Consider the following 144179-nt stretch of genomic DNA (forward strand, 5'->3'; position numbering starts at 1 on the left):
TTGTTGTATATTTGTGATAGACTAAATTTTCAAAAATTAAAAATCAATGGTGCTGGAGATGCTTTGCTCCCTTCAGTTTCTTTAAGGAGATTTTAAATTTATTTTGCTATAAAAATAACCTGAACATTCTGAGAGTTTTCATCACTGTTTCTTCAGATTAATTCAACATATTCTTACTTCTTTTATTCCTCTATTCCTTTACACAATTTAGTTTCTGCAGTAAATGTCATGACTCAATTAGCAAGAAATCAGTCTCAGCAATTTCCCTGAATAAAGTAAAGCTTATTTTGCAAGGCCAAGGTCTGAAACAGGCCACTTTATTAATTATGATTTTCATTAATGATGAAAAAGGAAACTGATTTCCCAAGTTTTCCCTGTACCTAAATATAATAGTATTTTAAAGAATCTGTCACTCACTAATGTGCATTTATTCCTTTTTATTTTGTATGAATACTATCCTTCCTACAGATCTTCTATCACAAAAGAGCACTTCCTACTTGACAAGCTTCCAAAAAAAATGATGATGATCAAAGTCAATATCTTTGTTTTTGTTCACTTTGGTATCACAAACTTTTTTTTTTAATATTTCAGGCTATAAAATTGCAATTATTAACTCCTTTTCTTCTTAATTATATAATTTGATGAATACTTTGGACTTTGATATAACTAGCCAATGGTCTTATTATAAGCAGACAATTGATGTAAACATACTTATACACAATGCCTATCTTAGCATTCCTACATGAACAGAGAAAGCACAGGAGCTAAGAAATAGTGATTTTATGCAGAATATCAGGAAAAAAATTGTGTCTTTGATAAACACTCATCCCTTTCTTATTAGATTTGTCATGTCCTTGAGAGATCCCTGAACTATAACAGAAATGGTATATTCCTGACAAGAGGAGTTGCCTAAAATAAGGTTGAAAGTTTGATTATTATCAGATAATAGAAAAAATAGGAAAAAATAAAAATAGAATAAAATCAGATAAATGCAAAACTAAACTTGAATATCTTTCTTTCTTTCATTCTCTTTCTCCCTCTGCCTCTTTGTCTCTCTCTCTCTCTCTGTCTTTCCATCTTTCTGTCTCTGTATGTATGTATCTCTCTTTTCTCTCTTCATCAGCTAAACAAGCTTGTGTGGGAATTTCTTATTTCTCTGTCAATTTCTCTGTCATTTGCCACTGTCCAGTGAATATGTTAGCACTAACATTTGTACATTTGGATACAGGCCCACACATTCAAAAAACAGTTTCATGGCCAAAATTTACTGGCAGTCGAGACACGTTTTTAAATGTTTGCATAAGCCAATGTAGATACGGCCTTTCTTCTGAATGCCAGTTTGGCCAGGGGTTCTATAATTAAAATATGTTCAGGAATACTCTCATTTTGGCAGATAGGTCATGTACAATGGAAAATATTTCATCCTCAAATAAAACTCCATATCTACCTAATGATTCAAACAGATGGCAATAAATCTTTCTATAATATGACAGTGTTCCCCTAAAGAACCTATCCCACAGTGTTGTTTTGAAAATTAAATGAGAAAACATATGTAACTTTTTTTTGTAAAAATTTCAAGTGTTATATAAAAGCCAGATTTTTTCATTGTTATACAAATTGGTGATGATGTTTAGTCTTGAGGTGTATCTAGTAATTAGTTTAAGTAAAAGTTTTTATGCAGAAATCACATCATAAAAATTCTCTACTCAAAATTGTTAATGTTCATCCTTAGTTTGGCATTCGAAGCTGCCACAATCTGATGATGACTAAACTTAGCCTCATTTCACAGAATTTTTCTTGACAGGAGTCCACCATTTCTGTCATGGTCCTATGATTTTCATGGTCATGCCAGATACAGTAAGAAAGGAATGAGCTTTGTTATCAAAAGCACATTTGTTTCTGATATCATGACAGAAAATCACCACTTCTCAGCATAGAGTTTTCCCTGTTCCTTTAAGCTTCACAAAATTTTATGATTCTATGCCTTCCTCAAAAGGAGCCAAAATCCATATCTATCATTATTTTTCCTACGGGGAAAGTTCTTGAGACCTTATATGTTATTACTGCTGTGACTAGGTCAACAGTTTGGAATAGAGTGTTATTTGCTACATTTATTTGCCCATTTGTAAAAATGACAAAAAATAACTAATGAATCCCTCTTCTAAATTCCTAGGTTCAAAGTATTTTTTCTTAGTATACAGGAAAAAAAAAACTTGAGGCTATATGATGCTTTGTGTATACAGTCAGGGAAGAAGTATTTTATTATATGTTGAACACTAATTTTAATGATTCTGCTAAAAAATAATAATGCTTCATACGAACTATTTAAACATGCCTATTGGTTTTCATGATGGTTCTTCATTATTCCAAGCTGACAAGATTAGGGTTGATGTTAAATATGGGAGAATTATACTAGGAGCAGGACAATTGATGTGGGGAAGGTTGGTAATAATATTGGTTGAGAATTTCAGTGAGCCCCATTCTTGAGTTCTTGAAATAATGAAGTCAATTCCATTTCCACCATTCTTGTATACATGATCTCAATAGAGTTTGAACACTGTTTACATTGTGGGTGAAACTATACCAATCACATCACTTCAACTTAGCTCCCTCACTCAAAGAACAAAAGAGGAGGAATTTCTTTCTTTCTTTTCTTTTCTTTTTTTTTTTTTTGAACAGGATCTGGTTAGTGGTTAGTGGTGTTACCTGGTGATTAATATGGCAACATTAATTTTAGGGTACTCTGTGTTTCACCCATACTGGGGGACTCATATTCTCTCTTCATACTTGGAATACCATCTTGTCCTTCCTGAGACTCATGCAATTTGGTACCCATAAAGCCATCCCCTCCCTCCTTCAATCTGTACCTATTCAAATTCTACTCATCTTTTAAGACTCAAGTCAAATGAAATCCAAGAATAATAGTTTAACGGTACAACCAAGAGGCAACCTGGCATCAAAGATAGGGAGCTGAGTCTGAGTCAGGGTCAAGAAGACTAGTTAAAGTTCTGTCTCTGACATGTACTGGCTGTGTGACTCTGGGGGAGTCATTTAATCTGTCTGTGCTCTAGGCAACTCTCTGAAGCTATAAGTCAAAGAGAAGGTTCCTGAATTGAGAGAGAATTTCCTCATTCAGAATTTCCTGTACCAATTAAAAAAGTTTCACTACCTAATTCTATTATATGTATACTTTATTTTAAGATTTACTTTCTTCATGCCAACCTTGTGAATTAGGTAGGGAATGTATTTCTTTCTCTGTTTAAGAGGTAAGGAAATTTAGACACAAACAGTAGAATCAGGATTAATATCCAGATTCTCCAATTCCAAAGCCAGTGCTCTTACTACTATAATAGAGTACCATAAATTAATGAACAAATAACACAAATAATTTAACAATCAATATTTACTACCATCACCACTACTACTTCTGTTATTTATACAGCTCTTACTATGTGCCCAGGCTCTGTGTTAAATACTTTACAAATATATTATCTCACTTGCTCCTTACAACAACTCTGGGATATATATGTGATTATTATCTGCATTTTATAGATGAGGAAATTGAGGTAAGTAGAAGTTAAGTGTCTATGATCATTCAATTGGTAGATTCTGAGGCAGGATATGAACTCTGGTCTTCCTGACTGGTCCAGACTCTAACTACTATGTCATCTAGCTGCTCTAATCTATAAGCACACTCAACCTAAAAGTATCATATCCCCCAAGAAAATGGATTTGAGTACCCTCTCCCTGGAAACCAGGTACTGTGGTGAACTCAAAGTGATTTCTTGTGCTCTCCTTAGATCATAAAACCATAGCCTAGAAGAAATCACAAAATAGAATTTAGCATATGTTAGTCCTTTATACAAATAACTCTAGACACAGAGTTTTCTATGCTTATTACATTTACTGGAAGGATCTTCCTTACTTTTCCCTGAAAAAAAACTATTAAATAAATTTAGAAAAGTATTTAGAATGTTTCAATACCCTCTGAAAACTCTTACCCAAGGGAAGACAGAGTGATTTTGATTTAGTAATTATTAAGACTGGCATTATCTAATGCTAGATTAAGATAGACAACAGTATTCAGAAAATTTTTAAAAAAAGGATTAAGTTCTGCTATATATACTGTCATAATGGTTGAGGAAACTAGGAGAAACAGTCTTCAGAAGAGAATAATTAAGCAGAACATGGTAGCTGTAGTCAAGTATTTAAAGGACTGTCATAATACTTCTTCTTTTGTCCTAGAGCAAGAGTTGTTAACCTATTTTGTGGCATGAACTCCTTCAGTAGTCTACTGAAGTCTATGAATTCTTTTTTACAATAAGCTGTTTATATGTATAAAATAAAACACCCAAAATTGCAAAGGAAAGCAATTTTATGAAAATATAGTTATAATTTAAAAATAAGTTCCAGTATCTCAAGTATAGAATTTGAAGAAATGAAAGGAGGAAGTTTTGACTGATATGAAGAAAATCTTTTAAGTAATTTTAGCAGTCCTAAAGCAGAATGTGCTGCCTTAAATAGTATTTGCTTGAGTTGGATACTTTCAGGCAGATGGGAGATAATCACTTTCCGATATATTATAAAGATGATAAGCTCTCAAGGAGGGGTGGAACTACATCAAAAATGGTGTAATAGAAGTATTAGAAGGGGAACAGGGGGAATGGACAGAGAGAGGGAAATGGGGAGAGAGAGAAAGAGAGAGAGAGAGAAGAGAGAGAGAGAGAGAGAGAGAGAGAGAGAGAGAGAGAGAGAGAGAGAGAGAGAGAGAGAGAGAGAGAGAGAGAGAGAGAGAGAGAGAGATTCAGAGAGAGATTCTTCTTCCCCTCTCTTTTCTGGGAGAAAGGTCGCCAAGTCTTGTCCCCCTGACAGAGGAAATATGTCTCCTCAGAGAATAGTTCTGGAAGATGGAAGACAAGAACTTGAGAGATTAGCTTTGGTAAGATGACCCACTGCCTTCCCTTTGATGCCAGCTGTTGTTGAGAGGCATGATGGATTCTTCTGCCTCCAGTTTCCTTAAGGGTACGCATTGTTACTTCCTTTCAGAAACCTGGGGTCACACCACTATCAAGGAGAAATGTTGTTCCTTGGGCTAGGCAGTTTGGATCACTAGGATCCTGGGTTAACCTTCCCCTTTTGGGGAAAGATGTGATTCTCTCCAAATCTTCTGTCCCCTTTCCTAGTGTCTGAAACCAGCCAGACCTAATTCTAAAGTAATAAACAATTTATTTGGGTTCACACAGTGAAGGAGAGGTAGGGGTGTCAGGCAAGGAAAGTGGGAAGTAAGAAACCCTAACATGTCCCCTTTGGCAGACTGGTGCCTTGAACCCTTTTCTGACTAGCTAATGGTTGATCCCTAATCCTCAGCTCACTAGCTTTTAATTCAGGAGTCCAGGAACAGGTCACAGAGAGAGAGAAATCTCAGGGAAAGATCTGGATGACTCTGGCCAGAGTGCGTCCAAATCTAAAACCCCCTTGATAATTCTGGTAGCTGTTCTTGAAGAGTCTCAGTGAAGGTATTTTTGGGTCCCAGAAGAAATACCAGGTCCCAAATGGATGGGCTCTTTCTCAGCTTCCAGGCTCCTCCTCCCAGGCTAGAAGACCTTTGACCATTTGCTTGAGAGTTCTAACCCCTTTTGAATTCCCAGGCTTCTCTCTCTGCCCCTCCTCTGCAGCTCTTCAGCTGATCTCTCCTTCAGCCTGGCTTCTCATTGCAATCTACTAGATCTCTTTTTCTTACATTAATATGATAAACCATTCTTTGGGAAGGACATACTGCCCACAACACTACCAAGTACAGATGGACCATATTAAAATGTAATTGGGAAAATTGCAATAAAATAAATAAAAATATAATAAAGTATAAATAATGGAACATTTTAAACTAACTCAACATGTGGCCCACAGGGATCCTTTGTTCTGATTAGTGGATCTTGTCTTCTACTTTAATTTGACACCAATGGACCAGAAGACTACTGTGAGGTTTTTCTGAAATCTGAGATCCACTTATATCCTTTACTGATTTAACTGAGACAATGATGCCCATGACTCAAACCACTACCTTTCTGAACCTCTAGTGGCATTGGGTCAAACTCTGGAAATCAATTTGATATCAGATAACCTTTCCAAAGCTTCCTATACTTCTTAATTTAGTTATCCAGCATCTATAGTTGAACTAGGAGGTATAGTAATAAGCAACTATCCTGTGAATACCCTGAGAACATGTGCTGATAAATGAACTGATGGTGCATAGTACTTCGAATTACCAGATCAAAATGCAGAATCTGAAGGTCAGCACCTATAGCCTCAGAAAATAACTAAGATCAAAACTTCTTTCATTTTTAAGAAGGCTCTATAAGAAATATGGGGTTTAGAAAGAATCATTTTCTCTTTGCCTTTGACCATGTTCTATATCATCTCAATTGATAAAATTAAAAATGAAATATTGAAATGATACCCTGATATTTTCTAGTTTTCACAGACTCACAGATGCCAAGAGCCCTTGGAGGCCATCAAGTCCACTTTAGTCCCAAACAATAGCATCATTTTTCCCCATTAAACTAAAGAGGTAGGGAGAGCTAATGCTGAGGGTTATTATACTTGGGGAAAGAAGATCTAGTCCCAAGCTTCCTCCCAGAACTGACTCCTTATCTAACTCAGAGACAATTGAAGAATACTATATAGGTGAAAAAGTATTTGGGATGACTGGGAACAAGATCTTTCACTTCTAAACACACACACTTTTCATATACTCTTCTTGGCAAGTTTTCATCCTACATCTCCCTTTCTCACTAAATTCCTAGAATAAGCTTTAAAAATTGTTATAGTATACATGTCAGACCTTTGGGAGGGGAAAGGCTTTAAAACCAAGCAAGATATAGAAAGAATCACAAAATGTAAAATAAATAATTTTGACTACATCAAACTAAAAAGCTTTTGTACAAACAAAACCAATGTAACTAAAATCAGAAGGGAAACAACAAATTGGGAAAAAATCTTCATAGAAACCTCTGACAAAGGTTTAATCACTCATATTTATAATGAGCTAAATCAATTGTACAAAAAATCAAGCCATTCTCCAATTGATAAATGGGCAAGGGACATGTATAGGCAGTTCTCAGATAAAGAAATCAAAACTATTAACAAGCACATGAAGAAGTGTTCTAAATCTCTTATAATCAGAGAGATGCAAATCAAAACAACTCTGAGGTATCACCTCACACCTAGCAGATTGGCTAACATAAAAGCAAAGGAAAGTAATGAATGCTGGAGGGGATGTGGCAGAGTTGGGACATTAATTCATTGCTGGTGGAGCTGTGAACTGATCCAACCATTCTGGAGGGCAATTTGGAACTATGCCCAAAGGGCGACAAAAGAATATCTACCCTTTGACCCAGTCATAGCACTGCTGGGTCTGTACCCCAAAGAGATAATGGACACAAAGACTTGTACAAAAATATTCATAGCTGTGCTCTTTGTGGTGGCCCAAAACTGGAAAACGAGGGGATGCCCTTCAATTGGGGAATGGCTGAACAAACTGTGGTATATGTTGGTGATGGAATACTATTGTGCTAAAAGGAATAATAAAGTGGAGGAGTTCCATGGAGACTGGAACAACCTCCAGGAAGTGATGCAGAGCGAGAGGAGCAGAACCAGGAGAACATTGTACACAGAGACTAATACACTGTGGTATAATCGAACGTAATGGACTTCTCCATTAGTGGCGGTGTAATGTCCCTGAACAACTTGCAGGGATCCAGGAGAAAAAAACACCATTCATAAGCAAAGGATAAACTATGGGAGTGGAAACACCGAGAAAAAGCAACTGCCTGAATACAGAGGTTGAGGGGACACGACAGAGGATAGACTCTAAATGAACACTCTAATGCAAATACTAACAACAAAGCAATGGGTTCAAATCAAGAAAACATCTAATGCCCAGTGGACTTATGCGTCGGCTATGGGGGGTGGGGGGAAGGAAAAGAAAATGATTTATGTCTTTAACGAATAATGCTTGGAAATGATCAAATAAAATATATTTAAAAAAAAAAAGAAAAGAGGTCATTGGTAACTCGTAAAAAGTGTTATTATTACCTGGGCAGCTAGAAGAATTACAGGGATTTAGAGGGAATGGTGACAAATTGTATGGGATGAAATGTCAAGACATAAATATGTAAATAGATATATGTATGCAAAAATACAAAAAAATAAAAATAAAAAAATAAAGATTAGAAATCACAAATCTAAAAAAAAAATTGTTATAGACAATTCCTATCAGTTACTCCTTTCCCCAAATTCTGATTTCCTGACTCTGATTTGACTATTCTTGCCTAATTTTTCAATTAATTCATAACAGATAGATTCAAGGATCCGTTTTGAATCCTCATTCTTCTTGACCTCTCTGCTGAACTTGATACTGCTGACTATTTCTCCCTGGGTAGCTCTCCTCCTTGAGTTTTCATGTAATTTCTCACTTCTTTCTTAACTTCTTGATTGCACCTTCTCACTCACCTTCTTCTCCTATGTGACATCCCACTTGCCATTTCGCATCTTTCCATAGACTGTATGAATGCCTATATAAATTTTCAATTTTGTTGATGTATTTCCAAAGCCTAGCAGTGCTTGGCACATAGTTGGAGCTTAATAAATACTTGCTATCCTACTGTCATGGTTGTGTGGGTATGTGTTTTCACCGACCTCTGAGCAAGTCCTTAAATATTTAGAGCACTGTGAAAATATCTAAAATTATAAATAGCAATGAAATAGCCAATCTCTCTCTAATAATAAAATCACTAGTTCCCTACTCCCACAAACCCATGGAAAGACAGACAGAGACAGAGAGAGACAGCAACAGAGATAGATAGAGACAAAGAGGGTGAGAGATAGAAAGAAGGATCCTGACATGTAATTGATGTAGGAAATACTGAGTAACCTCTCTATAATACATATCCATCCCCCTTCCCATTATCAGCCATATATATATATATATATATATATATATATCAGTTCATAATATTTATCTTCATAAATTCATGCTACTTAAAACTTACAAAGGGTAGTAAGGTGGCACAATGGATAGAGTATCCAGCCCGGATCCAGGAAGGCTCCTCTTCCAGAGTTCAAATACAGCTTCAAACACTAGCTGTGTGACTCTATTCAAATTACATAATTCTATTTGCCTCAGTTTCATTATCCTTAAAATGGGTCAGAGAAGGGAATAACAAACCATTCCAGAATCTCTGCCAAGAAAATTCAAGGAAGAGTCACAAAGAGTCAGACATAACACCACCACCTACAAGTCCACATAATTAAAACCCTGCTTTGAAACTTGTAGGAAAACCATATTTAGTTATCTTTCAGAATATTTTGAAAAAGAAAGAAAGAAAGAAAGGAAAAGGGAGGAAGGAAGGCAGGCAGAATTTATTGAGGTATTTTTTAATTCTAAGAAGAGAGCAGAAAGAAGGTCAAAGAAAAAGGGAAACAAGCAAGACAGCTTTGAAAGCTACAGGTTGAACTTAATATATAACTAAAAAGAAAACAAGGTTCCATTCACAAGCCTTAATTTATGATGCACTACATACATGGAAGTTAACATTTTATTTGGTGTCTATTAAGGTTAGCATAAATATATTTTAAAAAACTCATTACAGTAGCTACTTACTATGAATGGCAATATCTCATTTAGCATACTTCTATGAATTTGTGTTTCAATTTGGTACTATAACTTGTGATTAAAATAGAAGTCATATATAATAATGAGAATTGTCTCTTCCTTTCAATGGATGTGTTTTTCTTCTAAGTAACTCACTCTAATAACTACAACTTAATACATATTAAAATAATTTATTTTTTTTCATTGGAATTTCAAGTCACCTCCAAGTGACATTATCTATAGATATAGAGATCTACATGCTGCTTGAACATTCACAAAGCATTTTATAGCATGTCATTTGGTCCTTATAGAAACCATGTTGCCTCTCCAAGACCTTCAATTACAGATTCTGGCCCATCTGAATTGGCAAAGGGAATTTGCTAACTAGGAGTTTCCTATGTTAATGAAACCAGTGATCTATTCTCCACTTCCCACCCCCTCAAAAAAATGAAAGTACAATCCTTATATCAGCTGGATTTGATAGAATTGAAAAAAAGTGCTATAAGGAACTTGAGTGACTTGCCCAAGGTCACAGAACTAATCAAAGTAAGAGGTGAAATTTTATTTTATGACTGTCCCAACTAATGGTCCCACCAAAAATTAGTTTAATGAGATATTTAAGTTTCAGAGACAATATGGAGGTGTATTTTTTTTACTAATTTTTAGAAGCATTAGCATTAAATGTTCTGAAAATCACCATGAGCATATTCAAACTTGTAAACAAAAGGATTGAGGGCTGTCATTTGGAAATGTCAGTCTGCTGTCAACAGTTCATGAATAATTGACATGGAGATTACCTGGGGAAAGTTGCAATTAGCCTCCTCATTAACATAGGAACAACAGGAGCATGCTTTGTGAATGCTAGATCATACCTTAACCCTTTACTCTGGAGATCTGAAGTTTCTGATGGGGACATTCTTATGAAATATACATTAGTTTTAATGTGAGATCTTTTGGGTTCTCTTGCTACTCTATGATATTGTCATTGAGCCAAGGAAGACTGCCTATTCGGCTATTCATCTGGATATGCAGCTTCTTTTAAAATTCAAATAGAAAATAATAGTAATTTCATGTTCAACATAGAAATAGGTAAGGCAGATTAAGAATATTCCCCCAGAATCAAAGGAGATAGAGATCTACTATATCAACTTGTGTTTATATTTCTTGACTCCTAAGATAAATACTTAATTCTAATGATAGAAATGATGATGTCTTTGTAAAATTTTGTAAAAAAATAAACCAAACCAAATAAAAATTACTTGAGTAGTAAAGAAGATTGTGGTAATTAATTGCTTATCCTTGAAAGTTCAAATTTCATATTATGAAGTGATATACATGGTAAGAATGAAATTCAATTCAATTTAACATTTACTAAATGTCCATTTTGTTCAAAGAGGTTCTAAAGATAGAAAAGACGAACAGTACATCATCCCTTCCTTTAAGGAATTAAGATTATACTTTTGGGCATTGCATCCATAAAGAGGTGATGCTTTATATTGCAAAAATCTGAGAGAAGACCAAAAGGTAAAACTAGGGAATGGCCTTGGAGCAGTAGCACATGGAATGTCTAGTTGGACAGAAAAATGGATGAGGATGAGTTGGGATAGTTTTGAAATGGGAGAAATGGTGAATTCTACCCCTAAAATATATGGATCTTTTGATCTCTGTCTCTATGCTGGTATTAGATGTCATTATTATAACAAAACCAGTAGTTAAATAAAATTTAAATTCCAGAAATAGCTTCCCATTACTTTTTGTTTCTAAGTTCATTGTTCTCTGAACCTGCTTTAAATAATTTTAACAAGCATTACAATAACAAGTGAAATCTATTCAATGCCATTAGCATTGTGCAGGATTATTGAGAAAAAAAAGACAAAATATATGAGTTCTTGCTTTCAGTAAAATTAAGCTTTACTAAAATATAATACTATTTTGGAATGCAAGCAACTTGAAGGAAGGATTTTTCCCCCCTTTCCTCAAAATAAAAGCATTTCCCTGACAAAGATGCAAGGCTATTTTTTAGGTGCTGTGGATACAAAAGAAATAACCCTGCTCTGAGCAAAATTAACATTCACCTGGATAGGAGGTGGGATAGAAAAGCATATTAGCTTATAGATGAATAAATGTTTATTAAGGTCTCCTTATATTCCAGGAACCATAGAGAGAAGGTAATGCAAAATATTCATAATATAAATTCAAAATATTTTTTGGGGAAGGCATCATCTTTTACATAAAAGCCTAAATAGGTAAATCAAGAAAAGTATAACACAAGGTCCTAGAGATGATCTTTGAAATAAACCTAGGATTCTAAGATGTGTAGCTGAGAAGAGATGTGTTTCTTTCCGCAGTACTTAGCCCAGTGCTCCATATGTTATGTACTTCACATGCTTATTAAGTGAAATTTACACTAATGAATGCTGAAAATACTATAGAAAATCCCCAATTATGAAGTTCTTTGATGAAATGAAAGGATTTTAACAGTTGCAAGAAGAACACATAGAGTTTAATGAATATATTACTTTTACAAGGAAATCATATTTGGAGGAATCTATAAACAAATTGCTTAGTTTGTCATATGTTTAAATGAAAAAATAGGAACTTGATCCTCCCTATATTCTTTAACCTCTAATTTGCTTATTTTGTTACTTATTCCTGATATTTCTCACTTGCATTTTAAATATATAACATATATTTATGTATTTCTCATCAATGTTTCTATGTCTATTTATCTATTTCCCAAAATACCCAAGTTTATGGGGATCAGAAAATATTTGAGTTAATATTTTTGTACTTAAATTGATTAAAGTTCAATTCAGTGAATTTTAATTATTTAAATTGAATTTAAATTTAAATTGGGATTTAAATTGATTGTCAACTAAGCTCAGGAGAACAAGTCTTTTTTTTTTGGTCCAAGTCATTACAAATTCTATTCCATGATCATCTTGACTCTTCTTTCTGAATCTATTCCAAGGTCTCATAATATATGATATGATACAAATAATTTTCCAAATAGCCATCATAGTGGCAAAGCTAAAAAATTGACAATACCTTGGAGAAATAGCTCAGTAAACTTTCAAATTACACATTTTTTTTTTTGCTGAAAGTATGATTCTATTCATAAAAATGCCCAAAACTGATAGTAGAGGAGTTGTTATCATTTTTAAGTGGGTCTGTTTCCTCATGTGTAGTCTTCTAATTATAAACTGACTGTTTTGTGTAATAATTGAAGCTATTAAATGTGGCTGCAGTGGAAGCATATTTTAAACACTTTCAGTCCTTATGACATGACAAATTTACCATATTTCCAATGTTTCCTTAGCTTCAGAAAGCCCTGAGGTTTGGGATACGAATTTATTAAATTATTACACACATGAGCATATATATGCACTCTGTAGGAACTAGTAAAAATGTTAAGCAAATATTAGGAAGGAATAACATGTAAGAATATTCTCCACTCACTGCATTTAACTAAAAGTCGGAACAATTATACCAAAGTAAGAAATAATTAAAATAGTTTACCAGGATTCATTGTTCTTATCAACAAATATGAACTAAAGCCATTCACCTATTACAAATATATTCAAAGTATCCACTTTAAGTTAGTATTTATCCCCTACTCTACTTAACATTTGAGCATAAATATCTGTCAAATACTTAATATAAATTACCCTTAAATATTATTAACATTTATTCTTTATTTCTATTTTTGGTATAAATTCAAGAATTTAAGAAAACTATATTTTGCTTTTGCTTTTTCTCTTCTTAGATCTACTTTTTAATCTGTCCACCCAAACCATAGTTTGCTGACCATTTATGAAAATTATGAATACTTAATCAGGAATGACAAACAGAAATATAAAAACAATTGGCTTGCGTTGTATTAACATTATTCTTTACCTTTTAATAATACAAATTTAAGAAATGTGGTTTGGTGTTCAGCAACACATCACATTTGAGTTATACAAGAGTCCTGTGAAATAGTTTCTATGAGAAAGCTGGGTAGAACTGTGGAGAAAATGCTGGACCTGGAATTAGGATAATCTGAGCTCAAATTTGGTCTCAAACATTTATTAGCTGTGTGATCCTTGGCAAGGCATTTAATTTCTATCTACCTCATTTTCCTCATCTTGAAAATGAGGATAATAATCAGGATAAAAATGACACCTACCTCCCAGGTTTGTAGTGAGAATTAAATGAGATATTTGTAAAGTGCCTGGAGCAAAGTAGGCATTTGATAAGTAATTATTCCTTTCCCCTGTTAAATTATCCCAATAGAGTATTTATTTCAGTAATACAGATAATTCTCTGATGTACAATATTTTTAAATATTGTAAGTCATTCTTGTCTGCTCATCTTGTGTTCATTTCAAACCCTTCACAATTTGATTCAGTCAATCTTTCATCACTCTCTCCAACACCATGTCCTCAATGTTCTATTCTAACCTACAGTTCCCTCAGTTGAAATTCTATTGTATTCATCTTTATCTTTACACAGTATATCTCCCACCTATGGAATGCTTTCCTTCTTCACTCTTCTGTCCTGAAATCTCTAGTTTCCTTTACAAATCAGTTTAGGGGCCATAAAACCTCTCTTCATTACCTTCCATGTTCTTCACTTACTTTAGCTACTTTGTAATACTTTTATTTACCTTATGTACCTGTGTATATATCTATTATATATATTATATTGTTTGTATTTTTGTGGTTCCTCTAGTAGATTGTGAAATACTTAAGGGCAGGGACTCATTGTTTTTCTTTTTGTATCCCCAGATGCTGATATTCTTCTACCAAGTAGATTCAATGGTAATTCAATCAAGTAAGAGGAGGCAGTATGAGGATTAGGAAATGAATATTTTCACTTGACTTTAAGGCAGATAGTTTTGGGGGAGAATGACTGACAATGAAATGGGGCACTGAAAAGTTTTGGGTAAAGAAATGAACATTCAAAGGGGATTGTTGACAGGAAGACTTCTGAGGTATGGTGTTGGGGAGGAACTTAACATAAAAGTGGTCTAGATAAGAGTAAATAATTCTTTAAATAATATAATTAGAGTGGGAGTTGTTGGCAAGGAGAGATATGAAAGATATTTTAGAGAAATGGATTGAACTAGTGACTGATTGAATTCGGATACTGGCCACAAAAATGATTCTGAGGTTGTGAATCCAGGTGATTAGAAGGAAGATTGTGCCATTGACAGGAATGGAAAAAGATGATTTTATCTTATTTTATTTTTTTGACTACCCTTAATACTTTAATTTAGGAAGGCTTTACATAGTACTTGAACACAACTAATGGCATAATAATAACTCTGACTGAATGCAAATAATAATTTGTTGGTTATTTGTAGGTCAAAGGATGACAGATTTACACCTAAGAGAGATCCTAGAATTTAGCTAGACCAGAGTCCTTATTTTATTTTACAATGAGGAAATTAAGGCTCATTGGGTTCTAACCAACTTGCCCAAGTTGCAAAGGCAGAAGTAGCAGAATTAAGATTTGAAGAAAAGCTGCAATAAATATTTTTGTATAAATATATATTTTCCCTTTTTTAAAAATCTCTTTGGTTTACAGACTTAGTAGTAGTATTGGTGGATCAAAGTATATGCAGTTTTAGTGCCCTTTAGACATTGTTCTGAATTGCTCTGAGAATAGTTGAATCAGACCACAAATCTACTAACAGTGTTAGTGTCCCAATTTTCCCACAGCCAGCCCTTCCAACATTTTCCTTTTCTGTCATATTGGTCAATCTGACAGGTGGGAGGTGGTATCAGTAGTTGTTTTAATTTGCACTTCTGTGATCAAAAATGATTTAGAGAATTTGTTCTTGTGACCATAAAGCACTTTGATTTTTTCATCTGAAAACTACCTGTTGATATCCTTGGACCATTTACCAATTAAGAATGGCATTTAAAAATGAATTTTAGTTCTCTATATACTTGAGAAATAATCCCTCCCCTAATTTACTGTTTTCCTTCTAATTTTGGCTTCATTAGCTTTATTTGTACAAACGCTTTAAAATTTAATTTATCCCAAATTATCCATTTTACATCTTAAAATTTCTTTTATCTCTTGTTTATCTATAAATTCCACTCCTATTGATAAAGTTGATAGGAAATATATTCTTAGTTATTCTAAATTTCTTATGATATTTCCTCTTTTTGCATAGGTCATATATTCTTTTTTATCTTATCTTGGTAATTAAAAATTGCAATAGAAACATGACTGTAAATTTTATTGCTATTCATTCTTTAAATTCAAAATATGTAGGTTAAATCACAGTTCTGAAAAATACTAACTTTATAACCTTGTGCACTTCATTCATCCACTCCATGTCTTAGGCAACTCTCTAAATCCATCAATTTCAGAGCAAATACTGATCAGAATTGGTAAAGGAAATTTCCTCCTTGGGAGTTCCCTTTACTAATGAAATTTAAGGTGTCATTCTTATCCTGAAGGATTTTTACATAGGGAAGTATGTGACATATCCTCATATATTTTCATTAATTCATTTTTGTTTTAACTCAGGAAGTTATTTTTGCTCTTCCAATTTATCTTTCCTGCTTGTTCTTCATTTTTTACTTACTTGTCTACCCCTAGGTTAAAGGCACCCTGGAAAGACACTATAAAGTCCTTTATGACTGTCTAGGAATCCATTATTTAGCCCTACCATCAAGGATACATTGTGGGATGTCAAAGCTCAAGATATGCCTTCAGAATCAAATCCAAGGGAAGAAAAGGATTATACCCAGCAGGTATCTCCTGTGATATTGTTTAAAAATCAAGCCATGAAGAGGATAATGGAAATAAGGTGGTTCAAACAGTTAACCTAGCAATCAGGAGTAAGTACTATTCCTCCTTTGTACTTTACAGATAGAAATAACTTTGTAAAAAAATGACATTAAAAAATGTATGTGTTTAGAAGACCAATCAGAGAAGCATTCTCACATTGACCTCAATTTTTAAGAAGGTTGCTGATTGGTCCTATTTACTCTAAAAGTGTCATTTTCTAAAAAGACTTCAAAAAACAAGTTTACTAATATGCTAACTAAATGTTACTTAGAAGTCTCAAAATTGAAAAAAGAAGAAAAGGAAGGGGTAAAGAAGTATTTAGTGTTGCAATGACATGAGAGAACTGAGGGAAAGAAGTTATAAAAGATGGGAATTTTTTATTTTTGTTTTTCTGGTTTAATTTTTTCTTTTAAATGTGTTTTGAGGAAAGCATCATAAACTTTAAAATATTTTAATAGAAACTGAGTGTTTTTGTTATAAAGTGGCTATACATATATACATATTTCTTATTCAACTTATGAAGTTAAATGAAATTCATTTAAATTCATATCAACTAAATCATAAGAATAGCATAATAAATTCAACCTTGCTTAAATTAAACCATATGATAATAGCAAAAAGAAGTAAATTTGAATTCTCAAATATCTTTTCCTTATTTTCAGAGAGAAATTGTGATTCAGGTCTACAGAATCAAACCTTTAGACTCACAAAGAGAGGTCTTAAATATTATTCAGTAAAACTCGTTCATTCTACACGCAACAAAATTGTGGTCCAAAATATAGTGACTTACCAAAGATTGGACATCTATCAAATGGAGGAGATGAGATTGTAACCTAGGTCTTCTAGAAATATTGTTGATACTGTTGTTCTTGATGCTTTTGTTGTTATGAACAGGTTTTTTCTCATACATTCTCCTCTTACATTCCACTTGCCACTAATGACAAAAAATGCTAGTTAAAATTCTGTCTCTTTCTCCTACGCTTTCTCAAAATACTTTGCTTCCCCAGACCTGTTCCAAGTGCACATTTTACTCTCCCAGGTATCATTCATTGCTGTTTTAAACACCCCTACCTCTTTTCCCTCAATACATTTTAATCTCCTTATGATGAGGGTCTATAATATTCTATCCTTGAATCCCCAGTGACTCAAAACGATGTGCACAAAGTAGGTGCTTAATAACTATTTGCTGATTTCGTTGAATATATATGCCTACATGCATGTATATTTGCAAAACTCCAAGGATAATAACTATGCTGTCAGCAGCATGACAGAAAGTGAATAAGCTGGGCAAAACCCAAATAAGAAATCTTTTAACTCACTAACTTGTGCTATAAAAGGACAATAAAAGATGCTTTGGGTTTCCTGTTTCAATAAATCTATAGCAAATATAAACCTTCTTTGTGGCTCATAAAAAGGCTATAAAATTGGGAGACATTTTCCTTGTGGCCTAGGGAAGTCAAATATATTATATGGAAAAGAAAATAAAGCGTTTTTTCTTTAATTTAATATATTAATTGAACTGCTTGTAAACCAATTGCTATTCTCTAAGTATTTGAAATATAAGACAAACATGACCTGTGTCATGAGCATATCCCCAGACTATTACTTTCAGATTACATGTATAGACAAATAGATGTTGCATTGACTTTCAACAGGGCTTCAGCAGGGAAATGAAGGAGAGAAAGTTATTTTGTTTTGCTTTTAATTTGGATGGCTGGCCAAAAGGGGATGGTCTTAATATATTCTATCACAACACTAACTTTCAGAAAGAAACAATATAGTAGCAAGAGGAAGCAGAGTACTGGATCAGGTTTATTAATAATACCCATCACCCCCTCTGCTACTACCTGCCCTACACAAAAAGGCAAAAAAAATCATAGAGGGAAATTTATATTAATCAGTTATCTTATCTAGGAAGCAAAAAAAAAAAAAACTAAACAAAAAATACCCAAGAATCACTTTACCCTCAACAAGAGGACCTATAAAAACATTGAGATTACTGAATGCTCTATGTATATTCTCAAATATAAGACAAAGGGAATGCTTGCACTTGAGAACATGAAAAGTACTTTTAATGACATCAGAGTTCACATGGGGTGGTAAAAAAAAAAGAGTACTGGTTTTGCCAATAGAGGCTTGTTTCAAATATTGCCTCAAACTTAGAGACTCTGTGACTTTGTAAAATGAATAATATTTCTAGATCTAAATAGCTATTTCATATGTAAAATTATGGGGTGGCCTAAATCAGGAATTGAAAAGTTTTGAGTTATACTTATAAACTAGGTGACCTTGGGTGAGTCGCTAAGACTTTCTTTTGTTTTTCATGTATAAAATGGAGATAATAATAGCACCTGCCCCAGAGGGAAGTGAGGATTCAATGAGTTATCATATGCAAAGTTCTATGCAAAACTTAAAGTACTATACAAATCTCTAACTATTTCTTATTGGTTTTAGTACTGGTTTTATTGTTTTTATTCCATGCAACATATACAGAAGCCTATAGACTCCTCCCTTAGAATACAATTTTTACATGAATAAAATAAAATAAATGAGATTATTTAGGAAAATACATTGAAATACATCTACCTAATTATCTATTGATCTGTCTATATCTACAACTATTTACATATCTAATTATACTTGACTATATGTACATATTCACCAAAATCAGATAAAGACCTCTAATTACACAATGTCTGTGGTCCATTTAAATATGATATTTATGATCTAAACTATTCATTGTTGCCCTTTCAGAGAAAAAGAAATATAAAACAAAACCATCTCTTTACCCATACATTCTATCAGTGATTTGATCTAGCTATGAACTATAGATAATACCAAAAACAGAGAAAAATTCATTCAACAAATAACCCAAAGGACAGCCAAAACACACACACATATGTGAATATATATAGTCATAAACAGGTTGATGTAGAGAGTTCCCAGAATGATCCATAAGGCCAAGGTGACACAAAAGACATTTAAAATGACCTATAAAAATGACCTATAAATATAGATAGGAAGGTAGGCAAGTCATACTGAGAGAATTGAACACAACAGTTGGATGCAGCAAATGTCATGTTGATGTTCCCATATATAAGAAGAATATGAGGAAGTATTCTGAGGTAAAAGGAAAAAAAATACAAGATTTACAGAAAAACAGAGACTAGAATCATTGGATGAGAAAGAAAGGAGGGATGTGATAAGCAGTGGTAAGTAAAGTACCCACTTCAATGAAATCATGGATGATTCAAAGTATAATATATAACTATTTTGGTTTCTGAAGGTAAAATTATTGATTTCTAGGAAAACTGTTATTTGTAATTTTATCTGATCAGAAGAAGAACAAGTGATATTTATAGGATCATAGAACCTTAGATTTAGAGCTAGAAAGGATCTTAGATCCTTTAGTGAGTACACAAAAATGATTATCAATCACGTTGCCTCAGTTCAGCAACACTTCTCAAGATTTTCTTCACCTCTTTATTCTTCATCAGCAAAGAGAAGATGAGCAAATGATAGATTAAATAAAAAGGGAAAGTAACCAAGTGTGGGAACTGTTCCATGCTGGGACCAGCCTTAGAGTTCCATTTTTACCTTCAGTTTCAATTCTTTGATCATATTCTGTCATTTCATTCATCATTTACAAGTGATTCATTGTCAACCAATTAAAGGGGAAAAATTGTCTTTCTCAAATTCTCATGTTTTTATTTCTATGATATCATGGTCTCATTTAGAAAGCTATTACTATGGTACCTTGAATTTAGACAATAAATGTGAACAGAAATAAATACTTTTTTCGTAGAATGCGATTAATCACCTCAGAAAGAATAGGACTATGAAATGTGAAATATAAAAAAATTAAATATGAAAATGGTTATAATGGGTAGCATTAAAACTTCAACCAGTTCTTCACTATCTGAAATTACAATGCATGCCCTTATTACTTAGAAGAGGTTAACAAAATGCAAATCTAATAAATATTGTTCTAATGGACCACATGATACTTTGTTTTGTAATGCTACTAGTAAGTCAATAAACCTCATGCCATTTCTTCAGACACTCTAATGGATCTAGTATGATTAGCAAGGGCCAAAACATATCTCTTGCACTCCTGTCTTACTCATTTTTTTCCATTAGTGAAGTCATTACCCAGAAATGGCAATAATAATGATTTCAAAATTATAACAATAAATATTACTGAAAAAAGTATTAATGAATATGATAGTTAAGAAGAAAAATTTCACTTTCTAAATGAGGGTACATTTTTATTTTCTAGGTAGATAGGTAGAGAGATGAAGAAAGAATGTATGCTCCAGTTCAGAATATTAGTCATTTGTCTATATGTACATGCATATAAGGTACAGATACTCCAATAAGTGTACATGATTAAAATATTTTAAAATCTTTGAATTGATTATCAAATAAAGTATGCCATATGAAAACACATGCCAAATTAAAAGTCACAGAATTTTAATAACAGTTGGTAGACTATTATGTTAAAATTGATAGAATAAAATAATCTTTACTGCTAGGGATAGAAAAACCCTAAAGAAAAAGACTTTCAGTAGTCAGATTCCACAAGGTAAACTTATAAAATAGTGACAAGAATTACCTGGTTGAAGGTAAAAAAATTAATGAGGTTTGATCTGTGCAATTATAAAATATATGAATAGTAATACAATTAAGGCTACCCCTATGTATATTTGGTACAATTACTGTAACTCTATTAACCATCTCCCTTTGGACCCCAATAAAGCCTTTAAAAAACAACTTTATGAAGTGAGGAATTTTGGTTTATTTCGTCTCTATTATGAACAATGCATCTTGATATATTTTTTTATTCTGTGGGTTCTAATATACATTGTTCTAATAAAAATAAAACTAATATATATTTTTAAAGAATACGCAAATGGTGACAAAGATCCATAAGAATTTACTCAATTCAAAGAATATATCTAGACTATATGATTGCACTGAGAAATACATTCATATTGTGACCTACTATTACAGTCATTTCCACCACTCTCCCAAAGCCGCAGTTCTTATATTTATAGAGCTTGTTTCTTCTTTTCAAAATGTACTATTGTTTCCATCCATTGAACATGTGTTGCATGTGCAGTGTGATACTGCCTCAACATAATTCCTTTTGTTTATTTGAAATGATTCTTTTCCTATTTTTACATTCTTTGTATTTTAATTTTATCCTTTAAAGTACTTCCAAATAATGCCTTATCAATTTTCTTCCCACTAAATAATTGTAGCTTATGTTAAAGGTAGTATGCGAGTAGCAAAAACAATAGATGCTAATTTGGCAAATAATTGCAAAAAATAAAAATCCATAAGCCTTCTTGGCATTGAAGAATCATCATTTCCTTAAGCAAGAACAGGATATATTTACATGAATTATTTTTAAGCTTCTTTTCTCACAATGGTTTTCTAGGGAAGGTTGTTGACTCATTATTATTCCAATTTTATACATGTGGAAATTTACTCTTAGAAAAGTGCATTTTTTCATAGGTCACATAGCTAATAATTAGTAAAATTGGGATTTGAATCCAAATCTACTGATGTCAAAGACAGACCTTTTTGCATTGAACCAAAGTGTTACTTGAATTTCACATGTGTATATTTTAAAATTTTAATAAAAATAAAAATAGCAGTTAACATATTTTCTACAGTTGGAACTATAGGATTAAATTAATTAATCAGAAAACTTTTAACACAAGACTTTGGTTCATGTTAGGCACTTAAAAGGTATTGGAGGTAGAAAGGGAAAAAAATGAAGACAATACTTAACTTTAAGCATTTGGGGGAAAATTAAGAATATTTACTAAAGTAATTGCCACACTGTCTGGTTTCAACAATGTTTGGAAGTTTATCTATATTATAAGTATTCTTCAACTCAAACTATATATACTTTGAGTATTTTGGTAGTAAGTTTCTTTCTTGCCCCCATTTTATAGTCATTCATTCATTCATGCGATTGTTTACTGGTTGATTTATTTATTTAGTAGAGATGGAATTTTTGTCTACCAAAAGGAGATTTGTGTTTATATATCAGCACTATAACCAGAAACTTTAGTACCCCCAAGTTACTGCAACGTAGTTTCTTTGGAGGCCAAATCTGGTGAAAAAGGGCAAAAAGGATACATGTTAATTTGTGTGTAATTCCTTCAGAATAAGTATTATGTATTAAAAAAAAAAGAATTCTATATGTAAACCTACCATTTTAATGAATTAACTGAAGTGGAATCAATGCAAAGCAATATGGGATTTGAAAAACTTGAACTGAAGTTTAGGCTCTATCTGAAACAGTCTATGATTTTAGCTCAGTCCCAAACTCTTAGGAATAAAGGCAATTAGATAAGATATTAACTGCATAAAACCGGCTGATCTTAATTGATAGAATTTGTTCACTAGGCTAATAAATTAATAAAATCATGGGTGTTTATATACTCTATATGAACAAAACAATAAGAAATTGTTAACTATGTACTTGGAGAAGAAAATGGCAAACCACTCCCTATCTTTGCCAGGAAAACTCCAAATGGGGTCATGAAGAGTTAGGCATGACTGAGAAATGACTAAACAACATAAACCAGCTTCTAAGATCTCTGGTTCTGTATAAGGTCTGTTATGCTGAAGCACTATAAATACTACCACTACCCTGTTGATTTCCATTTCGGCTCCCTAGGGCAAATCACCAGTCCTGGGTCCTAATTTGATCTCTGGGTTGGTACTTTCATCCTTTCAGTGGCAGAAGAGATGGTGGTGGTGTTGGATTTAATGTATGAGGGAGAAGAGAGGGGAAAGTTTATGTGCCTGGCATATCTCTGCTCATCTTTCCTCCCCAGAACTTTGGGTCCATTTGTGAATTTTAAAGACTGAATAGATGGTTCCCATAGGAGCCTTTTTCTGTGGCAACCATGTTTAGGTAAAATGACACTCTTATCTGTGGTTAAAGGCTGCTTGCTTAATTTACAACCCAGTCATCCACTAGTGCAGTGGTTTTGAAACTCTTTGAGGTTTCATAAGCCTTTTGCATTATACATTAGTAATTATGTAACAGCAGATTCTAAAGTTCAAGTGTTCTGTAACACTGCAGGGAACCAAGAGAGAGAAGAAGGAAAAGGAGGAAAGGAGAACAAATGAAGATTTCAGGCAGATTAGGCTAAAAAATTTCATTAGACCTGAAATAAGAATTTTACTATATGCCACTAACAAAAGTTCCAGTCACTATATAAATATAGCCACCAAATGATATTCCCTATGTAACTAAATTCTGTTAAAATGAATTATACAACATATACATGTATTATAGATTTATTATTATTTGATCATATGCACGATGATCTCCATAAATGTACTTTCGATGTTGGGCTCTAAACAAAAATGATGTGCTACAACAAATGCTTACATCCCTGTGTAGGTAATAGTCACTCTTTATGACGAAATGCAAAGTGGAGAGAGAAAATATAAACTAGGCTGATGATTTCTGTTTACATATACAGATGTTACAGAGATCTCCCTATTTCTCCTTAATGGAGCATCAAATTAGAAAAAATGATTGTCCTAACAGGAAAGGAAAATCACTTCTTTATATTTGTTATTTAACTACAGAGGAACTAAGAGATTTCTAGTTTTTCTCTAGGTGCAAAAGTAAAAATAGGGGGCTAGAAGGAATATCAAGGGATCATTCAATTTGGGCCCTGTTCTCAGATAATCCAAGTATTTCTCTTTTCTGAGTGAGACATCTGAGAGTATTATTTATATATACTCCTTGGCTTCTTTCCATCATAGATTTTGTAGGTTGGAACAGAGATAGAGGAAATATATATTAACCTAAGTATGTTATTGTCTCTACATAGTGAGCAGCTACTCAGACTGTGCAGAACATGCCTCAGTATAAATTCATCTAGCAACATAAGACAGCATTCAGAAGACAATGAGCCAATTATAAAATATACTTAAGACCTTATGATATACTGATGTCTGTGCAAAATGCTTGGAATACAAAGACAAAATTGTCTGCTTACATGGAGTTTACTTTCTAACAGGAGAGAGAACATATAAAAATGTATATAAATTGACTAATTTTGCAGCTGTAGTTGCACTTGTTTTCAGTTATATAGAAGATGCTCTTCTCAGGTAAAGTTGATAACTCTACATTTCATCACATACTGCTAACTGAACGTTGGAAACACAAACTCTTTTATAGCTTTCCTAACTTCTTCTCCCCTCTGATTTAAGGTCTGGAGGGTGGAGGTATAAATTCCTCCTAAAGTTTTCCTTTATAAAAGGACCCAATTTGAACTTTTTAACTCATTCCACTTTGCATCTGCAACTCTGCTTGGTTTCACCCTAAAGAATAGAAGTCTCCAAACCTGTTGGCATTTTCCCTCTCCTTTACAGATAACAACTATCTTTCTTTTTTCTTATTCATATTCCTAGTGCTAAGAACAGTACCTGAAACATAGTAGGTGCTTAAATGAATTGAAAGTGAAAGCTTTCAAGAATATACATGGAAGATTCCTTAACTGATTTTATTCTAAGAGCTTTTCTAACCTTGACATAAACCTACTTCCAGTGAAGAAGATAGAGGAATTGATACTGGGGATCATAAAAAAATTTCTCATTGGATGAAAAGGCAGAAAACTTGATTGCTGACCCAAAACTGAGTGTATACACAAAAAAGGACTACTAATGCAATCTCTTAATCTTTCTTTGAATATTTGCTTTGAAGAAGAATTATTTACTTCTTCAATCCAGATGAGGTAAAAAAAATTCTTTCTATACCTTCTTAATATATGGTTTTCAAAAGCAACAATGAAGTAAACTGGTTCGCCACCTTCGTGGTCGCCACAATGTGACAAGGAAATCACTTTTAAAAGACTGATATATATTAATTTAAGGTCGCCAAGGAATTCAGCTATGTAATTCCTAAATGAAAACTCAAGTCAGCCTTCAACCTTTTATGGAGTTTTAATTACAAACAGGAGGAAGAAAGGAATTAGAGATAGAGAGATAGAGGTAGAGAGAAAGGGGAGAGAAGGGAATATGGCTTAAATACCCCTTCTGTTTAGGCTGGGCCAAATGGCCCAAGCCCTTAGATAGCTGGGGCAAAGAAAGGAGATCAGTCCCTATTACTCACGTGACCAAAATGGAGAAACAGTCTCAGAGCCCCCACCTTCAGCTTCCTTCAGAGCAAGCTTCTCAGAGCACACTGCAACCACTCCGACAAACTCCTCAAACCCCAACCCTGAGTCTTCAGACCCCTTCTCTCTTTAAGGAAACCATCCAAGTTGCCTCCCCTCAGTTCTCCCATCTACCAATCACTGTCCATCAATTTCCCTGTGCCAATGGAGGCTCTAGCTTAACCCAGGACCGCCCAGAGTTCTCTGGCTTTGCACATGTCTGTTGAAGGTCATATTTTCAAATAATTAAATCTTTGATCCTTTGCTACAGCCCTTCCTAAATCCTGTTAACCTGAGTAGGGTAGAGATTGGAATAATTAAATTTTGATCTATGCTGCAGCCCTTCCTCAATCCTGTTAGGACTGAGTAGGGTGGAGATTGATTCCAAGTATCTCCATTGTATCAATTCTAAAATCAATCACGACTCAAAGAAATTCCTGTTCTATGCTTAAGCATAGTCAAAGTCCTTTCCATTGTTCAGCAAAAGGTTTCTGTCCTAAAGTAATCTTAAGAACGGAGGAGGGGGGAACTCTCATGCCAATGGGGTTCACATTCCAATAGCCAAGACCCACTATCAATAGGAAATTTTTCAAGTATGAAATTTCCCAATGGTGAAATTTCCAACATTTATAAGTCTAAGAAATTTTGAGGTTTACATTATCAATGGGTAGCACACTGGAGGGAACCCATGAAAAACAGTAATAGAAAACAGTCCTCTCAGGTTTATGCTTAGAAACTTGATGGAAATACCAAATCACTCTCTGGGTATTCAGCCTTCCTGTGTCAGTGAAGGTAGAGTTCAGAGAAAGAATGTCAGAGAAGGAATGAGTCCAGTCAATTTCTATTTCCAAGTATATATAGAATACATATATATGCAGAATAAATAAAAGGTATCTTTGAAGGGAAGACACAAATAGCCAAAGGAATTAGGAAAATTTATATAAGAGGTTGTGCTTGAATTGAGCCTTAAAGGAAATGGGGTTTCTGAGATACAAAGGTCAGAAGAGAGTATATTCCAGGGTTAGGATCCAATATAACAAAGCATGGAGATGTCATTCTTATTTTCTCTTATGTCCATGGCACTCAGATACTGCCTCTACCTCACCTCATTCCAGTGTTACTGCATTTACACACACATACACACCTTGTTTTATTGGGTTTTGTTTTGTTTGTTTTCATTTTGTTATAATAAACTGACAGAGACTTATACTCTATGACAAGAACACAGGTTCAATACAAAATCCAATAATAAAACTTCTATATGTATGTATGAGTGCACCAGCATTGCATTTGACAGAATTTAATCATTCCATTATCTGCAATCTAAGAAATGCTTTAATGTTCTAGCTCAACCCAAGTATGATGGCCCTTAATAGCCCCCTAGGCAAGGCAGCACATTTTTAAAGCTCAATAATTATAGGTTCATGAAGTATCCAACCATCGCTTACAACAATTACTGGCTTTTGACAAACTTCCAAATTACTTATTTACATTGTAGACCATAAAAGCTCTGATGGAATTTTTCTTTTCTTTTCTTCTCTTCTCTTTTCTTTCTTTCTTTCTTTTTTTTTATTTTTGCACTTAGACCTACACTCAAGATGAATTTTAAACTATTGTTATGAACAAATAAAAGCAAACTTTAAGGTTTGGTCAATTTTACTAAACAAAATCTTTTCTCTTAATGGATCAGATGTTTTCTATGAGCATTTACAGCAGCTCCCCCAAAGGGGGAGAGTTTTAAGAAATCAATTTTAACTCTTTATTGTCTCTTATATCCACCAAACCAACAAAACCAGGAGGGAGATAGTGAAAACTAAAAAAATAAGTTACCTGTAGAATATATTATATTGTTAAATATTTAGATTAAATTAAATTAAAATATTGACAAATTATCCCACCTTTTTTTTTTAGTTTGAGTGATGCATTTAGTAATGTAATTGCATCATTCCAATCATATTGTATAATTGAAAATCTGTTACCCTAAAAAAAGAACTATATTTCCTGGGAGCCCACTGACTTCCTCTCATTATGTACTTCCTGTAGACAGGGGATATTAGGTGGGGACATGGAGGGTCCCATCTCTTTACTTCCTGTCCTGAACTTGTTGGTGTTAAGGTGGGTGTTTGAACTGACTGATCAGCCATGGGCATGTGGTCTTTATTTTGTATTTCCTTTATTCCTTCATTTCTATTGATCATTGATGAATCTCCTAAAGTATTATATTTTATTATTGAAATTTAATTTTAACTTTTACAATGTCATTTCATAAGCACAACACCATTACCACTATTACTATAACTGCTGTTGCTGCTTCTGCTGTTACTGAAACTAATATTTACATAGAACGTGACCAACATTTTTATTTGATTTTCATGAAAACACTGTGACATAAACATTACTTTTACATTTAAATTGAAGAAAACTCAAGCCCAAGAGGATAAGTTACTTGTCAAGTCAGGTACATTGATTTAAGAGTCAGACTTTAGATTCCAAATGCAATGTTCTTTCCACTATATCATGTTGCTTCTGATCTGATTATGGATTTTATATTATGAAATGTAACATTATCTTTTGAATTATGTGACCTTGGGCAAAATTATTTCAAGTATTCTATGCCTCAGTTTCCTCATCTACAAAATGAGAGAATTATATTTGATGGCTTCTAGGCTTCATTCCAGCCTTAAATTTATGATACTAAATACTGTGCCTTCATAGAAGGGAAAGGTAGGAAAATGGTTTCATATGCAAATCTGCTTGGAATACTTGAAGTAGATAGACTTGTAATCAGATTCCATCTCTAATACAGTGTTGTGATACTCTTGGGAAAATCACTACTTCTCTGAGCATCACTTCCCTCCCTAAAAATATGTATATTTGAACAATCTAATGATTGTTGGAATAATAGGAATAGAAATAATATCAATAATTTATACAATGCTTTAGGTTTTACGTAGAACTTTATACTTGTTAACTCATTTGATCCCCACCATGACCTTGTGAAATAACCATTTTTATCATCATCCTATAAGTGTGGAAATGGAGGCTGAGAGATTTCTAGCATCACACAGCTAGTAAATATTTGAGGCAAAATTAAAACACAATTCTTCCTGTCACCAACTCTGGCATACTATTCACTATACAAACTAGATAATTCATGGAATTATGTGAGGAGCATCCATTAAAATCATTCAACAAAATTAATATAAAATAAACTATGTTCTAAAAAACAAAGGAATAGAAATTCATATTTAGTAGTCTTTACCTTCTTCCTTATTTCCAAAAGTGTAATGAGAAATCATGATCCTTTTGTGAAGTAGCAAAAATGTTATCAGGGAAAATTGCACAATGAATTGTTCAAAGTAACTTTTATAAATTTATGATATGGAAGTAATATGAAATAATTCAAGCAATTAAGTGGAATGGAGGATTAATTGCTGCCATAGTTTTTAGCTACTGAACAAAATATACATTAATTCTTTGTGCTTTCAAAAATACAATGTCCTGGATAAAATCCTGGTCACTCCACTCTAGTTATGACTGCCTATGCCACTTACTTTTCTGTCACTTTTTAACTTCTGTACCTCTTATATTTCCTTTATCTTTGCTCATTTCCTACCACAGAGATCTGAGATATGGCATTATAACTGTGCAAGATCATCATGACATTATCAGTAATAAAACTATGGTCCCCAGTCTCTATTCATGATGTACTGCTTATGGTCTTTATATTTCATCATAACAGTTAAATAGAGCAAGCAAAAATATTCCCTCAAGAATAATATTGTCTTTTCCATGGAAAAAGTAAGTGATTAACCAAGTTCATTGCCACTAATTAATTTTTTGAGCTGCTTATACTTTTAGTGCCTATGACCTTTAAAGTAGCCTCCTGAATATAAAATAACTATTCTTAAGCTCTATGAAGCCATGGATGACTACAGTGTCAAGAAATCTTTCCATACTTAGGAAATTGAATTGATTGTTAAATTGGATATGACTAATTCAAACTCTTAACAACACCAATCTCTGGTGTAATGTGAAAGAGAGACAAGGAAGATCATTGATCTTGGGTCTTCAGCTTGTTGGCCTCTTAGCCTTACATTTGGCATTCGTTTTGCTGTTCAATTTCATGAGATTGCCCAACTAACATTATTCATTAATAAAAACTTGTGAATTAACAGGGTAAAGAAGAGAAGAATCTCATTTAGAACTGACTTGATGTCAGTGCAATCGGTGAAATAAACAGTAAAACAGGCATGGGGCTCATTATAATTCTAACCTAAGGAAAACTCGCAAATGAACATGTTAGTTACAGTTTTCTTCAGATCTTACTCCAGCCTTGTACTCTACCACTTCTCTGCTTCTAGTTCTTATCATTAATTAGTCTCCTGATTGATTTTAGTTATTTTAGCTTCTCTCCTCTTTACAACATCCTTCATAAAGTTACCAAAATAATGTTCACACATATAACTATTTCATTCCCTTACTCCACTTACTAGATAGCCCCTTATGGCCCCTAGGATAAAATATAAAGAAAGGCTAACATCTAAATTCACATATTGTTTAGATCTACCCTTCCAACTTTCTTTCATGATATGCACCTTTAATCTAGGTTCCATAATAATTTGATTTATAATCATTCATGTTCTGCAATACTCTTTTCTTAAAAATATTTGCTGATATCTATCTTTTAGGTGTGGGAGGTATTCCCTCTACATTAAGATCTGATGAAATGTTCCTCTTCTTTCAAGACCTTGTTGCAGTGTCACTTACAGGCTTTATCCTGCCCCCACCTTATTATTGGTATTGTCCATTTAAATTCTTGTGGCCATTATAAACATGGTTTTCCTGGTCCTGGTTCTGCTTATTTCACTTTGTATTATTTCATTTAAGTATGCCCAGCCTTTTTCTGAATCCATTGTTTCTTGTTTCTTTTAGCACAGTAATATTCTGTTGCATTCATAAAACAGAAAAACAAAAAAAAATTAGCTATTTCTCAATAAATTGATTTCTATTTTGTTTCTAATTTTTTATAACCACATACAAGAAATAATACCACTCTAATGAGTTTTGGTGAGTACAAAGCCTTTCTTTTTAACATTAACCTCTTTGGGGTCATACTTCCTTATGAAGTTCATAGATCAAGGTGTTGAGCCAAGATGGTGGCTAATAGTACCTATAATATTGAAAAGACTCAGATAATCCTTCCAAACCAATCTTCAAAAAGCACCTCAAAACAATAATAGTCAAAAACCAATAGCAAGATGGATTGAGGCATCTTTCCCACTGAATACCATTTGAAAGGTAGGCAGAGAGTGTGGATTTTCATGGGAACCAGAAGGAAAACTGCAGAGAAGGGTGCCAGCCCACCCCACTCCCACAACTACTGCACCAGGTTTTGAGCCCAAGTGTAATTTGGGATCCATGGACCCCACTTTTATTAATAATAAAGCACTCCACATCCCACACCCATCCCTTGAAGTCTCAGACCCTGGCAACAACCTTTAGTGAGTCCCAGAAGTTCATAACACTTCGTCCTATCAAGTCTGCACTATAATTAAGTCCTTAGTCCCATTGCAAAATAGCTCAGAATGCTGAGTCCTGTAAGCCATCAGCAAAGGAGACAGAATCATCAGTTTTCAGAATTCCAAGTCCACAGGCAAAAATCAACAAATAAATGAATAAATAAAAGCATGAGAAAATGAGCAAACAACAAAAGAAATAATGCTAGAAAATTTCTATGGCGAAAAAGAGAAAGGCACAGAGTCAAGATTAAACTGTGAGATCCAAGCAACCACATACAAACTTCAAAGAAAAATGTGATTTGGTCATAGGTGCTAGAAGAACTCAGAAAGGAATTAAAAGTCAAATAAGACAGGTCAAAATGGGGAAAAAGAAATTAAAATAGTGCAAAAATAAAATATCAGCATATAAAGCAAAATTGTTCAACTGGAAAAATGAATCACAAAATTGAGCGAAGAAAACAGTTTCTAAAAAAAATGACCTACTGGAAAAAGAGGCAAAAATAATCTAATAAAGAAAAGATTTCAATGAAAAGTAGAGTGAACCAAATGGAAAAGGAGCTTTAAAATGTCATGGAAGAAATTCACTTTTTAAAAATTAGAATTGGCCAAATAGAAGCTAATGATTTCATGAGACATCAAGAAACAATAAAACAAAATCAAAAATATAAAAAAAAAACAGAAGAAAATATATATACTATCTCATTGAAAACCTAACTGATGTGGAAAATAGATCTAGGAGAGACAATTTAAGAATTATTGGATTACCTGAAAGTCACGATAAAGAAGCCTCAGATTCATATTATAAGAAATTATCAAAGAAAAAAATGCCCTGATAGTCTTGAACAAGAGGATAAAATAGAAATTGAAACAATTCAAAGATTAACTCCTACAATAAATCCCTAAATGACAATTCCTAGAAATGTTATAGCTGAGTTTAAGACCTCTCAGACCAAAGAGAAACCAGAAACAAACAATTCAAATATCATGAAGCCCACTAAAGAACCAGAAGGCATTGAATATGATTTTCTGGAAGGTAAGGGAACTAGGTTTACAACCAAGAATCTTCAACCAAACAAAACTGACTATATTCTTTCAGGGTTAGATATAGTCATTTAATAAAATAGAATATTTCCAAGCATCATTAATAAAAGACCAGGCATAAACAGAAAATTTGTTGTCCAAATATAAAATTTAAGAGAAGTACAAAAATATAATAAAGAAATAAAAAATAAGGGCTTCAATAAAATCAAATTGTTTATATTCCTTTATGGGAAGAGGATATCTATAACTCATTTTTTTTAATCATTATCACAGTAGTTAGAGGAAGTTTCCAAAGAAAGAGAGTATTTTAATAAGTTGTTTAGGATGATATGCAAAAAACAATATCTAGGTGTGAGAATAGGAGAAGTGGGAAGAGAAAAGTAAAATTGGGTAAATTATATCACATAAAGAGACACAGGGATGGGGTTGGGGAATACTATTACAATTGAGGGTAGGATGAGGGTGGTGATGGGTGATAATTAAAATTTACTTTCTTGGAATTGGCTCAGAGAGTGTGAATTTTAGATTTACTCCAGGAAGGAGAGCCAGATATATTGGCATATAGAATCCAAGCTTATTTTACATAGAAGTAGAAGGGATAAAGAAATCAATGGAACCCCTTTTATTTTCAATTTTTTTGCTACCACAAAGAGTGCAGCTATAAATATTTTTGTACAAGTTTTTTTTTTTCTTATTATCTCTTTGGAGTACAAATCCAGCAGTACTATGGCTGGATCAAAGGACAGTCATTCTTTTAAAGCCCGTTAGGCATAGTTCCAAATTGACCTCTAGAATGGTTGAACCAATTCACAACTCCACCACATGTGTATGTGTCCCAATTTTACCACATCTCCTCCAACATTTTTCATTTTCCTTTGTTGCCATATTGGCCAATCAGCTAGGTGTAAGGTGGTACTTTAGAGTTGTTTTCATTTGTATTCTAATCAGGAGGGATTCAGAACAATCTTTTCATGTGATTATTGATAGTTTTGATTTCTTCATCTGAGAACTGCCTATTTATATTCCTTGACCATTTGTCAATTAGGGAATGATTTGATTATTTTTTTGTAAATTTGACTAATTTCCTTAGGTATCTGGGATAAAACTTTGTCAAAGAGTTTTGTTATAAAGATTTTTTGAGGGAGGCAATTTAGATCATAATACTTCAGAAAACTCATGTGAAAATTTGTTATCAAAATTTTTAATTTTTTAAAGGGAAAGAGTTATGATTTGAATCCAAATATTCAGACTCCAATTTCTCTTTATATCCAACTTTGTTGCTTTGCTTTAATGCTTTATTTCCTCTTTAACTTGTATAGTAATGTTCTGTGTGTTTTATAACTCCAGTAGCCATTTAAAGAAGTGTGGGTTTTTATTTTTCATATTAAGTCCTATAGTTGGAGATGGATAAGAGGGAAGAAGACATATATTTAAGGATCTAGAAGTTAGATTGGTGGAAGTTAGACCAGGGAATTCTCCCCTAGTCCCTCTTGAAGGGCATAGGCTTATGAAAGTCTTTTTATGAAGAAAAAAAAAGAAATCTCTAGATCTAATGCTATGGATATCCAAAATCTTTACAATATTATCGCTACAAATTACAGCATCAGTTATAGAGAAGTTTTTTTTTTAATACTACTGTGTCACTTCCTCCATGAAACCTTCACTGATTACCCTAGCATTTACTGATGATTTCCTCAAAAAATTCATTTTAAATTCACTTTGTATGTACTTGGTATTTAATTATTCATTTGCATATAGCATTCCTTCAATAGAATGGAAGATTTTGCAATGTAAGGATATTTTGTTTCTTATTTTGCCTCACTCACACAATGCAGAGTTATCACACAGCTGGTATTCAATAAATACTTGCTGAAATGTTAAATTGGGCAGGTCAATGATATGTTATTTGATTGGTTTAGGAAATACATTCAAAGATTCAGATGGCAAACTTTGTATAAATAATAGTTGCAGAGAGATTCCTGAGGCTCAGAGAGAATGTCTTTTCGAAGATCACATAGTTCATATGCAATGGAAATGTAATTTGTTCTCTTTCTTGCTGTCCATTAAAGCATGTTAAGGAAATTAAATAATCTACAGTGGCTAGCAATGTGTTAATTGGATGAAATATCTTGGAAGAAAGGCATTCTTCTTGATAGTTGGAGTTTTAAGGGGAAGGAAAAATAAAACAGAATAGAATGAGTACTACCAAGTACCTGGAGTACTATTGTCTGAAAAGATATGGCCTATTAATTGTGTTGTCAGAATTTTATTTGAGTACCACAATCTGATGTCAATTCATATCAGTTATCATCCATTCAATATTCTTTTGCATTGTTTTTAGCTCTCTAACCCCTATCTGGATACATTACAAATTGCATAATCCCATCTATCTAAATTTTTAATGTCATTTCAATTGGGTGCAACATATTTCTTTCTTTGTACAACATACAGCTGTACAGTGCTAAGTATTTTCATTCTGGAGTATGTCCCAGTAATCCTTCTGTTTAGTTTGTCTATCAGAGTGTGCTGCTTCTTTTCTTTTTGAAACAAGTGTACTGGGATCTTTAGGATGAGAGGTTACAATGATTAGGAACAGTCAATGTCAAAAGCCATTATCAAGCACCTTAAGAGGATTATATTCAATGTTGACAGCTTTAGTTTTCATCCAAGGGCAGAGGAATTCAGGTTTTCATTAATTCTTCATCAGCCCATTGTCAGTAAGCAAACACACCCTTGTCACTACAATAGACTGAATTGTCACTTGGCTTTATCTTTTACAAAGTTAGAAGTTTAGGCTTGTAGGTTAATAATAATAATACAAATACTCATAGTATCTATACCTAAAAGGTAAAGTATTTATTCTACTAATACTATGTGCAAAACACTATTGTAAGTGCTGAGGATATAAAAGAAAAAGACTGTCTGTGCTTTCAAGGAGTTCACAATTTTGTGTAGAGATACCTTACAAACAGCTTTATTTTAACAAGTTATATACAGGATAAGTTGGAAATAACCAATATAGAGGAGTCAACACTTCATTTTAAGGAATAGCATAACTAGGAAATAGAGCCCCTTGAATCTAAATTCAGTGCTTTTTCTATTATACCATAAGTTTAAGATTCAATTAAAGAAGCATTTATTACTTAATACAAGGTATTCAAGATACAAAGACAAAAAAAAATCTGCCACATTATCTAAGGGAACTTTCTTTATTATGGGGATTAGTATATATGTAAACTTGCATAATACAAGTAAGGGGGTGATGGGGACTAAAGGAGTATCTAAACAAAGTGTGGTGGTAATATTTGAGGAAAGAGAATGATTTCACTGTATAAATTTGAAAAAACAGTTTTGTAAAGATGGCTAGATAAATACTGAGAATGATTCTGGAAAAAAAATTGAATGTTGTAGAAAATATCTCAAATCTGGTGAATAACTTGGCTAGAATGTAGAGTGTGTGAATAATATGAGTTAATACTGAAAAACTAGTATTGATATAGACTGTGGTGTTCCTTCAGTACCAGGATATTATATTAGAATTTTATATTAGAGTCAATAAGGAGACACTGAATTTTTTGGTTTGTTATTGAGCATCTAAGTGATCTGCTATTTTCTATGTTTTTTTTTTAATTTTGGCAGGGATGAAGATATATTAAGGATCGATTGGGGATAGAAGAAAATGTTCAGAGTTGGTGATTTTATTTCTTTCTAGCTAAGAGTTGCCTATTTTCCAGATGAGGGAAAAGAAGGCAAAGGATGTGAGATATGTCATGAAGAAAGACCCAGTAAAGTTTGGTCACTAATTATCTATTGTAAGGGTTAAATTAGGAGTTTTGACAAAATAAGAGAGTAGCTTTTAATAATTTAAGTTTTAATGAGAATATAGTAGAATTGTAAATTAATATTATCCCTTTGAGCCAGAGAAAAGAAAACTTTTAGCAGCTTTTAAAAATTAACAATTTAGTTTAATTAAAATAGAGTAAAAGAATATAGTAAAATGAATATAGTAAAGGAGAAAAATATAGGAAAGTGGTAGAGAAAGAAAATTTCCTAATGTCTATACTAGTTATCCTACATGACTCCCTATAACTATCTATAATTACTACCTAAAACTGCCTGTATCTATCTATAACTGGGTATAATTGCCATTAGAGAAAGTCCAGTTGATCTTCCTTCAGCTCACTGGATTCAATATATATATATATTGAATATATATATATATATATATAATCTCCCAACCACCAACTAATCGTCCCACACCACCAGCAATGAACCTCAATGATCAGCTCATGCCCAGCAGCCAAATCCCTTGCACTGCCATCCCCAACTGTCAGCAACTGACAGACCAACCACTTGATCTTGGCACCCTTTTATACTGTTCTCCTACCTCACTTCCTGTCTCTATGATTCCTCCTTCCTATTTCTGTGATTTCTCCTTCCTGTCTCTATGGTTTCTACTTCCTGTCACTATAGGCTGGTTAATCCCTACACATCTCTATGATAAGAGGACCTACACATCCCTGATTGAATTAAAAAAGGAATAAAGTATTCCTTTTTACACTATGGAAAGTTGTATAGAGATGTGGCTAGAAGTTTTTGTATCTTTATGATAGGATGTTGTACATTTAAACAGAAATAGGGATTTAAAAAAAAAACTATCAGTCTTGGAAGATGGAGGCCTAGAAGGAGCAGAAGTTCAGACCTCTATATACTTTTCCTAACCAATCACAAACTAAATGCTCCCAGGGAACTGAAAATCAAACTTAACAAGACAGAGCCAAGGGACCCTCCTGCTGGACTTAATTCAAAAGGTACCCCCCCAAAAAAGCAGGAATCTGAGAATGCTGGGGTTTAAGGGGAAGACAGAAGGAAGGTCCCAGGACCCATCCCCCCTCCCACCCAGAGTGCTGAGATTCCAGTGGCAGCGGGAAATTCTGGGCAGGCAAAGGTGCTGGTCTGAAGGGCATACCTTGCAAGCAGGGCTGGGTCAAGTTCAAAGTGTCCAACACAGACAGCAGGGAAGGAGCTAGAGAGGGAGCATAGAAGACCTGGCAGCCTGGCCAGAGCTGTGGAGATCCTCCATATTTGCTCCAGACTTCCAGGAAGTTTTGGACTCAGAGCACACCAGCCCAACTAAGCTGAACTTAATACCATCAAAAGTCTCCAGAACTCAGGGAAGCCCAGGCTCCACACCCATCCTCATTGGCTACTGGACTTTAATCCAATCAAAAGCCTCAAGAGGACAGGGAAGCTCAAACCCCAACAAGCCCCCACCAGAGACTACACTGAGAAATCTCCTGTTAAACCTCCAAGAGGGGAGACTGACAGAAGCCCCCAAAACAAAAAAAAAAGAGAGGAGCAAGAGCACAGACAAATATGAGGATTAAAGAAGGGGTGAATTTGAGCAAACAACAGAAAAAGAAGAAAGAAATTACAATAGACATCTTCTACTCATCAAATGGAACAGAGGGGGAGAAATCAGCAAACAATAAATCAGAAATCACAGCAAATTGGATACAGACTGTGGAAGAACTCAAAACACAATTAAGAGAGGCTGAAAACAATTGGGAAAAGAACTTAAAAATTAAGATAAGTCATCTGTAAACAGAGGCACTTAAACTATAAAATAGTGTCTTGAAAGCCAAAATTAACCAGCTGGAAAATAAGGCAAAGGAGATGAAAAATGAGGCAAAGGAGAAGAAAGACGAGGTAAAGAGGATGAAAGACAACCTTCAAAGAAAATCAGACCAGAAGGAAAAGGATGGCCAAAAAGCCAGGGATGAATTCCAGTCTTTAAGAACCAGAATACAACAAGTGGAATTAAGTGACTTCACAAGGCAGCAGGACACTATAAAACAAAACAAAAAGAATGAAAAAATTGAGGAAAATATGAAGCATCACATTCACAAAACAGATGATTTAGATAATTGTTCGAGAAGAGACAATTTTAAGAATCATTGGACTACCAGAAGACCATGACAAAAGAAAAAGCCTGGACATAATACTACAGGAAATTATTCAGGAAAACTTTCCCAATACCTTAGAACAAGAGAGGAAAGTGGAGATTGAAAGAATCCATAGATCACCTCCTGCATTTAATTTCCAACTGACATCCCCCAGGAATGTTATAACCAAATTCAAGAACTATCAGACTTGTAAAAATGGAGACTTCAATCCCCAGAAGTCCTTGTTTCACTTCCCCAGAATGCTCTGTAATCTCACTGAATTCTCACCTGGGCCGAGAGCAAATCATGATTTAAAGGGTCATTGCCGTAGGCGGGGGCTCTTCTCTTCCTGTCTCCACTGGCAAGCAGATGCGTCTCATGATGGGAGTGAAATTGAATTGGGCCTCTTGGCCCACCTGGCAAATGCCTTTCTTACTAGTATTTTCTTAAATTCTCAACCTTTAATAAACCTCTAATAATATCATACTCCTTGCAGAGAGAAACTAATTTCTACCAGCCTCAGTTTCCCTAAATTTTAACACTTACAGACCAAAGAAAAGATATTACAAGCTGCCAAGGAGAAAGCATTCAGATACCATGGAAACACAGTGAGGATAACACAGGATCTGGCTGCATCCACACTGAAGGACTGAAAGGCAATATGATATTCCAGAAATCAAGGGAACTAGGTCTATAACCAAGTATCAAATACCCATCAAAACTGACTATATTCTTTTTTTAAAAATTTATTTATTTTTAAAACTAATTAATTTTTTTGAGCATTTCCAAACATTATTCACTGGAGAAAAAGATCATTTTCTTTTCCTCCCCCCACCCCTACCTCTCCCATAGCTGAGGCACAATTCCACTGGGTATCACATGTGTTCTTGATTCGAGCTTATTTCCATGTTGTTGGAATTTGCATTTAGGTGTTCATTTAGATTCTCTCCTCAGACATGTCCCCTAAATCCCTGTAGTCAAGCAGTTGCTTTTCCTCGGTGTTTTTACTCCCACAGTTTGTCCTCTGCTTGTGGATCGTGTTTTTCTCCTAGATCCCTGCAGATTGTTCAGGGACATTGCATTGCCACTAATGGAGAAGTTCATTACGTTTGACTGTACCACAGTGTCTCAGTCTCTGTGTACAATGTTTTCCTGGTTCTGCTCCTTTCACTCTGCATCACTTCCTGGAGGTTGTTCCAGGCTCCATGGAATTCCCCCACTTTATTATTCCTTTGAGAATAATAGTATTCCATCACCAACATATACCACAATTTGTTTACCCATTCCCCAATTGAAGGGCATCCCCTCGTTTTCCAATTTTTGGCCACCACAAAGAGCGCAGCTATGAATATTCTTGTACAAGCCTTTTTTCTTATTATTTCTATGGGGTACAAATCCAGCAGTGCTATGTCTGGATCAAAGGCCAGACAGTCTTTTATCGCCCTTTGGGCATAGTTACAAATTGCCCTCCAGAATGGTTGGATCCATTCACAACTCCACCAACAATGAATTAATGTCCCTACTTTGCCACATCCCCTCCAGCATTCATTACTTTCCTTTGCTGCCATGTTAGCCAATCTGCTAGGTGTGAGGTGATACCTCAGAGTTGTTTTGATTTGCATCTCTCTGATTATAAGAGATTTAGAACATTTTTTCATGTGCTTATTAATAGTTTTGATTAATTTATCTGAAAACTGCCTATTCATGTCCATTGCCCATTTATCAAATGGAGAATGGCTTGATTTTTTTACAATTGATTTAGCTCTTTGTAAATTTGAGTAAGTAAACTTTGTCAGAGGTTTTTATGAAGATTGTTTCTCAATTTGTTGCTACCCTTCTGATTTTAGTTACATTGGTTTTGTTTGTACAAAACCTTTTTAATTTGATGTAGTCAAAATTATTAATTTTACGTTTTGTGACTCTTTCTATGTCTTGCTTGTTTTTTTTTTTTTCAACTTGCTGAATTTTTTTTTAATTTTAATATTATTTTATTTGGTCGTTTTCATACATTATTAACTGGAAACAAAGATCGTTTTCTTTTCCTCCCCTCCCCTCCCCTCCCCGCCTTTCCCTCTCCCATAGCCGACGCATGATTCCACTGGTTATCACATGTGTTCTTGACTCAAACCCATTTCCCTGGTTTTGTAGTTTGCATTATAGTGTTCATTTAGAGTCTCTCCTCAGTCTTATCTCCTCCAACCCTGTAGTCAAGCAGTTGCTTTTCAGCGGTGTTTTTACTCCCACAGTTTATCCTCTGCTTGTGGGTAGTATTTTTTTTTAGATCCCTGCAGATTGTTCAGGGATTGCATTGATACTAATGGAGAAGTCCATCACCTTCGATTGTACCACAATGTATCAGTCTCTGTGTACAAAGTTTTCCTGGTTCTGCTCCTCTAGCTCTGCATTACTTCCTGGAGGTTGTTCCAGTCTCCATGGAACTTCTCCACTTTATTATTCCTTTTAGCACAATAGTATTCCATCACCAACATATACCACAATTTGTTCAGCCATTCCCCAATTGAGGGGCATCCCCTCATTTTCCAATTTTTGGCCACCACAAAGAGCGCAGCTATGAATATTTTTGTACAAGTCTTTTTGTCCATTATCTCTTTGGGGTACAAGCCCAGCAGTGCTATGGCTGGATCAAAGGGCAGACAGTCTTTTATCGCCCTTTGGACATAGTTCCATATTGCACTCCAGAATGGTTGGATCAATTCACAACTCCACCAGCAATGAATTAATGTCCCCACTTTGCCACATCCCCTCCAGCATTCATTACTTTGCATAGCTGTCATGTTAGCCAATCTGCTAGGTGTGAGATGATACCTCAGAGTTGTTTTGATTTGCATCTCCCTGATTATAAGAGATGTAGAGCACTTTTTCATGTGCTTATTAATAGTTTTGATTTCTTTGGCTGAGAATTGCCTGTTCATGTCCCTTGCCCATTTGTCAATTGGAGAATGGCTTGATTTTTTGTACAATTGATTTAGTTCTTTATAAATTTTAGTAATTAAACCCTTGTCAGAGGTTTTTATGAAGATTGTTTCCCAATTTGTTGCTACCCTTCTGATTTTGGTTACATTGGTTTTGTTTGTACAAAAACTTTTTAATTTGATGTAATCCAGATTATTTATTTTGCATTTTGTAATTCTTTCTAATTCTTGCTTGGTTTTGAAGTATTTCCCTTCCCAAAGGTCTGACATGTATACTATTCTGTGTTCGCCTAATTTTCTTATAGTTTCCTTCTTTATGTTCAATTCATTCATCCATTTTGAATTTATCTTGGTGTAGGGTGTGAGGTGTTGATCTAAGCCTAATCTTTCCCCACTGTCCTCCAATTTTCCCAACAGTTTTTATGAAATAGTGGATTTTTGTCCCAAAAGCTGGGATCTTTGGGTTTGTCATATACTGTCTTGCTGAGGTTGCTTGCCCCCAGTCTATTCCACTGATCCTCCTTTCTGTCTCTTAGCCAGTACCAAATTGTTTTGATGACCGCTGCTTTATAATATAGTCTGAGATCTGGGACTGCAAGACCCCCTTCCTTTGTATTTTTTTTCATTAATTCCCTGGATATCCTTGATCTTTTGTTCTTCCAAATGAACTTTGTTATGTTTTTTTCTAAATCAGTAAAAAAAATTTTTGGAAGTTCCAAGGGTATGGCACTAAATAGATAGATGAGTTTGGGTAGGATGGTCATTTTTATTATATTGGCTCGTCCTACCCATGAGCAGTTAATGTTCTTCCAATTGTTCAAGTCTAGTTTTAGTTGTGTGGAAAGTGTTTTGTAGTTGTGTTCATATAGATCCTGTGTTTGTCTCGGGAGATAGATTCCTAAGTATTTTATTTTGTCTTGGGTAATTTTGAATGGGATTTCTCTTTCTAGTTCTTGCTGCTGAGCTGTGTTGGAATTATATAGAAATGCTGATGACTTATGTGGGTTTATTTTGTATCCTGCAACTTTGCTAAAGTTGTTGATTATTTCAATTAGCTTTTTGGTTGAGTCTCTAGGATTCTTTAAGTAGACCATCATGTCATCTGCAAAGAGTGATAATTTGGTCTCCTCCTTGCCTATTTTCATGCCTTCAATTTCTTTTTCTTCTCTAATTGCTACTGCTAGTGTTTCTAATACAATGTCAAATAATAGAGGTGATAATGGGCATCCTTGTTTCACTCCTGATCTTAATGGGAATGGATTTAGTTTATCCCCATTGCAGATGATATTAGCTGATGGTTTTAGATATATACTGTTTATTATTTTTAGGAATGACCCTTCTATTCCTATGCTTTCTAGTGTTTTTAGTAGGAATGGGTGTTGTATTTTATCAAAGGCTTTTTCTGCATCTATTGAGATAATCATGTGATTCTTGTTGGTTTGCTTGTTGATGTGGTCAATTATGTGGATAGTTTTCCTAATGTTGAACCAGCCCTGCATCCCTGGTATGAATCCTACTTGATCATGGTGGATGACCCTTCTAATCACTTGCTGGAGTCTTTTTGCTAGTATCCTATTTAAGATTTTTGCATCTATATTCATTAGGGAGATTGGCCTATAGTTTTCTTTCTCTGTTTTTGGCCTGCCTGGCTTTGGAATTAGTACCATTTTTGTGTCATAAAAGGAGTTTGGTAGGACTCCCTCTTTGCTTATTATGTCAAATAGTTTGTATATTATTGGGGTTAACTGTTCTCTGAATGTTTGATAGAATTCACTGGTGAATCCATCAGGCCCTGGGGATTTTTTCTTAGGCAGTTCTTTGATGGCTTGATGGATTTCAATTTCTGATATGGGATTATTTAAGAAAACTATTTCTTCTTCTGTTAGTCTAGGCAATTTATATTTTTGTAAATATTCATCCATATCACCTAGGTTGGTATATTTATTGCCATATAGTTGGGCAAAGTAGTTTTTAATGATTGCCTTAATTTCCTCTTCATTTGAGGTGAGATCCCCCTTTTCATCCTTGATGCTATTAATTTGCCTTTCTTCTTTCCTTTTTTTAATTAAATTAACCAGTACTTTGTCTATTTTGTCTGTTTTTTCAAAGTACCAGCTTCTAGTCTTGTTTATTAGCTCAATAGTTCTGTCACTTTCTATTTTATTAATTTCTCCCTTAATTTTTAGGATCTCTAGTATGGTTTTCTTCTGGGGGTTTTTAATTTGTTCATTCTCAAGTTTTTTGATTTGCATTTCCAATTCCTTGGTCTCTGTCCTCCCTAATTTGTTAATATATGCACTCAGGGATATGAATTTTCCTCTAAGTACTGCCTTGGCTGCATCCCATAAGGTTTGAAAGGATGTTTCGCCGTTGTCATTTTCTTCAACGAAATTGTTAATTGTTTCTATGATTTCTTCTCTAACTATCCGATTTTGGAGTATCATGTTATTTAATTTCCAATTAGTTTTTGATTTGGGTCTCCATGTACCCTTGCCGATCAATATTTTAATTGCCTTGTGATCTGAAAAGGCTGCAGTTAATATTTCTGCTTTTCTGCATTTAAGTGCCATGTTTCTATGACCTAGTGTATGATCTATTTTTGTGAATGTGCCATGTGGTGCTGAAAAGAAGGTGTATTCTTTTTTGTCCCTATTTATTTTTCTCCATATGTCTATTAATTCTAATTTTTCTAAGATTTCATTCACCTCTTTTACCTCTTTCTTATTTATTTTTTGATTTGATTTATCTAAATTTGATAGTGGTTGGTTCAAGTCTCCCACTAATATGGTTTTACTGTCTAATTCCTCCTTCAATTCTCCTAGTTTCTCTATTAAAAATTTGGATGCTATACCATTTGGTGCATACATGTTGATTAGTGATATTTCCTCATTGTCTATACTTCCTTTTAGCAGAATATATTTACCTTCCCTGTCCCTTTTGATCAGGTCTATTTGTACTTTGGCTTTGTCAGATATCATGATTGCAACTCCTGCCTTCTTTCTATCGGTTGAGGCCCAAAAGGTCTTACTCCAACCTTTAATTCTAACCTTGTGAGTGTCAACCCGTCTCATATGTGTTTCTTGAAGACAACATATGGTAGGGTTTTGTGTTCTAATCCAATCTGCTATTTGTCTGCGTTTTATGGGTGAGTTCATCCCATTCACGTTCAAAGTTATGATTGTTATTTGTGGATTCGCTGGCATTTTGATGTCTTCCCCTAGTTCTGACCTTTCTTCTTTAGCTTTCTCCTTTTGAACCAGTGATTTACTTTAGGTCAGTCCCCCTAGTCCCCTCCCTTGAGATGCTTCCCTTTCTAGCCCCTCCCTTTTTATGCTCCCTTCCCCTCCTCCCTCTCCTTCCCTCCCTTTTTGTACTCTCTCCCCCCTCCCCCTCCTTAATTTTCCTTTCTTTCTTGCCCTAATGGATAAGATAGAATTCAGGATCCCACTGGATCTAGATGTTCTTCCCTCTCAGATTTGATTTCACTGAGAGTAAGGTTTAAGTAATTCCACTTCACGCTCTCTTCCTCTCCTTCTCATATGAGAGTTCTTCCCCTCCCCTTCCCATGTGTATCTTTATATGGGAAAGTTTATTCTATTGATTCCCCCCCTATTTCTTGAAGTTAATCTTAGTATTATCACGGTTCCCCCCTCCCTTTTCCTTTTTTTTGCCCCAACTTTCCCCAAATCTTCTTAATTCCCCAATCTTTCCCTATGCATGTTTCTTCTAACTACTCTTATGATGATACAATTTATGAGAGTTACACAAAACATTTTCCCCACATATTAATATATATAATTAGATGTAAATGTAGTCCTTATAGAAGAGAGTTTGACTTAAAGAGAAAGATAAGTTTTATCTCCTTTTCCCTTTCTTTCATATTTACCTTTTCATGTTTCTCTTGCTTTCTGTGCGTGGATATCGAACTTTCCACAGAGCTCTGGTCTTTTCTTAGCAAATGCTTGGAAATCTTCTATTTTGTTGAATGCCCATACTTTCCCCTGGAAGTATATAGTAAGTTTTGCTGGGTAGTTGATTCTTGGTTGGAGACCCAGCTCTCTTGCCTTTCTAAATATCGTGTTCCATGCTTTGCGGTCTCTTAGTGTGTTAGCCGCTAAGTCATGTGTGATCCTTATGGGAGCCCTCTTATATCTGAAGCTCTTCTTCTTGGCTTCTTGTAGGATTTTCTCCTTTACTTGGAAGCTCTTGAATTTGGCAATTACATTCCTAGGCGTTGTCTTTTGGGGATTTAGTATAGAAGGTGTTCTATGAATCCTTTCTATTTCTATTTTGCCCCCATGCTCCAGAACGTGGGGGCAATTTTCTTTTATAATCTCCTCTAGAATAATATCCAATTTGTTGTTTACCTCTGGTTTTTCTGGGAGAGCGATGATACGGAGATTTTCTCGTCTTCCTCTGTTCTCCAGGTCTGTGACCTTCTCAGTGAGATATTTTATGTTTTCTTCCAATTCATTAATTATTTGGGTTTGCTTTATTGATTCTTGCTGTTTTATCATCTCACTTTCTTCGAGGTGCTTAATTCTGGTCATTAGGGACTGGATTTGCTTTTTAGCCTTGTCTGCCCTTCTATTGGATGCTTCGAGTTCTTTTTCCAATTGAGCAGTCTTATCTGTCAGACAGCTGATCTCTTTCTCCCATTTTTCTTTCCAGAAGGTTTCCATCTTTTGGATAAGTTCCAGTTTGAGATCTTCCAGAGCTTGTGGATAGTTTCCATTTTGGGAGGCGTGTTCTGAATTTTTTTGGAATTCCTCCTCATTCTCCTCTTTTCCTTGGGTACTTCCACCATAAAAGTTTTCAATAGTCACTTTTTTCCCTTTCTTCCTGGAGGCTTGATTTTGGGCCATGTGAGCCATCCCTTTGGTGGTTTTATTTCCCTTTCCTTTTTGGTCTGGGGTCTGGGTTATAAGAGCGGTTTTTCTGTGAATTTAGGTTGCTTCAGACTAGTTCTTCCCAGCCTCCGAGCCCAGGTATTCAGCTCCGCCCAGATAATCAGCGCGCATTGTTCAGCGCAGCCCGCCCCAAGTCCAGGTCCGCTGGATTCTCCAGTGAAAGCGCCCTGAGACGTTTTTTCCTGGCAGTCCCCAGATCCCAAGGACCCTGGAGTGCCCCCCCCAGACAGAGACGCTCCCCACTCACTCGCTGTCCCGGTGAGCGCTCAGGTAGCTCACTCTGGTTTAGTGGGGGAGGTGGGGTGGGGGAAGGGCGGCTCAGTTCACTTTTCTGTGCAAGCTTTTCCTTCTTATTTTAGTGTGGAAATGTTCAAGCCCCAGATACCTTTGCCTCTGTGGGGTACTGGGGAGTCCTTCTGTTCCTCCAAAGGTGATTTTATGCTCCTTTGATGTAGTCTATTTCGTTCGGTGCTGGGGAGAGGAAGCGTGCGGCATCTAGATTGCAGCCATGATTACCCGGAAGTCATCTTGCTTGGTTTTAAAGTCTTTCCATTCCCATAGGTCTGACATGTATACTATTCTGTGTTTGCCTAATTTACTTATAGTTTCCTTCTTTATGTTCAAGTCATTCATCCATTTTGAATTTATCTTGGTGTAGGGTGTGAGGTGTTGATGCAAACCTAATCCAATTTTCCCAGCAGTTTTTTATCGAATAGTGGTTTTTTGTCCCAAAAGTGGGGATCTTTAGGTTTATCATATACTGTCTTGCTGAGGTCACTTGCCCCAAGTCTATTCCACTGATCCTCCTTTCTGTCTCTTAGCCAGTACCAAATTGTTTTGATGACTGCTGCTTTGTAATATAGTTTGAGATCTGGGACTGCAAGGCCCCCTTACTTTGTAATTTTTTTCATTATTTCCCTGGATATCCTTGATCTTTTGTTATTCCAAATGAACTTTGTTATGGTTTTTTCTAAATCAGTAAAGAAAATTTTTGGAAGTTCCATGGGTATGGCACTAAATAGATAAAAAGTTTGGATAGGATATTAATATTTTTTTTTATATTGGCTCGTCCTACCCATGAGTAGTTAATGTTTTTCCAATTGCTCAAGTCTAGTTTTAGTTGTGTGGAGAGTGTTTTGTAGTTGTGTTCATATAGTTCCTGTGTTTGTCTCGGGAGATAGATTCCTAGGTATTTTATTTTGTCTAAGGTGATTTTGAATGGGATTTCTCTTTCTAGTTTTTGCTGCTGAGCTGTGTTGGAAATATATAGAAATACTGATGACTTATGCGGGTTTATTTTGTATCCTGCAACTTTGCTAAAGTTGTTGATTATTTCAATTAGCTTTTTGGTTGAGTCCCTAGGATTCTTTAAGTAGACCATCATGTCATCCACAAAGAGCAATTACTTGTTCTCCTCATTGCCTATTTTGATGCCTTCAATTCCTTTATCTTCTCTAATTGCTACAGCTAGTGTTTCTTGTACAATGTCAAATAATAGAAGTGATAATGGGCATCCTTGTTTCATTCCTGATCTTATTGAGAGAATGCATATAGTTTATCCCCATTGCAGATGATATTAGCTGATGGTTTTATATATATATATATACTGTTTATTATTTTTAGGAACGACCCTTCTATTCCTCTGCTTTCTAGTGTTTTTAATAGGAATGGATGGTGTATTTTATTAAAGGCTTTTTCTGTGTCTCTTGAAATAATCATGTGATTTTTGTTGGTTTCCTTGTTGATATGGTACATTCTGTGGATGGTTTTCCTGATATTGAACCAGCCCTGCATCCCTGGTATAAATCCTATTTGATCATGGTGGATGATCCTTCTGATCACATGCTGGAGTCTTTTTGCTAGTATCTTATTTAAGATTTTTGCATCTATATTCATTAGGGAGATTGGTCTATAATTTTCTTTCTCTGTTTTTGACCTGCCTGGTTTTGGAATCAGTACCATGTTTGTGTCATAAAAGGATTTTGGTAGAACTCCCTCTTTGCTTATTATTTCAAATATTTTGTATAATATTGGGACTAACTGTTCTTTGAATGTTTGATAGAATTCACTTGTGAATCCATCTAGGCCTGGGGATTTTTTCTTAAGGAGTTCTTTGATGGCCTGTTGGATTTCATTTTCTGATATGGGATTATTTAAGAATTCTATTTCTTCATCTGTTAGTTTATGCAGTTTGTATTTTTGTATATATTCGTCCATATCGCCTAGATTGTATATTTATTGCCATATAATTGGGCAAAGTAATTTTTAATGATTGCCTTAATTTCCTCTTCATCGGAGGTGATGTCCTTCTTTTCATCTTTGATGCTGTTAATTTGCTTTTCTTCTTTCCTTTTTTTAAATTAGATTGACCAGTATTTTGTCTATTTTGTTTGTTTTTTCAAAGTACCAGCTTCTAGTCTTATATATTATTTCAATAGTTCTATCACTTTCAATTTTATTAATTTCTTCCTTAATTTTTAGGATCTCTATTTTGGTTTTCTTCTGGGGGTTTTTAATTTGTTTGCTTTCAAGTTTTTTTTATTTGAATTTCCAATTTATTGATCTCTGCCCTCCCTAGTTTTTTATATATGCACTCAGGGATATGAATTTGCCTCTGATTACTGCTTTGGCTGCATCCTAAAAGGTTTGAAAGGATGTCTCACCATTGTCATTTTCCTCGATGAAATTATTAATTGTTTCTATGATTTCTTCTCTATCTAACTGATTTTGGAGTATCATATTATTTAATTTCCAATTAATTTTTGATTTGGTTTTCCATATACCCTTACTGATCATTATTTTTATTGCCTTGTGATCTGAAAAGGCTGCATTTCTTATTTCTGCTTTTCTGCATTTGTGGCAAAAATTGGAAAATGAGGGGATGACCTTCAATTGGTGAATGGCTGAACAAATTGTGGCATATGTTGGTGATGGAATACACAATAGTGCTAAAAGGAATAATAAAGTGGAGGAATTCCATGGAGCCTGGAACAACCTCCAGGAAGTGATGCAGAGTGAAAGGAACAGAGCCAGGAGAATATTGTACACAGATACTGAGACACTGTTGTACAATCAAACATAATGGACTTCTCCATTAAAGGCAATACAATGTCCCTGAACAATCTGCAGGTATCTATGAGAAAAACACTATCCTTAAGCAGAGGACAAACTGTGGGATTAAAAACACCGAGGAAAGGCAACCGCTTGACTACAGGGGTTGAGGGGATATGATTGAGGAGAGGCTCTAAATTAACACCTTAATGCAAATACCAACAACATGGAAATGGGTTCAGAACAAGGACACATGTGATACCCAGTGGGATCGCCCGTAGGCTAGGGGAGGGGTGGCGGGAAGGGGGGAGGAAAAGAAAATGATCTCTTTACAAGGAATAATGTATGAAAATGACCAAATAAAATATTGTTTAAAAACTAAAAAAAATAATAATAAATTAAATTAAATTTTAAAAAATCTGTTAAGAAAAGAAAAAACTATCAGATTTTTTAAAGAGGGAAAGAGATAAACCAATCTTTGTGGTATAACTGAGACATCAATGGGGAAAAGTTCAGGAGACTATTTGGAATATTCTATTATTTGAAGTCAACAAAAACGTGTAGAACTATGTTCATATAAGCAATCTGACAGTAATTACCAATAGGTATTTCTCAAGTGCAGTGTTTCCCCTTTGCCATTACATTTCACTAGGTGGTTTTTTTCTTTTCTTTTCTTTTTTTTAAATCAACCAGGTTAGACTTAACTTGGATCTTATAAAATAACTACTAAAAAGTCATCTCTCAGAACAGTGAATCAAACAAGAATATTTAATGAATGTGAAGCAGTTCTAAAGCAAACCTTTAAAAATGGAAGGAATTCAATAAGAACAGTCTCCCAGAATTAGATATTAAAAGCAGTAACACTTTCTCAAATTTGTATAGGATTGATGTACTTGAAATATTTGTAGTTACCATAACTTCAAAACCTAGAAAATCTAAATGGAAATAGTTTTTCAGGCCCAATATAAATATATGGGTGTGATTCACAGAATTTCAGTAACACTAAAAAAAAAACAAAAAACAAATCCCCATTACTACTTTTCTTGATCACCTATAGAGACCTCCTATTATGAAATGTGTCATTCACTCAATCACAATTGAGTCTGTTCATAGTCTAATAAAGATTTCACTGTGATCCATTTTCTTTAATATTATACTTCCCTCAAAGCAAACTACTTGTCAATCAAGTAATCAATCAATGAATATTTATATTTCAATGAATGTGCTAAAGGCTAGAGTTACCAAAAAAAGAACAATGTATCATTTTTATCTCTTGATATAACATAGATATTGATAATTTGGAGCATGTCCAGAGTAAGAGAAATAAGAGTGGGAAGAACCCTGAGATTGTATCATGTGAGGATGAGGTGAAGGTAATTGGCATCAGACAGGAGAAGAGAAAACTTAGTGGAGACATAATTTCTATCTTTAAGTATTTGAAAGGTTACATAAGCTTGATATGAGGGGAGAAATATTAACAAATAAAACTACTCAACAGTGGAACAGGTTTCTTTGGGAAATAATTGGTTTCTACTCATCAAAGGAATTTAAACAAAGGTTGGACAATTTCTGGTAGATTTTATCATACAAGGGATTCTTGTCCACATGGGTTGGATTAGATGGTCTCTAAGGCATTTTATGATTCAAATATTCCGTGATTATTTTATTCTCTTCACTACTAACTTCGATTTCTTTTCCTTTCCCCATTGCTATTGTTATTCCCTCATTATAAAACAAAACAAAACTTCCTCCCCCACCTAATCACTCCTAGAACTTTCCTGGCTATGCTTCTGATAACAGTAACTAATTCACTATCCATTTTCCACCTTATTCCTTTACTCTTTAGATAGTCACCTTCATGCTCCCTTACCATTACTCTCACAGTTGCTTCACTGAAATCAATCAGCCTAAATATATCATCTGTATGGTTTAAAATATTTCTTCAAGCTCTGTGATTTTTGAGTTCATAGCTTTCCTGTTTGGGCTATTTGCTAATTGATGCCTTTTCAAATATCTAATTGTCCAAAACAACAAGTAAAAATTGGAAGGTGAAAACAAGTTCTTGGGGTTAACACAGAAGCACAGAACAGCTGTGATTTGCTTTGTTAATTGCCGTCTGAACTGAAATACCCAAGCTGCTTCTATTACAGACAGCTTATCTTTTACTTTCTATGTTTAACTTTGCTTGATAATAAAGGAATAAGCAACAAGTCATGTTATGATTATGATTACATCTTGTTTCTTCATGTTTTAAATTAGATTCAAAACCCAACACATTTTTTCAATATATTTGACAAATGAATGCTTTTATCATCCTACCAATCCAATCCTACTAGATAGATAAATAATATTTATCTTTCTTCATGAAACAGAAGGCCTTTTCATATAAATACAACACTATTTTCTCAATAACTATGAATATTTGGTCATAGCTCTACATTTTTGATCCCTCAATTTCACATTTGCATTATCTCTATGATTTTACATGGCAAGATCATAGATTAAAAGCCAAAAAGGGCTGAATCTTCTTTGCTTGATTATCATTCATATCACATTGCCTAATTGTGGGTGTACCTCAAGGCTTTGTCCTGGACCCTTTCTTTTCTCTTTATTCACTCTTTGGCTTAGTCACTTTATTAGCTCCCATGTCTATAATTAAACTCTTTATATAAATGACTCACAAATTTCTATATTTTGCCTTGCTCTGTCACCTTAACTCCATTGCAAAAAATAACCATATAAATGTTAGATATTTCAGATTGCATGTCTGATATATATATATATATATATATATATATATATATATATATATATATATATATACACACACATATATATCAAAGCCAGTAGGTCCAATGATAGAATTAAATATCTTACCCATCAAATTGCAATCAATAAGTATTAAGCTTTTTAGATATGTTCCAGGCACTCTGCTAAATACAGAGGATACAAAAAAAGAGACAAAAGACAATTTTTGGAAGGTAGATGACACACTGGATATAGTACCTTCTACCTGTTAGGAAGATTTGAGTTCAAATGTGACTTCAGACACATTTCTTGTGGGCCCATAGGCAAATCATTTAACTCTGCTTGCCTCAGTTCCTCATCTGTAAAATGTGCTGGAGAAGGAAATGGTACTCCAGTATTTCTGCCAAGAGAAATCCCCAAATACCTTTACAAATATTCAGGCGCACCTGAAATGAATGAACAACAATAAAACCTCCAAGAGGTTCACAATTTGATATAAAGACAACATTAAAAAAATTCCAGCATCTTTACCAAGAAACTCTCCCAAAAAGAAATCATGAAGAGCCAGACACAGCTGAATATGAGGTAACATAATGAGACAGGTAGATGGTGAAATGGATAGAGTACTAGAACTGAAGCTGGAAGATACATCTTCCCAAATCTGAAAGATTTGAAATCTGGCCACAGATACTTACTAGCAATGGCACTACATTCAATACAAGCTACAAAGAGCACAAATAGGAAATAATCAAAAGATGTAAGGAACTAGAATTAAAAGGGATTGGGAAAGTGTTGGAAGAGTATTTCTCTTTCCATTATGTTACTTTGTAAATGACACCCCTCAGGGACCTGGAGGTCAAACACCACTGAGATGTGCAGGCATAGGCAAACCCTTAGAGAAAGGAAGTTAGAGAACTCAAGAACAACCAAGACAGGAAGCTGATTCTACAGGCACTTCCCCCTTGGGCAGTCCAGGCAAATTAAGAAACTACGGTTTGTTCCTGAGGTGTGATGTGTGGAAAATTTGCCACACCTGAGCTACATTCCCATCATCCTTTTAAGTGGTGTTCTCATTTTAGTAAGGATGCTTGGAAGATAAATTGGCTGAGACCTACTCTGCAGGGCTCTTTTTTCAGAGCTTGTGTTTTTGATAAAGTGCTGCAGGTGTGGGTCTCTCTTTGCTCTGCTCACTTGACTGAAAGAACTTTTTTTTTTCCTTTCCCCTCTCTTTTGATTATTATTAAAAACTCTACACATGTGAGAGCTAGTGGGTGGAAAAAACAGCTTATTAGAGGAAGACCAGGAGGTCTTCTGAGTCTTTTAGCTGGAGGGAGTAACCTGAATGAACTCTTATTGGTGCTAAGCTTCAATTCATCATGGCAGCCAATAGAGTAGTAAGCTAAGTAACTCTCTAACTCTTTCCTACCTTTCCCTCTCTCTTTACTTCTACTACTTTTGTTTAATAAAGTTATTAAAGCTACTAACAGCCTCATACTTTAATTTTAATTATTATAGTTGGATTCCTAAAGGAGGTGAGATTTTAAGGGAGAATTCAAGGGAGTCAAGAAACGTAGGAGTTTGAGATGAGGATCAGCGTTACAGGTTCAAGGACCAATCAGTGAAAATACTAGCTCTCCTCCAAAGCTCTCTGTTTCTGCTGAGGGCAGTATATAAAATCTGTTTCCAAAATCTTCTATCATCATGAAGAAGGCTCTTAAACAACTCTTCTCATTAATCACAGAGTCATCCTCTTAGTTTAGGCCATCATTACTTTTCACTTGGATTACTGCAATAGCTTACTAATTGGTCTTCTTGACTCAAGTTTCTCCCCACATACTGAACACAGTTACTAAAGTTATTTTCCTCAAGTATAGATGAGACTGTATTATGTACATCCACATTCAATATTCTCCTGTGATTTTCTATTGCTGCTATAATAACATAGAGAGTTTTCTGTGTGCCCTCAAACCCATTACAATATAATTCAAACTATCTTTAGTCTCATTATATATTAGTCCCTCTAATATACTCTTATAGTCCAAATTACCTGACTTTGTTCCTCACAAACCGCATTCTGCTTCCCATATTGATGCCTTCACAACAGCCATCATTCATTCCTGTACTATTCCTCCTACTTTTGATCCAGTTCAACTCCTACTTTCTTCAATTTTAAGATTTGAACCCTGGTCCTCTGACTGAAAATCCAGCAGTTCTCTTTCCAGTGAAACAATCAGAATTGCTCACATAGAGGGTGATAATTGATTTGATTTTGGTCCTCTTTTATAGGTATCTTTCTGAACAATGGATGCATTAAGTGCCAATAACTAAGAAAATAAATCTATAGAACCTTCAAATATACATAGAGAATATATATAATATTCATATATGTATGTATATATGTGTATGTGTGTTTATATATATGTATGTACCCTTTGGATAGTCTATAAACTGAATTTTAGAGTTTGCATTATAATATTTCTACTGGGCTTAGCACAGTGTCCGGCACATAGTAGATTCTATATAAATGACTTGTTGCTTTCCCCTTCACTTTTCCTTCCTTAAACTTGCAACCATGCCACAACACTAGCAGAATAAAGGCATTCAAATGAAGAGCCTTTGTTTCAAGGAAAGATTTGGCATCATTATGAAAAAAAAAAAAAACAAAATTTGCAGTCCCCTAAAGGAAATCCAAGCTGTTTTCTTCCTCTTCTTTTATCGGTGGACCTAACTTATTTTACATTTGCAGCTTCTGTTTATGCAAGCATGCATGTACTTTGTGTGCATATGTTGACACACGTAACATCTTTATGTTGTAATATACATATGAAGCTTTAGAATGATAAATCTGTAACCTCATCCATGTGGCTATTCTTTCTATTGATGAAAATGTCAATTTTTCTCAATCTTGATAGATCATCTTTGTGAGTTTCAAGGCCTTGGGCCAGCCTGGTGATAAGCCTCTCGGAACTGAGCAAGCCTAGCTCTCAAAGGCTGTGTAGCTATGTCAAATTACCAGAACTTGGAATCAAATGGCATAACCTGAAAGAATTCAATCTCCAGGAAAAAAGGAAAGAATGATGACATCAAGCTAGGCTGAGTCCATCTTATACAAAATGAATTACTAGGAAACTCCCCCAAGTCAATAGATAAAAGGTAGTTATCTTTCTGGAGAGAAGATCTATATGCATGTATGCAAAAGCCTATGATTTGGTTTGCTGGGAGAATTCTCTGCATAGGAACTAATTTCACTAAATGCAGAAGTCAATTGACTTTCCATCAGGCAATTAGGTGGCCCAGAGAATAGAGCTGTAGACTTAAAGTTTGAAAAGCTAGAAGTTTAAATAAAACCGTCTCAGATACTTACTAGCTGTGTGTCCTTGGGCAAGTCACTTAACTTCTGCTCATCTTAGTCTCCTCTTATATAAATGGGGGATTATTAGAACATTTCTTCCCTTTATTTCTTTTCAAGCTACACTCCTGGCTCATGCTCATTGGACTTTATCATAACCTCATGCCTGGGACCATCTTTCCACACCCATCAAGTTGCATTTTGTATACTGTTTTTCCCCATTAAAATATAAGTTCCTTAAAGGAAAGGACTATCTTTCTGCTTCTGTCAGTATTACCAGCTTTTAACCCAATGTCTGGAATATATTAAATGCTTAAAGAACCTAAGCTTGAAGAAACTGGTGATACAGATTGCTTGGCTTGTGAATCAGGAAGACTTTTGTTCACATCTGTCCTGAGATTTTATGTCACCCTGGACAAGTCACTGAATCTCTATTTATTTACCTGAATTTTAGCTTCTGTTAAAAGGAGAAAATAATATGTACCATCTGTATCTTCTTTTAGAATGAGATAATATTTGTAAAACTTTCCAAACCATTTAGTGTTTTATAAACACTAGCTGTGATTCTTACTATTACTGCTCTCAGGGTTCTAGAAATAGCCCTTCGGATAATGATACTTAACACAATAGCTCATAATCTCAACCCTCAATGATCAGGCAGTCATCTCAAATTGCTTTTAGAAAAGGCAATTTCTCAAATGTTATAGCAAGAGAAACATAGCATTTGTCCCAGAAACTTGGGGTGCGCTCTCTTAAAAAGATTCCCACTGCCTGCATTTGAGAAAGTGACTTGGCAAGAACTTAAAATACTATGGCATAGTAAGGCACACATATTGAGGACACTTATGACCAAAACCCACCGAAAACCCTGGAACAGCGGGGCCACAATGGCCTTTCTTTCTCTGGAGAGACCTCTCTCAACTGACTTTGGAATTGGGTGTTGGTGATAGTCAGTCCTTGTCTGCTAGACTGAACTCTACGAAGGGCAGTGATGCATGCAGAGCCAGTCCCTTGCTTGCCTACATATAAACTGTTTCTGGCTTGTGCCAAGCAGGTCACTGGACCCTATGAAGTGGTGATGTTCCAAGACTAGGCTGGATAAGTCACTGGGCTCTTCACAGGGCAAATTATCTATTTAATGCAGTTTAAGGAATCATCTACTAAATAATTACCTGGACTCTCTATTTGATAGACAACTGAAGTCTTCATGGGCTCTGGCTGGTGCTTACTGACCTTTATTTTTTTTGCCCAGTTGTCCTAACTCTGCCCTTTTGGTTATCTTTTGTTTCTGATTAGGAGAGTTCTCTAAACTCTGACTCACTCAAAGCCTTGGATCCAAGGTTTGTCACCTCCTAAACAGAAAGTCGGGGTGTTTTAGTCCCTCTTATTTGGCAGTTCTTCCAGTTTCATTGCAGTTTCTTTAATATGGGACCTTATTCTTAAGTTGGGCAGCCTTTGACATATCCAAGTGTATGTGAGTGACTAGATAGGAAGGTATTGATGGAGGAAGTCTGTGCTTGAGTAGCCTCATCGTCCTGGCCCATCCTTCATGTGTAGTTTGCCATACAAGCTGCAGACCTTTTAACTGATGGAGAATGCTTCATTTATATCTGAAAGGCTCCCTTTTGATCTTTCATTGTCTCTGTCTTTGCCTCCCCAGACATTCAACTCTGCCGAAGTAAAAAATAAGGGCACACACAACTTCACTAAAAAAGACGGTATGTCCTATCAAATGACCTTGGAAAAATATGGTGGGAGGGCCCTCTGCTTGCCTCGGGTCTTTCATTTGTAAAAGGATAGTAAAAGTGATTGCCAACATTAGGAATGATATAGAGATAATATATCATCTGTGCTTTGTGCGCCATGGGAGAATAAAGAGTTCAGTAGGAGATTCTACGATTTGGCAGTCCATGATTTCCGATACATTCTGATACTGATTATGTCTCACGAACATAACTACATTGGTAAAGCCTGATTCATCATCTCATATAATGTGTTAGTCTCTTCCTCAAAATGGAATATCAGTGTATTCTTCCTGTCATTATATACATGGTCAAATAATTGCAATGAAATGATGGACTTTTTCATGGTGAAATTCTTTTACAAGTTGAAAATGTTAAGGCTTAAAAACAAATCTTTTCCTAACTTGAGTTGATTTAAATGCTACCTCTACTTGTGATCTACACCATCCTTTAATAATAAATATCCCCTCAGTGTATATCCCTATTTTAGCTGCTTTGGAGTTGTCATAGATCATAAATAAGGAATGACAATTGCCATCAGCATGCTTATAATTCATTGGAAAATTTTTATGTCATCTTGAATGCTTTTCATACAATATCATAACCCTGTCTTTTTTAGATGTATCATTGGGCTAAAATATCTTTAAATTTCCAAATTCAAATTTAGGCATATTTCTTATTAAAATTCAAATGCATACATCACTCCTCTTTTTGAAAGTCATGAAATCAACTGACAACACCATGGAAAATGTTTTCCTTTGCAAGACAGACCAGGACTAGGAAAAAAAAGGCATTCATTTGACTATTACTCTTGCACTAAAATCAGCAGAGCATAGTAGGTCGAATATTAGCCTTAGAGTGAGGGAGACTTTGGTTCCAGGCCTGTTTTGACACTCACTGACTTTGAGACCATGGGTAAATCATATTCTCTGGGATTCCTAATCTATCAGCTAGGGATAATACCTGTGAATGCACTCTTAGGGCTGGCCCAAGGTTCAAGTGAGATAACCAAATTAAAGCACAATTACCAAATTTGTAAGTGACAGATAATGCTAGATTAAGACAGAATAACCCATTTTCATCTTTTGTATTATTTTTAAAAATTCTTATGAAAGGGCTCATGTATTTATGAATTATGAATAATTTATGAATTATCCTCCTATATGAAGAATTATTTCTAGGAGAGTAAAGATATATGTGTATGTATGTACATAAAAACACACATATTAAATTATACTGCCCATTTTTACAACATGCATATATGTTTATGCTGTTGTGTATATATACCCACATATACCTACATGCATATGTGTACACATCCACACAAGCTTTCTTTCAGAGGTAGCCTATGTCAGTCACTGGACTGAGAGTCTGAATAATTCAATTCAAATTTTACTTACAATGTTATGACTCTAGAAAATCATTTTTAAACTGCCTCAGGCTACTCATTATGATTGAGCAACTTTAGTATAGACTTGTTCAGATCTGCATTGGGGAGGGTGTTCCCCCACCAGGAATTCTTCATGTGGAGGAAATCACAGTTCCTTTCCATATTTACTTATACCAGTGGTTCTCAAAGGGTGTGTTACAGAACATGAGGAGAGTAAAAATTCCTAATAGGTGTGTTCACAGATGTAAAGGTCTTAAACTTGCAATTGCATGTCTATTCACGAGCTTCCCAACTCTCCTTTGGTAGTTGATTCTTCTCAGCATGGAACAATACTTTGCAGTGATTAAAAAGAACTTACACCCTGCTGTACCTTGTATCCTTTCCTTTACAGAACATGGAACTTACAAATATTGCTCCATTTCAGGGGTTCTTTGTTATGTATTCTTTGGCAGTCTGGTAAAGACTAGAGAATTGCTCTAATGTATAAAATAAAATACAAAGAAAACCAATTATATTGAAATACAGTTTTAAAAATATTAAACAGATTACTTCATGGACTCCAGGTTAAGAATTCTTGCTTTATTTTTATTACATAGAATCAGAGTTCAGAACTTGAAAGGGATCTTTGAGGCAATTTAGTCTAATTCCATTTTACAACTCAGTAAATGAAGACCCTGAGAGAGAGAGAGAGAAAAAGATTACCCAAGGTCATAGCTATTCAATGACAGTCAGGACTAGCACTCCTGTGTATTCTTTTAGCTACTCCAAGCTCCCTCCTTTGACAATATCTAGCATGGTAGTTATATTAGTAATAATTTTAGTGCTTTTCTGTTCCACTTCAAACTTCATCTGAAACATTTTACTAATGGATTTTATGTGTACCTATATCTTTTAAAACAAATTTTAAATTGACATTTAAAAAGAAATAGTTCTCAAAGGTCTCATCTAATCTCTTATGAGTATAAGGAAAATATGTGAGTCAGATTATTTTTTTATTTTTCTCAATTCAAAACTACATTTATTGAAGTAATAATAGATTAAAATACTTGAGCAAATCATTGTTGCCAATTCTTTTAAAAAATCTCAACATGGGGGGGGGCAGAGGAATCTCTTTCCCTCCCCTTGCCTCTCTGTCTTTTTCTCTGTCTCTGCCCCTGTCTGCTGACTGTCCCTTTTTCCTACCCTTTCTCTCTGTATCTGTCTCTCTGTCTAACAACTATATATGTTCAAACTTATCTTAAATTGTGATATAGTGTTCGGTATTCTTAAATATAACTACACATAGATTGTTTGGTCTTCTCAAAGTACTTAGTATTTAATCCTCTAGGTCAAATTGATATCAATAAAGAATAAGAGTTGCTGCTGTCTCTGAGCAGACAGGCTGGCATAAAGTGCCAAGTGCTGAGATCTACTTTGTACATGCTGCCACCCTAAGGCAGAGAGCTGCAGGCTGGCATGTTTAGGCAATCTAGAACGAGTTCCTCACAGATGTTGGGAACCACGTGCTAAATTGGCAGGAAAGCAGACCACTTGGAGATGCAAGGGCAGGCTCCCGGGCATGGAAGTGCCAAGAGTCCTGCAGCTAGAACATCAGCTCCATCCCGGGATAGTAGAACCTGGTATTAACTTCATTATGTGTATATTCCCACTGAACTGCAAAACCTGACCAAGAGAAACCCTGGTGCACAAAGGAACTCTCCATGGTTCTAATTCCTTTAATTTGTTCACCAAGAACCTAGACCTTAGGTCTCCAGTTCTGGTTCTTTTGAATGACAAAAGTCATATTTGACTTCAGCATGTCTCCCATCAAGAAGACAGAGATGTGAATGAACATGGTACTCAGGAAGAACAACTCAATAGAGTTAAAACTTTTAGAATCCCTGGAGCATCAAATTGGCCCACAATAAGACTCTCCCTTAAGGGATTTCTGCAGAACATGTCAGGTTAAGATATTAATAAATAAATTGTAGGGAACTTCTTGAATCAGATAAAAGTTAAATGACTTACCCAGGACCTCACAGAGAATAAATGTCAGAGGTAGTATTTGCACCCAAGTCTTCTGACTCCAAGCATAGTATAGAATTGATACTGATTAAAAATGCAAATTCAAGAAATAATTAAATGTACCATATATATTTGGGAGTTTTGTACTCACTAAGAAGAGCCACAGGAAGGGATCATAGATTTTGATTGGTAAAAAGGAGTAATTGTATGAAGTAGCATACCTTGGTCATGTCTTACCTCCTTGCCCAAGGACAAAAGGAGGCAGAAGGAAGGAAGATTTAGTCAACTAAATTATCAAGAATTTCATCACTGAGAAAAGGATTGATAGATGAGCTGACTGTTTGAAGAAATCCCCCTTTCCTTATTGGAAGAAACAAGCAAGATGATGAAGTGTAAATAACCTCCAGATTACTTTAAATTTATTTTGTATGTATTTTGTACATACACATTAATGTGTGTGTTGTCTTCCCTAATAGAATGCAATCCCTTTAGGGCAAAGACTATTTAGTTTTTATCTTTTCCTCCACATTATCTAGCACTGTGCAGGAAACATATGGGGCATTTAACAATTTCTAGCTGATGGATGTTTGATCAACATAAGGGAACAACAATGTGTTAGACTTGTAGACAGAAGAGGTTGAAAAGACTGCCTATCATGTTTATTCTCTATGAGGCCCTGGTTAAGTCATTTGACTTTTATGTAATTGAGGAAGTTCCCTAGTTTTTATTTACTGAGTCCTGGAAAAGATTTTCATATCCTTTCTTAATAGGAATCATTACCTAAAAGAAATAACAGATAATTCAAACTTTGAAGCATTCCATATTAGCTCATCTGTTTACAGACTCACAAGAAGAAAGTAAAATTGTATGGATTAGGAACAATTTTTTTTTGCTTTTTTTATAAGTATTCTGATGATAGTACTTGGCAGAGAGGAACCTACAATTGCTTTCTAAAGTCCCCAGAATTCTCTCATATGTACTTCCTATCTATTTTTTAATGATATCAAAAGAACTTGGAGAGAAGGGGGTATGAAATATTTGCATTCATGCCACCATCTCATCCAAAAGAATGTTCCTGACATTGCCTGGAAAAATATATAGGTGTGAACATTAGGAAGAATATTCCTCTGTCTAAATAGAGGTAAAGACATGTGGCAAGGTTGAATCCCTGAGAGAATCCACATTTCAATAATGTTTTAAGCTTTTCAAAATACTTACAACATTGTTTGGGTTGACACTTTTAAAGCATTTTATCTTTTTGACAACCTGTTAGTGATGAGCTTTTTCACATTCATCTTGGATGGTCCTTAGACAGTATCTGCAGTCTGTCACTGGGAACTTTTGTGCAAAAATTTTCTACATTTTGAAAATCTGCAGGAATTTAGATACCCTAATGCCATTAGGCTCTATAAACTCGGAGTCATTTACATTAGAATAAGAATTTGTGTAAGCACAATAGATAACATATTTGCAAACCTAGGAATGCTCTAGAATCCTTGAAAATATAAAAGAACATAAAAGAAGATCTCATGCATGTTGGGTTGGTCCCGTTGGAAAATTTATCTAAATTCGAATTGAACAGGAAAATGAAGTATGGGTGAGAAGTGATTTCTACCAATGGAAGGAATATTCATTTCACTATGTGTGCTAGTATTCTTTACAAAGATTCTGTGAGATAGGCCTCCCAAGATATCATGTAATCTTTTCCAGATAAAGATCCTGAGGTTGAAGGCAGAAGTAAAATATCCAGATTCCAATAGTTAGTAAATGTGGGAGATGGAAACTAAACACAGGTCTTTCTTTTCTCTAAGTTCAAAGTTTGTTCTAATATATTGAATTACCTAAGGTTAAATCATTAAGAGAATTCATACTTAAAATTAACCTGTGACATGAAACTAATCATTTTTCATAAACATAGGAGAAACTCATTATAATATATAATAGTATTATAAATGATATAAATGATTATAAATGATAAATGATAGTAAATTCAATTGCAATGAGTTCACTTAAAAAAGAATCTATTCTACAATAAATATTAGTGGGGAGGATTATTAAGATTTTATCTTGATAAATCAAACTAACATTAGGAAGATAAGCTTATTTTTCTTACATTAATATTTATAAAATAAATTCAACTATGGACCATATCTACAAATTAATTAAGGGTTTTTCTTTGTGATTTTTTTTCTGACAAAATCATTAAGAGAGCACAATACAATATCATTTTATTTTTTACTTCTATAATATAAAGAGGATCACTTCCAAAAATAATTGAAGCTTAAGTCAATTTTCTAAGGATTTCCTTGATCTTTTGATATTCAGATCATTATCTTTTGAAGCTCTGAGAGACAATTGGTAAGAGACTGTCCCATAAAGAAGTTGACAGATGGTCAGGGTTGACCAGGTGATAGACACTACTATTAAGGAAAGCAGAAATTTTTCGTTGTAGACAAATTTTATAAGTGATCAGTTCATTAGTTAACATTTCCATGTTATGGCTTCTGTTTCACCACGAAAACTCTTTTGGAGGAAGTCCATCATAAGTTATAATATGCTAAATTGGTCAGCTAAAATAGAATAGAGCACCAAGCTGAAGCTAAGTAGGCCTGAGTTAAAATCCAGTCTCAGTTTCTTACTTATGTATGACCCTAACTAGTCACTTAATCAAATTTGCCTGGTTCCTCACCTTTAAAATTGCCCATCATAATAGCATCTACCTTCCAAGGTTGTTGTGTAGATAATAATTGTTAAGTGCTTAGCATAGCACCTGACACATATATAAATGTTATCTATTGCTATTATCAATTGAAAGTTGGAGGGAAAATAACAAATAATTTAATCTATCTGTTTTATTTTTCAAGTGAAGAAACTGAGGCCCAGGAAAATATAATAATTAGGTAATGGTTAAATAGGTTTTAAATGGCAAACCTAGAATTCAAACTCTAGCCCGAATGTCTCTAAATCTATTTACTCAGGTAACTTAATTCATAAATATTCAAAGGAAAGGAAAATGAAATGTTCAAAGAAAGAATGCCTTGCTATTATTTCTTTAATGGATCCAAAGTACTAATAATTAGAGAAATGCAAATTAAATCAACTCTCAGGTTTCACTTCAAGTCTATCTAATTGGAGAAGATGATGAAAAAGAAAAATGACAGTTATTAGAAGAGTCATGGGAAAACAGGCATATTAAAGAAAAAATGTTATCAAAGCTTTGAGTTCATCCAGCCATTCTAGAAAGCAATTTAGAACTACACCTAAAAGCCCCTCTGTAGGCATATCCTTTGATCCAACTATCTCACTACTAAACACAAAGAAAAGATAAAAAAAAAGGACCCATGTGTATTGATATAAGGATTTTTGTTTGTTGTTGCTTTTTGTAGCAAGGAACTGGAGACTAAAGGTGCATTCACTACTAAGGAATGACTCAATGAAACATGATATATGGATATATTGGGATATTATGCCATAAAAAGTTGTTAAATGGACTATTTCAGAGAGACCTGAGAAGACCAATGTGAACTGATAAAAAATGAAAGAAGAATCATCAAAAAAAAAGTATTATAACAAGTTATAAAGAAAAAGAAATAGGAAGATTTGTAAACTTTGACCAATGCAATAATCAAGTATGATCTCTAAGGACTGATGAAGAGTTCTATTCATCCTTAGAGAGAGGTGATTGACTTAAGATACAGAAGTAGACTTGCATTTTTAGAAATATTTAATGAAAGAATTTTGATTGTTAAGAATTCATATTTGTTGCGAGGACCCTCTTCTCCTCTTCTTTTTTCTTCTTTTCTTCTTTCCTCCTTCTTTTCCTTTCCTTCCCCCTCCCTTTGCTTCCCTTCCATTTTCTTCCCCTTTCCCTAATAGGGGACATGGATATTGAAGAAGGATCAAAATAGAGTAGGAAAAAAGAAAATAATTAAAGAAGAAATTTGAGGCATCCTTTAAAAAATAAAATAGAAGAAGGAAGGCCAGAAAGAAGTATAGTCATATAAAGCAGTTTTGAAAGATACTAGTTCAATTAATATACTTGAACGTCAAGCTACAAATAATAGAAATCTGAGGTATTATATAAAATTTCTTGATGCAGTGTGAATGAAAATAACCATTTTCTTTGTTTTTTAAGTTCAAAATAAAAATAAATTTAAAATCTATTGCACACTACCCCATTGTTCTGTTTCATTTAAATATTACTATACTTTTCTGCATGCTTCAATTTCATAATTTCTTATGGTACCATAAAAATCTATTTTGTTTCATAAACCATAATTGGCTCAGGAATTTTCTACTTTTTGGAAGCACATTTTGTTTCTATTTTTTGGCTGCCAAAAATGTCCTTACTGATAAGTAAACATATGTTGTCCAATGGATATTAATGAATCCTTTATGATTGGTGTCTCAGAAACAACTGCCAAACCTCCTCAGCAAAAATTAGTAATGTTTCTTAATTTTTACAGTTCTCAAGTACTTCTAGATTGATCAAAAGTCTTTAAGTATGAGCAAAGTTCCTCACTAGTGTATTTTAAAATTCTTCTATATTTTCCTTATAAGTAAATATTAAGTCCACAAAATGTCAAAGCCAAAAAAATATTTCCCAGAAAAGTCTTTGGTGATTAGAACTTTGTTACCCAAACTTCACTCTCGTTTAAAAGAAGCTTAAGATCTATCAAGAGAAAGACAGCTTTAAGTCTTCAAAGGAGGGATGAGGAATCTGAATACCAATGAGAAGGCACAAAACTGGCAAGAATGACCTTGGAAGAACAAAGGAGTACCTGATGTACCTGTCAACGTGGGTCAAACCAAGAACTTAGACAGGATCTTTTCCAGTGCCCCCAGAAGAGTACCCTTTACAAATAATACCCCTGAAATGGTGAAATATTATTTTCTTTTTTGCTAAAAGTAATGTGGCCAAGGGAGATAATTCAACTCATGGATATTGTGCTTTGCCATGGAATGTACACTGTTACATCCAGTTCTTAGTTTGAAATGACTTGAATGAGTCTGGGCCAGGCTGAAGGTGATTTGCTTCTGGGTATAATCATTGATTTGATAAACACACCCTGAAGGTGTGCAATCAGTGCTGGGAATAGCTGCCCTCCAGTCATTTATAGAATGTGGAGTAGGATTACAGGATAGGATCCTAGCCTGAGAACTATGAGGAACCTTAAAAAAAATTACCTATCCTTCATTTTACAGATAGATAAACTGAGTGATAGAGATATCATTGTGTTTTCTCAAGGCTACCCAGGTAGTAAGAAGTAGATAATATTTGAATAGAGGTAATCATTCTAACCAGTGGCATCATAGACTTTCAGGGAACTTAGATATCATCTAGTCCATTACCCTAATTTTAATAGAAGGGAAACTGAAATACAAATAGGATAAATGACTTTCCCAAGGCTTCAGAAATTGTTACTATCTGAACCAGGACAGAAAACTCTCTAGAGCAAAATCATAATTAGATGTAATTTTGCCTGGAACAAATTCAGTTGGAGAAAAAGCATGGTGAGTAAGAGTAGCAGCCTTGGGGTAAAGTCCATTAGGGACAAAAAAAATTATCTCTCCATTAAAGCATCTTTGTCCTATGAGGAAGTACATGCTCCTTCAAAGTGTTGCCCTGGAATGAAGCCTCTTGTCCCCTTATGCTATAAATCTCTCAATAAACCAGCAGATGTTTAAGTCCCAATTATGTGTCATTAAGAAAAATAGTTGCTACAGATACAAAAAAGGTTTTATATGATTTTGTAAAAGGTATTTTATAACAGCTAACATGTCCTCATAACCTATTTGGAAAAGAAAATCCTCATGGTTATAGGCAAAACAGATTGGGACATACTATTTTTAAAGGCATGTAGGTACTATCAGCTGGGGGAATCAGTTAAGGTTTCACAAAGTAGGTGTTACTTGAGCAAAGTTTTGAAGGAAACTAGAGATTCTCTAAGAAACAGGCATGAGAAGGGTGTTTGTAGTAAAAAAGCATCGAGATAGCAGATAAAAAATCACATTTAAGGAATAGAAGGAAGTTCAATTTGGCTGACATATTGTGTGAAGGATGTTGATGGATAGTAAGGTTGGAAAAGGTGAGTTGTGAAAGACTTGAGCAGTTTATATGTAATCCCAGAACTAATAAGGAATTACTGGAGTTTCCTGAGTAGCATAATGACCAGATCATTCAATTAGGGATGTCATTTTGGCAGGTATATAGAAGACGGAACAGAATGAACTTAATACAGAGAGAAACTTTATAAAATTACTTTTAATAGTTCAGGTTAGTGGTGATGAAAGCCTAGATGAGGACAGTAGCCATTTGAATAAAGATATACATGAGATATACTAGATTTGGTATCTAAATGGATACGTGAGGTGAATGAGACAAGTTGAGGATAGCTCTGAGACTGTGGACTCAAATGATTGGAATTGAGGACTTTGGACTACGTGTGTTGATGGGGAGAGTTAAGATAATGAGGGCATCTTGATGTCAGGATACTAACATCCCAGCCTCAAGGCTCTTATCTGTTGTATCATACTATGAGGGATCTAGTCTCATTTAGTCACCCTCTTCTCCCAAGAGCAGTAGTTTATAGAATCATAGAAATTGGAGCTGGAAGAGATTTTAAACATCATTTTGTAAAACTTCATTTTATACATAAGGAAATTGAGCTTCATAGATCAGATATGTCCCAGGCCACACAATTAGTAAATAATGTAATTCATATGTAGGTATCTTGACTTTTTTCCCAGTGATCCCTTTATTATAACAACTTTGATAGCTATTCCTCTTACTAAACCCACTTCTGCTTGAACCCAGGACTCAGTAGGTTCAGGAAAGTAATGAAAGGAATGTTAGAATTGGGAAGAGTGACCCAATTAGATTCACAGAAATTGGGGAAACAGAAGTCATTTAATTCAAACTCCTAATTTGACAGGTGCATTTTGTTTTTGCCACACTGAAGATATATTGTCACCTAAAATATTTTCATTTTTAAAATTTATTCATAAAGTCCTGATCTAAGGTTCAATGAGTATTAGTGATTTATCTAGTATTACAAAATATACCAGGTAAAATAACAAATGGATGATATAGGACCTAAAAATATCCTTTTGATTTGACCAAATTTCCATTTGGTACCAACGGACAATCATTCTATATTGTATAAGAGAAGAGTTAATCCAATGTGCAAGGAACAATCTCTGGCAGAAATCAGCTGCAGAGAGATAGCAGGGGAGGTGCAAGAAGAAAAAAAAATCTGAAATCCAGGAGGGAACCTGAAGCAGGGAGAACTGCACTTCTCTCTCTTCACTTCACTCTCACTTCACCTCACTTCAAGCTGGAAGCTTGGGTCTCTCTGGAGATCAATTGTTTCCCTGTGAACCCTTGGATACCTCTCACTCAGCTCTCAACAACACAGAGCCATCAGTGAATATTGTGGACTGGGACTTGAAGAAAGCCATCCACTGAGATCCCCTTTTCAAAGATCTCATTCTCCATCTCTCTCCCTAACTTGTTCCAGGACTCCAGTATTCAAGCTAGTTAGCTTAGGAGTAGAGACCAATCAGCAGCTGGCCAGAAAAGGGATCAAGGCTGAAAAGCTTTGCACTCCAAGACCTTGGGTGGGGGCAATCTTCCAGAGAGGGCAAGTCAATAGGATTTCCTGTTTACCCCTTTCCCCTGCCTGATAATTTTACCTCTCCTTCCCTGTTTCAACTCAAGTAAATCATCTACTACTTTAGAGTTAGGTCTGGCTAGTTTTTGATACTAGGAAAGGGGACTAAAGATTTGGGGAGGGTCACACCTCTCCCCAAAAAGAGAGGTTAGCACAGGGTGCCAGTGATTCAAACTACCAGACCCAAGGAACAAACATCTCCTGGACTGTGGAGTAGCCCAAGGCCCTGAGGGGAAGTGGCAGTTGGTGTCCCTGAGGGATCCAGAGGCAGAAGAGTTCATTCTATCTCTGAAGAATAGCTGCGACCTAAAGGAGGGTAGTGTGTCATCTTACCAAGGCTTTCCCCTCCAATTCTTGTCCTCCACCTCCCAGAACCATTCTCTGAAGAGACATATTCCCTCTTTTAGGGAGACAAGACTTGGTTACCTCCCCCCAAAAGAAAGAGAGGGAAAGAATAATCTCTCACCCTTTCTCCCTCCATCATCCCTGTGCTCCCTTTTAGGTCTTACATTATAATTGTCTACTTATAAGTTTGCTCATTCCAGACTCTCCCAAATTCAAGTTCTCTTTAAGCTGTAATGATTAAAATTTCTTGGAAAATGTATATTAACTTATAACTTTTTATTAATAAAAATTAAGAAAAAAAGATATAGAAAGATCACCAGGGAGCCCTAATTTTTTTAAAAAAGGTTTCTACTCTTCCACTCTTCTATAAGATTAAAATTAATATCCAACGACTTCAAATATTATATTTTATAAGAGTTATTAATAATCACTTGAAGTAGGAAAAATATGAGAACAAAAATAAAAGCCTGAGTAAAGACACTTGAGAAAAATTCTCCTGCCTCTCACCTCACCCCACCTCCAGAGCAGCATTTTTGGGAGAAGAGAGCATGAGGGCAGAGCTACACAAAACAGATATCTTCCCTATGTTAGTATGTAACACGAGAAGGAACATGGGAAGCTGGGATTTAGAGTCCCGGGGGAGCAAATCCTAATTGCATACTTCCCAGTCTCCACTTTCTTTAACTGCTCCAGAGAAGAGAACATGCCACATATCCAACCAGAGAGAGAGAGAGTCATGAATGAAAAAAAAAAAAGCTAATGACATCACTCCCATTGGGGGTCTCTGATTGGACAGCACAGGTCCTGAGTCCTGACTTCCAGTTCCTATCAGAAGTCAGGATTCCAGGTACCCATGAGGCACTTTTAATCACATGACTTAATGGTGCACTGCCTTAATAGCTATGCACTAACAAGGGGTTACATTTTGTATTAATTTCACACAAAGCTCTCCATGTAGCATGTCTAGTTTTGGATCTTTCTGTGATCCCACAACCCGAGTGTTGTTTATAATCCTTGAATCCCTTGACTAGAATGCTCCATAATTCTCTATTTCCTTTGCCTCTTTCAAACCTCAGTTTAACTCCCACCTTCCGCATAAGGATTTTCGTTTCTTTCAACTGCCAATGTTTTCTCTAAGATTATTTCCTAACTAATTTTCATCCCTTATGATGTGTGCCTAGCTATTTACCGATTGTCTCTCTCATTAGAATATAAGAGCTTTGAGGACAAGGATTTTTTCTGCCTTTCTTTGTAGCTATAGGACTTAGAAAAGTATTTGGTAGGTTACAAGCACTGACTGGATGCTTTGGGTTTTATGGATTAATGGTAACTAGTCACATTGTTGTACTTGGTTCCAACTGAGACAGTTCCCTGATTCCAGGCATTGGTCGATTTATACTGCCCCTGCCTCATGGAATAAAGAAGTCACATCTACATTCAACACTGGCATCAGCTTATCCAGTATCTTAGGTCCTGTGTGGTGCTTGTTTATTTATTTTCCAGTTGGCAAACACCCCTCCTAAGCTTCCATGACTGAGCCTGTACTTATGTGTGCATGTCTCCTATCTTCTCTGTGTACCCACGTCAGTTTTTAGAACTGGAAGTCATGACAAGAAAACAGGGGCTCAGAGAGGTGAAAGAACTTGTCATAGATCAAACACTTAGTGTCTGAACCAGGATTAAGAACCGGATCTCCTGCTCAGTCATAACTGGTTGGATTTGCACATAGGGAAGGGGCCATGCAGTACTAGATGAAGCACTCCAAGGAAGGGAAGTGGGCTTACATCCCAGTTAACTCTTGTAATATAACTGCAATATGAGGGCAGCGAGAGAATGGAGTCTTCCCTCCCTGCTGGGTCAGGACCAGAGTGAGGTAAAGATGGAGTTGAGTCAAGTGGGGCAGGGGGGATGGATTGTTTTCCCTCTCAGCTCTCCCTGACAACCCCACTCTGATTGCCTTTCCAGACCTTAATTTCTTTTCCCTCAGATATATTGGCTTATTTAGCCAAGCTTGACACAGTCAGCTTCCCTCTCCCTGGGGAGAGAGATGTCACTTCCCTCCCCCCAACTTCTAGTCTCTCTCTAGATGTAATGGAGTCGGTCACTTGTTCTTATTAAACTGTTTCCTTCTAAGGGAACAAGGCAAGGGATAGGGCAGATGAGTTTAGGGATGAGGCAGAAGAGAAGAGGGAACAGGGAGTCCCTAAACTAATTGAAACCCCTTCACCCAAAAGTCTGGCAGATCAGACTTTGTCCATCTGAGCTCCTGGGGTCAGTTAGAAGAAGTCCTGGCTCTAACCGCCTTGGCAGCTGTAACCAGTCCAGGACTTTAGGGGATCTGGAGGAAATCGTTCTTCTAGTGAACAGCTTCCAGTCTTATTCACTTGTTTGTCTTTTAGGGTATTGGGGCAAGCTTTCACAGGAGGAGATAAATGCTGGTAGCTTCTCAGAGAGAAGAATCTTTCCAACTGTTCAATTCAGCTCACTTCCTCTCCTTTTCCCCCAGAATTCTCTCTCCTTCCTGCCCTTCCCCCATTCCTGCAGAATTCTCCAGCTTGCCAGATCTACTTCTCTCTGTTCTGCTGGCAGATTAAGTCCAGTTCCTCTCTTACATTCTCCAAATGCTGATTCTGACATTTGCTGGCTATGTGTGACCATTTAATCTCTTACAGACCCAGGTTACTCTCTCAGACTAGAGGTTGCATAGGAGTTGTCCATTTGTATCTATAAAAAAAAAAGAAGTTTCCACAGCTGGAATTCTTCATCCAGATGAAATTATTTATTGTGTCATATCAAAAACAAAACACATGCACTTAGACATTGAGTTTCATCTGTCTTAAAAGAAACCAAAGGAATCTAAGAAGCAGAAGTGCAGAAGATAGTATGTAGGGAAATTTAAGAGTGTAAAAAAAAGTATGGAAGAACTGCAGTGGAGCACTGTGTGAGAAATGCAGAGTTTAAGGAGGTCAAAAGAAGACTGGAAAGGTAGGAAGAGTACCAATTGTAAAGAGCTTTAAATGCCAAAAGAATAATATTTGATCTTTCAGGGAAAATGGAGTTATGGGAACTTGTGCCCACCACTTATGATTAGTCTTCTCCTACCACCTTTCAGAGAACTTACTCTGAATAATGTTAACAATAATCCAAAGTTAACAAAATCAATGAACTTTTCTTTGGCCTAATCCTTTTTTTAATGTTGTCCTAATAGGATTTCATTGCATGACTACTTAATCTTCCTAGAAAATGAAATCCCCAAAATCCAAATATTTTAAGTCCTGATAGTAGTTTCTAAGAAATTCAATTCAGTGCTATCCAATAAGCACTTACTAAGTGTCTACTAAATTCAAAGCTCTCTCCTAGGATATAAAGACAAAAACCACATACACCAAAAAATAATTTCTCCATCCCCAAGGCTAACCACAGTATTCTTCACATAGTAAATGTTAAATAATTGCTTTTTAATGAATTAATTCATTTATTCCCTCCTGTTTCAAAGAAAATGCTAGCCAGAAAATGCAAGCCAGCCTGATGGGAAACAACAATGCCTCCTGTGGCACAGACTATACAAGGTAGATCTTACACAGATAGGGCCTTAAACATCATACCACTCTATTCCAGGTGAAACCAGAAAAGGACATTGTGGCCAAGTGTTTGGCAATACCAGCAATCTCTTAATGACAGGACCTGCTTCAAACATGGCTCTGCAGTTACTACAATCAATGGGAAGAGTGAGGTGTATAAATATCAACAGGCTCCCCCTCTTCAAGTCCTGCAGTCTCTAGCTCTTGAACAGCTACTGAAGTCCCTGAAACAGAATATTCATGCCACCAGGGTTTTTGTCAATGTCAAATGACAAGATGTCAGAAACAGATAGGGTTTTATTAATGTAATTGAGACTAAAGAATATACATTACTCTCTATTTTGTCATTGCACCCTAAAGCCTAAAGGGACTTTCCATCTGACTTGCAGCTAAAACCTATATGTGTCTCCCTTGATTACAGTGTGAGCTTTCTGAGGAAAGAGATTGTCTTACATTTCTATTTGTACCTCTCAATGCTTGGCATGGTAATATTAGTTCATTCATTCATTTCCTGATATCAAGACACTTATTCCTACATTCCTAGTTTCCCTCAAGGGCTGTCCATGTTCATTTTAGACATGAAAATTTTCTTTACCTTTCTCCAGCAGTTAGTTTCTTTCCCTTAAAATTATCTAATATTTATATAATTTTATAATCTACATTACATGCATATGTATATATGTACTTGCATGTCTATACATGTATGTATTAACATTTACTTATATACATGTAGTATTTTCTGATAGAATTTATATTCAAGGAAATGTCTCTTCTTTTATCTTTGTATCCACAGGGTCTTACACAATTATTACTATATTGCCTGATTTTCCTGATAGGGGATAACATATGAAACAATATCGAGACTTGTAGAATCCCAGACTGGATTGGTAAAAGGAAGATTTAATAAAGTAATAGATCAATAAGCATTTATTAAAGAATTTACTAAGAATCACACATTGTACTATGATCTAGGGACATGAATAAAGGTTAAAAAAGAAAATAGCTCTATATCAATGGATACCTGATGACTTGTTTATTATGAAGAAAATAACTATGAATGACAATCAATGGCTAGAGAAACTGTTTATTACACTTGTTATTGAAGTACTATAAAATAATGCAAAACAAAGCAGAAATTTATATAAGAGAGTGGAGAGTATGGGGTGTTCAGGAAGAACTAGTATCTTTTTGAAGGAATATTCATGACTTTTAGTGCTCACCTATGACCCTGAAGAAATCATCTTGGCTAAAACAGGTTGAGGGTATCTGACAGGTCTCAAAATTGTTGGTGACTTAGGGAGATGTCTGCCCCAAGCATGTGAATTCTTCTCCCAGGAGAATGGGCAGAGGAGAGCAATTTGTCCTAACAACTATGGAGGAGGCTGATGCAGATGCTATGGTGTGTTATAAAGTTGGTCAGACACTGAAGATATCAAAGTCATTCCAAGTTGTCTTGACTTTTGTCTTGCTATCAGGTTTTGATGACTAGAAGAGTGTGAGTCTGATGACTTTCTGCAACATTGCCTCACCTAAATCCAATTCAGAAGAAAGTCAAGATATAACCCAAGAATGTCATTGGTCTTCTTCCAAAATGAAGGACAAACACATGAGAGTAAAAAAAAAGAAAGAGACAAAGACGAGACTGGGATTGTGAGAAGAGAGACCTAGGGAAATAGACACATAGTGAGATATACATATAGGGAAAGGAAGAGGGAGAGAGAGGGAGAGACAGACAGCTAGACAGACAGACAAGGACAGAGAGAGACAGAGGTCACCTTTGATGATTGAAATCCTCCCTCTCCTCTTCCCACCTCTTTCCATGATTCTCTTGAGGTCATGCTAGGTAAGTATGACTTCTCTTGGTCTCTGTCTCTCTCTCTCTTTGTGTATTTTTATTGCATTTTCATTAGTTCTATTAATTTAATGTTTATTATGTTTTTCAAGATAATAAATAAATTTTGTTTTCCTTTTGATTAGAGACACACTTTTAATAATCATTTTCTGACATTTTGCAATCATGTTCTCACACATCCCTTCCCGCCTCCTAAGATGTCAGGTAATATATATTGTACATATGCTATCGTGCTATATGTAATTCCATGTTTTTTGTATTGTAAAAGACACATCACACTACTACACTACAGAAAAATTCATTGAAGAGATAGGCTTCAGTCTGCATTCAGACTCAATCAGTTCCTTCTCTAGTGGTGGATAGCCTTTTTTAATCATGAGTCCCTTGGGGTTACCCTGGATCCTGGCATTGCCAATAATAGTTGTCATTTACAGTTAATCATCATATTTTATTGATTGCTAGGTTCAATGTTCTCCTAGTTCTGCTCAGCTCACTTTACAGCACTTCAGAAAAGTGTTTCCAGGTTTGGTTTTGTTTGAGGTTTTTTGGTGATCATTTTGTTTGTCATTTCTTATGGTATAATAGTATTCTGTTACAATCTTATACCACAATTTGTTCATCCATTCCATTCCCTAATTGATGGATACCCCTTCAACTTCTGATTCTTTTTCATGACAAAAAGAGCTACCATCAATATTTTTGTACAGGTAGGTCCTTTTCCCATACCTTCAATCTCTTTGGGAGACAGACTTAGTAGTGGTATTGCTGGTAACTTTTGTGTATGCACAGTTTGATGACTCTTTAGGCATGGTACCAAATTTCTCTCCAAAGTAACTTTATCAGTTCACAGATCCACCAGCACTGTGTTACTGTCCCAGCTTCCCCACATCCCATCCAACATCTTTCATTTCCCTTTTTTGTCATATTAGCCAGTTTGATATGTGTGAAGTGGTATGTCAGAGTTGTTTTACTTTGCATTTCTCTAATTAATAGGGATTTGAAGCATTTTATCATATGACTAACAAGTCAATAACTTCTCTATCCTCTATACTTTTGCTATGCTTCCTTTATATTCCCCATATAGCATTTATCTTATAAAGCTTTGCATAGGATGTATGTGTGCACTTGATTGAGCTACATCACAGCTCATTTAGTTTAGGACAGCTTTTTTTAGTCATTTTCATTTGCCATATTGTCTCGAATATAGTAAGTATACAAAAATAGTTAGTAGCCTCAGGTTTCTAGTAATCTGATATATCCTCCCTTATAGGTCAAATTGACTTTTCTAAATGACAGAACTGACAGTGTCATAACATCCACTTCCTTTGCCTCCACTAACAAAACTGATTAAATTCCTAAGAACAATCCATAGGAGAAAATACATATTTCTCAGGCTATTATTTAAAGGTCTTCATAATCCACTCAGTGCATACCTTTCCATTCTTATCTCCCACTACTCCCCTTTGTGGAAAGGAAACAAGACTGACAGTTTGTGGGGGAAGGGCCCAAGTGGGAGTGGCAGTTGGGTCTTGTGACTAGCACTTCCTTCCTGCCGGGTGGGACTTGCATCCTGGTGTTGGAGGAGAGGGGAGCTTGTTCAGCCCAGTTTGGAGTGGCATGCTCTTCTTGGTTCAGCCGAAGACACAGGCTTCTAAAGGTTAGAATTGTTCTTGTTTGCTTTCTGTCTACTGCTAAGATTCTGAATTAGAACAAGGAGAGTAGAAGGGAGTGGGACAAACCCTCCGCCAGCCCCTAGGACCTGGCCCTATACCCTGAAGTTAAGGAAAAACTCCAATTCCAACTGGATTATTAAACTTTATATTATTAAATTCGCAGTCAGATAAGTGGACTATCTTTTCTGGTCATAGAGGGAGCTGAACTTCAGTTTCAGTCATTCAAAGACAAACAGACCTCTTTGGACCCCTGCTGTTTCCTCTCAGCAGGGGGCATCTCCCTCCCTTGCCTCACCAAGCAATATACCCTCTCTCCCCTTAACTCCTCATTACCCCATACAAACCCCCCATTTATCCCCATTTTTCCAATCCTATTTCCATTCCCAATAAATATTACACCTTTACTCACTTTCCTTTGAAGTTAGAATGGACTGTTAACTATTCCTGATACTCAATATTCCACTTCCTACTCTATTGCTTTGCCCAAGTGGTCCTCTTGAATACATTTTTTTCATCTCTATCCTATAAACTCTGTTTTTTCTCAGATAAGAGCTCAGATACGACTTACTACATGAAGTATATCCAGATAAACTTCAGTTATTAGCAGCTTTTCTCTGGAAATTACTTCATATTACTTTGCATTTTCTTACCTACTTGTATGTTGCGTTTGTTTGGAAGAATATAAATAAGCTCCTTAAGGAAAGTAACCATTCCTTTTTCTGTCTGTACATGACCCCACACCATGCATATCATTGGTACTTAATAAATATTTGTTCAAGTTAATTGTTGAGTAAATATATTAATCACTTCCATCAAATTTAGCATATATTACAAACTAATTTTTTGTTTTAAAATCAACATTTCCCCCCAAATTATTGCTACTTATTTAAGTCACATTATATATATATGTGTGTGTGTGTTCACATACCTTGTATATATATATATTTATGAATATATAAATATATATGTGAATTTCTAGTTAGATTTTCTGGACCCTAGAAGTATTAGAAATAAGGAGCTTTATTTGCATATTAGGATTTTATGTAGAAAATTAAATTACAAATGCATTAAGGGGAGTCATTTAACATGGTTTATTCACATGTTATTTGATTTATTATAACTTGCTCCCAGACTACAAGTGAAGATTCAAATTATTGATAAGTAACTTGGGCAGCTGGAGCTCAGTGCATTTCTTGAGTTCATTTCACACTTGACCTCCTGGAGGGCAGCAGTGGAATATACAAATATGTGGTGTTCTTTCTGGCCCTGGGATGGAGTGTGTATTAAAGAGAGAGCGAGGGAGATTGAGAAACTCATCCAAAAATCTATAGTGAATTAACAACTGTGTAGAAAGCCTCATCTATGAGAAGCTTAAAGAGCATTGGGGAAGGGCAGGGGAGGGGAAAGGAGGAGTCAATTTTATGAACTAAATGTGCTGTAAGACCTAGAAATTATAGTTCTCCTTAAGATCAGTAAAGCGAGAATTTAACTCTGCTACCACTGCAGCCTACATTATATAATTACATTCTTCAGAGTCAATGTTTTTACCTTGGTAGGCATAATAAGGCCATGCAAATTCTAGAGAAAACCCCACATTTCAGCACTCTGCCTCTACTCCTGGTGATAATAACCAGGCACTGCAGTGAAGCATTCATGAACCAGAATTTAATTGTTAGCACTATCTTCTCCTTAAACAACAAAACAGCCAGGCCCAAGTTTATGAATGTGGAAGTCAGGTGAAATGGACCTGGAGAGAAAACCCCTTTAATAGCATATATCACCTGCAAAATGGCCAAAAGACAAAACACCATTAGTAGACCTTTTGTGGAAGTGAAAGGAAATAGAAAATACACCACCAAATAGCATCCTCTTTCAGAATAGAAATGATGGTAACTAACTAAATAATGCTCAATACATGGAGATTGGTGTGTATATATGCCCTAGGAAAATACCTAAATATCAAATCTATTTTACACTACAGCCTTAGTCTTAATCAATTTTAAAATTAATAAATGTGCTTTGAATAGAGAGTAAAATGATGAGAGGTTGTGTTGTTGCTAAATACATAACTTTTTACCAAACATTTATTCCCAAGCAAAATGTTCTTTAAAAAAACACATTAGTATAATTATAACAATAATATGCTTGACATCAAAATTTTTTCTACTCCTCCTTAAAATTGATATGAAGCCTTGGTCATAGTGAACTAGTTATGGTAATCCCACAATTGGAGAAAATTCATAGATGGAGATGGAAATGTCCAATTTAGAACAATTAATTCTGAGTGGTAAGCACTTCTATGTTAGATTTTCGAGGGAAAAAGAATGACTTAGACCACACTATTTACCTTAGATTATGAAGAGATTCATAACCGCTTTGCTTTGGAACTGATTGGGTTCTTTGCTACAGGAGAATCAACACCACTTAAGACACATTGCTGGGGACTGGGAGAACATAATCTGGATCTCCTGGCAAGTTGTGGCCATGTGGGTGGCAATCAAGGTTCTGTCTGCACATTCATCAAGGTGAGAACTGGGAGGGACCCCTAGTTGTCATTGAACTTGAGGCCTTCATCCATCCTATTGGTTGAAAAATTGAGACCTTCAATGGTAACAAGAAATAACAAGTGATTATACCCAATAAGCATCTTCCACGTGTAAGTCCTCTTCTGAAGAGAGTGATCAGATTTTAAGAGAGGGCTAAGCCTTAGCTGGCTACTTCATTCAGATACTACCTAGACTTCATTTTTGACAAGAATGACTTCTGAAACTCTTCCCAATCCTCCTAAGAGCCGGTAAGGGAGAGATATTCTAAACATTTTAGTATTATTATTATTGCAGTCAGAGTAGTATTGGTGAGCACTATAAAGATATTTCTTTCCCAGAAACATAGAGGCTGTTAATAACTGCAGGTATAAGGACAGGCTTCATGTAGGAAGTCATACCTATATAAGACAGAAGCAAGAAAATAAAAGCATTCAAGGAATTTACACAATTTATATGTAAATACATTTAGGTATCATATATATGACTATTCAGTTTTTTGTTTTTTTGTTGGGTTTTTTTGGTTCTGTTGGGTCTCATTGACTCCATTTAATGTTTTCTTGGCAAAGATACTGGAGTCATTTTCTTCTCCAGATCCTTATATAGAGGCAAACAGCTATTAAGTATCTGGGGCCAAATTTGAATTCAAGAAAAGTAGTCTTCCTGCCTCCAGTCCTATCACAGTATCCATTGGGACACTTAAGGTTTATGTACATGTGTACATTTTTTGGAGCATAAAAGAATACTTGATTTAAATTTTTTGAAATATTTTGTTTTTTTTCCCCCTAGATTGACATAGATTATACAACACTTTTGTTTTTCTTGTATAGGGGACAGAAATTCATCATCTGAAGAAAAAGAAGTTGAATTTCCTTATCCATGTATACACTCAGAAAACTTAAGTAACTCAATTGCTGATCCACCAGTTGGAGAATCAGACTCATTATTATTCTTTTGTTAAATCGGCTTTGCCCTGAATGTAAAAGTTAATACTCCAAGAAAAGCTGTTGCCAAAATGCAGTTCTTAAGCATTTCTTCCCTTTTCCTTAGTCATTAATGAAAAATGGCACTGAAACAATGCTCTTTTGTTATTTATTCCTGGTATCTTAGCAGGGAAATTGCCTGAAACATTGACAGAAAAAAAAGAACACTGAAAAGGTCAGAGACATATGGCAATACCATTCCTGGATCATTAACAGTATTCTCTGAGATTGTGATGCCATTGAAAGACATGTAGTTTTGTGTAGCTTTCATAACAACATGTGGAGATTAACAAATTACCGCCAGTAAATATTGTGCCTGAGGACCCTTGGAGGTAATAATGCAAGGCAACCACAATGATATAGATGGGACAAGGAGAACTTTGTCATAGATTATTCATTGCTTTTTGACACCAAGATGTATTTAATAAACAGGCTGTAGATGTGTAACAAAACATATCATCATCCATAGCAAGCATTTATTAAGCACTGATTATTTGCCAAGCATTGGGCCAAGAGGTAGGGATATGAAGAAAGGCAAAAATAAATAAATAAATAAATAAACAAACAAACAAATAAATAAATAAATAAATAAATAAATAAATAAATAAATGAATAAATGAATAAATGAATGAATAAATAAATAAATAAATGAATAAGGTTTTGCCTTCAAGGAGCTCATTATATGTAAAGGAAAGACAATCCACAAACAATTTCTATACAGGATATATACAATGTAGATAAAAGATAATCACATGTATAATGATGGGGAAAGAATCAGGAAAAGCTTCCTACAGGAGTGAGATTTGAACTCTTTTTATAAAATTAATTAATTATTTTTTCAATTACACATGGAAACAATTTTTTTGATAATTGTTTTCTGCCATTTTAGTGTTCAGATTTTCTCCCTCCCTCCTCCTTCCCAAGGCTCTAAACAGTTTGATGGAGGTTATACCAGCACTTTAATGCTATACGTATTTCTGTATTGTTAAGCTGAGTATGAAAGTAAGTCAGAAAACTGAGACTCATGGAATATATACTTAATGCTGGTAAATGCATGTTGTTGATCTCTTTCTCTGTTTGTATCCTTTGTATATTTTGTCTGGACAGTAGAAAAATGCAATCTAATTATTACTCAACCATACAATCAATTAGGGCTAATCACCTGGAGGTCACTCAGCTGACTCATTTTGCCCTAGTAAGGATATATTTTGAGCTCTGCCTGTAACATTTATAGTGCAATGTTTGAAAGGGCCAACCAGAAAAGAGAGCTAGACACAGAGAAACAGGGACAGAAAGAGAGAGACAGACAGACAGAGAGACAGACAGACAGACAGAGAGACAGAGAGACAGAGACAGAGAGACAGACAAACAGAGACAGAGACAGACAGACAGAGAAAGAGTGAGAGAGAGAGAGAGAGAGAGAGAGAGAGAGAGAGAGATCCCTTAAACACTTAATGCCTTGCTTACAAGGAACTTTCTTGGACTATAAATTGAAGATAAGGGACTAACTTGCCTTGGTAGTGGTGGTTTCCTCACTGGAAGTTCCCTATGTCAATCAGAGGCATTCCTATCCCCAAACAGTGATTGTATGATTATAATAGAAAGAATTAGACTTGAAATAATTAAAACAAATAAACAATAAAACAAAACTTTGATAGGAATCCAAGCTCTGATATTAACTTTATGCTTTGCTTCTCTTTTTTGAAGTTTTAAAAGATATGTTCTTTTTTTTTAATTTTGAGTTTCAAATTCTCTTTCTTCTTATCTCCTCTCCCCAAACCACTGAGAAAGCAATCATTGTGATATCAATTATACATATAAAATCATGGAAAACATCTTCATATTGGCCATATTGCCCTACCCCAAAAAAGCAAGAAAAATAGAGCCAATTACATTTTTATTTTGACTCAGAATTTGAATTCCTTTGAAATTGTCTTGAATCATTGTAGTGATCAGAGTAGCTAAGTATTTCTCAGTTGATCATCCTTTTAATATTGCTGCTTTTATATACATTGATCTCCTGGTTGTGATAGAGGCTGGCACTAGAGAAAAAGTGCCAGATTGAAGACTATGTGAAATTGATCACCTTGTGGGGGGAGGGGCCCCAGGAGTGAATTTCTGGAGGAGAGAAGACTCTGGTGAGGAGAGCAGTGAAGGTCTCTCTGTCTTGGGACATGGAAGAGAGAAGGTGGATAAAGACTTTCTCCTAAGGATTACCCATTTTTGCTGCTGGTGACTGGAAATCTTTCCTCCCAACACTTCTCAATTGAAGGGACTTTTGGAAGAGAAACCTAAGCAGACTTCACCACAGCTCCTGTTGCCCAGGGGTGAGTCAACCTGATTTTCTCTCAGGAGCTCAGGCTGCCAAGACCTGAGTTCCCCCCAAACTAGTTGAGGGAGGAAAAGGGTTTACATAGAGACAGGGATCCCTTCTCCCCACTTTCCTTTTCCCATTCTTCCCTGACTGTTATTCCTTTTGTATTACCTGATTGAGTTAACATTAAAAGTCATCGGTTCCCCAAGCTGAGTGTGAGTGAAGGGATCAAGGGGAGACTTTTTGGTCTCTAGTAGTGGAAGAGGGACAAGAGGGACAAGAGCAAATTGGGGAGAGCAGCTTTAGCTAAGGAGGGAAGGCAGAAGGGGGAAAATCTTCAAAGCCTCTCTCCTCTCTCTGAGCCAACCCATTACCCTCTGCTGTCTCCCCTGAACCCTGCTTTGAGAAGGGGGTTATCTTGTCTTTTCCCCTCTCCATATGGAAAGTCCAAGCTTCCCTCAGGGTACAAAAATCTTCCCTCTTTTTATCCTTTTTTAAAGCATGGTCCTGGTAATTTCACTTTGCATCAGTTTATATGGGTTTTCCCATTTCTTATACCTGAAATGATTCCCCTCATTATTTTTTATAGCACAATAGTACTCCATCACAATCATGTGCCACAAGTTATTTTGTCACTTCCCAATTGATGGATAGTCACTCAATTTCCAATTTTTGCCATCATTAAAAAAAAAGCTTGCTATGAATAGTTTTGTATATTGTAGGTTATTTTTCTTTGATCTCTTAGGGATACAGACATAGCAATGGTATAGCAATAAGTTATGAATAGTTTTATAGTTTTTTTTTTGCATAGTCTCAAATTGTTACCAAGATGGCTTGACCAGTTTGCAACTCTAACGAAAGTTCATTAGTAAACTCAGACCATCCAGTATGTCATTTCTGATAGATATGAGATAGTACCTAAAAGTTATTTTAATTTGTCTTTCTCTAAACAATAGTGATTTCTTAGAGCATTTTCATATGCCTTCTTCTGAGAACTGCCTATATACATATACATATACATGTATATGTGTGTGTGTGTGTGTGTGTGTGTGTGTATAGTATATCCCTTGAAAATTTGTCAATTGTAGAATTGCTCTTTTTATAAATTAGACTTAGTTACCTATATATTAGGGAAAAGAAGTCTTTATCAGACAAACATGCTATAATTTTTTTAACTTCATTGTCGATGGTATCTTTTATCAAAATGAAGTTTCCCCTGATTATCATTTTAAGTCTATTTTTGCTTTCCCTGAGATCATGATTGATATCCCTTACTTTTTTTTTTACTTTAGTTGAAGCATAATAAGTTCTGTTCCAACTCATCATTTGAACTCAGTATTTGTGTCTTTCTGTTTCAGGTCTGTCTTATAAACAACATATTACTTCATTCTGACTTGTAATCCTCTCTACTATATGCTTCCTTTTATAGGTGAGCTTATCCCATTCACATTCACAATTATAATGATTGTGTTTTTCCCTCCATCCTATTTTCTTCTGCTTATCTGTTTTCTTTGTCTCCGTCTTTTATTTTAATTGTTTCTCTCTCCCTAGCTTTCTCTGTCTTTTTCTCCCTCGTGTGGCTATACTATTCCTACGAGATTTCATTTGGGGATTTCTTTTAGGAATAAATTCTTTTCATTTCTATTTTATCCTTTAGATCCGATGTATCAGAGCAGCTTTTTTATAATTTATTGAAATATGATTCCTAGATTCTTTTTTAATAATGTCTTTCATGTAGTTCAATAATTCTTAAATTCTCTCTCTTCTATTTTCTGTTTTCCAAATCAATTGTTTTCCCAATGAGACATATCACATTTTCTTCTATTTTTCCATTCTTTTGATTCAATAGTTTTAATATAAATGGTAATTATAACATAGTTGAGAGTCCTTGAAAATTCTGGTCTGATCTCTTAAGTATTTGAAGATCCCATCTGTATTTTGCTTGTACTATTGATTTGCCTGATTTCTGAATAAAGGACTTGAAAAGCAAATATAAACTTCAGCTCAGTCTCTACTAGAAATATGTTACAAGTTTAGGCTTAAAGAGATGAAAAAAGCCTTTTTTATTTTCTATATAGATTTTACAGAATCTGGAAATATCAGAATTGAAAAAAAGTAATTCAAAGGTTCTATAATCTAGTCCATATTTAAACAGGAATCCTTAAAAACAAAAGTAAAAAACAATACCATGAGAAGCAGCCCATTCTAAATCGGTATTGCTATATTTGTTAGGAATCTTATTTTTAGTTTGTATTTAAAATTTCAAACCTGTAACTGTTACCCACTGGTCTTAGTTCTTCCCTGTAAGGCTAACCAGAAAAAACTCTTTATCCCTAACATATAATAGCCTTTTGGTGAATGAAAACAGCTGACATGTCCTCTGGAAGATTTCTTTTCTCCAATCTCAACATTCTCAATTACTTTAACTAATTCTCTCATGGCATGTTCCCATGTTCCCTTATTATCCTGATCTTCTATTATTCATCAAATTCTTTCAAAAATATTCTAAATGTTCTCTGAGTTCTAAATACATATACTGTACGCTGTAGAGCATGTCCTCATTCTGGACATTCTAAATGCAGTCTGTAATGATATTGGCTCTAGGTACTGGTTATTTCTTTTATATTATTGCATAAGAATATATTCCCACAGCTTAGGGATTGTACTGTTTTCCTTCTCTTTATCCCTAGTTGTTGCCCTAGAACCTTATACATAATGAATGCTTAAAAATACTGAAACAATTACATGACTCCTTTTAGACTTGAGTATACATGTGTTCATGCACTTTTTGCATGTATATGCATGTATGTACACACATATATACTACGTGCATAGTGTTGGTGAGGGTGAGCAGTGTATAGAGAGAGCTGAAGTAATATGCCCCTGGTTTTACATCTGGTAAGTATGAGATGCACTTGACCAGGTTTCCTGACTCCAGCTAGTTCTCTATGCACTGTATTAGGTTGCAATCCCTAAATAGTAACAACTTGGTCAGAAAATTTAGGAAATGGGAAACTGCCAAAGACGATTATCCATTGTTTTAGGTGCTTTAACTCTCGTATCCTCTTCATTTAGGTTCAATGTTGGGACAAAATGAGGCACTGAACCGAAAGTTTGTTTTGTCCTATTTCAGGAAGGTTCTGCAACAAGCAGGCACTGGCATAGATTTTCAGAATGTGATTCCCCCAAACCCAAACCACCTATCTCTATGTGGTCTGCATCTGGTCAGGGCAAGCATCTAATCTGAGAGATATAAGCTATACAGACCAGGAACTTTTATGAACCCAGGGAACAAAGTTGCCAGGGAATCTGGGGCCGCTCAGGTTGTTTGAGCTAAGTCAGCTGCATTAAGAAAAGCCTGTAGGGGGCAGCTGGGTATCTCAGTGGATTGAGAGCCAAGCCTAGAGATGGGAGGTCCTAGGTTCAAATCTGACCTCAGACACTGCTCAGCTGTGTGATCCTGGGCAAGTCACTTGACCCCTATTGCCTAGCCCTTACCACTCTTTCTCCTTGGAACCAATACACAGTATCGATTCCAAGATGGAAGGTAAAGGTTTAAAAAAAAAGTCTATGCTATCACTACTGTAATTTACCATCCCCAAAAGCAAAATGTCTCAACTCATTTGGCCAGATTCTATATATTTAAAGAAGAAAGGGACCTTAGAGATCATTTAGTCCAGGACTTTCATTTTACAGATTAGGAAAATCAGATACTGACATTGCCCAAATTCTCAGACCTCATGAGGGAAATGATTTCAAATCTTGCCAAATATACATATATATGGTATAGTCATACATATCTCTCAGTGTCTCAATAATCTTTCAAGACTATAAGTTCCAGATGAATTGTTAATCTGTATCAGTGGTCAGAATTTTCTATACATTTTAACGGGGATAGTCTGTGTTTTGCTTTTTATTTTGTATCCTCTGTCCTTAGCACACTGGGTGGCATTTAATGTTTATTAATTGATTGACTGATAAAATCATCGATTTGGGGGGAAAAGCTATAGAATTAGATTTTTTTATTTAAAAAAAAAATAAGTAATTTTATGTATTTTTTTCAAATATGGAAAGGTAGAGGCTTAGGATTTTAGTTTTTATTATTTTCTTTAAAATTGTATTCTCTCAGCTATAACTTCACAATTTATTCCCATACTAGAATGCCTGAGGGTATAAGTGGAACACTTAGAAATGATCTATAGGAAGCCTGGAAAACTTGAATGGCTTTGTACTTTGTACACTAATCCACTGTGTCAGATTATCAATGTCATCTGTGAAATGCCATAGATGTGACAACAGAGTAATTGCACAGCCACCAGGAGAGAGTGCGGGTGAATTAATTCAGGTTATCAAGTAATTAAAAATTGCTACAAGGTGGATGGAACAAGGTCACAGCTGAGAAGGAAGGCAATAGGGTTAGCCTTGGTAAGTCTGAAGGTCACCTATTCCTCTGAAATTAGAGGGGAGGAGAGGCAAAGACACAGAGTTTGTGAAGACCAGAGTTGAGAGTATACATGTCAGATGACCTACATCCTTTCAAGTAATTCAGTCTTTATAATCTATAAGACTTTATTTTATAAACAAATTCCATTTGTTATTGTAGCTGTTGTTGATAGCGCTATTTAATTACAACTTTCAAAACTGGTAACAAATGAAGTTACTATCATAATTCATCAGTTAATAAGTATTACTAAATGCCTATGAGCCCTATAGAAAGCAGACTTATCACCCAAGAGAGAATTCAGATTGAAAAGAAAAGGAACTTAAGGACCCCTTACTAATTAACCAAAGTGATATAGATGAAGCAATAGAGATAGAGATAAATTTCTGCCTTGTTTGGTATGGGGACTTCCCAGGTGAGGAAACTGTCTCTATCAATGCAAGTCAGCAACTTCTCTGCATTTTATAATCTTGGAGATTGCCTAGTAGTGGTTAGCGAAGTGACTTTTCTCCATGTGAATCAGCCCTTATGGGTTAGTGGCAAAACTTGAATTTCAGCTCTTAAGGGCTCAGAAGTCAGTTTTCTAGCCACTATGTCACACTGCCCCTTGATGAAACTCTAGAATGTAAAATATCTCATTTTTGGCTCATATAATTCCTATTCTATGGTTATGTGGTGCCTATATTGTCTCCTAGATTAATGACCTCTTTTTCATTGCAAGACTTAAAAAAGAAGCTGGATAAATACCTTCAGTGGTATTACTGAGGGGACACCGATAATTATAAGATATAGATTTAAACCTGAAAGTCTATAGAGAGTGTTATGATAATATAATTGGAGAGGTGGAAGGATTATAAAATGGTATTTTGACAATTCCAAAGAAAATAAGTAGAATCTTTTGCTCTTCCATGATTACAATGAAATGCTAATCTGATTTTCATAGAGAAATACAATATAATCTTCACCATATTGTTTTAGTGATTTGGTGGAAGAATGTTGGTGAGATCTATGTACCTATCTATCTGCCTGTCTGTCTATCTCCATAAGGTAACATGCATGAGCTCACACACTTATGTGCAAACACATCCAGACATATTTATAAATGCATACATGAGTGCATTTTAGGGGTGGGAGATGGAAGAAGGGTATTTTTCTTGATATTTTAATATCAGTTTTTTACAAAATAATTCTTCAGCAACATAAAGGTTAGTTTTAATAATGTAGGAAACTGGTTTATTATATTATTTGGGAAAAAATTACTATACAGCCTTAATCTAAGCTTATATGAGTAAAAGTATCTTACAGCCAGAATGCTGCTTCCAAGTAACTCTCTAAGAATGCCAAAGATGACTATGAGTTGTTTCTGATTCACCCGGGCCTAGTATCAACCCAAAACATTTTGGTTTTGAGTTAGTGACTCCAGGAACTTTTGAGGGGTATACTCCATGCTTCTGTTTTGGGTTGCCATTACTCCTATTTATCTCAATCTACCTTGCTTTTAGGATTCTCACTCTGAAAAATTGCTTAACATGGGGATCCTTTAGAATCTAAATCTTCCAGAATCTGGAGAAAGATCATTTCTGAATGCTTCTCCTTTATAAAATGATCTAATCAGTTTCTTTCTATAATTATGTAAGATGTTGCAGTGTGTTAATAGTTATTCTCCAAAGAAGTCTCTTTTTTGATGTCTGATTCTATGAGGTCACAGATTTGGAGCAAAAAGTGATTATCAGAGTTGAAATTTGAACTCCATACTTCAAATCATAAATTTTTCCCCATTATCTTATCTCATTAAAATGGAGTTGATCTTAGTGTTCTCTTACTCTTTCTCTGCCTCTGATTCTGTTTCTGTCTTTCTCTGCCTCTCTGTGAAATATTTGAAAGGAAGGATGAAGTTGAAAGAATGGAGTGGATATTTTCAGAAAGTATATTCTATTATAGAGTCTACACTATACCCTTGCAAAGTAGGCAGGGGATTTAGAAAGGTGGCAAACAGAAATCATCTAGCATTTATTAAGCTCCTTCTCTATGCTAGACATTACATTTCTAAATCAACAAGGTTCTGACCTCTTTGTCATAGTCTCATTCTTTGCTTTCTTGATTAATGACAGTGGTGAAAATTACACAGGAGATATAAGGGCTCTTTTCTAATCATCTTTTCTGAAATTATACTCAGTTTAAAATGTCATACTTTGAACACTCAAGTAATGGACTTATATTCATATGTTTTCACACTTGGTCATGTATAATGGCTCCCAAAGAACTATTTTGTCATTTGTTATTAGTATAGTATTGTCCAATATCTCTTGGAATCACTGAAGGTTTTAGAAAGTCAAGTTTACAAAAAAAGAGTTTTTAACCTTAACTGTTATAGAATAAGAAGCAAAATGCTTGAAAATCATTTGAAGGAAAGTTAAAAAGGCAGAAAGTACCATTAAAATTTTGTGTCTGCATTAAGATATTCTAACCATTCATTGAGGTTGAAGAGATTTTTTAAAGATATGTTCTATGAGTACTTCTTTTGCTTCCAAAATCTGAAAATATTAAAGACTTATCTATTTTAAAACTCTTGATAAGCCAAGTCTCACAAATAATTTTCAAATTAAAAAGAGCTTTGTTAAAGGATGTGCTCAAACATTCTGATATGAAGTTGTTGGAATGAGTTTTAAATAATATTTTACACTTTAGAGAAAGAATGATAAAAATAGTGAGGGAGAGAGTAAACTGTTGTCAGATTCTGTGCCTTATTGGTATATATTCAATGTCAAGGGAATATTTAGGTGGACTCTCAATGAAGGAGTTATTAGCCATAACATGTTTTTCTTTTTTTTTTCCTTATCTATCTTGTCAGTAAAAAAGTATATACATAATTATATAGATCTATATGTACACAATATGTATTTCCAATAGATTTATGAATTGTGTACATATATATTATTTCATTTACATTATATATTAAATAGTCAATTCTAGACAGAATCTTTCCTCCACATCATAGCATTCAAATACTTGATTATAGATATTATATTCCTATAGATGAGAAAAAGTATTTTTTCTAAGCTTTTAAACATGGTCAGTTCTGTTAACTGATCTATGTAAAAGAAATATCTGTTAATGAGAATTGGAGAAAACTACAAGGTGTTACAAGAAATATATTTTAAAAGACAATTATGAAACATTAAATTATGCCTTGGATTTGGGAAAAAAGGATAATAATCAAAACAGTTAATGGCTCTCTCAGTATCTTTTTATTATGCTTCTAATAAATAAATTATAATATATAGTATATATAGTCTAAATAAATGTCTATTTAAAATTATTAAAAAAATTATGTAATATAAATAAATTAAATACATTACAGAGTCTAAACAGATCGCCAATGTTTGGGAAAGAAATAGGTCAAAGCTTGGTGTGTGCCTGCTAACATACTGTAAGACAACCTTTTCAGATTTAAAAATTGATTTTATGGAGAGATATTGCTAATAAAAATAATTGATAATAAAATAGAATGGTGGACTTATACTGTGCACAAAGTAGCAAACTCCTAGCATAGAGCCACCATCACCCATGCAAACCAGCAACTCTTTTGTGGTTGTGGTACTGAAGTACTACTGAATATGTGATTTTTCCTGTTGTCACAAACCAGCATATACTAGAGAGTAGACTTCAATTGATATCTTAATAATAATAATAATCACTAAGAATCCTGTATAGAAATTATTTCAGAATGGTATATTGATTGTTAAATGAATAAATACTAATGTTTAGTCTTTTTTTTCTTATTATAGAGTCATAGATTTAAATCCAGAGGGACTTGAGAGTCCCTTACTTCATAGGCAAACAACCTAAATACCATAGAGGGGAAATCACTTTTTCAGTCATAAGAGACAGAGTATAGATTTGGATCCTTATCCTTCACCCAGGTTCATTCTGCTGTCTGACATGGTGGGCTCCTTCCTCCCAATCATGATGTTTATTAGTAAATATACAATTGTGACTTAAAATGGATGGAAAAAAATTTTAAGAGATGTATTTGGTTCTGCAGTGGTCTAAATAATTGAGAAGGACTGGACTGTAAGCTCTTTGAGCAAGGACTATCTTTTGCTTCATGGTCACTAAATCTTAGCAGAATGTCTGGAATATAGTAGATCCTTAACAAATTCTTGTCTACAATTAAGAATATGTGAATGTTCAAAGTAATAAGTAATATATGACAAGCAACATATATGCTTAAATTTTCTCTGTGTATAAAGAACATTTATTTATTTCCCTTTCAGACATATAAAACTAAGAGAAATAGTATTACTTGTATCATAGTAAATCAATTATAATTATTTCAATACTTCCAGCCTTCATTTTAAGGAGGAAAATATACAATTCTATGCTAAGTGATAAAAATAAGGTCACATTTCCATAATCATTTGGATTATCATTTTAGTTGCAGTGCCAAGAAGTTGATGGTAGTCGAGCTTATCCAGGTCTCATGATTATAGAACCTCAGAATAAGAAGGAACCTCAAAGGCCATAAAGTTCTATCCCTGCCTGAACAGTTTCCTTCTTCAACATATCAATGTGACTTGAGGTAGTAGCCTCCTACTGTGCATAAAGCTGCTGTTCCCCAGCCCACCCCTTCCCCAGCCCACCACAGGTTTTCCATCACATGTTGATCTAACTTATATGTAATAATCTTGGATAATTGTTTTTCACTCTTGTTTGTTTGACATGTTAATATGCATTCAGTGAATTAAAAAAAAACATTGTGCTAAAATGGTCTATACATGCTACAGAAAAATGTAACCCCAGAGACAGTGAAGTAGATCGGCCGATAGAGTGATGGACTAAGAATCAGGATGATCTAAATTCAAATTTGACCTCAAACACTTACTACTGTGTGATTCTGGTCAAATCATTTAACCCCTATTTGCCTTAGTTTTCTCATCTGTAATTACATGTCTATCTCATCCTGAGAAAACAAAACAACAAACCCTTGCTTGATCTTTGCACTCCTACTATTATTCTATATTTCTTCTGCCCTTTGTAGATAAACTCCTTGAAAAGGTCCTATAAAGTATGTGCCTCCATATTCTCTCCTCTTACTCTTTTTTTTAACCATTTACAATCCACCTTCTAACACTCATTCCACTGAAACTTCTCTGTTACTAATAATCTCTGAATTGCCAAATCTAATAAATAGTTCATTCTCTGTCTTCAGTCTCTATAATCTCTCAGTAATCTTAGGTGCTATTGATCACTTTCTTCCCCTTGTACTCTCTTCCCTTTAGTTTTTTTTTTTTGAACGCCACTTCATATTGGTTCTTCTTCAACCTATCTGAGCACTTTTCAGTCTCTTTTGCTAAATTCTCACCTGGATCATGCCCTCTAACTATAGGTATCCTTCAAGGTTCTGCCTGGGGCCTATTTTTTTTTTCTCTTTAATGCTTCACTTATTGATCTCATTGTTTTCCATAATTTTAATTATAATCTCTAAGCTAATGTTTCAGAAGTCAACCAATCTTGCTCCAGTTTTCTCTACTGACCTCCAATCTCCCATCTCCAAAAGCCTTTTAGATATTGTGAAGATTGGATTAAATCTCCCCTTGTCTATTTGTAGCTAATCAAGTCAAATACTAAAAGTACCCCTACTTACCATTAAATATGAGAGTTCACAAGTCACTTATTAGAGTAAATGACCACTCCATAGGCCATTGCCTTCCCCCTTTGGGCAGTGCTAGACAAATTGAAAGATTGTCATTGGTTTCTTTAAGGAAGGAGGAGTGACAGGAAGTGACAGGTGGTGACATGGAAAAAGGGGTTTAAAAAGAGACCAATATGGTCTAGCATGCATCCCTTTCCTGGCTTCTGGAGAAACTGGTTCTGGAGATTCCTTTCCTGGTGTAGAGGAAACCTTTTCCCTGGATCTTGCATCAGCTTGAGGTGGTGAGTAGAGTGATTCCTTCTTTGTTTTTTTTTTTTTGTTTGTTTGTTTGTTTTGTTTTTTGACGAGGAACCCTCTCTGCTCATTGGTGCTTTGATGGGACACTCCCTTCAGAGTGAGTTCTGGTGAGATTCTTAGCAGTCTTAACCTCATGTGTACTGAAGTTTCTTCCTTGATTCTTCAGCATCTCCTGGCTCTTTCAGATTTTGGCTTCCTAATTGGGACCTTGGCTTCTGTTGATATTTGTTTTCAGATTCACATTTGTGGTCTGGAGACATTAGGATTAAACTTAAGGTATTTGTAGCTAGGTAGTACTTCCTGTCTCTTTATCTGCATTTTTCCACTTTCATGCTTTCCACCTCTTTGTAAATAAAGATGATAAAAGTTATTTTGGCTTAAGCTGTAATATTTTAAAATTGGTGACCACATTATTACTTTATAACTCTTATTTAGTCAAACAACTAAATTTAAAACTTATAATATCTCAGGTTGGATGTCTAATAGTCATATTAAATTCAGTATGTCCAAAAATGGAACTCGTTCTCTTTCCCTTTAAACCTCTCCAGTCCAAACTTCTTTATTATTGTAAAGGATATCACCATCGACCTATTAACTTAGGCTCACAACCAGTGTGTCATCTAGGACTCCTCTGCTATCTCATACCTATCTACTTCTCATTTCCAATCTAGTATCAAGGCCTATCTTTTCCGTTTTGCAATATCTACCAAATAATTCCTACTAACTCCTCTGATGGCACCATCATTCTAGTGCAAGCTCTCATCATCTCAAACATGCATCTCTGACTTGCTTTAAGGTCTAACTAAAATAAAATCTGGTCTTATACAGGAAGAATGGTCATTATTTTACCTACTCCCCAGAAATCAGCCAGCATGATTATAATGTCTTAATGAAAGTTTATTTATTGATTAGTTAATTTTAAAATGGGGATGAAAACAGCTTCTACATCTCAGGTTTCTTGTGAAGATAAAATGAGATATTTGCATACCTTAATGCACAATCTGAATATTAACTATTATAGTGATATCTGTATTAAATAAGCTTATAGTACATTATGCAGAATAGCCATACATTAGAAAAATAGTAATAATTCAAAGCATTTAATATCCTTTTCAATGCATAAATGATGATTATTTTTCTCTTAAAAATTCAAATATAAATTCCAAGAAACAGTATGGACCATATTTAAATCAAGACCTATCCCCACTGGTATTCATTCAAATTACTAAAAATCCATTTAAGCTCCTTTTAATCCCTACTTTGGGGGAATTCCTAAAAAGATGTATTAGTATATATGATTTTATTGACAGATGGCAAGAAGAAATTTTGAAGAGTAAATTCTTAGGAATCAAATATCAAAAAATGCTACCACAATTAATGGTAATGTTAAGTTACTAGGTTCTGGTTGTGGAAATCTTAGTGGTTAGTGAATTGAAAATGAGTAGGCATCCTGCCTGCTGTAGATAAAGAAACCAGGTTATAGTTCTCCTAATAGATTTATCAGATCAAATCAGTTTGGAATGCACCTAAATGGGCACGAAATAATCATATCCATAAGAAAGTTTTAAGGATTGTGGGTTTTTTTTCTTTTCAGGACTAATTTTTGAGTGACAACACAGCCAATGCCAATGTAGCCCCAACTAAGATATATAAGAGAAAAAGGCTGAGTCTAGTAATTACTCTGTCTTTTTGAATGCAGAGATGCTCTTTGTATTAGTATTAGTAGTGGCAGGCCTCTTTCCTCACAGTGCTACATGAATGAGCCATGTATCACATCTCATTTCAAACTTTGGCAGGTTGTAATCATTTGCTAATAAATGAAGACATCTTTCAACATGCAGTTGGATGCCAGTAGCAACTGGGAATGTTCCATGTTTATGTTATTCCATTCCATTTACAACTGTACTTGTTACCCAGACATGAGAAAATTTCTGATGCTTGGCAAGAAATACCCACATGACTTGAAAAGTAATGGAATCCAGTAACCAAGTGTGAATATTGCTTACAGTCTAGTTTTTATATGTATTCAAGAAATGTATTTGAAAATATTTAGCCTGATGAAGTATAGAAAAAATAACTTTCAGGGTATTGAGCATTGATCATGGTCAAACATAAATAATCAGAAAAATAAGTACCAAACTGAGGTAAAATAATTATTGCAAATAAATGAGTACATATGTGATAGTGATTGTTAAAATTGTTTCTGTATTTCACTATGACTCTCAGCCAATGTGAGAGGAAGAACCTGCTATTGATATATGCTCTTGAAATTCACCATCAGCACATAATGCTGTAATGGAGATGAAATCTGAAGCAGGGAAAATACAAATTTCAAATGATGAACTCTCAATAAGCTGTTCTGTTCAATGGAAACCACTGCAGTTGAAATTACTAAACAAAACAACTAATTGTTGGATTTATTTCACACAATTTCTTTAAAAGAAAAACAAAACGAAACAAAATGAAACAAAGCAGACATCCTCCAAGGCCTCCAAAATTCCATAGTAATATGAAATGATTGGTTATCAAATGGTAAATAAATTGCACATGAATACAATGTTACTACACCATAAAAAGATGACTATAAAGAATTTAATAAAGAACAACAAGTTTAAGAACATATGCAGAAGTAAAGTAAGCAGAAATATGAAGATACCACAAATAATGACTATTTTTTAGTCGATTCATTTCCTGATTACATTAAAATTCCAAGGTATCTTTTACTCTACCTCCTTCCCCACATAAAAAAGGCAAAATTTGACAAAATAAAAGTATATCTATAAAACAATATCTTGTTTGTTCCTATCTATCCCTTCTTTCTCAGGTGGTGGATATACACAAGTTATTCTTCAAACAATATTTGTTGTCATATATAATGTTTTCTTACTCCTGCTCATTTCACTCTTCATAATTTCCTGTTGGCATTTTCATATTCTAAAATATTTATAGCAGCCTTCAATTGGTGAAAGGCTAAATAAGTTGTGGTATATGATTGTGATAGAATATTATTGCACTGTAAGAAATGATGAGCAAGTTAATTTTAGAATAAAACATAATAACTAATGTAATATAAATTAAATGGATAAACATTATTTTTTTCTTAGTGATCATGTGTAACCTTATGGAAGACACATTACAATGCACTCACTTTCTTACTTTGCAGACTGGGGACTTGTTACCAAGTACTGCATAGACTATTAATATTTGCTGCTGTGTAGTTTTGCTGAATTTATTTTTTATGATCTTTTTTTCATTATTTGTTATGAGAAAGTTTGCCAGATGGCCATAGGGATGAATAAATTCAGAAATGAAGGTGATATGAAAACAAAGCATATCAATATTTTTAAATGTGTTGAATTAATCAAATGATAACTAGTAAGCAATCCCCTTTCATCTTTCCCTTTCTAGAAACCTGAGATTTCTTCAAAAGACAGCTAAGGTGCTATTCCCTATAGCAGGCCTTTCCTAATTCCTCTTGAGATTAATGTTCTCTTTTTCTGGAATTTATTTTGAATGAATTTGAATGAATTTATCTTTATATATGTTCTATCTGCCCAGTAGAAGTTAAGCTCTTAAAAAAAATCTTTGTAACATCACTGTAGTCTATTGGAAATTGAAATAGCAATTACTCAGAAGAACAAATGTTGAATTGTATGAATTGAATATAAACTGGTTATTTTCAAAATGTTAAATAGTTAAAATGAAAATTTTCAAACTTTCTTGTAGTGACCATAAATGTGTGCTATAAATGGATAGGTGAATTAAAACTTAAAACACACTTAAATCCTGCCTCTTGTCATTTACTTGCTATAAAAGCATGTTCAAGTCACTTGAATTCTCTGATCCTGATTTTTATTTCATTTTCAATCATATCTAGCTCATCTTGACATCATTTGGGATTTTCTACAAAATGAGATCAATAAAATCTGTGATACTAACACCAATAATTGTTGTGAGTTTCAAATGGGAATGAAGGTATAATGTGCTTTGTAAACTTTTGAATACTATATAAATTTCAGTTATTTTATGACCACACTATACAAACTGATTTAGTGAATTTAAAGAAATATTTTCAAACATCAAAATATTTGGTATTCTATAAAAAGTTCTCATGTGTTAATATATTTGTATATGTACAGCTATGCATGCATATACTTCATATAAACATTATGTAGATAGATATGCACACATAATATCTATTTAAACATATACATACTGTAATAGATAATATTGGAGGGTGTATATTTGGTGGGTACTTGATAACTAATAGATTAGGCAGTGATCTTTCTTTTGTCTTACCCTCCTCCCTCTAAACCTCCTTCTTCCCACTTCAAATCTCCCTTACTCCCCTCTGCTTCCCTTCCCCCCTTCTTCTTCAACCTCCTTCTAAGTCACTCAGAGTGATTTAATGATATATCAAATGATATAGTCTTTATCTTCTTTTATCTCAAGTAAGGGGTTTATTGGGGAAGACAAGAAAAGGTAGAGTGGAGATAAGAGGGTTGGAGGTTTCCCTATTATCTACAGTGAGTCTTAGGTTGGAGGATATTGAGAGAAATGGCAATTCAGTCACTACCATTAAACAGAGCAAGTCAGAGAGAGATATATGGATTATTGTCCTTCTTTCATCTTCAAATCAGCCAGGCCACTTCCAACTTGATTATCCTACATCCCAGAGATAAACCCAGCTTCTCCCTTCAAAGTCACCACCATCAGTCAAGAAGCCTAGAAATCAGTCAGCAGTTGGCTCTTGCCTTCAACTGTTTCCTGGTAACATTCCAAATGGAATCTTCCTTTGATTGACAGTTGATCAAACTCCAGCCTTTGCTTCTTGTCTTGCTGCATGCCTTATAATTTCTTTCTTTTCCACAATCCTCCCTTTTCGTCTTAAAAAGTGCAACCTGCATTTTTCAATGATACTTACCTTTTAGATATATTTTGTTATATTTCTAACTATCTAATTCTTAACCCTGTTTATTATTAATTATTAAATATGCCTTTACCCTCTCAAAATAACAAATCCTAATCTTATTTTAGCTATTATGTCTATCTAGTTCTATGTTAAGTTTTGGGTATAGGAAAATGATTTAGGTAATAAGGATTTTCCATGAAATATTGTTTTGACATAATAACTCATGTATACATTTTAAACAATTCCAACAATTTCAACAGTATTTTGAATATGTAATTGTCTTATCTCCTAATGTCTATAATTCAACTAAGTAAAATTTTCCATTACTAACAATTGCTAAACTACAATTATAATGCAATCTAACTTCTATACTTAAGTAGTTTTTATGTCTGTCCCTACTTCCCTAAGACTTTGAACAAATTTTCTAAACTGTCCCTATAGTTTAGTTATTAGAGCATTAACAAATTATTCTAATAAGTTAGTTTGTTAGTACATTAATATCTACATGTGCACATAGGTTGTATTTATGTAGATTTACATATGTACATCCATAATACATTGTTCTAGATTTCTGTGCAAAGTCATGCAGAGAAGAAATTTCTTTGTCTGTTTGGATTTTCCACAGAAATTTATATATCAGTGTGAGTTTTGTGTTTTGCAACTATGCATATGTTGTATACTTACCCATTCCATGAGATATCTTCCAGAATTATATTTCTGTGTAGAATGTATATGCATAAATGTGATGTTAAGATATATGTTGCATTCTTACATAATTTCATGATCACAAGTCCAACTTTCAAAGTCCTTCCGTGTCCTTTGATGTTGATAGTAGGAACTCTGTGTCTTTTGTCATCTGGTCAGCATACCCCTCTTGCCTGCTGTCAGTCTTGATTGTAGTCCTGTCTTCTTCAATTCAGGAACAAACTGGAACAATCAGGAACATGCATGCGTGTAAGGTTTTTACATGTGCATATATGTAAGATTGAAATTTTCATTGTGCATGGAAGTAGCTATGAGTTCTTCATGAGTGCTTGTCAGAATTCATTAGTTATTCTTCATGTGTGGAAGTAAGCATTACATATGTTCATCTTCATGAGTAGAAGTAAGCATAATAGTATAAGAATTTTGTTAAGAATATTAATTTGAAGTCTTCACATCTTTTTGATGTTTGAATTTTTTCACAAAGAGATTTATTGTATGTTGTCTTTAGCTATGTCTTAGAGATAGAATTTGGATATTAAGTAATGTTTTTTGTTTGGAGTTATGTATTCATTTGAAATAATTTTGTTACTTTCATTGCTGTTACTATGGTTGGCAGAAACTTTGTATAGAGAATATTCCTTTTACTCTGTTTTACTGGCTGTATTTCTTTTTGAAGGTGTTTTATTTTCTTTAGAAGTGTTTTCCTATTATCATTTTTAACATGTGTAATGCTCTCTTGTCTGTAATTTCTGTTGATACCGTAGTCTTGTGTGTGCTTTCCTTTGTTTTCCATAGGGACTGTTATTGATTGTTGATTATTTTCCTAGGGCTACTCAACATTATGGGTGTCATGCAATTTTACATGTGAAGCATGGAACCATTGATCTTTTTGATCAACCTTTATAGATGTTGGGGTTGTCAGTATGACTGATGTTAGTCCGATCCATCTTGCTTCTGTAGGAGATTCTCTATTAAAGTTCTTACATTTACCTTATCTCTTGGTTTTATCTTATGCAATGAAAAATCTACTGGTATTCTTTGCACAAGCAAACCCAGTTTCCTTAGATCATCTAGTATACATTGTATCTGTTTTAAATAGTCATGAAGTACACATTCCCCTTTTAACATGGACAAGTATGGTGACTTTACTGTTCTACCATACCAAAGTGGCTGACCATATAGCATTTCAAATGGTGATATATGCAAGTCAGTCCTAGGTCTAGTTCTTATGTTGAACAAAGCAAGAGGCATAACATCTGTTCATTTTAAGTGTCTTTATGAACGAAGTTTACCTATCTGTGTCTTCAATTCTTTGTTCATACTCTCGACCTGACCAGAACTTTGAGGCTGATAAACTGAATGATAGTTGCATTTAATCCCCAAGTTCTTGTAGATGTCTTGCAGAACTTGGGAAGTGAAATGGGAACCCTTGTCTGAAACTATGGTATCGGGAATGCCATGTCTAGGTATTATCTCTTTTAATAGAAATCTCACTACTGTTGCTGTGTCATTTTTCTTGGATGGACATGCTTCAACAGGTCTAGTCACAATAACCAATGCATATTTGTATTCCTTGTCTTTAGGCATGTTGATATAATAAATTTGAAAAATTGGAAAGGCATATAGCTGAGTGGTATGCCTCCCAATGCTATGTTCTTAAAATGTCTTTGATTATACCTTCTGCATGTTTCATATGCCTGACAAGTTCTAATGGCATTTGTTGTTAATTCTGGTGCTGTCCAAAACCTCTGTTGCCTCTAATTTTTCCTTTAAATCTTGCATTTGTTTATTTTGCTCTGAATAATTTCCATGGAGGTAAATCGCAATGTCACATAATTGATCAGACTCACAGTATCATAGTTTGGAAAGTAATGATCGAAAAAGTTCTTTAAGTGAGGTGTACACCCTTTCATAGTTGGCATGCACACAAATGTGGTATGTATTTGTGACATCTGCCACACAGGTATGTGTGTAGACACACATAAGACCTTAGTAGTAGTATAGTAGTAGTCCCTTGGTAACCGAGGTTGACGATTGTCTTTGTGCGTTTTCATCTATGATAGATGAGTGTGCACAAAGATACTTGAAGGAGATTTAAGTGGAGAAGTCGATGTGCAGAGACAGTCCCACTCTCTCGATGTTGGAAGCCTGGGTCCAGTGGCACGAAAAGTCGTTACGTCTGGAGACTTCCTCAGTTGCTTTGGATGGCCGTGTTGTCTTTTGTGCTCCAATGCTCCCTAAGCACTCCACAGTGCCTTGCTGCGTGGCCATCTCAGCCATTGAACCTTCTTATTGGTTTCTTCTGTCTGTTCAGCCGAAGCAGTCTTCACATGCTAGATGAGCAAGGCCCTGGTTCACCAGGGGTCGACGACCCGAAGGCTACCCTCACAAGGTTTAGCCGGCCTGTAGAAGCTGTTGCCTGGGGTGTGGCTGCTGCCACATGCTAGCAGCTACTAGGAGCCAGAAGTGAGAGTAAGTATTCATTTATATGCATATGGTCTTCTTTTTGTTATTTCATTTTTAGTTATGTCTAGTTCTTCTTGACCTCATCTGGAATTTTCTTGGCAAAGATACTGGAATGGTTTGCACATCCTCCTCCAACTCATTTTTCAATGAGGAAATTGAGACAAATAGGGTTTAGTGATTTTTCCCAGGTTCTCACAACTAATGAGGTTCTGAGGATAAATTTAAACTCAAGAAGATGAGTTTTCAGGACTTCAGATCTAGAATTTATCAACTATGCCACATAACTGACACCTAGCTTTGTGTTATATACATAATTCTGGTTATATTTCTTTGGCTACTCTATAGCTTATTCATGTTCTCTCTAAAGTTTAGTGTCTAAAATTGAAAATAATATTTCATATGCAGTAAAACCAAAGTAGAGAGCAGTAGAATTATCCCCTCATATTCCTGGAAGCCTCTCAACAGAGCTCAAGATGACAAGTTGCTTTTTTTTTGGCAGCCATATTAATTATATTCAAACTAATATTGATCTTAATAGCCCCAGATAGTTCTTTCAATGAAACTACTGTCTTATCAAGTTTCTCCCACCTTCTATTTTAGAAGTCAGTTATTTGAATTCAATTGTAAAGCTTTACACTTATCCTTATTGAATTTCATTCTATTAGCTCATGCCCAGGGTTATAAACTGTCAAGGTCTGTTTGAATACTATTTTTGACATTCTGTATTTCCACTATTCATCCTAGTTTTATGTCATTTGAAAATTTGAATGGGATGCTATCTAAACCTTTATCCAAAAAATTGATAAAAAATGTTTTTAGAACAAAAACACAACAAAACTCCAACATTGGGCCAAACTAAGATCTCTGGAGATATTACCCTAGAGCTCTCCTTTCAAATTCAAATGGAACCACTAATGTCTATACTTTGAGTCACCCCATTCATCCAGCTCTGAATTTATCAGAATGTCATCTTACTCTATTACAATTTAGACCATATCGGTACAGTTCTAAAACAAAAGATTTCCCAGGCTAGTCTACAAAATTGGAATTTTACATGCTCAATTCCATCTGGATCCAACTATTGCAGTTATTCATTTAAAAAACAGACATTTACTTTTATTTGAAGGGAAGACGACTTTATCTTCAAAGTAGCCAAAATGCTCAGGAGAGAGAGTTCTGGTAATCATGAAGATACTAAAGCCTAATGGCAACGTGAATATTTAAAGATATTATAAATATATACTTCTTTAATCAATTTACACCCAGTACACTTCTATCTGATGCCTGCAATTGTTTATTTCCTTGTTGTTCTTGCAGGGTGAAGAAATTTTAGAATATGTGAGTTTATCAAAGGTTATCAACAACTGAAAATTCCTAATACTTCTCCAAATACCAAGTGCTTAGCACAGTGACCAGCACACAGTAAACAGTAAATTTTAGTTGATTGACCTAGAGAAAATACATATATTTCATCAAAGACCTCCAAAAATTATCTAGTAAATAAGATTTGAACTCAACTTCTATAAGAACCCTTTCTCAAACTCTCTTACTTCTTGTATTTTTCATCTATTGATTATCTCCTACTTATCCAATATATACATGGTAGTTTGTTTGCATGTACTGTTTATATATCATTTCCCTATTAGACTGAGTGTTTTTTAAGAGCAAGGATATCTTTTAATTTTCTTTGTATTTCTAAGGCTTCACATAGCAACTTTCTCAGTGACAAAGCACATTTTATTGATTGATTTACTGACTTTATAGATGTAACTTTTTTAAGGTAAAGTGAAAGAGGTTTGTACCATGAATATCATTAGGAAAACCCCAGGAAAGAAACTCTCCTCTCACAAAAAGTGACAATTCACCTATATCTTATAATTGTAGATGGATGTCAAACAGAAAAGGAGACTGAAAAATCAAAAAAGTAAAAGTAAAATCAAGAGAAAACGGGATCAGAGATGAAGAGAGTACCTAGGAGGAAGTGGCCAACAGTACTAAAAGCTACAGAAATGGGGAAGAGGACAAGTAATTGTAAATTTGAGAACTTAGTTGTATCAAAAACTGGTAAGATTAGGAGCTATACTTCAATTGTTTGAACTGTGAATGTGTCATGCATAAACTTAACTAGCTGAGTGATCCTGGGGAAATCATTTAATCCTATTTGTTTTTAGTTTCTCAGTCTCTAAAATGAGCTGGTGAAGGAAATGGCAAACTAGTAGCTTTGCAAAGAAAATTTCAGATAAGGTCAAGAAAAATCAAACATGACTGAAACAGTAAAAGCAGCAGAAACAGCAACAGCAGCAACAGCAACAATTAGCATTAATTACATTTATGCTTATCTTTTGGGGGTCACCAGAAGTCCTATGAAATATTTATCACAGTTTTAAAGAGCAATAATACAACCCACTCCATGAATTCCTTTCTTTGACCCTCCAAAGAGTACCAACAACTCATTCTTTTATTTACCTACATCTTCTTTTTTCTTATTTCTTTTATAGCAAGATTCAAAAGAAGGATATATTTCAACTGTTAGCATTATGTTGACACATTAGTCTTTGAAAAGGGATCTTAAGTATATGTAATCAAGAGTCGAATGAAAATATTTTTTTTGTTTTTTTAAGGATTTTGTTATTTGTATCTACTACTGTCCCTTCACCATCACTCTTCTGCTCTTGCTGCAGAAGCTAAATTTCAGAGCTGTACAGGAATGAAAACAATTTTACTATTTTCTGTTTCATGAATTGCCATAGCCAAACCATTTTTTATCCCTGGGTAGCTAGCCATTCAGTTGAGAGCATCTCTCCATAATTAGTTAAGCTGGTACTTAGTCAGATAGGGTTTGTTTCCAGGGCCATCTTCAAAGTCTTTCCAATGTGGTATAACCTGCCACAATTTTGGTTCTGTTAACTTTAAAGAAGCCAGGGTTATCTCTGAATTGATGAGACATTAGGATAGCATTTCTGTGAGTAAATATATATGTATATGTAATAGAAAAACTATATGATATTGATGATACAATAATCATAATATATAAAAATATGTAACATAAATATAGTACTATAAAAGTATACATAATACATATTCATGCACACATGGACACATATAAGACATATAGTTTTATTTATATTTGCACATAAATACATAATATTAAGTCAATTGATGCATATTTATCATGAACCTTCAAATTTCAGGCACTGACTGCACCAGGGAGGATATCAAAAGGTACGTGGATGAAATGCATGTATGAAAAATGCACATATATCCGTGTAGATAGATATCTGGACAGGCTGGCTTTCTCTACAAATGCATATATAGAGCTATCTATAAATGTACATCTATTGATATCTTTCTCTCTATCTGTTTGTATGTCTTTTTGTCTCTCTCCCTCCCTCCTCTCTGCAGCATGTGTGTGAAATATCTTATGTTGCATCTCACTTTTTAGAATTAAATGATCATATGCTGTCTGCTATGGTGAAATAGAAATTAATCTCATATGATGGAATAGAAAATCTACTGAGGATCTAACTTCAAATCCTGCTTCTGATACTCCTTCATGAGCTTGGCCTCAGTTTCCTCAGTTATAAAATGGAGAAGTTATACCACATACCCTCTGAGGCTCTGTGTGTATCTAAATCTATGATATTATGAAAAGCCGCATTAACTGTAGGACAAACTTAAAAGAGATGATAAGATGAATATTTTAGAATTTGAAGTGATGGAGTTATTTTTTCACTAATGACATTTCCCAATAAGCCAAGTAATAATATTATATGGCATTTTAATAATTACAGGCATCCACAAAATATTAGGGATTGTGATCAGCTTAAGCCCAAAATGATCACATACTTTTAAAAGGGAAGATCAAAGTATATACTTAAAAAAGTTTATTGAGAAGAATTGTTAAAACTTTTTCTTATATGCTATTTTAATCATGCAAATAGACATTGATCAGAACATTAAAACCTGCTAAAATATACTTTGCTTTCTGTTAGAAATGTTTAAAAAATGCAAAGCACCTTCCTTTTTTGTTCTTTCCTTTTGCTCTTGCCTGTCAACCATTTGTGGTTCAAGACCCAAATGCAGTTTATCCTCTTTTTCTTTTACTTTATGCTTTTATGGTTCTTTGGATATTTCGGTAATGCACAAAGTGAAGCTTTCAGTTTTGGACTCTCTTTAAAGAACAATAACATCCTAAAGAGGCATTTTATAGGATCCTACTTTTTATTTCTCCAAAAGATTATTTAAAATTCTAATGTAGAAAATGGCCCAATAACATTTCTTTGTCAGGAAACTAAAAGTACTGACCAAAAGGTAGCCCTCATCTATTGTAATATGTTTTTTTGAACAGTGATGAAAAAGTTTCTCTTAATTAAAAAATGCATATTATATTTTACTTCATCATATAAACATCTTTCCTGTAAAACAAACAAACAACAAAAATCATTTGCTTGATTCAGATGTTCCATCTTGCAACTGCTGATTTTTTTCTTTCACTCCCAAACTTCATGAACAAGTGTTTTATGTCTACTGTCCATTTCTTTACTGTATGCCTTAACTTCCTGCAATGTGGCTTATATTCTCACCACTCAAATGAAACTTTACTCTCTAGAGTCACTAGTAATGACCTTTTTATCACCAAATACAATGGCTCCATTTTTCAGTCTATGATCTTTCTGCAACATTTAGTATCCTTAACTACTTTCCTTGAAATTTGTCCTTGAACTTCTGGGAAATCAGTAGTATTTCTTGCCTTAAGTAGAACTTCACATACACTCATCAATATGACGATATGTAATGTATTATGCTACATGTATATCACAAAGAATTTGAATCATAATAGTTTGATTTTTATGCAATTGTGGAATATTTCTTTTATATGAAGAATTCATCCTCTTTTTGTTGATAGACTTGTTGTTCACATTTTATTCATTTCTGACTTTTCTCCTGCACTTGCTGAAGTCACCATTTTTTCTCTCTGATTGTCAAATACCAGCTCAGATCAATCTCAATAAGGCACAGAGAATTTTGAAGTAATGTTAAATCTTAGATCGCTTAATAGTGCAAAATATTTTTCTCAAATATCAAAGGAAATGACAACATATTACAATTCTCAACAACATGTTTACCATCTATTTCTCAAAGCCATCTCTTCCCCTTATAATCCCTGGCTGATGTATGTCCAAGTATACATACCGATCACTATATCCCTTGTCAGCTTAGTATTGCAAACAATCTGTTCCAATAGGAATTATGAGACACACTGTACAAGTCCATATATTGAGCACCTGAGAATAAAGCCGGAAAAAAAAAAACACAACAAAATGAAGTATCTGTTAGGAGGAAAATTCTGCAGAGCTTTGGAATCAGGGAGACCTGGGTTTTAATTCATCTTCAGATATTTATTAACTGTTGTGACCCTGGAAAAGTTAGTTAACCTCTTTATGCCTCAGTTCCCTTATTTGTAAAATTGGAATAATAATAGCCACTAAGTCTCAGAGTTGTGAGATTCAAATAAGATAAGGTTTTTAAACTTAATAAAAGTTTATGAGAGATGAATTTGCCTTTTTTTGTATTCCTGACAAGTAACTCAGTGTTTGGCACATAGTGGGTACTTAATAAATGTTTATTGAATATATAAATGTTACCAAAGTCAGTTTTAGATGAAAACAAGTTGAAGGCAACCCACCTTCCCCCTGCATTTTTTAACTTGTGATATCAAGTAACCCTGTAATTTTGAAGATAAAAAGTCTGCAGTTACTATTCATTCTCACAGGCACAAACACTTTCAAATGATTTCTCCTTTCCAGGTCTTTCTTTTATTCTCTAGAGTAATTTTCCCATTTTTTTTTTACTTCTTCAACAAATCCTTTATTTAAATTTATGTATCACTGTCAGAAAAATAATTTATATATTATCATGTATATTTTATAGGTATGGCAACACTCTGATGATGAATAGCTCTTTTAAGATTTGTCATTTTTTAATTTAAAGAATATTTTCTAATTATGTAAATATAAACCATGAGTATCTTGGTAGGTTGACTCCTAGATTGTATTTTGTAACTATTTGGAATTGTATTTCTATTTTTCCTATTATTTTTTCTTTCAATTTTGTTATCACTACAAAGAAATGTTGATTATTTTTTATGGTTTTCTTTATATATTACTACTCTTCTGAAGCTATTATTTGTTGATTATTTTCCTTGTTCATGCCCTTAAGGCTTTCTGAATATACAGACACAAAAAATATAACCTATAGTTCCATTTGAAAATAGGACTGATGTCACCTCTACAAACTTTTAGGTCATTATTTTATCTTTCTTCTCTATTTTTTTTTTAGTTCCATGGGCTAGATTACTGAGGCCAAGGGGATATGATGAATTGAAAATAAATAAAAAAATCTGTGGTTACAAAAATATATTTTTTTTACTTTAGAAGAAATGCATGTTTTGCTGCTGAAGCAATGAACTGTGGTATATATTTGAATTGAATGGAGAACTGCTTTGTATTGTAAAACTAACAAAAATGTATTATTATTATTCAATTTAGGTGACATTTCTACTCTACTAACAAAATATTTTAATGTAAAAAAAGAAAAAATTTAAAACAACCTTTAAACAGAAGTAGATGCTATTAAATCATATTTAATTGAACAACTATTGTTTAATTGAGACTACCCATTTAAATAATTTATAATGAATATATTCGTATCATCTTAAGAAATTCAATCCTCTCCAACCATTATTATTATTATCACTTTTTCTTTGGGGGAGAAGAATATGCAAATTAAATGTAGGTTTTTTTTTCTAAGACAAAATAACTGTATATACATATATGCATACATACATATAATACACATTTGTATATGTCCATCCATACACATATTTATGTTTAGTTGAATCCTAATATGTGAGATGATTTTTTATTATATATAGTCTCAGATTTCCTTTAACTGAAATATCAACTTATTTTAATGGAACAAATTTAAAATATTAAAATGGTTTCCCCTAAAGGGTTGACTAATGAGTTATGAGTGACTTAGAGTTTACTTAATAAGAATTCAACCTTAAAGAACATGGATAAGTTGTGCCCAAATAAGAACTCTGTATCTAATTAAATATACATAATTTCATTCTTTCATTTTCTTTGGCAAAGCTTACAAGTCTTAATATTACTTTAATCAGTATATTCAAAATGAAGCAATAAAAATTGAAATAAGGTTTGAAAAATGGAAATTAAGCAAATGCTTGCAAAAAATCCTGCTCTTTTGTCAGAGTGCCAAAATTGAATTAGGAAGCAAGTCTATGATATGAAATTTATTAGAGATTTAGCACTTTAACTTGAAAGACAAAATACAAAATTTTCCTACTTTAATTATATACCCAATTTGGTGCTATTACAGTCACTTTTTTTCTTGATTAAAATGTATAATGGGTAGTTTAGATAGAAATATTTGCCATTTGGAGGACATACAATATTGACTGTGCCAAAACCTGAGGCTGAGAAGCATATTATTCAGGATTCCTGAATCATTGCTATTTCGATTTTTATTACTGAAATCCCCCCCCCCCCCCCCATATTACAGTGTTGTTCACTGCTAGGTGCACTTTTGGAAGAAAATGATCTGAGATAACACCTACAAGCAATCGGAACTTTTACTTTCACTAGTCTCCGTGTTTAGAAGCCATAATGAGGGATCATATGTTTAAGTTAGCTCAAATTTTGGAGTCTGCTTTGGAGATGATCTTTACTGATTGATCCATCAAATAAAAAACACTTTAATTTGTTAAATATAGTCAAACTCAAACCTTCCTTCTCATTACTTCTGGCCATCTACTAGTCTAATCTAAAGATATATTCTCATATATATATATATATATATATTCATATATATTCTCTCTCACTCATGTCCAAACCAGAACACCACACACATTTTTTCTTACATTTGAGAATAATAATCAAGTCAAAAATATATTGCAACTGGAAAGGAAACTATAATCAACTTCCTTCTCTAGTGACTGCTTTTCTATGTGTAAAATTCCTTGTTAAAATAAAATAACTTGGGTGCAGGAATTATCTCATTTTTAGATTTGCATTTCTAGTGACAAGCAAATGATTAAAAAAGGGGATGCACTTAGCACTTAACAATTATACTCTTAACTTGGCCAGTTAGGTTGCATCGTGGATAGAGTTAAATTTGGATTCAAGAAGTTTTGGCTGGGTTCAAATACTGTCTCAAATGATTACTAGCTATATGATCCTGGGTAAGTCATTTCACTCTTTTAGCCTCAATTTCCTCATTTGTAAAAGGATAATAGCAGTATCTACTTCATATGCTTTTTTTTTGTGAGGAACAGAAAGAGATAATATATGAAAAATACAGAAAACCACAAAGTACTTTGTAATATTACCTAATGACATGACTATTAAGGCATATGTATACATTTCAAATACCTAAATTTATTTCACTGTAATAAAGGTCATCTCTCCTCCCCATCTTCCCAGTGAAGGATTAGAATAATTATTAGATGAACCATTAGGTATTACTAAAGTACAATAGTTTATAGGAATTTTGAAGAGCACTTGAATAAATCTTATTGACCTCAAATCCTATGACTGCTTGTTGCAGTTTTCCTATTCCCTGTTTCTTTCCCTGTTTCTAATCGTGTCCTCAGCTTTCCACAGAACTTTTCTTCACTGGTTCTTCTGCCAATTTTGTTCCCTATGGACTTGAGTTTTGAATAAGTCTAACTTTTAGCAGTGAAGAACAAGGACAACCCACAGTTATCTTTCCCAAAAATGGGCTTGGCCGCATTCAAACTGGCACAGGCACAAGGTCCTTGGCAGAAGAGGATACTATATATAGAGAATTCATTATGAAGCCTGGCCCTATTAAACTACGAGGTTTTCAATGCTCACTGACTCTATTAGGCATTGCTCTATGAAGAGAACTGATTTATTTTTCCTGCTCTGCATAAGTATAGTTGCAGAGGTTGCCTTCATCAGATTTGAGGAAGAATTCAGATGCTTACCCTGGTGATCTGACCCAAATAACCTGACCTGTAATGCACAAATAGTTTGCCTTATGTTCTGATTCAATGTGGAAATAAGCTATTAGGGTCAGGCTACCATATGTGGGGGCGGGGGAGGGAAAAGCATACCCAAATGACTTGCTCAAAGACATCAGGATTTTCTTATCTTGTGGCTCTATTTAATTCAGCATTTTCCCCTGGCTCCAGACAGATGTGCCGGCAATAGCATTGAACATTAAAAATCAATGTGGCTCCAGGTAATGTTTTTAATCTCCTCCATTAATATCAAAACCACCACATTGCTTAAAACTAGCACACATGTCTTTTAAGAATCTAAAGTAATCACAAAATACACAGGATAAAAATAAAAGCCAATAAACCTCAGCTTTAGAAGACGGTGCCCTTAGATGCCTTTGGTACCTACTTTATTCAGACCATTTTCTAATGGTTTAATGGTATTTAAAATGATCAAGACATTAATATTATCTTCTCACTAAAGGAGAACAAAATTTCTACTCAACTCTTGGTGTTGATGTCCTTGGAGTCAGCGTGATGTGTAAACAGAAAGAGCTTTGAACTTGTGGTCAAGAGATTTCTCAGTTCAAATCTTCTTTGATCTTTCTTGTTGGGTGATGATAGGAAAGCAATAATTCCTTTCAATAAAATCAACAAACACTTATTAAATATGTACTATAAACAGAATATTGCATATATAAAACTGGAAATGAAGTAGTCCTTGTCCTCAAAGGGTTTATTTTTAAGAGCCCTGGTGTATTTAATTGATCAATAAGCATTCATTTAGTTCAATCCCTTGCCAAGAATTGTGCTAGGGAACCAAAAGTCCTAATAGAAAGAATAAAACAGTTTCTATTCACAAGGGGCTTATGATCCATAGGTTAATTTGAAGTAAAGTGTATGCCAAATAATTTGGTGAAAATGGGCATAGGAATAAATTAAAAAGAATTCACATAGTAGATGGCTGTTGAGCTTTGATTTAAGTAAATACTCTTTGCAGGGAAAGTGAGGAGTGAGGGGATTCCAGGTAGTTCAAATTTCCTTCTCAAAGGAATATGGGTAGGAGAAGGAATTCTTATTCAGAGAAGATTTAGTCAGGCCAGTTAACCTCATCAGCATAAGAATAATTGTGAGGTTGTCATTCCAGTTAGAATACAAGGTCCTTAGGAGTAGAATTGTTCCATTCATTGTACAGGAAGCTTCTGTATGCACTGGGGATATGTTCCAAGACCTACTACAGATGGCTAAAAATATGGATATTAGCAAACACTTGCTGACTCCATATATAATGTGACATTCTTGTGTGTACATATGCATAACCAAATATAATAGATAAATTAAGCACAGGAAGACATGGCCAACATTAAATTAATGTATATTGCACATTATTGTGTAGTATCATATTCTCTCTCGGGGTGCATGTATATTCCAGGAGGATGAGTATTGTAAAGATTAAAATTTAGGGGAGAGGGGGAGACTGAGGCAGGTAGAAATTAGTTTCTCTCTGCAAGGAATATATATTTTTTAGAGGTTTATTAAAGGTTAAAGATTAAGAATATACAAGTATGAAACATGTGCCTAGGCCAGAGGCCTAGACAAAATAACCTCACATCATGGAAGAGACGCTCCTGCTCCAAAAACGGAAGTCCAAAAAAAGGCCGAGCCCTTCAAAAGCCTTTGCTTAAATATCTTCTCGATCTCGGCCCAGGTGAGATCACAAGGCATTCTGGGGAAGTGGAGCAAAGGCTCATGGGGATTGCAGTCCTGTATTCGAGTCTATCTTTTACATCCCCCCGTGTGATCATTTGTGGAAAAATTAATTTTTCCCCAAAAGGATCATAAAAACATAATAAACTTAAAAGATTACAATAGTGTGAGGATAAGAGAAAAAAGAATAAAACCAATAATTTCTGAACACATTGACAAAAAGCCATTAGGGGGCAGTCCCCTTTGGCATAAAAGTATACATACAAATAAATGTTCAATCAACCACACCCAAAGTTCAATTTTGTGCAACTTGTGGTCTGGAGGCTTCTTCATGGTGGCTTCTCCAACAGTTCAGTTCTGGATTCAGAGAGGTAGCATCTTCCTTATCTAAAATTCTTCTCAAAAAGAATTTAAACTTTGCAATTTGAATAATGATATTTTTTACATTCCCCCGTGTTGTGGGTGATTGAAAGATTCAGAATCAGTTAGGGATGCATGGCTGAGGTATGAGGTATATGAATCAATTGGCAAGAGATATGCAAGGCTTTCTCACCAAAAAATGAGATCCATTTCCTCTTTGTATCTGGCCATGATCACTGTGAGTAGAAGGCAAATGAATTGAACAAGGTTAACAATTTTTTCATCTTTAAAAATACAGTAGTACAACTATGTAGATATCAAAATCCCCAAAATTCTCAATAGCCCAATTAATTACAATAGCAAACAAACACACTTTCATATTTCACATAAGTTGCTGTGTGACATTTTTAAAACCTATGAATTGATGGACATTTGTCACAATTTTTACAAACATAGCAATCCTTCAACCTTGGTAATAAACATATTTTTTTTTAAACAAAGTAAAACTCATCTAGGGTTAAGAACATAATCAAGAAATCTATATATCATTCTGGTAGAAGTAAAATAGTGAGCTAAAGAGCATAAATAAAGGGGTGCTCCTTGTTCTTGGAGGCTTTTCCCAAGGGTACAAATGCCCTGAAATTAACTGCCCAACTTCCATTCACACGTGGGAAGGTTGGGGGTTATAAAATACATTTCACTTCAGCTACTAGAATGGGCCTTACCTCGTGGCAGGGGCAGGCAAAATAACCAGATTGTTAAAAAAAATTCCAAAATCATATTTAAAAAACCCTTAAAATCAAATCATTTGAGGTATTTAGCACATTACATTTTCAAAGGTTGTTAATACAATTATAACCAGTTCTGAAGTCCATCTATCCTCAGCAAAATAGAAAAAAGCTGTTTTTTCATATATGGGCTTATTCACAATAATATTTTTTCAACACAGTTATAGGGGAAAAACAACAGAATTTCAAAACTCAGTACATTCAAAATAAATTCAATCAACCTTCAGTTCACAGAATAATATTCAATCCAGTAATATATGAACTTAAAATCACAAAGTTAAACCTTAAACAAAAAATGCAATAGAATACAGAGATTTTTTAATAAACCATTGGAGTCTGAAATGCCTTAGAGCCTTTAGTCTCTTCAAAGTTCCTTGGGTTGTTTTTTCTTGTTTGTTTGTTTTTAACTATCCATTTAAATGTCTATTGTCCGAAGGTAGAGTAGTAAAGGCTAGGCTAAGGGGTTCAAGGGATCCGTCCAGGGCCCCATAGCTGAGAAGCATCGGAGGCCAGATTTTAACTAGAGACCTCCCGTCTCTGGGCCTGGCTTCCAGTTCGCTGGGCCACCCATTTTCCTCCCCAAAGTTAAAGTTGAATCTTTGGGCTGAGTCTGCTCCCAGACAGGCAGGCAAAATCAATGAAATTGCCAGAAGAGTCAAAAATCCTTTTAAACAGCCCATTGCTTTTTAGGTTTCTGTTTGAAAAGTCTGTTTCTTCTCTCTAGTCTTTTCTCTCTTTCCCCTCTCTGATCCCGCAGTGGCCAATACCCCCAGCCACGTGGAGGCTTAGCCTAAGGGAAAATCTCCTTTCCCTCTGGTCTCTCCCCTCCGCCCACGTGGCCAATACTGTTACCAGCTGGTCGCAATGAGTCCTGAGCGATCTGCTCCAAGGATCTGGGTGATGAGCCGGCTGGGTCGGGCTCCTGGGTCTGGGGCACAGAAATAGGCAGGCAGCGGGCGGTGAGAGGCCAGGAGCAGGAGCGGCTGCGGGGGTGGGCAAGGCCGGGACCAGGTACCAGGTGAGGATGATCAGGGCTGCAGGCTGCAGGCAGGAAGCGGCGGGGCCGCTTTCTAGGTACTAGCTATTAAAACTGAATTTAAGATCAGAAAAGAAATCAGAAGACTGAAAGTTCTTTTTCCCGTAGTGGTTAGCCAAACTGTAAAGATTAAAATTTAGGGGAGAGGGGGAGACTGAGGCAGGTAGAAATTAGTTTCTCTCTGCAAGGAATATATATTTTTTAGAGGTTTATTAAAGGTTAAAGATTAAGAATATACAAGTATGAAACATGTGCCTAGGCCAGAGGCCTAGACAAAATAACCTCACATCATGGAAGAGACGCTCCTGCTCCAAAAACGGAAGTCCAAAAAAAGGCCGAGCCCTTCAAAAGCCTTTGCTTAAATATCTTCTCGATCTCGGCCCAGGTGAGATCACAAGGCATTCTGGGGAAGTGGAGCAAAGGCTCATGGGGATTGCAGTCCTGTATTCGAGTCTATCTTTTACAGTATGTCTGGTGTTAAGGCTTCTGAGCCCTTTTTAGGTCTGCCCACTCATTTTTGGTGTCCACCTAGCACTAATCTTTCACCTGTAGTATGTGCAGTGGCCTGATAAACCATCACAGCATTTGGGCTACACCAAGTTTAATGGTGACATAGGTGAGTAATGGGTGCCTACCCCAAACATATGAAGGCTTGCCCTGGTGGAGTGAGTGAATAAGAATTATTTATTCCAATGGCCATGATGGTAACCTAAGTGGCCACTGTGCAATGCTTAGAGATTGATCAGACATCATAGATGCTAAGGTCATCCACTGAATCCTAGACCATTACTTGTCCCCTAACTTTTTCTGGCCTCTGACTTCAATGATTTTAGAAAAGACAGTAAGGCTATTGACTTTGTGCAACTCTGTCTCACATAAATGCACTTTTCTTTTGTAATAATGTTTAATCCAATATACATGCATATAAGATATAAACTAATTTGCCTAGAAAGTGTTATTATATATATATATATATACATATACATATATATGTATTCATTTTTCTATCTTTGGTTAGGGGACTAATATTTTATTCAGAAAATTTATTTAATATATTAATAAATAACTGACCTAGCCATATGTACATCCTCCAATAAGCCTATTGCTGTTGTAAAAGAATATACACTATTTGGAAACATTTGTCTGTGTTTTCATCATGCTCAGACAAATGAGTCCCTGTTTATAAAAAAAAATGTTATGTATATGCCTCTGTATAGGTTTAGACCTATGGTGATATCTTATCTTCTTGAGGGGCAAATGTGAAGCTATCTTAAAGGTTAAATTCTTACAAAATCTATACTTAAAAATTTTTGGAGGAAGATGCTACCAGTGACTTGGACAGGAGAAAAGCAGGTCTGTCAGAGAAACTACTATAGGGAACAGCATGATTCCAGACAGTCTTAGAAGGTGACAACAAGAGAAGATATCCCCAGAATTGATACAGCTGCATCATGAGACTCCAAGTGAGCTCTTGGATACAATGAATTTAACTGAGGAATTTGTATTACTCATCCCCTTCAGTTGTCCTTATGTGACAATATTTTATTTTTATTGTAAAACCCTTGTGTCAAATAGAGGTGTGCCCCATAATGGCTTCTTGTTAAGAAACATTCAAGCATTGTTAGGTCCTCCCTGAAATGTCTAATATCTTCTGGTCCTTAAGTATTCTGGTGAGACAATCCTGAAATGTATAGATAGCATATCTGGAATTCATTGGGGAAGACTATGTTTTGAATTAGAGTGGGGGTACATGGAAAATTAATATTAAATTGGGAAATAATTTTCTATTTGCTCCCTCCACCCCCCCCCCCAAAACAGTACAGTTTTAAAGTTTAAAAGCTCTCTCCCAGACTATGAAACTGGGTTGGGTCTCCTTTTGTCTAGATCTTTTGTTTTTATTAACAATAACAAGGTTAAAGGCACTGGGCTGGCTTTTGTTCCAGGCAGGGAGGAGACTTGTTAATAATCCGTAAGCTCCTTATTAATCTGTAAGCAAGGACTCTCTCATGTAAGAGTAGTCAATAGAAGTCAGTCAGCTCTAGCTGGCATGGTAGTCCATGGTGAGGATGAAAGGGTGTTCCAGCATCCTACTGAGACCTGCCTCTTCCTGTGATGAAGTTGTTAGGGAAGATGTGAAATCTCTGAGGCCACTTACTGAATAACTATTTTTCAATCAGAGTTGTTCAGGTGAAGGACTGGATAATGACATCAGAAGAGATATATACTGGATTTCATGACAGGAATTCTCTCTCTCTCTCTCTCTCTCTCTCTCTCTCTCTCTCTCTCTCTCTCTCACTCAATCATACAGCCTCGCTGCTTAGTTGCTGACTCTTCTCACCCCACAACCTTGTCTTCTGCCATGCTCAACTTCTTGGTGCTTGTTCAAACTGTGGAGGGTGACTACGACTTAGTCATTTTTTCATTGAAATTTTGCATGTAATTATTTGGATGTCACTGTTTCCTATTGATGCTGTGCCTTAATTTTTGAATCCATAGAAATTTTCTATGGTTAGGCATTTCTTTTTCTGTTTGCTCATTTCCCAGCCTTTTTTTATTGACCTGTGGACTAGGAAATCTGAAAGCTGATTATTCTGTCTCCTCTGCTGTTGGCTTGCAGGACTCAGTAGTCTGAACTATTTTGCCCTGAGTTACAGATATCATTTTCCCATAAAGGAATAAAATCAATTTGACCTTATTGAAGCCCTTAAAATTTTCCAGTCTTTCTTATTTCCCTTTCAATGGTTCTCTTGAATTTTTAATTTGGACTTCAAATTTTCCATTTAGTTCTGGTCTTTTCTTTAGGAATGCCTGGAAAGCTTAAATTTTATTAAATGCCCATAATTTTCCATGAAAATATATTGTCAGTTTTGGTGGGTAAGTTTTTCTTAGTTGTAGACCCAATTCTCTTGCCTTCCTAAATATCATATTCCATGCCTTGCGGTCCTTTAGTGTGCTGCCAGATCCTGTGTAATCCTGAGCAGGGCTCCTTGATATCTCAATTGTCTCTTTCTGACCATTTGCAGTATTTTCTCCTTGGCCCGAGAGATCTTGAATTTGGCTATAACATTCCTGGGGGTTGTCTTTTGGGGATTTAATGTAGGGGGTGATCTATGGATTCTTTCAATGTCTATCTTGCCCTCTTCTTCAAGAATATCAAGGCAGTTTTCTTGGATAATTTCATGCAATATGATGTGGAGACTTTTTTGTTGTTGTTGTTGTTGTTCTAGGCTTTCAGATTGTTTTCCTCTAGGGCTAAGGACTTCACTACAACATGGACTTGAAAGGACCAAGCACTATAGACTTCTGGGTCTTATTGTGGGTTAGTGCCAGGGCTTGGGACTTCAAGGAGTGGGTGTGGGGTATGGGGAGCTCTACTATTGGTGTAGGTAGGGTTCAAGGATTCTGAAGTTGGCCTAGGTCTAGGTACAGTAGGTGGGGGTAGTTGGCCAGGACACTTCTGCATGCAGTTTTGTTTCTAGTTCCCCCTTATCCTATGAAAATTCCATGATAATCTACTCTCTCTGCCTACCTTTCAAGTTGAATTCAGCAAGAAAACCTCCTCACTTCATCTTGCTATTGTTTTTTTTTTACTTCTGTCATTTTGAGGTACTTTTCAAAAATTGACTTGTAAGAATTTTCAGAATGGTTTCAACTTTTGTTGATACTAAAGCCACCATTTTGACTCCATTCTCAGTTAGATTTTCTCAAGTGGACAATTAATAAATCAATATTTTAAAATAAAAAAATCCAGAGAATTTTATTCATTACCTTCCTCACAATTAACCATAGGAAATTGAATTAATAGATATTAAATCAATGGATATGAGGGCCTTATTTTATTCATATTCACTCTGTACCTGGCACATTATAGTAAAGGGTAGGTATTTAATAAATATGTGTTGTTTGGTTAAATAATTCCTGTAATGCATAGTTGTCAGGATTATAACAAAGAACATCATAACAAAAAGAAAGTATTTTTCATAACTTAACACCTTAAATATATATAAACAATATTATCAAAAATCAAATGTGTTCTCTAGTGTATAATATTACTGAATTCCTGGAATGAGGAGTCATTGGGAACACTAATACATATTTAATAACTATTTATTTGGAAGTAATAGGGTGTGTCCATACACATGCACGTATGAATTGTCATCTGCTTACTGTAATTTTGATTTTAAACTTCAAATCTAGCTCAGAAGAAATTGGATATAGGATCCCTAGTCTATGGTAAAATGAATTTTTGGGCACAATCCTTATTAGAAACATCTGAAGAGAAGAGTAAAACATCTTTTCTCCTTTGTTTTGTCCTTTTTCCTTTTCTCATTAATTTATTCTTCATAATTATCCATTTTCTTATTACTTCCCCAAAGCTAAGATCAGTAGAGCAAAGTAATATATTCAAGAACACAGAAAAAAGTGATGACAAAATTAGAAAAAGAATAGAAAATTCCATTTCCAATCTATAGACTTTCTATTCAATGAATAGGCCTGTTGTATTAGTTCTATCCTTGTGGCCAAAGGCAAATTATTCTTTCTCCCTTTCTTGTTTCTTTGGAATTCAGGTATAATTTTGTATTCATGTTTTTAATTGCACTGTCTGTGAACTCTTACTCTGACTAACTTCAATAATGTCCCCACATATACCCAAGCAACTATGTTTTCTCTATATATACTTCTCAAATTTACATTGATTTGTTGTGATTTTCTCCTCTATATTCTATCTACTAGAAATTAAATGGTTAGCTGTCAGATTAATGATAACAAAATAAGGATAATCAGGCATGAATTGGCACAAGGGGTGCCAATAATAAACTGAGAATAAACTGAAATCTGCTTGAGAGTTTAAGAAGTTGAAGCTTAGGGAATTTTTAGGTACTAGTCTGAAAACCAGTGATTTGGCAATCATGGAAGAAATAGAGGGACAGGCAAGTATCAGTGTTTAATAATTTCAAACAAAAGATAAAGGAATGAAGTAGGCATAAGTCTTGGAAAACTAGCAGGTCTCAAAGGTCAGGAACAATTAATAAAAGAGAAATATAGATTAAAAGATAAGGAAAATCAGTGTCATCACAGATGGATATGAATATGGAAAAAAAGAGCTATATGAATTAAGGGCTCCAAAGCTATCAGATATGGATGTATCTTAGCTCAGAAATATGCATTAGAACTAGTTGAGGAATGAGAGGATTGATTTCTTGGAGTCGTGGTGACCAACATAGACATCCATGGATATATATTAACTGATATCACATTTCTTTCTCTCTGTTTGAAAGAATGTTGGGTTAGAATAATACACTTGACTGTCTCCCCTTAGCTTCAGAGTATTCAATCTTTTATGAATCAAAGTTCTTTCTGGCTTGAATCAGTCAGTAACCTCCTGTCTATCTTTGGTTTGGTAGAAATATCCTTCTTCATATTTCAGAAAGGCCAAAAATATTAAGTATAAAATATTATCTAGGAGAAGAGCTGCTATGTGTTTTTTTTTTTTTTTAGTATAAGACCTGACATGATCAGAAATAGTAGTCAGTGATTCTGGACATGGGACTTCTGGGATCATTCCTCCTGACCTTACTCTTTTTTCTCCCAGATGATCATAAGATAAACAGTATCTTGGTTTTGTTTCTATTCTCTTTTCCACATTGCATCTAGGGTAAAATGCACTTTGACTTTTCTTTCTCTGTTCTGAATCTCTTCTTTTCTGTTAGTCAACACGCTGGATAGAATACCTCTTTAGTTTCTCTGTGAGTATTGACAGCTTCCTTTCTGACAGTCATTAGTAAGTTTGTTTCTTACTTTTCTAGAATCTGGGAAGCTCATACAGTCCAGGATAGAATTTCCTTTCAGATATTAGTATTTTAAAATGCTTTTTCATAAACTGCTTTTATTCTTTTGAATTCACTTTATTTAATAGGTCTTGGCTTATACATCATTCATCTAAGAATATGTGACACAGTTCATGTGCCTGAAAGATGTTATTAAATCTGTAGTTCTTCTTAGAATAAGGATGGCTTTGTTTTGAAGACGTTTCCTTTTTAAGTATTCTGTACTTAAAGTATACTTAGATATGGCAGAAGATATAGATACAGAGATTCAAATGTCACTTCCTCTTCCTCTTTCAATAACGGTATTTTTGACACCGTCTAGAAAAGGATAAAAAAGATGTGGTTGTAGGTAGGTTCTGCCAATAGCTGATAAATCTGCTTTAAAACGTCTTACGTGGTCTGTTCCAAGTTCTCTCTGTTTCATGTTTGTTTGTTTTTTAATTCCCACTCCTCCAGGTAAGTTTATCTATATTCTATTCCATATGAAAGCCAATACCATTTGAATATAGTTTATCATTGATAATATGTGTATGTATCCTTCTTTCATGTAAGATTGCTAACTGTTAAATGGGAAGGAAAATTTCCAGCTAAATTCAACTCTTTCATCTCCTTCATTCATATATCCAATTAGTTTTCATGTAGTTCTGTGTACAAGCAATGTTTAAAACAACTCCCAATTATGTTTCCTCATTTTCACTTTTCCTACTTATTGTCCTTTAATAAGGGAATGGGAGCACCTTTGGTGCTGAGACCATTTGCATCCAGATAGACAATTAAAATGAATATGTAGTTTTACAGATGGTAGGTATTTCAGGTAGCTGAAAGGTATAGTGCAATAACAATTAATAAATTGACAAGAATGTGTTGAATATACTGTGTCCTAAACACTATATAAAGCACTAGGGATATAAGGACAAGAATTAAAATCCCTGCTTTCAAAGAGCTTAGATTCAATGGGAAGATGCTATGTGCAATATAACTCTATCTGTCTTTCTGTCTCTGTCTGTCTCTGTCTCTGTCTGTCTTTCTGTCTCTGTCTCTGTCTCTGTCTCTGTCTCTGTCTCTCTTACTACCTATCTATCCTTACACACATACATATAAGTAGAAATAAAAACATTAAAAATCATTAAAAAATCATAAAAAGTAAAAACAACTGTAAGAAATGAATTACAAAAATAAGAATCTTCTAGCACAACTCAGCCAATATCAAGGGTTTAACAAATGTTTGTTTAGTGTATAAATGAACTAAAAAGTAATAGCTATAAGTAATTAAAATTAGGCAGAATAACATATATTTAGTATGGGCACAAATATCCTAACCCAAGGGAGTACTAATTGCCTTTAAATTGCTTGGCCATTACCAGGAAGGGAAAGGAGGACAGAGAAGAAATTTCACTGCAATGAAAGGACAAAAGTTCTTTGAATTAAGGAGAAAGTTCTAAAGATTTCCCTTGAGATTCTACATATGGATGCTAGCCTAGAATTTTGGGGTTGATGTGAGAGCTTTTGTAAAAGATAAAAAAGCTTTTTCTTTAAACAGATCCTAAAGAGAAAAGGATCCCAACTACATAATAAAACTATGTATAAATGTTTCCATAAACTTGAAGAGAGGAAATTACAAATAACGAAATATATTGTAGTAGAGAGACAGGGGTTATGGCAGTTGCAAACTAGGCAGTGTGAAGTGACATGAAATCCACAGTTTAGTTGACTGGCTATGCATATTCCTCCTCCCAAATTCTTTTGGTAAAAGGTTTTCCTGAAACAATCCCATTCTCTTAAACATATTTGTGTGTCTCCTGCTTATCTCTGAAATAATGACTTGCCACCTGAGATTCCAATTTGTTTTTTTAAAGACTAGGAAATGCTTTACATTAATTGATTTATTTGACCCTCACAACACTTCTGTAATTGCTATGTCCATTTTACAAGCAAGGAAATTGAAGCTTAGAGTATTTGAATCACTTGTCAGCAGCTGGATTTAAACCATGATTCAAATCAGGATCTTCCTTACTTCAAATTCAAAAGAACTCTGTCCATAATGTTACATTGTCTTTCCGTTATACCACTTCCTATCACTCTCCCCATCTCTCTACCAAAAATAAGTTTGGATTGATACTTTGGATCTTCAATTACAATCAAAACATTTCATTATTCACTATATTGTGTATACTTTAAACATGATTTTCATCACTGGGTGATTTCTTGTGTCTTTTTTTTTTTAATTGTCCATATTTTAACAACAAATTTCCACATAAGTTTTCCAAAATTATGTGAGCCATATTATCTCGCTCCCTTCTTCCCTCTCTCGTCCCAAGGCTGACAAGCAATTCAATCTGGGTTATACATATATTACTGTGGAAAACATATTTCTATATTTTCAGTTTTGTAAGCAAATAATATTATAAAACCCAAACCTCAAAACATATACCCAGATAAACAAATGATAAATCGTATGTTTTCATCTGATTCCTACTCCAAAGGTTCTTTATCTGAAGGTGGAGAGCATTCTTTCTTTTCACAAGTCCCTCAGAATTACCCTAGATCATGGTATTGCTGTTAGTAGCAGTCGATAGACATTTGATCATTCAACAATATTGCAGTTGCCATGTGTAATGTTTTCTTGGCTCTGCTTTTTTCACTCTATCAGTTCACGTAGGTACTTCCAGCTCTTTCTGAAATCATCCTGTTAATCATTCATTCAGCTCAATATTAATCCATCACCATCATATATCACAATTTATTCAGCCATACCCCAACTGAGGGACATCCCATTAGTTTACAATTCTTTGCTACCACAAAAGAGCATCTATGAATATTTTTGTACAAACTGGGTCCATTCCCATTTTTTATTTCTTTGGGACACAGATCTACTAGTGGTATTACTGGATCAAAAAGTATACATTATTTTATAGTCCTCTGGGCATAATTCCAAATTGCCCTCCACAGTGTTTGGATCAGTTTACAACTCCACGAGCAAAAATGCATTAATTTCCCAATTTTGTCACATCCCTTCCAACATTTATCATTTTCCTTTATAGTCAAATTATTGATTAATCTGACAGGTGTGAGGAGGTACATCAGAGTTATTTTAATTCATATTTCTCTAATAAAGAGGTATTTAGGGCATTTTATATGATTGGTGATTGGCAGCTTTGATTTCTTCATCTGAAAACTCCCTACTAATATCCTTTGACCATTTTAATTGGAGAATAACTTGGATTCTTATAAATGTGACTTAGTTCTCTTTATAGATTTGAAAAATTAGATTGTTATTAGAGAAATTTGTTGTAAGATTTCCCCCCAGTTTATTGTTTCCTTCTGAATTTTGAAAGCATTGGTTTTGTTTGTATAAAACCTTTTAAAATTAATATAATCAAAATTATTCTTTTTACATTTTATAATGTTCTCTATAACTTGTTTGGTTATAAATTCTTCGCTTTTCCATTTATCTGACAGGTAAACTATTCTTCATTCCCCTAATTTACTTATAATATCACTCTTTATATTTAAATCAAATACCCATTTTGACCTTTTCTTGGTAGAGGATGTGAGATATTGATCTACACCTAATTTTGGTTCTAAGGCAGAAAAGTGGCGAGAGCTAGGCAGTGGGAGTTAAGTGACTTGCCCAGGGTTGGCTCTCAATCCACTGAGCCACATAGCTGCCCCCTCTACACCCAATTTTTGACATATTGTTTTCCCATTTTCCCAGTAGTTTTGTCAAATAGTTAGTTCTTTTCCCAAAAGCTGGGATCTTTGGGTTTATCAAACACTAGATTGCTTAAGTCATTTATCCTTAATCCATTCCATTGATCCACCCTTCTATTTCATAGCCAGTACCATATTGTTTTGATTATTACTACTTTAAAATACAGATGAAGATCTGGTACTGCTAGGCAACCATCCTTCACATTTTTTTTTCATTAATGCCCTTGATATTCTTGACTTTTTGTTCTTCCAGATAAATCTTATAATTGTTTTCTAGTTCTATAAAATGTTTTTTTGGTAGTTTAATTGGTATGGCATTGAATAAGTAAATTAATCTGAGTAGTGTTTTACTTTTTATTATATTAGCTCAGCCTACCTATGAGCAATTAATGTTTTTCAATTTGTTTAGATCTAAATTTCTTTGTGTGGAAAGTGTTTTGTGATTAGGTTTATATAATGCCTGCCTTTGTCTTGGTAAATAGATTAGGAAGCATTTTACATTGCCCAGAGTGATTTTTAAATGGAATTACTCTCCTTCTAACTCCTGCTGCTGACTTTTGTTGGAAATATATCAAAATGCTGATGATTTATGTTGGTTTATTTTGTATCATACAACTTTACTAAAGTTATTAATTATTTCAACTAGTTTTTTAGTTGATTCTCTAGAATTCTTTAAGGAGACCATCATATCATCCACAAAGAGTGACAGTTTAGTTTCCTTACTGCCTACTTTAATCCTTCAATTTCTTTTTATTCTCTAATTGCCAAAGCTAGAATTTCTAATACAATATTAAATAATAATGGTGACAACAGATATCCTTGCTTCAACCCTGATCTTATTGGGAAGGGTTTTAATTTATCCCCTTTGTAATTTCCTTAAGATTAGCATTACCGGGACTTCCAATCAAGATGGTGGTGTAGAAGCAGCGAAAGTTCAGACCTCAGAAACCCTTCCCTACTGATCGCAAACAGTGCTCCTAGGCCACCGAAATTCAAGCTGAACAACAGGATAGACCTGGGGAAACCTCCTCCTGGACCTGGATCAAAAGGTACCACACCCCAAAAGCCAGAACCCTAGATCACTCGGATCTAAGGGGTAGTCAGAAAGAAGGTCCCAGGACCCATCCCCCCCAACCCAGAGTGCTGAGCCCAAGGCAGCAGCCGGAACCTCAGGGCTCTGAGGACTCACCTTGAAAGCAACCCGAGCCAGTCCCATCGGGAGCCCTCAGAGCTACTGAAAGGACAGAGGGCTCAGGGCTGGCAAAGGGGTGGCTCCGAAGAGCCTACCTTGAAAGTAACCCGGGCCAGTTTCTGGGCACTCAACACAGACTGAGGAAGAGGAGGTTGCTGCTTTTCTTTTTCTTCCTTTTTTTGGCTCCAGGATCATTCGGCCCACACCACCTGAACCTAATCCCATCAGGAGCCATCAGAGTCCAGGCAAGCCACTACCCCTCCCCCCTTAGAGAGCAGGGTCTTCTGAAAGAACCAGCTGAACCTAATCCCATCAGGAGCCCTTAGAGCTGCTGAGAGGATGTCACAAAGAAGCTCATGGCGGGAGCGGGGAGAACATCGATACACTGGAAGGGTAAAGAGGTTGGAGATAGGAAATATTCAACTCTTACATACTTTGAAACTGACCCAAAGAGGGAAGAACAATCCAATCCATTGCGGAAGAGAATAGATTTGCGCCCTATAGGGGAGTAGAAGGGTAAAAAACAGACTGGTGGGGAGGGAAGCAGTACAAGGGAGGGAGAGGGTGTGTGTGGGGGAATTTTTAAAAAGACTACAGGGGAAAATAAGGGAGGGAATAAGAAGGGAGGTGGGTAGAAAGGGAAATACAGGGGGGACTGATTTAAAGTAAATCACTGGACTGGAGGGTAGAGCTGAAGAGGAGAGGTTAGAATTGGGGAAGGATGTCGGGATGCCAGGGAGTCCACAGATGACAGTCGTGACATTGAGCGTAAATGGGATGGACTCACCCATGAAACGTAGATGAATGGAGGAATGGATTGGAGTCCAAAACCCTACCATATGTTGTCTCCGGGAAACACACATGAGGTGGGTGGACACCCACAAGGTCAGAATTAAGGGATGGAGTAAGACCTTCTGGGCCTCAACTGACAGAAGGAAGGCAGGAGTGGCGGTCATGGTATCTGATAAAGCCAAAGCAGAAATGGACCTGATCAGGGGGGATAGGGAAGATAATTATATTTTGTTAGGGGGGACTTTGGATAGTGAGGAGATATCACTGGTCAACATGTATGCACCAAATAGTGTAGCACCCAGGTTTCTGATGGAGAAACTGGGAGAATTGAAGGAAGAAATAGACGGTAAAACCATATTAGTGGGAGACTTGAACCAACCATTATCAAATTTAGATAAATCAAATCAAAAAATAAATAAGAAGGAGGTGGAGGAAGTGAACAAAATCTTAGAAAAATTGGAATTAATAGACATATGGAGAAAAATAAATAGAGATAAAAGGGAGTGCACCTTCTTCTCAGCACCACATGGCACATTCACAAAGATTAACCATGCATTGGGTCACAGAAACATGGCACACAAATGCAGAAAAGCGGAAATAATAAATGCAGCCTTTTCAGACCACAAGGCAATAAAAATAACGATCGGTGGTGGTACATGGAAAACCAAATCAAAAACTAATTGGAAACTGAACAATATGATACTCCAAAATCGTTTAGTTAGAGAAAAAATCGTGGAAACAATTAATAATTTCGTCGAGGAAAATGACAATGGCGAGACATCCTTTCAAACCTTTTGGGATGCAGCCAAGGCAGTAATCAGAGGTAAATTCATATCCCTGAGTGCATATATTAACAAACTAGGGAGAGCAGAGATCAATCAATTGGAAATGCAAGTAAAAAAACTCGAAAGTGACCAAATTAAAAACCCCCAGCAGAAAACCAAACTAGAAATCCTAAAAATTAAGGGAGAAATTAATAAAATTGAAAGTGATAGAACTATTGATTTAATAAATAAGACAAGAAGCTGGTACTTTGAAAAAACAAACAAAATAGACAAAGTACTGGTCAATCTAATTTAAAAAAGGAAGGAAGAAAAGCAAATTAACAGCATCAAAGATGAAAAGGGGGACATCACCTCTGAGGAAGAGGAAATTAAGGCAATCATTAAAAATTACTTTGCCCAATTATATGGCAATAAATATACCAATTTAAGTGATATGGATGAATATATACAAAAATACAAACTGCCTAGACTAACAGAAGAGGAAATAGAATTCTTAAATAATCCCATTTCAGAAAATGAAATCCAACAGGCCATCAAAGAACTCCCTAAGAAAAAATCCCCAGGGCCTGATGGATTCACCAGTGAATTCTATCAAACATTCAAAGAACAGTTAATCCCAATACTATACAAACTATTTGACATAATAAGCAAAGAGGGAGTTCTACCAAACTCCTTTTACAACACAAACATGGTACTGATTCCAAAACCAGGCAGGTCAAAAACAGAGAAAGAAAACTATAGACCAATCTCCCTAATGAATATAGATGCAAAAATCTTAAATAGGATACTAGCAAAAAGACTTCAGCAAGTGATCAGAAGGGTCATCCACCATGATCAAGTAGGATTTATACCTGGGATGCAGGGCTGCTTCAATATTAGGAAAACCATCCACATAATTGACCACATCAACAAGCAAACCAAGAAGAACCACATGATTATCTCAATAGATGCAGAAAAAGCCTTTGATAAAATACAACACCCATTCCTATTAAAAACACTAGAAAGCATAGGAATAGAAGGGTCATTCCTAAAAATAATAATCAGTATATATCTAAAACCATCAGCTAATATCATTTGCAATGGGGATAAACTAGATGCATTCCCAATGGGATCAGGAGTGAAACAAGGATGCCCATTATCACCTCTATTATTTGACATCGTACTAGAGGCACTGGCAGTAGCAATTAGAGAAGAAGAAGAAATTGAAAGCATCAAAATAGGCAAGGAGGAGACCAAGTTATCACTCTTTACAGATGACATGATGGTCTACTTGAAGAATCCTAGAGATTCAACCAAAAAGCTAATTGAAATAATCAACAACTTTGGCAAGGTTGCAGGATACAAAATAAACCCACATAAGTCATCAGCTTTTCTATATATCTCCAACACAGCTCAGCAGCGAGAACTAGAAAGAGAAATCCCATTCAAAATGACCTTAGACAAAATAAAATACCTAGGAGTCTATCTCCCGAGACAAACATGGGAACTATATGAGCACGGCTACAGAACAATCGCCACACAACTAAAACTAGACTTGAGCAATTGGAAAAACATTAACTGCTCATGGGTAGGACGAGCCAATATAATAAAAATGACCATCCTGCCCAAACTTATTTATCTATTTAGTGCCATACCCATGGAACTCCCAAAAAATTTCTTTACTGATTTGGAAAAAACCATAACAAAGTTCATTTGGAATAGCAGGGGATCAAGGATATCCAGGGAAATAATGAAAAAAAAAAACACTAATGAGGGGGGCCTATCAGTCCCAGACCTCAAACTATATTACAAAGCAGCAGTCATCAAAACAATTTGGTGCTGGCTAAGAGACAGGAAGGAGGATCGGTGGAGTGGACTGGGGGCAAGTGACCTCAGCCAGATAGTATACGATAAACCCAAGGATCCCAGGTCTTGGGACAAAAATTCACTATTTGATAAGAACTGCTGGGAAAGTTGGGAGACAGTGTGGGAGAGATTAGGAATTGATCTGCACCTGACACCCTACACCAAGATAGATTCAAAATGGGTGAAAGACTTGAACATGGAGAAGGAAACCATAAGTAAATTGGGTAGACACAGAATAGTATACATGTCAGACCTTTGGGAAGGGAAGGACTTTAAAACCGGGCAGGACATGGAGAGAATCACAAAATGTAAAATAAATAATTTCGACTACATCAAATTAAAAGGCTTTTGTACAGGCAAAACCAATGTAACTAAAATCAGAGGGAAAACAACAAATTGGGAAGAAATCTTCATAAAATCCTCTGACAAAGGTTTAATTACTCAAATTTATAAAGAGCTAAATCGATTGTACAGAAGGTCAAGCCGTTCCCCAATTGATAAATGGGCAAGGGACATGGATGGGCAGTTTTCAGATAAAGAAATCAAAACTATTAATAAGCACATGAAGAAGTGCTCCACATCTCTTATAATCAGGGAGATGCAAATCAGGACAGCTCTGGGGTGTCACCTCGCACCTAGCAGACTGGCTAACATGACAGTTATGGAAGGTAATGAGTGCTGGAGGGGATGTGGCAAAGTAGGGACATTGGTTCATTGCTGGTGGAGTTGTGAGCTGGTCCTGCCATTCTGGAGGGCAATTTGGAGCTATGCACAAGGGGCGATAGGGGAGTGTCTACCCTTTGATCCAGCCATGGCACTGCTGGGTCTGTGCCCCAAAGGGATGGGGGACAGGAAGACTTGTACAAGAATATTCATGGCTGCGCTTTTTGTGGTGGCCAGGGATTGGAGGGCGAGGGGATGCCCATCAATTGGGGAATGGCTGAACAAATTGTGGTATATGTTGGTGATGGAATATTATTGTGCAAAAAGGAGTGGTGAGGTGGAGGAGTTCCATGGAGACTGGAGCGACCTCCAGGAGGTGGTGCGGTGCGGGAGGAGCGGAGCCAGGAGGGCATTGTGCACAGGGATGGACGCACTGTGGTGTAGTCGAGCGTAGTGGACTTCTCCATTGGTGGCGGTGTGGTGTCCCTGCACGGTCTGCAGGGATCGGGGAGAGAAAGGCACTGTCCATGAGCTGAGGACGGACTGGGGGAGTGGAGACACCGAGGAAAGGCAACTGCCTGACTGCCATGGCTGAGGGGACATGACAGAGGAGGGACTCTGAGCGAACACTCTGATGCAGATACTAGCGGCGTGGAAGTGGGTTCAAGTCGGGAACACATATGATACCAGTGGAATCGCGCGTGGGCCGCGGGGGGCGGGGGGGAGGAGAGGAGGGTGATCTTTGTCTTTGATGAGGAGTGCATGGAGATGATCAAATAGAATACTATAAAATTAAAAAAAAAAGATTAGCATTACCATTTGACTATATGCTCTTATATTTAACTTAGACTGTAATTGTTCCTACAGATATGTATGGTGTCTATTTTTGTCTATTTTTTCCATCTTTTCTTTCTTCTTTCTTCCTCTTGAGTCAGGATTCTGTCAATAAAAGTCTTCCTAATTTCTTAACCTAAATTAGTCTGTCAGTCATTCATTCACTCAACTAGCAGTTATTATGCATCTATTACCATTCTAAACATTGTTGTAATTGCTAGAGATACAACAAAAGGGATGAAAATATCAAAATAAAACAAAAATAGTTGTTAATTTCAAGGAGATTAAATTCTCATGATGAAAACTCCAGGTGCAAATAAATACATGTAAGTCGAAATAAGTCATGTAAAGCATATAAGTGGAAGTAAATAAGTAGAAATCTTGAAAATACAGCTTATTTCTTACACAATCTCAAAATGATTAAAATAATCACAAATATTATACCATGCCTTACTCTATATCATCTTGTTTGTTAAAAGGTTATTTTCATTCCTTGATGCCTATCTCTGCAACACTAAATTGTAAAATATCCAGATCTTACTATCTGGATGTTTGATATACAAAACAAATTCAGATTTTTCAACTTATTTTTGAGTGCTATGTCTAAATGTTTTGTTACCAAATTATGATACAGTTCCTTTTAGAGAAAATAAACCACATTTATAGAATCACAGATTAAGAATCTCTAGTCAAAAATATGTTTATTACATTTTCATGCTCATTATATGTTAATGGTACACCACCCCATTCAACTTCACTCTGATTCCAAATGCTGACATTCAGATGAAATGACTTGTTCTAATTTTTCTACCTAATACTTCATCTCTTTTCTTATTGCCTTTCCATTGACTATGACTCATGCATGGACTATAATCTGTCCACCTCCAGCCCTCTAACTTTCTCATAGTACAGCTCAAGCAACATCTTCAGATTCCTTTCCTTGATTCTCTCAGTTGCTAGAGCTCACAGTGCCTGGCATATAATATACACTTAATAAATGATCCCTTTCCCAAGTGACTTTATATCAATTTTTTGTTTTATTCTGTATATATAAACATATACATCTATATATTTGAATGTACATATATACATGTTGCATCTCCAAATAGAATATAATTTCCTGAGGAGTTGGGATTATTTTCTTCTTTGCAAATCTATCCCTAGTACCTAACATAGTTCTTTGAAAATATTAGGTAATTCATAAATGCTTATGAATTAATTATTGGTGAAGAAACTAAGGTCTAGACTTTCTCAATGAGCACATGGCAGAAACAAGACTTAAAATAAAAGTTTTCTGACACTTAATACAGTGCTTTTTCCATCTATTAAAGTTTCTAGACATATTTCTAAATTCATATTAAGAAAGGAAACTTTGGGTTCAGAGGATTGCAGTCCATATCCAGGATCTGTTCTTTACTAGCTGTGTGGCCCCATGCAAGTTATGTAACTCCTCTGGAAATCAGTGAATAGACATGCCACACATAGTCTAATACACATATTTTATATATCTGTACATATATGTATGATATATGGACATACATATATAAATATATTTGTACAAATATGTATGTAATGGATATCTGAATAATCTATATGAGGAATGGATTAAATTAGATGGCTTCTGAATTCTCTTTTAACACTGATTATGTGATCATTAATCAACATGACTAACACTTGACTTTCCTTTAAATTTCATTTGCTGGACTCAAGTTATTAAATGATAAATTTGATAGGCTCAATCAATGGTTAAGGTAAATAACAATCACTCAGCATTTCCTTCATGTGTGCACATTGTACTATCACTTGCTGAATTGCTTGCCCATATTTTTGTCAACATAGTGAAAAAGTATCTGAGGGGACAAAGTGAGATGGTGGAAAAGGGACACAGGACCACTTGATCTCTACCAAATTATCCTCTAAATAACTATGATATAATGCCTCAAAACAAATTCCTGTGAGCAAAAGGATCTCTTAAAATAATTTTTCAGCCCCAAACAACTTGGAAGGCTGGCATAAATGTCTATTGAACCAGAGCAGAAGCAGAAGGCAAAGTGACACACTAAGGCAGGCTTTACTTTCACAAAAGGCCATAGGGGTGGCTGAATTAGTGGCAAAGGCTTCTGGAGCTCTTAGCCACAGAAGCTAAGAGGAGATCTGACAGCTGATCAGGAGATAATAAATGTCCCTTTGCTAGATCCTGGTGCAAGACATTTGTCACAGTGCCCATATCCAGATCCAAGTGGAAGTCTTGGGTCACAGTTTCGGGGGAAGGAGGACTTGAAATAGTACACAAGAGTACTTGAAATAGCTGTGGAACTGGAGACCACAGTCAGAAGTTCCAAGGTGGAAAGGAGTGTTATGGTTGTTCACAGACTAGATCACATGTCAAGAGAGTATTTTTAAAATCTATTCTCAGGTGTTGAAGAAAAAATTATAAACAGTCAAAATGAAATAATTCAAATATCATGGAGCTACAATCAAGATAACACAAGATTTTGTATATTTAAAGGATAAATAAGCCTAAAATATGATATTCCAGAAGGTAAAGAAGCTAGGACTTCAACCAAAAATCACTTATACAGTAAAAAAGAGCATAATACTTCAGGGGAAAAAAAGGGTATTCAGGGAAATAGAGAACTTTCAAACACTGCTGATGAAAGGACCAGAGATCAATGGAAAATATGACTCAAATAGTTGACTCAAAATAAATATGAAAAATTCGAGTTGTTTTTTTTTTAAACTATTGGTTCCATTTGAGTTACTAAAGGCATATGGTAAGCAGGAAAGCAAATGTATTAGACTGCATCAAACTATGTAGTTCAATGTATGTATAATATCAAGAAATAAGGAGGTAATAATTATTTGGTCATAGATTTTGAGTTGGAGGGTACCTTTTGGGGATAATGTATTACAGATGAAGGAAATAATGCCCTGAGAGTTATTTGTCTAAAGTCACAAAAGCAATGAATAAAATATCTGAGATTCAATTACCTAGGTTTTCTAACTAAAAACTCTTTCCTTCCTTTTCAACATGCTGCCCACTCATTGTCATAATACTCTGCCCAGCTCAGATCACATCTAAGGCATTGTGTTTACTTGAGCTACCATATTTGAAGAATGTCATTAATAATAGTGTCCAGAGAGGGTAATAAGGATGCCAAAGGTCCTTGAGTTAATAACAAACACAGAGTTGTTGGAACTGAACATATGAGAAGACTTCAATTAGACATAATAGAGATATTCAAATGTATATATACATATCTGTGTCTATATGTATTTATCTCTCTGTATATGTATATGTATATATATATATACATATGCTTATATGCCTTATAATAATGAATGGAAATTGTCAAAAATAATATTTAGGCTTGGAGTGAAGTAAAAATGTTCTAAGTTAAAGTTGCCAGAAGTAGAACAGGCTGCTGTGGAAGGGAGTATATGTTCTTTGTCATTGGATATCTTCAAACAGAGCTTGAATGATTATTATGCCGTATATGCTGTAGCAAGACATCTCATAGGTTGGACTAGATAGTAATTAAGGCCACTTACAACTCTGAAATTATGTGATTTAGGTGGCAAGTTTAATAGTTAATAAAAACAGATTAAAACATAATGTTTGGTAAAATAGAAAAGGTCTGTGTGGTCATTAAAATGAATTCTGCAAAATAAGAGCAAATAGGTGTCACTCCCCCCGCACACACACACACACAATTTTTTTAAAATATGGAGGTAAATTAGAATGTCAAAATTTTCTGGGAAGTCTTTTAAAGTATATGTAAAAAGATATTCCTGATCATGCTTGCAGTTGGGCTGTGGATTTTTTCTCCACATTTGAATTACTGTGCATTTTCTATGCTGAGCTTCCTTTCCTATTTTAAAAATCAGCACAGCTTTCCACAATGCCAAACCATTCTGGCCAGTTGATGTCACTGATTAAAATCAATATAGTGATTTTATGATCTCTAAACTAAAGAAAATTTTGAAAAAACATTATACTGTACTGATTAGTATGACTAGTAACCTTATATATTGATACTGGTAAAGAGTAATGGAGTGAGGGTTTAAAGTACAGCTTAATAGATTTGTTGAATTTGAAATCTCACAGTAAAAATATCTGCCAAGTAAAACTCCAGCAAAAAAAGATGAATGGATATCTATGTCTTAAATAATTGTTTTAGATAAAGAGAGATTAACCAAGACTAAATGACTTGTAAAAGCCTGGCTTATCTTTGGCCAGCTAAATTATCAACAATATTTTTGTCTTATTCTATTGTCCTGTTAGGACTGTCAAGCTAACATTTAACATGTTCAAGAAAATATAAATTATAACAAAAATTCAAGTTTAAAAGAGCAGTGCTAGATATCCTTTTGCTAGAAATGTGGATATAATGATTTGACTGTAAATAAAATCTTAGTATACAAGATAGTTTGGGAAAGATTTTGCTAGCATTTGTTGAACCAGCTTCAGCAGATAAGGTTGTGAGATAAACTGAAGCTATTTAGCATAAACCACAACCATAGAGTGAACTTCTACAGTTTTCTCTGAGCATTTTCCCATCTCGATAAAGCTGCCTTTTCATTATGGTCTTCATCTTAAGCTACTTCCACCATATTTACCAACATTACCAATGAAATTAACTCTTCTGAAATATTTTAGAGTTATTAGATTTCTTTATGAATGAAAATCAAGTCCTTCTACATTGCTTGAAACCTACCATATGAGTTATCATCAAGAAAATATGAAACTAATAATGGATGTCATAGGGCAATAGTTATATAATAAAAAAATCACATTTTTTGAGTAGATCTAATCTTTCCCTCTTGCCCACTCATTATCATTAATTTTCCTCTTTGCATTAAAAGTAATTCAATAGAATGTCAATATGATGTTTTCAATATTTTATCACACTTTCTTTTTCTCTGATTTCTTTTCCCTTTGAAGATAAAAGAGGAATTTTAATTAGGATGCAATGGGAATAAACACAGAATTAGCATATGTTGGTGTTCAATGAATGAGTAATAATTATAACTTTTTCCTGTTTGTTTAAAAGATTATAAGAAAAGCAAAGAACAAACAAAATAAATTTCTTAACCTTTTCTTCTTTACTTGGAGTTGTTCTATCCAAAGAATGATTTTGATATAAAGACCAATGAAAACAAAGTAAAGCCTGATTTACTTTTGACAATTTCTTATTAAGTCATTTAGGGATATCATAGGGTCATGAGTTATATATATATTATTCCTAAGCTTCAGTCAGTTTGGAAGAATCGAAGGTAAATATTAGGGCAGAGAAAGACAAACTAAGAAATTAATTGATAAGGCAATCTTTCTGTAATGACAACCTGTTTCAATTTTTTGCCTTTTCAAATGAATGGAAATTCTATTAGAGGCAAAATAGAATGTAGTTGGTGTGTTTCTGCATCACCAGGCAATTAAAGAGAGAAAGCACTCTATATTGCAAAGAATAATAGATTTGAAATACAAAAATCTAGATTCACAGTCAAACTTTATTGGTAATTATCTGGTTTTTAGCATTCATTAAAATCAACAGGTCTAACTTTTCCAATTTGTAAAAATAGTGTTGGATTAAATTATCTTTACATATCATTACAAGCTTAAACCTATGATACTATATAAGACTGAATCAATGGCTTGGTAATTTGTTCATATGTAAAAAATATTATTATTTTAAATTGCAAAGTTTAAATTCCTTTTAAGAAGAATTTTAGGTAAAGAAAGATGATACTTCCCTGAATCCAGAAACTGAACTGTTGGAGAAGACACCATGAAGAAGCCTACAGACCACAAGCTGCACAAGAATGAACTTTGGGTGGGGTTGAATGAACATTTATTTGTATGTATACTTTCATGCCAAAGGGGACTGCCCCCTAACTGGCTTTTTTGTCAATGTGTCCAGCAATTATTGTTTTTTTTTTCTTTTTCTCAATTATCCTCAAATTATTGCAATCTTTAAGTTGATTATGTTTTCATGGTCTTTTGGGAAAAATATTTTTTTTTCAAATGATCACACGGGAAAATGTAAAAATGGAGATTTGAATCTAGGACTCCATTCCCCAGAAGTTCTTGCTCACTTCCCAAAATGCCTTGTAACCTCACCTGGGCCAAGAGCAAGATGGTGTATTTAACCTCGTTGTAAAGGCTACATGTCTGCTTTTCTACTTCTGCTTCGGAACAGACCCGTCTCTCATGATGTGAGTGAAATTGAATTGGGCCTCTCAGCCCACCTGGCACGTGCCTTTCTTACTTGTATTTTCTTAAATTCTCAATCTTTAATAAAACTCTAAAAATATAATAATCCTTGCAGAGAAACTAATTTCTATTGCCCCATTTTCTCACCAAAATTTTAATTTTTACACATATGCAATATTGCAGTACACATAAAAATATTTTAAAAATTAGAAATGTTAAAAGTTAGATTGTTCTCCACTACTAGAAATATCCAATATATGTAACTCCTTCATCTTGGAATAGAAAATTAAATTAAAGAGATTAAATATTTGGGTTTTTTATACAGTAGCCAACATGAACAAGTCACATAATTTGAAAAATACATATTACTACCTACATGTTCTTCATATTGACCAACAGAGCTTCTAGATAAATATTTGCAAGTTAAATGCAGAAATTAAATCTACGATAAATTATATTCCCAACGTTAAAAAATATGAGATGAATAAAATTTTAATTTCAATGTATCAAACAATATTCTTGACATTTCCTTTTGGTACTTTAAATGGATTTGAATTTCCTAATTCTTAATATTATTGAAATCATTACATGATGGCAACTTCTACTTTTGAACTAGAAATGTTTGTTATATAATTGATTTTTCTTTCTACATTCCATATATGATTAAATTGATTTTATTATGTGCCTTGACAAGGCAGAAGTATAAGCTAAAATGGCATTCAGCTGTAATTTCATTGTCTGGTATCATTCAGAAAGAAACATAAATGACTAATAATGGTATAGTTCAATCTATTGAGTATGATAGGTTGGTTGCAAAAAAAAAATCTTTCATTTAAGGTACAAATAGTTAAATTGATAGATAAAATGGTCTAGAAGTTATAGTATTCTTAACATGTTTGGCCTTTCCCCTCAAATATCTATAACTTTTTAACTTCAGAAATAGAAAGGATATTCACATAACTAAAAATCATTTCATTTATTTAACATGGGTTGGCCATGTCGAAAAACTTCAATTGCTTGTAGCCAACCTATCCATGAACAAACCCTCCCTAGTTAATTAGGTTAGGCAACAGAAAGCAAGCAAAAGTCTATTGATTAAAGCATGCTTGAAGCTTTTTCAGCTTGATAGAATTGAATTTACCAATGCCTGTATTATGCTTCAAAACTAAAATAGTACAACAAATCTTTCATGATATAATGAAGTATCAGAATAAGACTTATATGAAGATTTATCAACAAAACAAAATTTTCAATGGTTTTGATCATATTATGGGCACATAAATATTTATGAAAATCATACTCACTTGGAATCATGGGTTCAATGTCAAACAAATGTAGAGAATGGCAAATCAAGTCCTAAACAAGTTGGCTTTCAGCCCAGTGTTGTTTAACATTATCATCAATGACCTATATGATAGAACTGAGAGCATGTTCATTTTGTGTGTAGCAGACAACACTGAGAGAGATGGCTAACAACTGGAAGGATGGATTAGAATTCAAAATAACCTTGATAAATTGAAGAAAGAACTTTTCCAATCATTCAATAGATTTCCAGACATCCTGCCTATTGAATGGCCACTGGTAACAAATAATGAATAACTAGAAACTTTATTTCTCCAGTGCCCAACACCTATCTACATAAATAGAATTATCCATATAAATAGAGCTCAAAGGGACCTCAAGTGCCTTCTAAAAATTCTAACACTGGTTTGTTTGTTTGTTTTTTTAGTTGAAGAAATTTAGGTCTAGAGAAGTTGTTACTTCCCAAAAGAAACATGGGATTTAAGCTTTGCAGAAGGGATTTAAACTCATCTCTTTCAATTCCTTAGCCTCTTTCCACTTTGCCCCACTGTCTCCTTATTTTGTATGGGCAGTGAAAACCCTATCCCTCCAAATAAGAGATGTGTAACCTTGATATTGATTACTATTATGAAATGTTACTTTTATTTTTATTAATCAAGGGAAAAGGGAGGTTTTTGAAAAATTGAAATCTAACATTAACCTGATAATTTGCATGAGGTAGGCTATGATAATAATTTTTTTAATGAAAGGGGTGGTGGTCAGATGGCAGAGAAGGTACACAGACTTACCACATCACTCAAATTGGTACTCAGAATGAATTTTGGAGCAGCATAACACAAAAAGATGGGATGAAATAATTTTTCAGTGGCAAACAACTTAGAAAGATAGCATGAAAAATCTATAAGACCAGAGTGGAAGTAGAGAATCGAGCAGTTCACCAGTTCAGGCCCCACCTAAGCAATAAGCCTTGGGGGTGGCTGAAACAGCTGCAAAGGCTTCTACAGGTTTCAGCTACAGAAGGTAAAGAGGATCAGACAACTATTCAGAAGATTACAAGGGTCCCTTTGTTGACTCTGCATGCAAGACTCTTGTCACACTGTCTCTATGCATATCGAAGGCACTATACTGGGTCACAGCTTCAGTGTAAAGAAGAGTACTAGCAGACATCAATGCTTGCAGCTTTGGGGAGGCAAGGAACCCTGGACACAGGTGCAAGGTGGAAAAGAATGCATGTGGTTGCTCAAAGACTGGATCATAGGGCAGATCATACTAACTTGGAAGAACAGAAACTTATAAAGCCCTAGAGATAACTCTGAGGGTAACTGCACAAAGAACTTGAAACTTAAAATAGTGCACCCTTCATCACAGGAACAGAACTCAACTTTGACAGTTCTCAAAGTTAAAAGAAAAGGCAAAGGCTTGAAAATAAACAAGCACCTTAAAAGGAAAGTGCTTTGGTGACAGGGAAGAACAAAACACAAATTCAGAAGGAGACCAAAAAGATAATATTGCTGCATCTAAAACCTCCAGGAAAAAAAATAATTGGTTTCAACCCAAAAGTAATTAATGGAGGAATTAAAAAGGATTTTAAAAATCAAATAAGAGAGGTAGAAGAAAAATTGGGCAAAGAAATTAAAGTGATACAGAAAATCATGACAAAAATTTACTGAAGAAATTAATAACTTAAAAGCAGAGATCTATTCTACTTTTAATTGGTAAAAGAGGTACAAAAATCCTGTGAGGAAAAGAATTTTCTAAAAACCAGGAATGTTCAAATGGAGAAAGATATATAAAGTTACTAAAGAGAAGGGCTTCTTAAAAGGAAGAATTTGCAATATGGAAAACGAGGTTCAAAAATTCATGGAGGAAAAGAATTCATTAAAAAGCAGAAGTGGTCAAATATTAAAAGAGTTAAAAGCTCACTCAAAAATTTTTGCTTTAAAAATTAGAATTGGGCAAATAACTCTATGATACATCAAGAAACAATCAAATTTTAAAGAAGAAATAGTAGAATAAAATGTGAAAAAAACTGACCTGTAAAATAAATATGGGAGATTAAATATTTTTTAACACTTATCTTCTGTCTTAGAATCATTACTGTGTTTTGGTTCAAGCCAGAAAAGCAGAAAGGACTAAGTAATGCGGGTTAAGTGACTTGCCCATAGTCATATGAGCTAGGAACTATCTGAGATCATATTTCAACCCATGCCCTCCTGTCTCTAGTCCTGGCTCTCAATACACTAAGCCACTTAGCTGTCCCCTGATATAATTTAAGAATTATTAGATTATCTGAAAGCCATGATAAAAGAACTTAGAAATTATTAAGGAAAACTAACTTGATATCCCAGACCCAGAGAGTAAAATCGAAATTGAAAGTATCCTTGATCACCTCCTAATAGAGATACCAAAAGGATAACTCCCAGGAATATTATAGTCAAATTCCAGAACTCCCAGGTAAAAGAGAAAATATTACAAGCATACAAAAGTAAGTAATTCAAATATCATGGAGCCAGTCAGAAAAACAAATTTAGCAGTTTCTATCTTAAAGGATCACAGGACATGGAATATGTTATCTCAGAGGGCAAAGGAGCTGGGATTTCAACCAAGAATCACATACCAACAAAACTTAGCATAATGTTCTTCGGAGTTAAACGTACCATTTTTCCAAGTAGGAGTGAAAATATTTTGACCTATTTGAATATCTTTTAATTTCTCTTTACTGTTTATGTTTTTTTTTTCTGTTTCCTTTGAGTCTTGCATTTGAGAGTCAAATTTTCCATTCAATTCTTTTCATCAGGAATATTTGAAGGTTCTTTTCAAAAAGATATTCAATTAGGTCAAAATAGTTTCACTCCTACTTGGGAAAATGAAACTTTTAACTCATAAGAACTTTATCATTATTAGGACACTTAGAAGTAGTATGCATAGACATTGGTCAAGGTTGTCAGTTAAATGTGATAAAGTGATATCTTAAAAAATTAAATTAAGGAATGAGAAAGGAGAATTTGTTGGGAGCAAGGGGAAGGGAAAAATAGAATGGGGCAAATTATCTCACATAAAAAGATATGAAAGAGCTTTTATTGAAGAAGAAAAGATAGAGGAAGTAGGGAGAGGCCACTTGAACCTTACTTAGTCTCATCGGAATTAACTCAAAGAAGGAAGAACACATACAATCCATTGGGTTTAGTAATCTATCTTACCCTACAAGAAAGTAGGAGGGGAAGGGATAAGGAAAGACAATGGGGCTGATAGGAAAGATGGCAAATTGAGGAATGTGCTGGTCAGAAACTAAATAGGTGAATAAAAATTTTACAAGTTCTCTAATAAAAGCCTCATTTCTCAAATACATAGAGAAATCAGTTGAATGTATAAGAATACAAGCCATTTCCTTCCCAATTAGTAAATGGTCCAGAGCCATGATGGGGAACATTTTAAAGACCATGTGCTGTACCCCCCCCACTGCTTATTGTATCCTTCCCCCCTCAGAGACCAAATTGCCACCCCTCCCTGACACCTTATCCTGCATAGGCAAGGGAAAATGGGAGGGAGACTGGCCAGAGTACTCTGCTCAGGTTAGGGAGTAAGAACTTCCAATTGGCTGCTGGGCAGAGGGGAGGGGAGGCCTGATGGAGAGGGGGAAGGTGACAGCTCCTCTCAAGTCTCTCTGCCTTTTTAGTAACTAACTCTGCTGAGCTACAGCATGTCTGCCCACAGAGAGGTCTCTGCATGCCAGCTTTAGCATATGTGCCATAGGTTCACCATCATGGGTCTAGTGAGATGAACAGGCAGTTCTGAAAGGAATTGAAGCTCTCTATAGTCACACAAAAATGCTCTAAATCATTATTAATTAGAGAAATGCAAATTAAAACAATTCTGAGGTACTACCCCACAACTACCAGATTAATCATTATGATAGAAAAGGAAAATGAGAAAACTTGGGGGGGATGTGAAAAAGTTGAGATACTAATTCACTGTTAGTGGGAGTTATGAACTGACTCAGCCATTCTGGAGAGTAGTTTGGACTTGTGCCCAAAGGGATTTAAAATAGTACATATCCTTTGACTCAGAAATACCATTCCTAGATTTGTATTATAAAGAGATAAAAAAATGGGGAAGGACCTATATGTACAAACATATTTAAAGCAGTTCTTTTGTAAAGCCAAAGAATTGAAAAAAAACGAGGGGATACCCATCAATTGGGGAATGACTAAGTTATACTATATGGTTGTAATGAAATACTATTGTGCTTTTGGAAAGATGAGCAGGAGGAACTCAGAAAAACCTGGAAAGACTTTCATGAACTGAAGCAGAGCGAAAAAAGCGGAACCAAGAGAACACAGTCACAGCAATATTGTACAATGACTAAGTGAATAACTTAGCTATTCTCAGCAATGCAATGATCCAAAACAATACCAAAGGACTTAAGACTAAAAATAAAAGTTCATCTGTTTCTAGAGAAAGAAGTGATAGTCTGACCAAAGCAAATTTTTTTTCACTTTCTTCCTTTTTTTTTTTTGAGTTTCCTTTCACAGGAAGATTTAAGGGGAACAATGTTTCATGTGATTTCGCATGTAAATATATATCAGATTGCTTATTATGTCAATGTGGTATGGTGGGGGAGAGAGACAATTAAAGACTCAAAATTCTTCTTAAAATATTGAGAAATCTTTTAACACATAATTGGGGGAGAATTTTTTTTTTAATTTGAAAAATGAAAAGTGTTGGCCTTCAAGGAACTTCTATTCTTGAAAGTGAATTTGACATATAAACATGCAAGAAGCATATACTAGGTACAAAATGAATACAAAACAATAAGAATACTTTTTTCAAAAGTGGTATTAAAGATTAACAGTTTAAAAGATAGAAGTGAAAAGGGAAAGCATTTTAGGTCTAGGGAGACCACTAAAGCCTTGGGCAGTAAATACAATGGTGGATATAGTGAACATCAAGAAAGTCAGTTTTGCAGAGACAAAGTGTTAATTTAAATGGTAACATGAATCATTTTGTTAATGTTTATGCATTTAAATGTAAGCCAACCCTAAACTCCTCCAGTTTCATTCAATTTCTATTTACTGTACATGAAATATCTCATCTATTATAGTTTTTGATATTTCTATAATGGTCACAAATACATAAATTTTTTCATCTCTGAACTGGGGTCTTTTCCTCACTACTTATTTGCTGAAAATTGCAATTAGACTTGTTTTAAGAAATAATCCTTCAATTTCACAACCTTGAAACAATATAAATTATACAGTATAATATAATATAATGTATATAATATATATAAATAATAATTATAAAGTACAATATATTATTTGTACTTTCCATTTTTTCACAACATAGAGCAACCCATGAAAATGAATCTTCTGAGTAATGAAGATAATGGTTGGCTACTGTCCATAACATCACGTGCAATTGCTTTTAAGTCTATTTAAAATAATTTTCTTACCATAAATTGATTACCAAAAATGGATATAGTGCTTTAATCATTACCTATGGTTTTAAAAAACAGTGTTTTCTGGGAACTTTTTTCATGGTTTTTTTCTTTTTCTTTTTCTTTTTTTTTGGTTAATGCAATTATTTTCTTCCATTTATAGGAATTGCCAAGGTTTGTAGCTTTGCTCTGTACTTACTGCATTTAACTATCCTTCTTTCCTGAAATTCTTACTCTCTACATTCCTGCTTCTTAGAATCCCTTGTTTCCTTCAAGACTGAAATCAGGTGCGACCTTTTTCAGGGCCTTTCCTGGTCATGGAAACCCACAGTAGCTTGACCTCTATGCTTATCTTGAATATATTTTTTTGGATATTTCATATATATTCATATAAATACATCTTTTGCCTCCATTATTAGAATGTAAGACATTTGAGTGCAAGAACATCTCTTTTTCCTTTGTAACCCTAGGGTTTTCAAACAAAATGTGCATATAGATCGAGGATGGCTTCATGCCAATATGATGGGTTAAATTACTTACTCTTACATATACTGGTCTATGATGCCAGTCAAGTAACTTTTCATGTTGCACTCAGATCTCTAAGACAAGTGGAAGAGGTGTCAACCTGTATTAGTCGAAGGAGTTCCTCTTTGGAGGAATTTCCTATATCAATGAAATTACTGAAAGAGTACTTATTACTCTCTGCAGTGCTTCATATAGGACCTGGAGAATAGCAGGCACTTAATAAATTTGTTATTGGTTTGCTGATTGATTATTCATCATTATATTACTCTCTTTTTACTTTTATTTTTTTATTATTTTATTTTATATTTAAAGCAATATATCCTCTATTTATATTAACTTGTCTATATTGGTAACATGATATCTTTGTAAATTCCCTCTAAAGTTTTTCATAATTTTTAGAAGTTTATGATGCTGGTAGTTAGAGCTGGACTGGAGCCGTAAATGAGCTATGTAGGATGACCAAATGGCTGAGAGCAAGATATTTGCCCTGATGTTTTATCTTAAAGCAATGACCAGTGATGCTTAATTTTCTGTTTAATGGATTCAACTCCAAATAGGATCAGAGAAAATAAAATGACTGATTTGTTCTGTATCTTATATAAAAATATCATTGTGTCCATTCTTTGCCTCCTTTCATAGTTGCAAGATAATATTTCATTTATTCATTGAATAGGACTAAAAACAGACAAACGAAGAGTGACAGTTGATATATCAAAAGTTCACTAGTTTGGGAGTCAGAGGAAATGGGTTCGAATCTCATCTATGACACTTTCTATCTGACCTTGAAAACTGATTTAATTTTCAGTTTCTTTTTATGTAAAACATAGGTTCTAAACTAGATGTAATCAGATTTCTCTCTGCTCTAAATCCAAGCTCAGCTGATCTGTAAGTTGAGGGAGTTGGTCTAAATTCCCCTTGAGTTTCCTTCAATATCTAAACCTGCTATTTATGAAGCTTTGTTATAGCTATCAGTCATTAGAAGACTTCCATTAGGTTTATGTGTTTATTTGCTTTGTTGTGATCTATTATTTTAACAGGTGGAAAACTGGTGGGAAAATCAAATAAAGATACAAGTAAGAAACTTCTCAGCAACTTTGAGATTTAGACAAGTATTGAGATTACTGAAGTTAATTGACTTGTCAGTGGTCATACAACTAGTATTTGGTAAAAGCAGAATGAGAGCCCAGTTCTTCCTGACTCTAAAGCCAAGTGTCCTTCCACTAATGCATGCTGCCTTTTAAGTTTTATTTGTTTGATTGTATCCATGATTTTTTTTAGTGTGCAAATGTGCAATTATATAAACTCCTTCTATACAAACAAAGAAGTAACTCTTTATGTTGTCATAAATTGTCATGCTGTCTTGAATTAACCAGAGGTTAATTCATAAGTCTGGGACCATGCAGCAAGTATGTATAAGGGGTAGGTTGTGAATTCATGTCTCCTTGACTATAAAACCAATCTTATATCAGTTAGACCAAGCTACCTCTTCCTCAATGTTAATTAAAATTCAGATTTAATATTTGCATATATATGTAAATCCATATATATACATATGTAAATCATCACTGATAACTAGGCTTAAATTGTCATTCAGGTATTAAACTTCTTGTCTTCACTGTGTAGAAATATTAGTCTGGGGTCAGTGTGAATATTGGCACGCTCATAAAACAGATGATTCTCATCAGTATATTGCTCCTGACATAATATAAATAATCTGTGAAAGTTTTACTTCTGTTCTTGCCAACTTTTATTTCTCTTTTTTATCCTTGAAAGACTTTATTTATAGTAGTATTAGTGACATTGAAGTCACTAATTCCAGCCCTCTTTGAAGTAGTCTCAATCGCTAAAATCTAACTGGTTCTCCATGCCACTGAGACTGAAATTGTCAGTAGGACAGTACGCTGTTACTGATTTGTCCACCATTTGCAAGGGAGTTTTTAATCCAAGAAGGAAAAATAAAGTAAAAGAAAATAAAACAAGGGAAAGAAATAAAATCCAGATCTCAAAAGAAGGCACATGAAGAAGAAAAAAGTTTAAATATTATATAGGAAATGAAACCAATGTAAACTTTCTGGTGTAGAAGTAAGAATTAGTTAGGTTGGTTATGTTCAAATCTAATTCCTGCCACTAATGGGCACTTCTTGATCTCAGATCCCTCCCTTATAATGATCAAAGTGTTGGCTAAATAGCATATTATTTTCCTTAAATAGATAATTTTTTGTGAGATTCAAGGGGAAGTAGAGAAAATTGTGTCACTAAGTAGAAGAATCAGGGAAGGCTTATTGGAGATGCAAACAGGAGTAACGATGATTGACTATATCCCCAGCTACTAGTAGAGAATCATAATGATCTTTATCATTATGTTTGGGACTATTAGGTGGAAAGGATTGTTTATAAGAT

Source organism: Monodelphis domestica, chromosome 6, assembly GCF_027887165.1.
Source record: "Monodelphis domestica isolate mMonDom1 chromosome 6, mMonDom1.pri, whole genome shotgun sequence".
Classification (NCBI taxonomy): domain Eukaryota; kingdom Metazoa; phylum Chordata; class Mammalia; order Didelphimorphia; family Didelphidae; genus Monodelphis; species Monodelphis domestica.